The 121896-nt window shown below is 33.0% G+C and overlaps 2 protein-coding genes across 9 annotated transcripts; one reads left to right on the top strand and one right to left on the bottom strand.

Annotated features, from left to right (window-relative positions):
• Positions 1–5369: 5369 nt before the first annotated feature.
• Positions 5370–67297, top strand: LOC143236492 (regulator of microtubule dynamics protein 1-like). 8 transcript variants are annotated; one of them, XM_076474783.1, is made up of 10 exons: positions 5552–6078; positions 9484–9601; positions 25016–25284; positions 30469–30558; positions 30962–31017; positions 47515–47602; positions 48314–48344; positions 49104–49237; positions 50904–50966; positions 66249–67297. In XM_076474783.1, exons 1-10 carry the CDS (start codon positions 5890–5892, stop codon positions 66297–66299), a joined length of 1089 nt encoding a protein of 362 aa, XP_076330898.1. In that variant the 5' UTR covers positions 5552–5889; the 3' UTR covers positions 66300–67297. The 8 variants fall into 8 exon arrangements, with proteins under 8 accessions (XP_076330904.1, XP_076330901.1, XP_076330898.1 ...); XM_076474781.1 differs by having other exon boundaries at positions 48296–48344; XM_076474789.1 differs by lacking the exons at positions 5552–6078; positions 9484–9601 and adding an exon at positions 5370–5482 and having other exon boundaries at positions 48296–48344.
• Positions 67298–79382: 12085 nt separating this feature from the next.
• On the bottom strand, positions 79383–111665 carry LOC143236491 (uncharacterized). Its single transcript, XM_076474780.1, has 5 exons — positions 110856–111665; positions 102930–103071; positions 97094–97303; positions 89056–89205; positions 79383–87797 (listed from the first exon to the last, which is right to left on the bottom strand). Exons 1-5 carry the CDS (start codon positions 111484–111486, stop codon positions 86135–86137), a joined length of 2796 nt encoding a protein of 931 aa, XP_076330895.1. The 5' UTR covers positions 111487–111665; the 3' UTR covers positions 79383–86134.
• Positions 111666–121896: the final 10231 nt, after the last annotated feature.

The following is a 121896-nucleotide window of genomic DNA, read 5'->3' as shown; positions in this document are numbered from 1 at the left end:
CTTCTTGTAATCCATGCAGAATCTTCACAAGCACAACAGGTAGTGACCAAGAACAAATAGCTAGTTTTAAAACTTTTCGTTCCTTCATTGCTTCTACCTTTTTGAAAGCCTCAGCCTCTTTTGCAAAATTTATTTGTTTGTTTGCAATTAAGCACAAATTACACTATTGGTTTTCTGTGTTCTGCCCACCACTGGTATTGAAACTCAGATTCGAGCACTGTAAGTCTGCAGATAAATCGCTGTGTCATTTTTCTGACATACTGGGTTAGTATATCTAATATCAATCATGCAATGTATTGCACTCATTTAGCCTAAGTCATGAGGTCTTGATATTCCATGAGCATGTTATGTAATCGTTGGCAATAATCAGATGTAAGGCTTCCATATCTTTAATTCCGCAACTTTTGTATCTAAGTGGTGAGCTGTCCTTATGTAAGAGTGCAACAGCAGGTTTCCTATATCTGTCATCAAAAATTACTATTTCTGATGTTCTTTGATATGGAAGCACAACTTTAAATAAAAAGTCTTTCATCTAACAATAGCACATCCAGATTTGATTCAAGCCTGATAGTTCATTGAATTAATGACTCTAATAATGACATTTATACACATTAGATCCACAAAAGTTCTACAACCGATTAATTCATCAGTGTATACTAAAATGTTTAGTTCTGCTAAAGCCTAGTAACTAGATGTAACTTTATTTTTAACAAGTCCTGGTAGAGTACTTCACAATGGTACAATGGTTGTTCTCTGGCCCTCTCAAGAAGCCCAAGTTCTGGAATAGTAATTTCAATGTAGTGCACAGGAATTTCCTAGTCTAACCTCACATTTACATATCTGCATGAAGTCATTTCCCGATATGTACTATTCCTCGATATCGATCACTTACAAACATCTGATATACATCGACGCTTCTCATAGTAAGGGTGACTTAATTTTCTCTTGCTCCAACTTTGTGGCTATTTACTGTTCTCATCATTTCATTTTCTTTCTTTATATTTATATTACCAAATCTGGTCAACTTGTTTTAGTTATAAGACCAGTATCAATCAACATCGCAAAACATATCAGCAATAAACTAATGAATTGGTTTCTTTAAAATGTACTTATTTCATATGGGGCAGATGAGGTATTCTCATTTTAACTTTAGCGCCGTAAGTCTAGCTCATTTCTGTTTTCCAGTGTTTTTTCAATGTTTTGTCATCCTTCATTGCTTCTTTGATATGGCTAAGCTGAAAGACCCATCTCTGCGACACTGTCTCCTTAACAACAGTTGATTTGCAGTCTTTAGGAATATGTCCTTTTAAGGTACACTTCAAAGACTTATTATCATATGGTAAATTCCCTCCATTCTCTCACTAGTTTTCTAAATAATGCTTCTAAACTATTATCCGTGGGAACTGATGTTCCAACATTGCTCATTCTGATGATTGAAAATGTTTGAGATGATATCTAATTGTTTATCTGCAAACATAATGCACTCTAAATCCATCACCAGTTAAAGAGTTTTCTGTATGAATATATATATATATTGCTCCAGCTTAATTCTCACATCATCGCCTCTTATAGTGTCTATAAACTGGTCACATGTGCCGATGAATCCGTCATTTAACAAAGATTGTTTGGTGATCAGTGATGACGAGAAAACCCACTTGTAGAGAAAAATATATATGTAAAAACGGCTGGTTTGGTTGAGAAAATTTTTATGTAGAGGAACGAACAATGTTTCGACCTTCTTTGGTCATCATCAGGTTCTTTCAAAATATCCTGAAAGCTTAGCCAAAGTCTCTTCTTTATTCTGGAACTTTGCTCTAGATATTTTCTTCTTGTGAGACCAGTAACGTCATAAGGTGCTTGAAAGATTTGCGATTTGGGTAGAAATTTTTGGTGTTTCAAAAAAAGATATCAGTCATGGTTTCTAGTCTGAAATTTTGACACCAACTAGGGATTCATCTTACTGTCAAATAAAATCGGGACATAGGCCCTGTGTTTCAGTGTTTAGTGAGACCTCTGGGTGAGACACTCCAAATTTGTTGGATAAGGTGGCTGACAATGCTTGATAGTTGCTATGGCTCTCAGTTGTAGAGTACTTAATGTTATCAAACCTGGTTCTTGTAGATGTGTTGCAAAATGGATGTTTTGTTTTTTAACTCTATAACCTGTTCATTCTAGAAATTATTTCAAATTGAACCTAGTGTGACATCCATAGTACCTTCCTATCCTAGTTCATTGTATATTTTGACATTGGAGATGTATAGAACTAGATTTGAATATATATAATGGAAGGTCCGTCAGCAGTAGGTAGCATAGAAGTAGCGGTAACAGGTGTATCCCATATAAGTTCTCCTGTTCCATATTTAGTAACAGATGGTGTTTCCTGTTGAAACTTCTGAACTAATTCAATTTAGACCCGTAAATCAATGTCTTCATATTGGACTCATAACTTTATATAGTATTATGAATTTCGTTATTTACACTACTTCTGTAAATACTTTAGCTTATAATTGCTGCTAAGCTGCAAAATTGATTACCTCGACTTCGTCTCCATCACAAATATTTGCAGCACTCTGGCATAACATGTAATATTTGTCAATTACAAACTGCCCTCAAATTCAAAATAGATAATGACTGACTATTATGTATTTTAGAGTTAATACTAACAAGTGTCAGCTAAATACGTGCGATTACAAGTTATATGTTGTTTAAAAATATCTAAACAGGGCATTGTCGTGAGCTTGTTTTAAAATATAGCAACCAGTTAGAAGAAACAGACAAAAATTAGCATTTTAGGAGAAAGCAACAGTAAAGCTGATACTGTTATCAGTGAACATGGCATCTGCATTTGCCCAAGTTTCAATAGTTAGTCATATTAGATGATGAGACCAAACCCTTTCAGTTCCAACCGCCAGGTTCTGTACTAGCTGCTTATTAGGAAGGCGAGATGTGTACTTCCGACTCTGTTACATCAAATAGTCCAAGTATCAATATATCAACCAATAAGTTCACAGTGTATAATCATTGTTGATTATAAATATAACGTACGACTGTCTTTTGCAGAAAAGGTTAAACTGCTACCTGAAAGTAAGTGGGCTCCTCCTGTGTATTACTGTTTTCCGCAGCTTCTAATTGGAAAGACAAAACATAGTTTCAAAAGTGTATTAGTGATTCAGTATATCTGGCTGAGGTATAGCAAGTCAGAAGATAATATATGCTGCATTCACTGTGTTTTATTTTCAACCAATGAAGCCACAGCACCTCCATTTGTCACTTCACGTTAGGATTGGTCTAACAAAGCCAAATTAGCAATACTTCATATAAGAGATGGCTCCCCATGATTGTTTTGTAAAAACAGATAATTTCATACAGATCATGCAGGACTTGAAAGATAATATTCGTGGTACAGTTAGTCAGCAAGTGCTTGATATAATCAAATGGAACAGGGATATCATGAAAACTATAATCACAATTATTCTTCTACATATACATCAAAACTTAGCACTTGGAGGTTACAATGAGAAAAAATCCAACGTCATAAGTATCATGGAATACACAGCATAAACAGATTCATTATTAGTTGGTCATCTACAACATACTCCTGCCTGATCAAAATACCTTAGTTCTCAGATTCAAAAAGAAATCATCAACCTCACGACCAACAGTATTATCAGCTTAATAGTACAGAGACGTAATCCTGCTTGCTCCTTGTTTTACAATAATAGCTGATGAGACAACTCACTTCTGTGTGTCTGGATAACTGTCACTTTTGGTGAACTTCATTGTAAAAAAAATCCACACGGTAATACACAGTTTACTTGAGTTATGTAACATAATATAATATATATCATCCCACAATGTGGTTTGGATTATAAATATTCTTCGAAGATATCTATTGGTTATTGGTGTATAATTTATTCAATTTATATTGATTCCAACTTAAAATGGAAGCATGTTATTTCTTTAGGTTTTTGTTCTATGAGAAGCTTTCCTGGGGTTTGTCAACATGGCGAGTACAAGAAGATGGCGCTTGGCAAATTCCATACTTTCAAAACAATTTTATATTATTTTTGGCTACTGCAACTTAAAATCAGTTTTGTAAGCTGTAGTCCCCTGCTGGTACAGCGGTAAGTTTGTTTGTTTGTTTGTTTGTTTGGGAATTTCGCACAAAGCTACTCGAGGGCTATCTGTGCTAGCCGTCCCTAATTTAGCAGTGTAAGACTAGAGGGAAGGCAGCTAGTCATCACCACCCACCGCCAACTCTTGGGCTACTCTTTACCACCGAATAGTGGGATTGACCGTAACATTATACACCCCCACGGCTGGGAGGGCGAGCATGTTTAGCACGACGCGGGCGCGAACCCGCGACCCTCGGATTACGAGTCGCACGCCTTACGCGCTAGGCCATGCCGGGCCACAGCGGTAAGTCTAGGGATTTACTATGCTAAAATCAGGGATTCTATTCTTGAAAATACAATCGGCAACAGACTATCCAATTATCTAGAAGCCACTTCAAAATGATCGGAAATTTAAAGTGGGTTTCGAAAGTTTAGACAAATAACTGATCACCTACTTAGATTAACAGAAATCATTATTGGCAATTTAAACAAAAATCAATGCACTTTGTGGAATGATGGTCTCAGGATCCGTATAACTGAAATGGGCCTATCGGGTGCCGCTGGTTATCTGGCTTTGTGAACAATAGAAAATAAATATTAAGGAAACCTATTCTGAGTATTTTATTCAAGAGATGGAGATAAACATATATAAATATATCTTACTATTCTTAATCAGGCCAATTAATACAAGTGTAAACAGTCGACATTAGTTTGGGACTAAATTGGAAATATTTGTGTAAAATGTTCTCATATTAAGATTAAAACTAGTGAAGTGTGTGTGTGATATGTACTGAACCATTCATGAAATACAGGGATAAATTCAAAAACAAAACAAACAGGGCTATGTGCTTTCGAACTCTAGATACGTTTTATCCAACAAGTCAATGTATCTGATAATACCTACATGGACATTGATTGGAACGGTATCGAACTGTGCGGTTTACTCTGACAATTAAGTCGCACCTACAAAGACTTGTTTGTTTGTTTGTTTTGAATTTCGCACAAAGCTAATCGAGGGCTATCTGTGCTAGCCGTCCCTAATTTAGTAGTGTAAGACTAGAAGGAAGGCAGCTAGTCATCACCACCCACCGCCAACTCTTGGGCTACTCTTGTACCAACGAATAATGGGATTGACCGGAGCGTTATAACGCCCCCACGGCTGGGAGGGCGAGCATATTTGGCGCGACTCGGGCGCGAACCCGCGACCTTCAGATTACGAAGCGCACGCCTTAACGCGCTAGGCCATGCCGAGCCCCCTACAAAGGCAATAGTATCTGTATAATGTCACAAAGGATGAAACAAGACGTCAACGAACCTTGTCCTCCCAAGTCATAAGACCATATTCCCGATAATGAAGAAGAAAGATGGTAACGTCAATAACAACGGAAAATAACATTCTGCCCCTAGTGTAAACACAGTGAAAAAGTATTTATTACATTATTCAAGGAAAATGGTTTGTGGATGTAATATAACAGCAACAAATGATTAAGTTTCGTTTGACTGTATTGTATATATTAATAAATGATTACTTATTTATATTTAAGTCATATAAAGATTTGGGTCAATGATAAGTGACGTCATCCATAGATTTATGGATTGTTTTTACGTCAGAAACTAGAGGTTAATAAGTGAATGAACATTGATTTCTGCTTTTAAAAGTCGATTGGTGATGAAAGTGGTTAGGTTGAGAAGTGTCAGAAGTACTTTCGAAACAGTAAATGGAGAAGTTTAAGTGTTATATTTATTAAGTAGAATTGTGTTTGAAAGGGAAATCATGCCGAATATTCGAATGATAAATGTATTATGGTTGTTAGAATTGGTTAGTAGAAGACAAAGTTTTCTTAAACTTAAAAATATTGAAATGAATCGGCAACAATTACCAGTTTGCAAAGTTTCTGTTTTTGGTGGAACGTTTGGTATTAGGACTGTATTCCGCTTTAAACAAAGTGTTAACGGTTATAAGGTAAGGTCTTACGTAGTTCTTTATTATTATTAATACTAGCGATGTGTGATAAAATTATTAATAATGATATCTAAAGAACAACAAGCACATAATAATTAATATTTTAAACAATAACACTTGTATTGATAATAGTAATATTTGCCCTAACTAATTTTCTTGTAAATTAGGGGTGTGGACAAAACTAAGCCAATTTAAATATTTTTACATGGTTAGTAACGGTAATAATACTTGCACATTAATTAGAGTAGGAGGTATGTGCCCCTTCGGTACTGTGTTTGGTGCATATGATTTTAATAGTAATACTGTAGTTACTATATATAATAGTGAAGTCAAGATATGGTTAATTGTTTTTGCTATAGTCTAGCATCTTATGTGGTGTCTTGTAAAAGTTGTATTTCCTTCGATCACTTACACAGTGAATGGGCTTGGAAAAGAAGAGTGAAAATCTTGAACGTAACACGCACATAAACAAATGTGTTCCTTGTTGGTGTTTCAGGAAAGAATAATTACCATAGTGCTCTTTGAAGTCTTTCTTTCCAATGTTACATAACAGGAACACAAATCTTGCTTATTATACATTGTGATTATGAATCTTGCTATTTGATTGTTCAATCAGGATTCACTTGTAAAGTAAATGTAAAATATTAGCATTACAAAACCATCAGTAGATGTAAAAGTAAATACTTGACTGTTTTGGAATATTCTTCCATGTTGGTAAATTTATAGTGGCAAATTAGAAAGAAGAAAAGAAGTGTACAAACCAGTGCAATATCATGAATGAGATTATGCTGCAAATCAGAATCATTGTACAAAAACCTGTGTAATTTAACCATCTTCAATTTATAAACAGTTTATATATGTTATGTGCAGTATTAACTGGAATGGGAACTAGCAGTTGTGATTTTTAGGGAAAATATGAAGAGGGTAAAATCAGCAAAAGTAATTATTGAGGTGTACTCACAACCATGGTATGAGTTTGTAATGTAAATGCTAAATTACTTAACACACAAGAATTTATACAATAATAAAAACTGTACAGTAAATTATTATGTGAAATTGAACACTAAAAACTTTAAAAAGCTACATAACTATGGTAAACTTCTACATTGCCACCCAGTCAGGCTCTTTTCTTAAACAGTAACATTACATAACCATAATCAACAATGGAATACTTAAGACTTACACAATAACAATATTATAATCATAAATAACAGACTATATTAGAATAAAGTAAAAAAAAGAGCAGTGTTAAGAAGCTTTTGACTTAAACTAATTACACCATCATCAAAATGAGATTTTGGCAACCTTTCATGAGAATAATAGGATGAAGCTGATAAAAAGATTAATTTACTGTTTTAGCAGAATGAAAATGTTTGATGTTTGTTTCCTATTATTAATTATTAATTTCAAGAGTATGTAGATTTTTTTATTTAACCTAATGGTGATCTAAGAAAGGTGTTGTTACTTATTTTGTGTTTTAAAATAGGTGTTTAATACCTATATCAACTGTCTACTATTTATGTCAAGTGGATTCCTTATCATCAAGAAGTATGTAGATTTCTCCTTTTTTGTTCCAAGAAGGACCTTGAATTATTGGTTGATAAATGGGCTGTTGTTATAGTTCTGCATGTATTTTGCCAATTGTGTAGGACATTTCTGAAGTTCATATGATTGTGAATTCATTCTTCTAACTACTGGCAGTTAATTCTTCATATTCTTGCTTACAGTTCAAGCATCCATACTGATACATATTCATGGAGTATCTAGACATTTGATTTGATCTAAATATGAAAAAAGGTTTTAGTTGGCATGTGGATCTAAAAACAGTTTGATTTGTAAACAGGCTTTGTTTACTTTTATTGACTTTTTATTATGAATTATACACTTTCTAAATACACTAATACTGAGTCTACTTTTATTTCATGTACATGAAAGTCAGTTTTAGAGGGTGTTCTATAAGTCTATCTGTGAGATTATAATTTTTTTTCCAGGTTAGAATTCTTGAAGTATAACATCACCTTGGAAACTTGTATACCATCATATCAAAGACCCTTTTCCTTTTCCCCCTTAGTGTGGATTCTTGTACATGGTGAGGGGACCTCCCAGGGAAGGTTCTGTTCTTACAGTTTACATTCTCTGGGATCTAAACATCCACCCACATGTTTGCTGTGCATGGCAACCCATGAAGGGGAGGAGAGGATCCTGGTGGTTGAGGGGTCCAACCCTAACACACCACTTTGACCTTGAATTCCTGTAGACGGGCAGCCTTGGGATGGTCTCCCTTCAGTTAATTTGCTGGTCCCTTTGCAGTAGGGTCAACCAAGTACCAGTGTTGGAAGTTCTCAACAGGTGTTGTGGACATTGTGTCTGCTGGTGTTTGGGTATAGTGCTCGCGAAACCCTAACATTGCTGCAGTGTCCTTGCTTGACATTGTAGTGAGTCCCCTTGTAGGGCTCCATGGTGGGTGGGGTCAGTGGGCACTAAAATTTCCTTTTTTCTTATGGATCCTCCAAATACAACCTTAATAAAATAGTGAAAAAACTGTCCATAGGTAAATGACCATTTCTTGAAGTTTCTGAGCAGCAATCTTGAACATGTGTACCACCTGTTGTACCTCATTTTCATATCCTACATTCTCTTTCAGAGAAACCTTTAGGGTAAAAGCCTCCCTTTTTTTATTCAGAAGGGACTGGAAGGACTTGCTGGCTCTCTGAAGCCAATAAAGAAGCTTCGATATGGTGACATATTAGTGGAAACATCCACCTCTCAACACATTGAACTCCTCTTGAATTCAAAGGCAATTGGGGATATACCTATTGAGGTTACACCTCATGCTACTTTGAATTCATCATGAGGAGTTATTGTTGAGAGGGATTTGAAGAACATCCACGAGCCAGATATTTTTGCTAGTTTCTGCAGTGAAGCGTATTTCCACTCACAAAGATGGAGTTACATTGCCGACCAAAATGGGGTGTGAACTGACACCATGAGACATCTCAACTAAATGATAATGGACAATATATGCAAAATATAATAATAAAGAAATAAACTTTACAAATTTTTAAGTATTGCTGTTATTTTAATATATATTTTTAGCTTATTACTGAAAAATGTTGTATAGAATCACCAATTTATAACTGTGATACACTTGATAGTCAGTCCAGTATCATTATTATTATTGAAAATATGTCAGTAAACATCTGTTACATTTGCAAACATTTATTTGTTGGATTCAAAAAGAACTCATTACATTTCAACTAATGTATCTAACTGCTTAAATTTTTTGATATGAAATATTTCCTTAATAGTCCAAAATAAACTACTTCTATTTATTCATTCAAAAATATTCCAGCTACATTGTAATGTTTATTTCATTCTATTAATGAATGATGGGTAATTTTTCAGAAATGTCAAATACAAAATGGGTCAACACATAAGAAGTGGAAGTTGGTGCTAGTAAAATTTTTCCCAGGATTGTTTACTTTACGAGCACTAATATTTCTGAAAGACCAGCATGAATCAGGTAAACTCTTTTTACCTCAGATGTAACTTATTTTGATTATCCATTTGTTTACTGGTTGAGATTAACACAACTTGCAGCATTTCATGGAATCGCTAATACCTAAACCATTAATTTTACTGCCATTTTTCTACTTTGAAAAAGTTATTTTAATTTTAGTATTATTTACTTGTCATTAGAAACATTTTCTAACACAAAGCTCAAATTAATAGTGTTAATTTATAGTCCTTTTCATATGCTTTCAGTTAGGATCTTTATTTGTGGATTTGTATCGCATTCCAAGGAGCAAAATAGTTTGAGTTTCATTAGCAGAAACTCCTTATTAATATTGAATTTGATTAGCAGTTAGCAAATATTGCTTAATATCTTTTTAACATTTATCTGATAAGCATTAGCTAAATCTTGAAGCCACCTGCTGAGTTTCCACATAATAGCAACATCAGCCTATCTTTTACTTCCTTAAAACCAGGTACTGCCTTCTCCCCTTCACTAATCTGGGTTCACAAAAGTATTCAGTTGATGTGGACACCTGCATGTGGTGAGGGGACCTCTAAGAAAAGGTTCTGTCTTTTCAGTTTACCTCCTCTGGGATCTTGAACATCCACCTATTTGTTTGCCATGTGTGGTAACCCATTAATGGGAGCTGAGGATCCTGGTGGTTGAATAGTGCAACTTCAACACACCACTTTGTTCATGTATTCCTGTAGATAAGTAGCCTGTGGGTGGTTTCCCCAGGATTGGTTGGTGGGACCTGTCTGGTTAGGGTTAACCAATGACCAGTGTTGGGCATCCTCAATAGGTGTTGTGGACATTACCAGATGCTGGTGTTCAGGTATAGTGCTCATGAAACTCTGGCATTGCTGCAGTGTCCTTGTTTTGCATTGTAATGCTTCCTTTTTTAGGACTATATGGAAGGTGAGGTAAGTGGGTACTGGAACTTTCTTCTTTCATTATGGATCCCACAATTATAATTAAAAACAAAACAAAAGGTCATTGGAAAACAACCATGTCTTGAAGACTCTGAACAGTAGCTTTCATAATCTTCTGCACCTGTAACTCCTTTCTTCCTACTTTATTCTTTGTCAAACAAACCTTTAGGACATTTGTTTATTTCCAGAAGGGATTAGAAGGACTTGCTGGCCAACATTCCAGGAATATCTTGGTGCAAATATCTACCTTAAACAGTGAACTCCTTTTGAATTTGAAGAACATTTGGGGACATACCCATTGAGGTTACACCCTGTGCTACGTTGAATTCTTTACAAGTTATTGTTGAGAAGGATGTAAAGAACATCCCCAAGTCGTAGATTCTCACTGGTTCTCCCACTCAAGAAGTTTCTGCAGTAAGGTATATCTCTACTGATAAGAACGGAATTATACTGCCTACCAGTGTTCTAATTTTTATGTTTACATTACCACCTCCATCTGCTGTCACGGCAGGTTATTTGAACTGTAAGGTATGGCCATACATTTCTAATCCTCTCAGATGTTTCCAGTGTCATTGGTTTGGTCACTAAAAGGCATTGTTATGGTTTTTTCTTGTGTGCTTGCTGTAGTGGCAAAGACCATCACTCTATCTTGGACGTGTGCTGCTGCGACAGTTGGAATGCAGACAGGTCTTTTTTTGTTTCTTCAACAGTGTCATTCTCAAACCATGTGAATACTTTTCTGCCCTCTATGGGAAAAGTGAATTGACAAGTCAATGTCTACTCTTTTTTTTTCTCCCACCCCTTCGGTATGGATTCCTGTACATGGTGAGCAGACCTCCCAGGGAAAGTTCTGTTCTTTCAGTTTACCTCCTCTGGGATCTAAACATCCACCCATGTGTTTACTGTGCATGGCAACCCATGAAGGGGAGGAGAGGATCCTGGTGGTTGAGAGCTCCAACACTTAACACACCACTTTGGCCTTGAATTCCTGTAGACGGGTGGCCTTGGGGTAGCCCCCCTTGGGTCACGTGGCTGATCAACTTGGTCTATGGTCAACTAAGTACCAGTGTTGAAAGTTCTCAACAGGTGTTGTGGATGTTGTATCTGATGCTGTTGTTTGGGTATAGTGTTCATAAAATCCTGGTGTTGCTACAGTGTCCTTGTTTGACATTGTATTGTAGGACTCCATGGTGGGTGGGGTCGGTGGGCACTAAAATTTCCTTTTTTCTTATGGATCCTCCAAATACAACCTTAATAAAATAGTGAAACAACATTATGTAGGTAAATGACTACATCTTAAAGATTCTGAGCACCAATCCTCATCACCTGTATCACCTGTTGTACCTCATTTTCTTATATTGCATTCACTTTCGAACAAACCTTTAGGACAAATGTCTCCCTTTTTCATTCAGAAGGGACTAGAGGGACCTGCTGGCTCTCCAAAGTCAGTAAAAAAGCTTTGATATGGTGACATATTGGTGGAAACATCCACATCTCAACACAGTGAACTCCTCTTGCATTCAAAGGCAATTGGGGATATACCTATTAAGGTTACATCTCATTCTACTTTGAATTCATCAAGAGGAGTTATTGTTGAGAGGGATTTGAAGAACATCCCAAAGTCAGAGATTGATGTTAGTTTCTCCACCTAAGGAGTTTCTGCAGTGGGGTGAACATCCACTTGCAAAGATGGAATTATGGTGTGGACCAATGTCGTCATTCTCACATTTACGTCACGACGTCTGCCTGCCACCATCAAGGCAGATTATCTTAATTGCAGAGTATGGCCATACATTCCAACCCCTCTCCGACGTTTCCAGTGTCAGCAGTTTGGTTACTCGAAGATATTGTGTCATGGTTCCTTCACATGTGCTCGTTACAATGGCAAGGGCCATGATGCCTACGTGTGTGAAATGGACCCTTATTGCATCAATTGCAATGGCTCTCGCCCATCTTACTTTCGTTCCTGCTCTAAATGGTTGGAAGAAAGAGATGCAGCATTTAAAAATGATTCATAACAATGCTTATCCTGAGGCTTAAATTAGTCTACCACCTCATCTCAGACGTATGCTACTGCACTTTGCTCCACAACTACAGTGGGAGTGCAGACATATCTTTTTGTGCCTCCAAAGGAATCATTACAAATACAGGCATTTTCTCGGATACATTTTCTTCTCCTACTCCAAGATGCAAAACAATCATTCATTCACGTCCTTAGACTTACTCAATCATGCCAGGGCGGGATCCATGGAGGTCTATAGACCTCTGTCAAGTAAAGACAGTAAAGAAAAAAGATCATGGTCATAAACAGAAGGGTTTACCACCCAATTTGCCTTCATATAACTAAGAATGGCCATCTTGATACAATAGAATTGTAGAGGTTTACTTAGTGATGATGAGAAAAATATTTTCATAAAAAAATCTCATTTGGGTTTAGAAATTTTTTTTATGTAGAGCAGCAACAACGTTTCGACCTTCTTCGGTCATCGTCAGGTTCACAAAGAAAGAAAGAGGTAACTGACCGATACCTGACTACATGTTTGAAGGGGTTTGTGTAACTGAGTGTAGGAATGTAGAGGGTGTGCTTAGATATTTGAATATATTTATTAATACAGGTATAAAGATGTTCCTTTGTAATGATTTATTTTGGGCTTGAGTTGTTGTATAAGTAAGGCTTCTTTAATTTTGCATTTGTTTGTTTATTTATTTAGTATTTGAATGTTTTTTATGGTTATGTTGTGTTTATTTGACTTGCAGTGCTCAAACATGTGAAGATGACTTTTTCTGTTCTTTGAATCTGGTTTCCATTTTTTTATTTGTTCCTCCAATATAGAAGTCGTGGCTGTTATCATATTGTATTTTATAAATAATGTTGATGTGGTGTTTTTATATAGTATAGACCTGTTTTGTGCCTGGTTTTTGAATAAATTTGGTTTTAACTGGAATGTCATATATTGTTACTAGTTTTTGCCAAATGTTTGTTATTTTTCTGCTGATGTCGGGAATATGTGGTATGCAGCAGTATATGGTTTTGTGATTTTTTGATTCGTGAGATATATTTACTTTAGTTGGTTGATTTTGCTTTCTGTCTAGGTGTGTGCGTATTGTTTTTTCTATGGTTTGTGGAGGAAACTTATTGATGTTCATGTATTGTTTTATTTTGCTTAATTTGTCATCAGTTTTATCTGATGAGCATAGTTTTATGGCTGTGTTTATTTGGTTTTTTAGCATGTTGAGTTTTTGTTTTGTTTCATGTGCTGAGTCCCAAGGAATGTATAGTCCAGTACGAGTGATTTTTTGGTGGATGTCTGTTTTAAATTGTGTATTGGTTCTTGTAATTTTGAGGTTAAGAAATGATATTTGATTGTTTTCTTCTTGTTCACATGAGAAGTTGACGTTGGGATGTATAGTGTTAATGTGATTGAAAAAATTCTGTGTTCTGTAGATGTGAATTTTGCAACCGTGTCATCTACATATCTGTACTAGTATAGTGGTGGATGTAATGCTGTGTTAATGGCTTGTTTCAACTTGTGTCGTAAAAATATTGGCTAGAACTGGTGATACTGGGTTGCCTGTGTTTGGGCCATTTGTTTATATATAGTTGTGGTTGTTGAACATGAAGTTTGTCTTCGTAGTGGTGAATTCTATGAGGGTTGCTAATTGGTTGCTGGGAATGTCTATAGATGGGTTAGGGTCTCGGATATAGAGTTCTAAGGCTATCTTGCAGGCTTCAGTGGTTGGAACTTCTGTAAAGAGGGATATAACATTGAAACTGGCCATTAAGGTTTTATGATTAAGTTGATTAAGATTAGACTTGAAATTAGAAGTCTTTGAATGAACTGGCTGATGTTAGATATTTGAGGAGTGCCTATGCTATGTATTTACCAAGACTGTAATAAAACAATTCATATGTGTACATTATTGATAGTAATGGACAATCTGGTATATGAGGTTTGGGGATGCCGTATATTTGTGATGTGCATGAGTCAGTTTTGTGTGGGTAGGAATAAAGTGTTTTTGAAGTTGTTTGCTTTTTTTATTTTAATTAGTATTTTGTTTAGTTGCATTTTGTATGTCTTTGTTGTATTTGTGTGCATTGGTTTAAATTTGTTAGTGTTATTTGTTTTTATTTATTAATTGAAGTGCAAAAGCTAAAAAAAAAAAAAAAGGGCTAAGGATGCTTTTTCACAGGTATCCCACTTTTTTTGAACTGCAGTGCTTTCCAGTGAGCCTGTTCCTGTGCATAGTGGGTTAGCCATAAAGAATCTTGGATTAAGATCACAACTAGCATCTCTTCTACCACTTCTGAATCTTGTCCCTTATAATTTTAGAAGGTCAGTGGGAAGTATACTTCCATTCCATTTCTGTCCTGCTCTCCAATGGCCAGGAAGTTGCTGATGTCCAGTGCATTGCTGCTAGTCTTGGCAAAAGGTTTTCTTATACATCTAACACTTCTGTTTCTTTTCCCATCTTTTTTGCTATCAAATTTCTGGATAGTGATTGCCTCTTTCTTTTTGGGCCAATTGATCTTATGATTTTAAGTGCCCCTTTACACTGATAGAACTCAAGCTTGCTCTTCACCAGTCTAGCAGTACATTGGTCAGACATAGTTATGTTCACTATTTGATGCTGTGCCATCTCCTTCCTGCCTTTCTTGCTATTCTTCTGCTACTTTTTAACTTGCTACTTTTTAACTAGAGCTAGGAGAATAATTTCTTTCCTTATACTAGGTGCCAGGCTGTTCTTCCTTTTTACAAGCTGGGAAAGGATCCCAAGATTCTAACCATTATCCAATTGCTTTGACTAGCTATTTTCTGTGAAGTCTTTTAGGAAATGGTTAATGCTCATTTTGTTTGGTTCTTTGAATCAAATAACCTCTTCTCACCCACCCAGTGCGAGTTCCACTGACAGTGCTTTACCATGGACCACTTGATTTGACATAAAACATTGATCAGGGAAGCCTTCCTGAAGATGAAAAATATTTTTTCTGTGTTCTTTGACTTACAACACTACATGCTCTCATTCAATTCCAGTGTCCTCTGGTCTACCATACTGCCAGGACCTCAGCTTTTAGGGTTGTGGACCCCATTCACTATCTGGAGCTTCAGTTTTGCACAGGGGCTTTCCACATTTCTCAAGTCCAAAGTTCAAACATTGAGTCTCACAAACTCCCTCTTTACCTGTACCATTTGCAACTTTCTTTGCAGTATGCCATTAAACTTTGATCTGTATCATAGCACCCCACACAGAATTATATCTTCTATTCTCAGTGGGCTATGCTCTTTCAGAATAGGTGGTCTTCAATTCTTTCCTGTGACCTCATATCCATGCACAGCTGGCTAAATTGTATGTGTCATTGGATGATGTTGTTGTCTCCACTGATCAGTTCATTCTACCATGGCTTATTGCCATCCCCATGTGTGAACTTTCTTTGAGTCATGAGAAAGGTGGATGAACCTGATTGGAAATACCGTCTTCTCTTTGCTGAACATTTTTGGAGCCATTCTTCCATTCCTCTTTATACAGATGATTCAAAATCAGGTGACTCTGGAAACTGCCATGGTTTGTTGTGAGTTGGTTGCCTTTACAGTTTTTATGTTTATTGCCAAGTTGTATGCTATTTATCTTGCCTTGGACCATGTAGAAACTATGCAGTATACTAGTTGTACTATTTACTCTTAACTCTCTACTGGCCCTATAATCACTTAGCATTAGTTCTCACCTTATTTTGTTAACAATCTAAAACAATTGTCTCATTTTTGTTACCTGACCATATCAGTATTTGTGGGAATGAACTTGTTGACATCGTGGTTACCTTTCTCTATTCTGATGCCATCACAGCTATGCCTATCCTGTATATGGGCTACAGTTCTGCATTGAAGGTTCAGCTTCAGGGTAGTTAGCAGTCAACTTGGAATAAGCAATGACATAACAAGCTTTTTTAGAAAAAAACTGTTGTTCTTTGGCTGTCTTGTTTCTGTAAAGATTGGAAGGAGAAATTGTCCTCAATACGCTATAGATTGGCAACAGTTTTCTAACTCATTATTTTCTTTTATCAGGAACTGATCCACCAAAGTGTGGCCTTTGTGATACCCAAGTCACAATAGCTCACATTTTACAATTGTGCCAGCATTATAACTATGAGAAATGGCACCATTTTAGACATGTCATTTCTGTAGTTTTACTACTGACATTGGACAGTGTCATTGTAGGTGGTGACATTGTCTAACTTTGTGTTTTTAACTTTTTATTGGCCATAGATCTTTTTAATTATCTTTAGATATTTTATCAGAATTTTGTTCATTTTTTGTTTTAACTTTATTTTTTGTGCTTTTTATGTTAATTAAACTTAACTTTTTTTTTTTTTACTGGTTGTTTAGCGTAGATAGCCTAGTTGCTTTGCACCAATAAATGTCAAATAACCAATTGTACAAGTATCTTCTTCAAAAACAGCTCAGTTTCATCAGCATTAAAAACTTGTTTGAGTCTTGTACCCCTCTGCTTATGAGTGCTCTCATTTCTTTCAGGTATCTGGCAACAGCCATATGGTGAGCACTTGCAAATTCACCATCATCTTTAAATTTTGCAAGTTCTGATAATGAATAAACTTAGCAAATTAATCCTCACTGGCCATAAAGGGTTCCTTAGTCCACCATTTTCCTGGATCAAGCATTCATAAATTTTCAAAAACTTTTCCTCTGATACTGGTGCAGCTATGATTCATTTTCTTCTGGTTTTGATCAACAGTCCAAAGTCCCAGGATCTTCATCTTTACTAACACTAGATACCATACTTTTAGTCTTCAGTTTGCTGATGGTAGTGTTGAGTTTATCACTGTGTATCAGCGTTCTTCTTAATGGCATGTATAGTTGACTCTTTAAGGTTGTAGACATGACCAAGCACAGAGGGGCCTTCATCAACCTTCCCATGCTTTAGAATGTTTAACTTCAATTCTAGTGTTAACTCAGTCCTATTCTGTGTCATAGATAGATTTTTAGCTAGAGGTAGAAAATAAATTTGCAGGATATGTGGAAGTCAGTTGTAATTTGTGCAGGAAGAGAAGTTATGGTGTCCATAAAATGAGCACAAGAAGTGCAGATCCACACAGAACAATGGTCAGTATGAGACTGAGACAGGATGTGTTTGTTTGATTGATGGGAACCCAAGTGATGTGCCACTCACATCAGTGGTGAGCAGTTGAGACACTATGGCACTAAGAGGCAAGGTGTGATTGATTCTGAACATGTTTTCCCATGATCAATCTCACAACTCTGAATTATTTTATATATAATGAACTTTTGATAGAATTAGGGTTTTCACATAAGGGCAAATTTCCATATGCTGAATATGCATATAATGAGGACTTCCAGGACACTAGTATGTAGCACACATTAATGCATAGAACTTGTATTACAAAATGCAGCTAAGTAAGTTAATCAATTGCAAATGATTAGCAATTATTTCAGAAACACTTATCTCTCTGCACCACTTGGAGCTATTACCTCACATGCAACTTCTATGGATTTTGTGTACATGCCACTTAGCAGCATTATTTATCATTTTCCACTTCTAATTAGGCAATAATCTCTTCCTTTTGCCTGTTCTGTCCTGTTTTAACCCTTTCATGCCAGTTTTGTGCAATCTGTGTAAATCAAGTTGTGAATTTTACTTGTATGAAAATACATGCAGGAACTCTGAGATTTCTGAACTTATCCTCTTAAAAACTGGTGTAATTTTGTTAAAGAGCATGAGTGTCTTGTACACAAATAATGACAATTATGTAATTGTTTTTAATAAATGTATCTCTTTTTTTTTTTTGCAATTACTTTCATTAAAACAGTTAAATTTAATGCAAGGTGATTTTCATTTTAAATATTAAAAACACTTGTCTTCATCTAAGTTTTATATTTTATTTGCATACTCTCTAGAACCTCCATAAAAGGATATGAAAAGATTTTTTTAAGATAAATATTGAATTTTTAATTTTTTGTTGCTTATTAGCTCTTGCTATTATCAACATGCAATGAATTGATTCATTAAAATAAAAAATATTCTACAAAACTTCAAAAAATATATCTTCAAAGGTGTTATATTGCTTATTTGTAGTTTAAGGGTTTTTTCTTTTCACATATAATAAATTTTTAATGTTTACTTTCCATTCTTTTCATTTACTGCTTATTTATCTCAACACAAGTCAACAGTGTTCTTAAGGTATATTAGATTCTTTTGAGAGATATGCACAACCATTTGGCAAATTTCCATTTCATGCATTATACCATAAACCTTAACAGTGGAAGCAAAGTATGATGTATTTTTAAAAAATTCTTTAAACCTTTTAATTATGCAATTTAAAATTAAACTAATGCATAATTAACTAAAATATAATTGTTTAAATTGTATTTAGGTCTTAACTATTTCTAACGGTAATATATTTATATAAGAAACACCCATAATTGATATAGCCAATCAAACAGCCAACTGTAATTGTGAATTTCTTGTACTTCATTACAACAGCTTTGCAACAATTTTTAAATAACCATTGTTAGATTATACTGTAATATTGAATTTTTCAATGGTGTTGCATGTGTTTATGCAGCATTTACAAAGGCTATAAAGCTCAAATTAGTTTGTTGAAGGTGGGCATGGCAGCTGTCAGGGGTTCCAAACATTTATATTTTAACTATATTCATTCAGATAACTTTGAAATGAAAGAGATAAAATCTAAGGGTTTCATTGTGTACATGTACCTTTTGTAGTACTGCAGTTGTATTATTAAAGATACAGTGTTAAAGTTGAGAATTTTCATAGCTTGTTGGTGATATGATAATACACTTTGAAATGAAAGAGATAAAATCTAAGGGTTTCATTGTGTACATGTACCTCTGCAGTACTGCTGTTGTATTATTAAAGATACAGTGTCAAAGTTGAAAATTTTCATAGCTTGTTGGTCATATGATAATACATCTGAAGTTTTAATTTGTTTTTAAAGGTTTATTTTCAAGTAAGGGCTTTAAACTTGGATAAAAAAAAAAGAATCATAACACACTTAATAATATTAAAATTTATTTATATATGTTGCAATTAAAAATATTTAAAGGGGCTTCCATTGTGAAAAGGTTAAGCCCTTTTTCCCAGTTGCATCCTTCATGTGATTTCTTTCTCTTCTTCACCAACCTTTTGAACCCTTGGCCTGCTGTCCATTTTATCATTTGTCTCTCAAAAAATTGTTTTTCCTCTTGTGGTTATTGTTATTTGAACATTTGTGCCCTGGATGCCTCTCCATCTTAAAGAATAGTTGATATTATTCTAGGCAGCTCTTTTCTTCCAAAGATGTGGGCTGCATAGGAGAGCAGTAGGATGATTCCTCCCATCTCTCTCACCTCTATTTCCTCTCTGTGCAGTTGTTCCAGTCCTACTGTTTTGTTTGAACTACCTTTTTCTTATTTTTAATATGTCAGATCTTCTCTTCAACTTTAGTGGGTTGGATTTACCACCTCACCAGTCTTTCATGTTCTTTTTTCTAGGTGAGTCTGATCATCAGATTATTATTGTCATACCAAGAATTTTAGACTGCCAATGTTATGATCTTAACATTAATGTTTTATTTAAGAACATCTTTGTGCAACAATTTTCATTCTTTACCTAAGTATAAAATTTATGTAACTTTTTAAAATCTATTATTACATAAATAAAGCACATTTGTACAGTGTGCCATACCATAGTGTTAGTTTCCATGTTTTTAAATAAATTAAATTAAATATTCAACTAAATTATAAAAAATCTAAAACCTTGTTATTCTAAGATCTGAAAAAGGAAAATTAAAAGTATATTTAGTGTCAGTTTAAGTTTACCTCTACAAAGAAACTCTACTTTTGAACAGAAAACTGTGCTAAAACTAAATACTTATTTCAGTTGCACAAAATGGAGCTGGTGTATAATTTGAGAATATATATAAAATATTATTCAAATTGTGATGCAGTCTCGCAAAATAAAAAGTTTAGATACATAGTAGTTTTTATTGTTAGTTTGTAATAGTATCGGAAAGTACATTCCAAATAGCAACAAAAGGTTTGTTATTAAATAAGATGTTAAACCAGCTGAGAAGTATGTAGTAACTTATTTTGTTATTTGATTCTAAGTATGGCACATAACTGAGGAAAAGTGCTTTTATGGGCAAAACCATGGTAGCAATAAATTAAATGCATGTGAAATATAAAATTGTTTTTTTAATTTTGAATTTTAATAAGTACATTTAATTTCATATACTACTTGTATAACATAGTATATATGAGTTTTTTGTTTTCAAATATTTTAAATTTTGAATATGTGTAGGTGTTTTTACATCAAATAGGGTCAGGAGAAAATGTTAAGCTTATCTTTTAAATCACTTTCTTTCCTTTGCCATTTTCAATTTAGGTGATAATTGTTAACACATGGAAAACATTGTTCTTAGTGATCCTATTTGAAAATTCATATAGCAAAGTGTGTATCTTGACATAGATAGATAGATAGATAGGATAACATGAGGAAAGTCCTGAAGGGGTTGGATGTTGGACTCCCATCTTCTGTGTAAATAAATGCCAATATATGGGTGCATATGATTGTTCCCCATTTCTTGATCAATCAGCACGAAACTTGACACAGTGATACAAGATGGCATAAGAAAGATTGTGAAGGAAGTACAGAGTTGGACCAACCACTAATTTTAGAATGACCAAATCAATACACTCTGACAGGATGATGTTGGGGGGTTGAACCACCAATCTAATTTTGTATTATATTTTTTACTGCACTTTAATTTTTATTATATTAAGGAAAAAACAGAAGCACAATTATCTATTCTTTATGACAAACAAGTTTGTATTTCACTGGTCCAATAGATGGATACTCTAGCTAGTATGAAAAGAATGGAGCTTTTGGCCCCACATATTAAATGAGTGATTAGTAAAGTGGGAGCATAGTTGTACTAGGAAATGTGTGATTTAATTTTAAATAGAAACCTTCCCAAGTCTGATTCTAAATGTTATCTGGACCTGAATTTGGTTTTTAACTAGTAGATAAGAAGGAACACATTAATTTTATGTTGAATATTTTATTAAAGTCAGTTTATTTTGTTAATTGCCTTTTGGCCAGTCTCTTTGTTTCATTTAACATTGTCCCAGTTACTTATTTGGCAAACTTACTCTATAGTCCCAAAATATTTTCATTTTACCCCAGACAACCACATGTTGGAATATGTGTACTTAAATATGTGCAATGTAAAATTAATTAATGCAACCAAAAACATAATAATGCTTTAAAGATGTTTTTTATCAGTTACTTTTATATGTGCCAAATGAGTTGTGTAGCATTTAAGTCTTAAAAATTATTTATATAAATAATATTGCTTTACTAGAAATATTGAAACTAGTTTAATATATAAAGACAAAAATTGCTGGTTCAGAGTATTTCAAGGATAAACTATTAATTGGAAGCAAATTTTAATTTTCAGGTTGGTTGTTCACTGAATTGAGAAGAAGTTTCAAAAAATCTTTAAATATTCAAAATATTATCAGTTGTACTTCTTTTAATTCAGAATGTTGGATTTTCTATGGTAGGCTTAAGGTAGTGAAATTTGTTTGTCATAATGTATCTTTGTAATTATACATATAAAATGATTTAAGAGTTACAATAATTCATAATAGTGTATAAATGAAGATTTAATAATGAAAGATAAGTAATTTAAAAGAAAGTATATTTATACTTGACATCTTTATTTAATATTAGGTATATTATATATATTTTAAAACTTCATTCTTTATTTAGTTCCTTAGGTATTTTCAAGAAGTAGAAGAATGCATAATAATAAAGTAAAATAAAACTAGAATTAGAATAAATACAAATGTACACATCTGTTTATATATCAACGTTAGCCGGTTTTTTTTTGTTTTTTTTTGTTTTTTTTTGTATTTGTTCCACGATTTGTATTGTTTTATTTATCAATGATATGAGTATCTAAAGACATCAAAGGAATTAGTAACTTTATATTCAAATGTATAGGAGATTTCCAGTGTTCTTTTAGACTTGATAAGAGTTGTCAGTTTCTCTTGTGTAAGAACTGTTAGTTTTTACATTTAGTTAAACTGGTCATGATGTATTATTCTCAACAAATTTTCTTGACAGAAGCTGACTTAATTTTTTTCACTGGTAGGAAGGAAAATTTAAAATTGAAATCCATGTCATACTTTTAAACAGCTTTTATTATCATAGTTTGTACATGTGTAAGATTACATATGTGGCAGCTTGTAATAAAGGGGCTGATTATTAAAGGTCAAAATATTTGGCCTTTGGACCAGTGATTCAATTGTGCCTCAGAGTTACTAAGATAATGATAAGTGTTACTGCTATTGTACATGACATGGTTGATTTATTTTCAACCCAGATTTACTACTTACTTACTTTCTGCTGAGCCTGCATTGTCTTTGGATGTCTTTTTTTCAAGCTTTTCTCACATTTAAGGATCAAATCTTTGTTTTAAACTATATTCTGAGAGCATACATTCTTTGGATTTGCTAGTCTTGTTTCAAAGATTTTATCTCATTTGCTGGGTGGTCTCAACTTTTTCAATTTTCAAAATAAGGTTTTCAAGACTATCATGTGTACTTTTCTTTATATGTATGAAAGTTTATCCATTTTGGGGTCTGTCAACCTTTTGTCTCCTTCGGTGAATTCTGTTGAATAAGTGAAATATAATCCATAAACCAGTGACTTTTGTTCTTTCTCTGCTTCCATCTTGTGTCCTCTTGTTGTGATGGCTAAAGCTTTTTCATGTGATTCTGAGCATTAATTCTATTCTTGTATGCCTCTATCTAGGTAGGGTGCACTGCTGGATACCTTCACTGTATTCTGTGTTTGGTCTCTTGCATAGTTCTTTTCACATCAGTGTTTTTATGATGTGAGCAGTTTGATGGACCTGCTTCCATCTTTTATTAAAACTTTCTTGATGTTCTATTTTGCTCTATTTCAATTATTCCCCTGATGTTTTGTTTGTCAAACAACAGGGAATTACTCAGTTTCAGGATCTCTGCTTGTTGTTGCCCAGTTTCATTTTTGGACTTACAACAACAAAACCTGGTTGTTGGCATTTCGTGCTGTGGCAGCTTTTAATTTAATGGGTTTGTTGTTTCACCAAGACCAAATGTGCAGAGAAGGTGGTCTTTACATTAACTGGTGGTTCTGTAGACTTGTTACCTCTTTGGGTTCCTTCTTGGTGCATTTACTACTACACTCTGTGCCAAGCTTCCCTTTTTTGGTCACCACTTAGTCTCCATGGCCCTAGCAATATTTCTTCTGAGTCTGCATTGGTTTACTCCTTTTTTGTGTGCCAGCCAGTTCTCCTTTTCAACTTCTTCCCATATTTTTGTCTCTCTTTGGCCAGTTCAATTGTGGTTTCTGCATGTTCATCTTTTGGCAGTTATGGGTCATTTATCTGTTCTTTTTTTTTGTTTTTTTAATACAGAGCAGCCTGTTTTCTTCTGTGGTTTTTGTCAGCCACCCACCTTTAGTTTATCACTATAAGTAGATGATTTATCAAATACTGCTCCATTTGCCACATTCTTCCTCATCTCACTTCCTAAAAGTGTTAAAACTTACTTTATTGAACACACTTGGTTAATCTCAATCTCATTTTGTGTATGAGCAAGCTCTTTTTTATGAGCAGAGCCTCTGCATGAAAGAGAACTTAGTCATACACAAACTGAGGCCCAAGTGAGCTCAGCATATAAGTTACCATCATTCCTAAAAGACAGTTAAATGACGAAGTTATTTAACAATCAACGTTTTTTTCTGGAATAAAGAGTATTTAGTTTTATCTTACTGTAACTTCTTTTTGGTTAAAGCAGTCTTACCTGAAGTAACACCTAATTGTATTCATGTGCGTAAACAATAAATTAAGTTAAAGCTACATTGTCATTTAGACAAAAAAGATAAAAATGATCAAGAGGCATCTCTGTGGTTACTTGTGAAACCAATGACCACGAGGCCAAACCTACACACCTTAATGAGTTGTGTGCAAGCAGAAAATATAGAAACTGTAGAATACAGTTGTGCCACCAGTTGGAATGATTGGAATCATTAATTATTTTTAAATGACACCACCTGGTTAAGTTGAATAAACTTGAATTATTTGAAATTAATAGTAATGAAAAATCATAATGGCAATATTTTGATAAGTTAGACAGTTGGCATAATAGGAAATGGTAATAATCACAAGTTTTAATTTCAGTTGACTATTTTTCATAGTTAAAAACTTTCTTACATTTTTATTAATTAATTATTTCCAGTGATACTCTGCTTGTTAGTAATAAACTTGTATATTAAATGAGTTAATCGGTCAGCTGTAGTTTGTGATGAAACACTTAAAATTAGAGAATGGAAAATTTTAAGAAAAAAAATTCTTTTTGACTACGACCTTGAAAATTGAATTAAATGTTTTTTTGCCTTTTTCTAGCTAAGCATCCAGTATTGGTTGATGAAGATGAAATCATTAAAGAAGCAGACAAACTCTACATGTCCCACCAGTACAGAGAAATATATAAAGTACTGTATCCTTACAGTAGCTCAGACAGTGATGAAATTCTCTGGCGACTGGCAAGAGCTACCTTTGAAGTAGGACGAACAAGTGATTCTGAAAAAGATGTCATTGTTTGGTTGGAAGAAGCTTATGGCTACGTACAGAAAGCTCTTAGTCTGAATGAAAGAAATGGTTATGCACACAAGGCTAGTTTGAAACTTGTTTTTCTTTATATTTTACAAATTTAGTGGTTAGTAATAGTGAGTCAAATACTAAAGTTGAGAGGTTAGAAGGTATCAGAAAAAAGATAACGCTCAGTAAATTTCTTCTGATACCTTTTAATTGAACAGCATTTTATTCCTATTAGAAGTTGTAAGAACAGAAAATGCAGGCCACTTTCATGGCTGTTTATAAGGATATTTTATTCTATTAACTTGATAATTACTGGTGTGACTACATCCTGTAATGGAATAACTGAACACCAGAAAGAAGTGGGAATGGATATAGTCAGTAGAATTACCTTTTTTTTCGCATGCACGCTGTAATTGCTGTTCATCATGAGGAGACTTGTTTTCATAACTGCTTGATAACAGGTGTTAAGTGAGCAGGGGAGGGAAGAGTTGCAAATAGATTAACAAAATAAGCTTTTATTGTAGAGTAACATGACTATTATTTAGTATGTGTAAAGAATTGTCTAAAAAAACTGTAAAGCCCGAGTTGTTTATACAAAATTAATGTATTTTAATTCTGAAGAAACTAATTTAGTACTGTCTCTAAAGAAATGTTGAAAAAATGGACAAAAAATTACTTATTTCTGATATTAATTAAATATTATACTGCTAAAAATTCCACTATTTCTTGTAGTTTAAGACTTGTAACATAGAGAGGTGTTTATATTTGAATAAACTATATGCATCAATATTTACAGCATTTAAATTTTGACATTATTGCTAGTTGTGGAAGTTTTATGGAGGAGTCTTTGTCAAGCAACTGAAATATTCCAAGCAATATTCCAAGAAGATGACTAAGGTTTTTAAAGAATTAAAAAAAAAAACTTTAGTGAATGATCAAGTTTCCAGTAGAAGCTGTTATAAGAAGGCCAAAACTTTTATTTAAACAAAACTTGTACCAATTTGTTTCACATATTTAAAAATCAAGTAGTATGCCTAGCCAAACTGTTATTGTTCATATTACTTTTGGATAGGTGAAGTGATATATGTAAAATTTTACTATTTTATTTATATTCTGTTTAAAAATGCACAATACTTAAATACATTTAAACTATGAATTTGTAAATGACAGAATCTTGCAATCTTGAAAATCCTTTAAAAGTTTGGACATCTGAACAAGCTAATCCAAAACTTTAAATGAAATTTAAAGATAAATAAATAGTTTAAAAATATCACATCTCAATCAAAGAGACAGTTTTGTCTTGAGCTCATGCACATTATTATCTTGTGCTGTGCAGGTCCAAGAACATGATCATTACATTTTAATTGATCTGTTGATACTGGGTTTTAACAAAGTGAGTAGCTGCTTGTTATATTTTGTTAAGCTTTGCGAGTTTGACCTTGAGATAAAAAACAAATTATGCAAAATTGTTATCTTTTAATATAACTATATCTTGTACTTTGTGGAGCTTCTAGACAAAAAGATGGAATGTACTAAATGTTTTGACAAAACATTGGTATATCTGAAGTCAGACCAATGTTCTGTCAAAATGTGTAGCACGTTTTATGATCAATAAAACTTTCCTTATGCTTATAAACTGTTGTTTGTCTACATATTATTTATGTTAAAATCTAATATGTGATGTTTGTACCTAGGTCTAATATTTGAACTTGATCTTGATCCAATCTCCATGTTTGAAATTACATTATAACAGTAAAATTTGTTGAGTCAATACAACTATAGGCACATTATTTGATCTCCACAAATATATGTAGGCCTAATAGTGGTAAAGGCACAATTAACTAATGTTAGGCCTAGCACTAATTGTTTCTTTGTGTCATATAAGAAGTAGACTGAGATATGTATGTAATAGATTTACTAAACCTAGATATAAATGTAATGTTAAATCTAGTTTGTTTTAAGTAATTAAACAAAATATACTCATTACTAGATTTAGAGATTATGTATAACTTATTTTCAGTGAAATCAGCAAATTATCATATAGACTCATGTATTTATAGGCACATGCAAGGTTTTAGAAAGAAGCAGAAATTAGAAAGATCTGGTGATTGTTGAACCTGTATAAGACAGACAAAATTTGTTCACATTGTTATGATGATCTGGGTTGTACATCTGTAAACCCTTATTTTTGTATTTTCTGTTTATTCTTATGATTATAATCATTATATATAAAATGAAATAATGAACTCTGAGCATATTCATCACTTGATGTTAAAGTATAACTATACGTTTGATTTATGTAAAGTATTCTAATGAAAACGAACTGGAAAAATGCTTCACATGTATTTAGAGGTGTACCTATAGAAAACTCAATGAATAGTAAGATGAAATGTACTTCACTTTTATTGTCATAAGTTATTTTAGATCAGTTAAGTATAATCAGTTTATTTGAGCAGTATATTATCAAGTAGTAAAGCATTTTCATCAGTGTATGTGATCTGAGTTTGTGGTAAATAATGTAAATATATCTTTTGCACAGAGTATGTAATAAAGATGAAACAAATGTTTCTGCTGTTCATGCCTGTCAAACTATATGTTCTGTGCAAGATATTTTTTAATTCATTATTTGTTTTACTGAACACTTAGTTTTTTATCCAGTATGTGTTATCAAAGAAGTGCATTATACCTTAAGAACAAAATTAGTGATAACCCTTCAGTTGACACTGTCAACTTACTTTATAGTGACCTTATCTATTCTGTCTACCTGCTACTTTAGTAACAAATTATGGAATTTTGCTATCTTTATATATAGATAGTTAGTGAAAAGCAGAAATTTGTATTATTGTGAAAAAACTAACAGATTATAATTAAATTCTTAGCCACAGTTTTTTACACACTGATTATATACCTGTATTTGTTTGGTGAATTATGATTCCATCCTCTGTTTTTGTGGTCTTGCTCTATATATATATATATATATCACTTTATTGTTACTTGTTTTTATATTTCTTAATTTTGTATTGATGTTGGTGTGCTACGCTTTATAAGTACGCAGTTTTCATCATAGTGTTATACCATATATCCATTTAGACTATTAGTTTTATGTTATGGGATTCTGCTGTTTATAAATGTTTTTTTCTTATGCTATAGCAGATACTTGTAGACTGTATTGAAATTATAATATTAATCTGTTTTACATGAATTTCCTGTTACAATGTGTAAATGGTGTACACTAGCTCTGTTAATTTCTCTTTTTGCCTATGTTTAATTGGTATACTGATTCTTATTCCCTTTTCCAAAACACTTGTCCATCAGAATAAAGCTAAATAAAGAGAAGATATTTCCCCTCTGTCCATCTGAGTATTGGCATGAATCTTACCTTGCTTGCACTAGTCTTTACTTCACTACATTGCTCAAAGTAGGTTAAATAGTGCAATTCTCTCCACTTATATCACTGCACCCTTTATTCCTGACCTATATCACAGAGCATTACAAAAGTAATTTTATATGTTTGTGTGGGTTTCTCTTCAGTGTTGAATGTCTTTAGTTTATCTACACTTAGGCATTTAGACATTTCTTTTTTTTATTTGATATCTGCCTTATTGGATCTGAAATTTGTATATTTTCTTTATTTTACAACATAATGAAAATGAAATTTTGATTTAATAGTTTATTTAAAGTGATTTTAGTAATATTTGGTGTTGAAGGTACTCTTTCCTCATTTTCATTTGGATCCCACTTCTACTTTATATACACACAAAATGAATATTTCCTGGTAACAACAAGCATGTTGAGATAGTGCACAATGTGGACTTGTGGAATACCTTTTCTGGATGGTATACAATTATAATACAAAGACAAATACACTACTAGATTTTCATTCATAGATAGTTATGAGTAAAGATTAAGGTAGTTTTAACCATCCCTGATGATCCCCAGATTAAATAAATCGGGGTCAGTTTGGTTTTCAAAATAGGGAATGCACTATCTCTGGAGCATTGTTCCTTGGGATTCTCCAATCCCCCCCCCTTCCATCATTATGAAAGAGGTTTTTGACTTCTTTTGATTCCACATGTAAAGCTTTACTTCCTTCTCTATTAAATGGACTTCATTTGTTCCACATTCTCCTTATATTTCTGGGAGCAGGAAGTGTTTGTTACCTTGCATCTCAGTTTGGGGAGCTAGGATCTTCATTCATAATTCCAGACCAGGTATTCTGTTTCTTCATGTCGAGGTGAGAGTTTCTCCACTTTTGTGCTACTTGCCTTCTTATTGTTATTCTGGTGACTCAACATGCAACATTCTGTAACTTTTTGTTAGGGTTTTAATAATGCCACATCACTAAACATACTAAGTTAGCAGTGGTTCCCATGCCCTGTTCACTATGCTTTGGACCTAAATTTGAGTTCACATTATTATAATTCCAATCATGAGATGTTGAACCTTTTCTGCCTGGTTAGGGCATAAATAAATTCATGTTCTTCTAATAATTAGCTTTTACTGCCAAGGAATAAGATTTCACATTGTCTAGATGAAAAGCGTACCTGTTCCAGAAGTAGTGCAGACTCCATTAGTGTATTATTACTATACCTCATTTTTGCATACCTTTTCTATGCAGACACTATCTGTATGTGTATTTCTCTTACTCACCCCTCTGTCTTGTAAATGTGGGATTCTAGCTGAAATGTGAGAAGAGGTGTATGTTGGAAGTTAACATTTTCTTTTTGGAAAATGTATTTCTGATAACACTTACTTCTTCCCATACTCTCTCCCATTTCTCCTCACAAAATGACCACTTTTGTGTCTTCGAATTGGAATATCTAAAAAAAAGTGAATAGGAAGTAATAATGGAGAGCTTGCATATGGGTCTGGGATAGGGGTGCATTGATACAAATGGGGAGAATTTATAATGCTTTGAGCAATACAGTCAGGTATAGAGGCTGGAGCAACTGAGGTAAGATTCATACCAACACTTAGATGTGCAGGGAAGAGAAGTTTTTGTCAGGATAAAGCTAAAGTCAGAGAAGAGGGGTAAGTATTATCAGAAATACATTTTTGCTTCAGGAAAATGTTAACTTTTGAATGTGTTTCATAGGTGTACTAACTGTTATTCTCTTTTTGCTTGTGTTTCATTAGTGCGTTAACTACACTCTTTTCTTTCTGTCTTTCACTGGTGTACTAAGTCTGTTAACTTCTGTTTCACTTTTAATGTTTTTGGCATACATGTGCATATTAACTTTTTCTTTTTTCTTTTTCAGTGGTGTGCTATTCTAACAGACTATGTCATGAGATACAGAAGTACTAAGGATAGAATTTCGAAATCTGTTGACGTTCGCTATCATTTCGAGGTATGAAAACTAAGAGTATATTGAGTTACATTAATCCTACCAAGGAAGTAGTAATATTTTTGTTTTTACACTATTTTAAGAATTATTCATTTTAACTTAAATGGTTTATTGTAAAGTAGAAACTTGTGTGAATGATTTACTAGTTTGAGTAGTCAGTTGATGATTTTATAAAAATTTTTATTTTGTACATTGACTACTGTTTGTTGTGTTTTTTTTTTGTTAATACAAAATAAGCTTTTGGATTGTCTCTTGATTTTTAAAAATTTGTTTATTATTGAGTTATATAGAAGATGCTTTTAAGTAGTTTGACATTTTACTTGTATGTGTTCTTGAAGTGGATGTATTTGTATGAACTTCTTTCACTAGTTACTAAACCTGTCTTTTGTTGGTGTTTTTTCTGAAGAGAGCTTTGGAGCTTACTCCTACTGATGCTACAGTTCACTTCCTATTGGGACAGTGGTGAGTATTATATATTGAGATTAGAAGTGCTGTATTTAAGGGTAGGTAGTTTAATATTTATCAGTGATGAGTCTTATTTATTCAGATTAGAAATTCTGCATTCCAAAACACATTTACCATTTGCTGACGTCATAGCTATTTTTTGACATTGGTTTTGTCTGTATAAGCATTTGTATTGCATGCCATTGTACTTCACTTAAATGCCTGTTAAATTCCATTTAGAAATGCAATATCTAATTTGCAAATCTCTCCACCTATGTCAATAAGCCTTCTATCCTGGCACTGTATGTAAGCTCATCACTCGAATAATAAAATCACTTTTTCTCATCAAAGTGTTGGTCAGTTTTCCCTGTCAAAATGCTGTGCCTAGTTCTGTTATGGAGTGCAATTTTTGCATCACATTGTGGATTTCCATATAATTCTAATTTCCTTATAATTATAAAAACAAAAAGTGATATTTATGAGTGTGAATTCTGCTATTACAATTGTCAGTACAACTTATCCAACCTCCCATGTTCCTACTTTATCTAGCATCATTTTTACAGTCAGAGGTCATTTTCATTTGAGGCTGTCCATGCTTAGATCCATACCACTGAAAGATGGAGACATAAATTTGACCTAGGAGTGTTTTTTCTTGGGGCTTCTGAAGTTGCATTTTGTTTATTATAGTTATTCTGAGGTGAATTAGACTATGATTTTTTGACACCATTATTTATTAAGTCAGCTTCTCACAAATCCAATTTGGATCAAAATTCTTTTCTTCCATTAGTCATTTAGGTTTGAGATATTGAGGATTTCCTCTGTGTTGTTTGAATCTGCTTCTCCCTTGTTGGTGGAAAGGTTTGGGGGAGGGACTATTTAGTTTTCATCCTTTTACTCTATATTTTTGGTTCATGTTAGGAGATTTACTTCTATATAACATGACAAGATAGACAGACCTTGTACCCTCATTTGTCTGTTTGCATGTTTTGGCTTTCCACCTCCTGATGAATATTTATTTTGATTCCACTGGCTACAAATTTTTTTTGGATATGTGTGGTTCCAGGATGGTTCACATGATCACTTTGTACTAGTCACATCTCTGTATTTGTTTGATCCTCACTCTTACTCCATGATGTTTCTTCTCCTGAAAATTGTTGGTAGCCTATCAATGGTTCCCACATCAATTTACAGATGAATGGGGTCTTATGCTGACTCTTGTCTTGGTCATATTGACTGGTTCTGTTCCTTTTGTAGAGATACCTTGGTGGAGTGAGTTTGTCTATCTACTGTAAACTCTGCATGTTACATTGGTTTTTTGTCACTTGATATTTGTAGGTGACCCAGAGGCATTTGTATCCCAAATTGATGTCACCTGTTTACTCTTTCTTTGTGTTGACCTCAAGAAATTCTTTAGTTCTAACAGTTGCAGATTCAGACTCTACTTTCAGAGTGCTACATTCAGGGCAATTTGCAGCATTGATATCTGCCTAGGAGGGCAGAGGACACCTTTAATTTTTCACTGAAGGTCTGTGGGTACTTTAGTCTCTTGTCTTTCATTCAATTTTCCACCTCCATTATCTTCCCAACCTATAGTATTTTATCACCCACTTGAACAGTGGAGTGTGGAATTTCATTTAAGGGCTATCAGAGTTACTGGTTATGGGGGTGGTAAATCAATGCAAGGGTAAACCAATAGATGATTTTTGTTCTTTTGTATCTCAACCCATTATTTGATCCCCTTAGATACTTAGTAGTGTCCTTCTTCACACCCTCTTGACATTCTTCTCCAGGTCTGTGGATGTCAAAAGTTTGAGGTTGCTAAGGCATTTCTTCATATTTCAAAGTGAATTCATTTTGCATTTAACAATATTTTGTGTACAGGGATCAAGACGTACATTTCAGGGATCTAGCCTTTGGTCTACCATCAGCACCATATGTCTTCTGGGTTCTACCCACCTCCAGGCTATGGAACAGACAATCAGGCTCTTACTTCCAGAGGTTATTCTATCTCTTGGCATTTGTGGGCTTCTTTCGAATCTCTTTTTTTTTTTTTTTTATAGGTTCACATGTTATCCTTGCAGTACTTCCAAGGTGACTAATTGATATGGAAACTCAATCTGCTGCATCTTCCAATCTCTTTCATAAGGTGCAGTATCTTAGTTTTTGAGTGATGGTTTGTTTGGATTGACCTTATCATTAGAGTGTATCTAATATGTGTTTGTGTGTGTAAATGTCTATCAGCCCTGTCCTGAGTTTTTCTTCACAGTTACTTCCCTTCAGAAATTATATGTGCATGTTAAAGGTCAAATAATCCAGGGCATATGAAAGGAGGACATAATTTTCATTCTGCATCAAAAATTTAGATCTTGCTGTCTAATAGGTCAAGATCTCTTGCATGAGAATATTCTCGTGACACATTTCATCATTTTCACAGTAGGCTCTTCAGTGTACTGTCATGAAGACATATTCTTGGGGCTGTTGTTTTCAAAATTTGGTTTTTCTTTAAAAAATGGCCTGCCATTTTTCTGGGGTGATTTAATTCTTTAGCAAATTGTGAGTTTCAGTCCTCACTTTCTCCTAACCAAATAGATTTTCCATTATGGTGCTTTCTGTAAATTTGCTCTCAGTTTGGGCCTTCAATGACTGCTTTTGCCCCTCTACAAACTTTAGTCTTCAGTACCTCATCTTCAGGCTTTGGCAGCCTCATTCAGTCCTGATAAGATGGAATTTCCCCTTTCTGCCTTCTCATCAATCCATCTGTTACTATGAGTTCTTTCTGTGTTTCGATTCTGTTTGTGAGCTGTTGCTACCTTCAGATTGGCCAACCTGACCATGATTTCCTCTTCTACAGTGTCTTTTAAGTGAGACCATTTCTGCATCTTCCTCTTTGGCTGTTGTTATTGAGACATTCTTAATCCTATGTTCTGCACAAAGACTTTTTCAAGCTAATTGTGGTTTGATTTCTACAATTGTCTGGAGTGTGCCACACGAGGAGTTTGTACTCTCTTTACCAAACGTATCCACCATATCTTGTTCTGACTTGGTTTTCACTTGAGTTTAGCTTTGTCTCCTGTTGTTTAGGTTAGACAACTTTTTTTCAACAAGTCTTAGTTATTCTAAACATCTTAAGGTTTTGGACTCCTTAGTGCTATCTAGCATTCTTCCCAAATGGCCTTTTTCAATTATGTACCCAGAATATTAAGGTGGTATTACGTGACTTGTCGTGACAACTATTCAAGCCTTTAGTCTCGTGTACTATGTGTCATCTTTATCTTAAAGTTTTGTTGCTGATTGCATAGGTTGGAGTTGTTGGCATGTTTGAAAGACATTTTATCTCTTTCCTTAGGTCAGGCTATACCCACTCTGATAGGTCATTTCTTTCTAATTCTCTGGCAACAAGGGAAAGAGATACATCCCTTTTCACAATTCTTTTGCAATCTATTTCTCACCTGTGTCAGGCCCAGAGTTGTTGCGTGGCTTACTGTACTTTCTTTTGTGGTAGTTTTGACTCTATATATTTTGGGATCCTTCGGTTTCTCACGATTTCCCCAATCCCTTAAAGGTGAAGTTGCAATTATCCAAATTGCATATTCTGGACTCTACAAGTGAGGAATTTTCTGATTTATATATCATATTCAGCACATTTGTCTTTTGCTGCCCATTTCATGTATATACTAGGGGGATATTTTTTAGGCTGGTATTTGTACTTCCCTCAAGGTTTTTCTCTCACATTCTTTACATAATTTTGCAGTTTGCTTCTGACCATTTTAACAACATTCACTAGATTATAAGGAGGAGGGGTCTACTTTTGTCATCATCTTGTTATATAGTCTCTTTATATACCGGGGTCCCTTACATCTTACTTTCACTAGATCTCATTCTGGGGCAAGTGTTCAAGTATTATTCAGACAAGTGTGCTCCTATAAGTTTATTTCTGCACTAGTAACCAATTTGACTATTCTTACTACTGGTTGCATCAGCCTCTGTAGAAATAAAATGCTTGATAAGACCATCTAGGTGCTTACCAGATGGTATTACCATATTAACATGGACCTCAACTTGTGGATAAAGTGAAGAGATTGAAATAAATTGAACAGTTTTCTTTCAAAAATTCAAGGAGCTTCATTCACCTGTTGTACTGTTCTTCAGGATTCCCTAATATGCAGTGCCCCCTGGAGTTTACAAGTAGAGCTAGAGTGTCTTTATCACACCAGCTTTTCAGTTGCTAGGGTGGTGGACAGATTATGTTCCTCTCCTCTTGGAGAAGAGGACATAGTTGGGAGCCTTCCTACCTAGGTGCTTGGATGTTTTTCTAAGATGTTGGTAGGAGTGGCACCAGCCTCTGCAGGAGCTTACTTGTAATAATGGTTCAGATTTGAATCTATCTGGTTGGGGTGTGTGTAACACTTCTTTTTGATCAATGCCAGTTTAGTATATTTTTCATGGAATGTGGTCCACTATCAGAATACAATTCTGAACACAAAGTTATCCTTGTTCATCAGTGTTTCACACCCTTTCCATAATTCCTTGAGCAAGTGGAATGCTCATTGCCTACTTGGATGGGGAGTGGGGATTAATGTTAACAATTCAAGACCAAATTAGTTCTGTTACTTGGGTTGAGTTAGGCATACTAGATCCTGCCATTCCAAGCACGGGGTGTTACCTTTCAGTCTTTTTCAGGTTGAAGAGAATGTTCGTCTGTTTCAGTGTTTACTTTCTTGCCATGATTCTGGTGGTTTGAAATGCATCACTGTATGGGTACAGACTGTGATCTAATCACATGCATGTCTATATCTAACATTGCAGTCCAATACCCTAGCCTCCAATATGGGATATATGGACCAAGACCCCTTGACTTCTGTCCTAAGTAGTGGAACCTTGGTTACCTGGTAGGGGCTGGACTATAGTGATAATCACTCATGTACTGTTTCCACCCTTTATGCAGGAATTGTATTCTTGGTGAAGAGCATACCTGTTCTGGATGTAGTATGGTTCTCCCCCTTTTGTGTACCACCACCATTGTACACTCTTTATATCCAGATGCTTTTAGATTACACCAACATCAGCCCCTCTACCTTCTAAATGTGGGATTCTAGCTGTAGTTTCAGCAGATAGTAAGTATGTTTTAGAAGTTAACATTTTCTTAAATTGAAAATGTGTTTCCAATATAAATTACCTCTGCTGATATTTGCCCACCCTTTCTCCCCACTAAGAGGCAGTGTTAATAACTGGGATTATATTATTTTGGTGATGTGATTATTTACAATGCCAGTATAGAGGACATATTGATGTGGGTGGAGAAATTTGCAAAATTAGATATTGCTAAGGGTATTTAAGTGGAGTATGGAAGACTGGAGCATGTGAAATCAGTACTAAGAGAGATTAAACAAACTTCAGGAAAAGCTGTAGTGTTAGTGGAAAGTTAAGTATGTTTACTTTAAGGGTAAATAGTTTATATTACCTGTAGGACAGGATGGTACTATGTACCTACTCTAACTTCTTTGTTAAGATGAATTTTTCTGTCATAAGTCTTGTGTTGTTTAGAGTTTGCAGCTTAAATGCAGAAAGTTATTCAAGTAACATTTTAATTTTCTTTATTTTGAGAGGATACAAAATTTGTGTTTACTAACTGGCAGTTAACTAACTTTTTTGTATAGAAGACAATCTGACATTCAGAAATAGTTGTCTTATCTGTTGGTGAAGTGAATAATGGTCATGGAGAGCAATTCTCAAGAGCTTGACTGACAATAAAAACACATTGAAGATGTAAAATACATTCTTGTGCAAAGTAGTCATTGCTAGAGCTTTTGGTTTTGTATGTAGTCAGATTTACTCCTGTAAGAGAGAATGTTGTAAACAGATTATTAATTCTTAATAGGCATAGTGGGATATATCTGCTGGTTTAACAGCAAAATTGCATCAATGAATTTATAAAATTATAGAGAAATTATTGTAAGTTCATTTCCACGTTTTTTTGGTTTAATACTCTGTCATTATTTCTACTAAAGTTTTAGGCTTAAATAAGCACCCTCTGAACTTAAACAATAATCTTTGTGGAAAAAAGTTTAGCATTTTCAATGACCACAGTAAAGTGTGCCATGTATGATCATTGTTTTATTTTCAACAGTTGCATCTATAAATCGATGCTCCTGGACATGTGTACAAGATTAATTTCAAATATTTTAACTAATCCTTGTCACATATGCTTCATTCATCATAATCTGCTGTACCAACCAATGTCTCACATTCAGTAAACCATATATTGATTATCTAAACAGGTTACAAGAGTTTTTGTGCATTAAAATGGCATAGAGAGAGTGGGATGCATTTTAGAACTTGTAAAATAATCTAAAGAAATGATAGAGAAATATTTGATTTGTAGCAATGTTTCAAATGTTTTTGAAAGGAACTTTGTAACAGTTACAAGTCTTTATTTGTAGCATCTATAAAACGTGTTATATTGTTTAAATATTTATTTTAATCACTATATTGTATTAATTCAAAATAAATGCTTCCATGGAACAAAAACTGAGTGTTTGGTATAGAAATTTACATTCATGAATGGCTGAGTGTAAGATCTTGTAACTGAATTAAGCTTGGTGCTTTAAAGTGAAATAATATTTGTGATTTTTATATTCTTTTGTATTTAATCAACAAAACAAAATGAGATATTAATCAAAATATAATTTATTGTTCAGAAAAATGAGCTTGTGATAATTGTACTTGCTGCTGCTGCTACTACTACTACTTACTAGTATTACAATAGTAATGTTGCTATTACTGTTTTCTCCTTGACTGTTTTTGTTCTGTAGTCTAAAAATCTCACTTTTTTGTCTGCATAAGTTAACAATGTTTGATATTTTGCTGAAAAGCTGTAAAAGCAAAAAATTAATTTACAAAAGTAACAAATCAAGATAATTGAACAGGGGAATCAGTGTTGATCACAAATATAATAATGGGTAGAATACAAATATAAACTAAAACAAATTACATCATTACTAAAATGCTATTTGGAGATAAATAAACAAATGTAGATTAATAGTTGAAACAACACGTAAGAATTTACATGAAATGTAGGTTTATACATCATTCAGATAGATGTACACTGTAAACTTTATTAAATAGTTTCATCAAATGAAAAGATACAAAAATAAATAAAAACTGTAGCTTCACATTATTACCAAAAAGAAGTTGTTTGGATAGAATCAATGCTGAAGAGTTTGCATGTAAACTGTATTTTCGTACACTATTTATGTAGATGTACCATTATTACAGTTTCATCGAAATCACGAGTAAAGTCTAAAAATAAATGAATTATTTCGATGTTACCAAATAACTATATGAAGATTAATAACCAAGTGCAGATCTGAAGTTGAAACTAAACTGAAGTGCTTAATTACAAACTTTAAAATTGTGCACTTCAAACAAATACTGAAAACCTGTGTGTATAAACTGAACAAAATAGTACATCATAAATAAAAAATTATAATCAAAGTACTGAAAAAAAATTGAACTTGCATGCTCTTCTAAAATATATGCATAGGAAATATATCTTTGTAAAAACACTAGCTATATGAAGAGTGAAATAAGCAATCATATATGTAAAAACGGCTCGTTTGGGTTGAGAAAATATTTTGCATAGAGGAGCAAACAACATTTTGACCTTCTTCGGTCATTGTCAGGTTCACAAAGAAAGAAAGAGGTAACTGACCGGAAGCTTTAGTATTTGAGTGTTTTCTATGGTTATGTTGTGTTTATTTGACTTGCAGTGCTCAAACATGTGAAGATGACTTTTTCTGTTCTTTGAATCTGGTTTCCATTTTTTTATTTGTTTCTCCAATATAGAAATCGTGGCAGTTATTACATTGTATTTTATAAGTAATGTTGGTGTGTTGTTGGTCAGTGTTGTTTTTACATAGTATAGACCTCAGTTTTGTGCCTGGTTTTTAAATAAATTTGGTATTAACTGGAATGTCATATATTGTTACTAGTTTTTGCCAAATGTTCATTATTTTTCTGTAGGGCTGATCATAGAAGGACAAGTATCAGTAATCTAGATTGTTGTGGGTTGTAAGGGGAGTCTTTTTCATTTTTTTTCTCTGCAGGTAGGTAAGATTCCTCTTGTAGCAGTTAATTAACTAAGGTTGATTTACCTGGATCCATTTGAGTTGATCTAGTAACTTCCTCCTGACTCAAAAGAAAAAAATTCTACTTCAGAGGAAGAAGCAAAAAAAAATCACTTTTATTTTTGAGCAAATCCATTAAATATTTTATAGAAGTCACCTGGAAATACTTTGTATGTTATTAAAATACTACATTCATGTAATTTGTAAAGCGACATTATATGCACATACTTTTATGAATGTGCTTAAACATAAAAGTTCTAAGAACACATTACTCTTAATAAACTGAAATAACAAAGTTTACTGTTAACTTTAAGGATGTATAATATTTATTGATTGCAATGCTTCTGTAATAACAGCAGCATACATAATTTATACATACTATTTAAAACATAAATTGTGGTAAATAATGCTTGGATTTTACAATGTGTAGGAAAAACAAGTACATCAATACAAAATATAGAAGTTTTATAAATTAAAAATAATCTTACCTTTAATGACTTAGAAAACCTATCTATTAAAACTATATACAAAATGATGTTCTCTCTGTAGAATAAAGTATTTTTTAGTTACTGATATCCTGTAGACTTGATAAACACAAGATATTGATATTTTGTGTGAACATGTGGTAGAACAAGAACATATGAAATATTTCTTCAATTCATAAACAAAATTATAAGTAATCCTTAAATTACATTGTATTTGATTGATAGCTATTACTTCATGTACTTCTCTCATTGTTTGTATAGACCTGAAACATAAAATCACAAAATAAATTAAACTTATTTCAATGGAGTAAGACTAATGAATGCAAATTATGTTTTTCACATTTACATTTTACTTAAGATAATCTATGAAGCATGTGTTATTGGCTTTGTGAATAAAAGCATACTTTATGTAAGATTCCAAGGGTTCAGATGCAACTGTTTTCACTGTCAGTACTGTAGAAGAATAATTTTATTTTTTACTGCTATCCTGCAAACTTAAACCAAAGAAATTAACATTTGAAAAAAACATCCATCTTGTTCACCTTCACAAGAGGACCAGTAGCAAGCAGTTTCTACTACCACTGACTTGAAAATAAAGATTGGTTTATCAGAAGAAAGACTGGCAGTAATAGGTTCTGTGTCAGTTTTAACATTGTGAACAAAAAAAGAATTTCTGGATTTATAAGACAATGAAGATAGACTTTCTAGCCTTTAGTCTGAGTATAGCTGTTATATGTACTAGGACTTGCTTGTTACTGTTTTTGATGATGACTGGAGGCACTAATCATCAGTGATATTACCATTGTTGTGTATCAGGTGGTTGGTTCCATCCTGATCTGAGATCTAGGATTAGTGGCCTCTTGCTTCAACTAAGTCTGTCTCATCTGTTGATAATTCTAACCAGCTACTTTTACGAACTGCTTTTAGTTCTGGTTCTTCACTTCCTGATGATGGATAGATAACCAATCTTCATCCTTTGTTGAGTTATTTACATGGTTATGTGACTTTTTTTTTTTTTTTTTCCCAGCTGTTTTTGTTCCTGAATATTGAGATACCTTGCTACATAAGCTTCAATTTTATGACTGTTTTCTCTCTCTTTTTTTTCTCTATTTCTGTTTGTGCTGATACCTTTCTTTTCCTGACTCTGTTCTAAATCCCAGCTGCCAAGTCAAAAGAATCTTATTCTATGGTGTTTTGTTGAGATTATTATTTTTCCTTGAGTCCATTCTTTGAATTTGGGGATGTCCTCCTCTTTATTCCTTGTCGTTTTTGCCTGAAGTCTACTTATCTACACTAAATTTCTATATTTCACCTTCTTTTAGAGGCTCAGAATTACAATGTTAGCATCTTTACTAAGGAGAGAATTACACCAACCTCTTTTCCATCATGGTTATTATTTTCTAAAATCTCTACAATATCCCAGTTAACTTTTTTTTGTCTTCTGGAATTTACTTGATTTGGATTCCTTACTTTCTTGAGTCACCTCCCTCAGTTGTATCTCAGTGACCTTTGTGTGGTACTTTTGTTTTGTGATGAGACTATTGGGAACTTCTTATCCACTGGAAATTTGAGCTGAGACATTTCATTGGTAGTAATATCTACTGATTTGCAATTTGCTCAGTTCATAGAGTCCATGGAGGTTTCTCATATTTGGGAATGTCGTGGTGTTGCCTTCTTTTTCTGCTTCTTGCCTTAATACTTTCGGATGTTCTTCTCTGGGAGAGCTTGCTGTCTTTCCATACTTAACCTCTCCTCCCCTGGTTCTTGGCATTTTCTATACATTGAGGAGAATGCACCTTTTTTTTTTTTTTTAAGTTAATAATGCCATAGACAAAGTTCTCAGCTATAATGTGGGGTTTTACTCTGATCTTTTTTGTTGTTGTCCAGATATTATGATATTATTGAACCAATGTTTTGTCATTCCTCACTTTAAGATGGATTACTTTCTCACTTTCAGGTGGGTGTTCTCTCCTGGGTTATAGTTGACTATAGTTGGTGTTTTGGATGTATTTGTCCACATTCTAATTTGTTCTACCACCCATCACTTCCAGTCAGATTTTTCTGTTTCAGACCATTTTGTGTTAGCTACAGCTCCATATATTTGAATTTTGTTCTTGGATGCATCTTTTATGCATTCTCTTGAGTGGTATCTGGCTAGTAACCAAGTATATCCAAAGGTCCACTATTTTTCTTGTTTTTTTCCCCCTCCATCTTTCCATCTCTTGTTATTGTGGTGGCTCAATAAATCCCACACAATTATGAGCACCTCTTTTTTCCTCACATCACCCCTGAACTTATTTCTGTTCATAGATGCCTTTATGTTTGTGTGTAGTACATTTTTGGACATCTACATGCATTTTAGGGTCTGGTCACCAGAAGAGCAGTTTCTTTGTATAAATGCCCATAAATTGGTTGCTCAACAATCTTTTATCTTCTGTCTCATCATTTTATTGTTATCCATTCATTTAGAAAACTTCAATGCTATTTCATACAACAACTAACGAAGGAGTCTTTCCTCTTGCTTTCTGATTTTAGACTTTCTCTTTTAAGCCCAAGACCCACCACCACTGCTATCAGTCTATCATGTCCTGAGAGCTTTGACCATAATACCAAATTGGCCATTTCACATAAACTGCATTCTTCCCATGTATTGGCTTATAATTTGAAGTTTCATTGGTTTTGTTCCTACTTTGGGTGTATTTTCATTCATCTCTTTGTAGGTATCATAATTACTAGGTTTCCACTTTTCTGGTTATTAATCCAAGGCTCCTAATCTCTAACCACATAGTCTCTGAGTCAAGACTGATCCAGTAGCTTTCTATATGTTTGTCAACTCCTTTCTTTCTCTTCTCATGGCATTCTCTATTCTTTCTTTGATTTTTTATATATTTTTCAAGCGTTTCTGTTGGAAGATGAGTATCTATCTGAAACATCTTCTGCCATTTCTTAAGAGAAGATATTTAATTACAATTTTTCTACTTTTTTTTTTTTGTAAGCTCTTGGTATATAGTTGTTTGGGCATATAATCATTTGAATTGGCACATAATCAAAAGGGAACAAGATACAGTGCAAAATGCTACCACATACCTACTGTATTTTCATAATCCTCTTGCTACAAGTTGGTTAAAGTGCACACATCACAACTTTTTACAAAATAAGAGTAAAATATAATTAAACTACTTTCTTATTAATTTACCAGAATAAACTTGACATCTAAACATAATAAATCAGCAAATGTTAATACTATATAAGTTTTAATTCCTTAATTTCATAAGGAAATATGTAAATAAATTCTCGATCAGTACAAAAAATCAGGATATTTGGTCTTTTGTTTTCACTTTCTCTAATTTATTTACTATCTCTCTCTGAAGTGTGGAATTTAAAATAAATTACTCTTTATAATATAGATATTACTAAAGTAGGGACTAATTTCTATTCACTTCAGTCTTCTTGTTTTACAGAATTATAAACTAGAAAATTAGAAGTGTTTGTTACATTCTATTTTTCACAAACTGCCACTAACACCCTTTTGATGCTTTATATCATATTCATAACCAACAGAAAGGCAAAGTTTAATCTTTGAACTGTGTATTATGCTACATGATGTTTAGTACAGTGTCAACAGTTTCTACTTCAGTTCAAAAGCTTATTTCTTGGTATTCAAATGAAGTAACTAAAGGAAGTAGTTTAAGCTTTTCTTATCTTACTTTAAGTGACATTCTCATTATCAAGAATGTCTTATAACTATTATGATTAACTTTTTTTAAGTAAAAATATAGGTACCTATACTAGTCATTTTGAGATACAGTTATTGGACAATGTTTGCTTTAAATGTGATATTATTCTGTGTCTTTGGGTGCATTATTTAAGTAAATACAAGTTATTTATTATAATTTTACTATTATTGAAGAAAATACACTTATAATTTATTGATAGAAATCAAAAAAAGATGAGATTAAGCATAAATATTAAATTTTTTGGTTTTTATTAAAATTTTATTGTTATAAGATTAACTAAAATGTTAAAAATAAGAAACTTTTCAAGTTAGATAAGGTTAGATTGGGTAAGATGAAAAATAATAAATTCTCTGAGTTATGCTTTAAAGCAGCTTGGGCATTAGTCATGCAGTACAGTAACATGAGCTGTGAATTTGTGAAGTGATTTACGACTTAGATGGTGGGATTATTAGTAAGATGTTGTTCAAAAGGAAACAAACAATAAAATAAAGTAGAAACAGATGTATATTATTACAAGCTTTAAGAGAGAAAAAGAGTAATTTAAACTTTTCATATTTTTATGGTCAAATTGACCCATTACATGTAGAGTTATGGAAGTTACAATAACAGATGAAATACAAATGTTTGATATTTATGGAGGAAATTTTAGAGGTTACATGAATAAAATTTGGAAATTTTAGATGAACAAAAGTATTGTTTTCATCTTAATATGAAAACTAGTTTACATTCAGACACATTATCTTCATTAACAACTTGCCAGATTTTGTAAAGATACAGTGAGTATTAAGAGTGAAAAAAATTCAATGATTTTTGGTAAAATAGAAATTAAAAATCTTTAAGTTACACCAGACTTGTTTTCATAACATAAGGCCCAGCATAGCCAGGTGGTTAAGGCACTCATCTCGTAATCTGTGAGTCGCAGGATCAAATCCCCGTCACACCAAACATGCTGCAGTGGGGGCATTATAATGTGATGATATATCCCACTATTCATTGGTAAAAGAGTAGCCCTATAGTTGGCAGTGGGTGATGATGACTAGCTGCCTTCCCTCTAGTCTTACAAAACAAACAAACCATAGCATAAATTTGGTAAAAATATCAGGAGTAAAGTTTGAAATAAGATTCATAACTTCAAGGTCAGGTTGTCTAAATTAATTAATGAGAAAAAGAAAATCTCAGTACTGTGACTACTTTTACTAATAAAAAAAAAAATAAACTATCACAGAAAGAATTAAATCCAGAAGAGAAAGAAGTACTATTAGTTTGTTGGAGCTTCTCCTTACCAACATAATTCAGTAAAGAAGATATGATTCTTTTTATAGAAAACAACCAACAAGATGCAAATTAGATGAAAAATATTGCACAAGTAGTTACTATGCAAAACAACTTATTAGACAATTATGACTAGCACAAAACATCTGTGCAGTAGGACATGAAAGTCAACACTGGAACAAAATACAGAATTTTTCAAAAATAATTAAGAGAATGCAAGGACATCAAAATGTTTAAAAAAAAGTCCATAGAGGCGATCAAACTGTAGTTGTAGACTCTAAACATAAGGATAACATCTTTGAATTATTGACAGATGAAAATAGAAAAGGCTAAAAATGAAAGACTCATCACAAAACATACTGGATGTGGTTAAATCTGCTTTAAAAGAAATCCAAAATTTTTATAAGACCAAAGAGAAAAAAAGTTTGCATTCCGAGCAACTTCAATACAGCCAAAAGATGTACTTTATCGAAAATACCAAAGTCCAATGTACTATATATGGCTATTTTAAATACTTTAAAATCTGCTACACATTCTTCAGGTAAGTTATTAGTTAAGAAACTGTCTGATTTAAATATTAATAAGTGTAAACATACTATTAAAAACTGTTGCTATTGTGAATGAACTTGATACGAAAATCTACAGAAAGGACTTGTATCACTAGATGTTTCTCTGTTCACAAATATTCTAGTAGGTAAAGCATAAGATACTTCATTCAACAGATTATTTGATACTGAAGACTTACCATTAACATGCATCAAAGAATTAATTAAACTTCACAAAGTAAGTGTGGAAAATTGCATATTTGAAATTAATGATAAAGGGAATCTCACAGTTAGAACTTTAACTTGTTAATAAAATTTAACTTCTGATTTGACTGATATACTTATGGATGCTTTTGAAGATTCAAAGTTACAAAAAACTTTATAAAACCTGCACGAAATAGAAGATAGACAACACTTTATGGTGTGGTGAGACAACAGTAAAACCTTTAAATAGTTTTAACTGCCATTTAATTAAAAAACTATGCATATGTTACACATATGCTTGGCATACTATTAACATATGACATTAATATATCATATTTATTAATTATAATATTAATATAATATAAATACAAACAATGAAAAAATTTACTTAAAAGCGATAACTGGATAGAGAATATGGCTAATTTTTGACAGAGCTTTACATGAAATGAATGACAGACATCTACAAATAAATACATCAAAGTCATCACAAAATACATTCATTAGTCTACCACTTTCTCCCTGTGATTTTGGAAACAATTGCAAAAGCATTCTGATTAAACTGTTATAATGTTCATTTTTTAATACATCATTATGAATCATTTACAAACATTCAAGATCCAGTAAAGATGGGATTTACAAAATCATTGCAGTGAAATATACACAGAACAAACAAGAAGTAAATTAAAAATGAGAATGAAATAACTCCAGCTTGACAAACATGGTAACACAATGTCCTCTGCTGTAGTTGATATTTCTGAAACATTGATTGTAATTCTGACTGGAAATATGTAAAAGTCTCAAGTACATAAACGTAAGAGAGAGTATTTACATGTTATTGAAAGATCTGTTTATCTGAAGTAATTCCTTATTTATGTCTAACCTTCCTCTTTCTGTCTCCTGACTTAGTTTTTAACAGTTCACCAAGTCCCATTATTCCTTGGCTTTGTATCATCCTTCATCAATATCAGGCATTGCAATTACAAAAGCAATCATACAGCTTGAAGGCTAGACTCCTCCAAAGACAGAGCTGGCATTGCTCTTTCTGGGTTCCCAGTTACAAGAATGATTCTACCCCAGCACTTAAATCCCCTGCTGAGGAAGGTGGGAGTTAGTTTATCTTCTGGAGACTGCAGGGCCAACCCATACCCATAGGTTCTGCTAGCTTTTCCATGTCAGATGTGTCAGCTAGCAATGCATTTTCATCAATGAGCTTACACTCTCTGTAAGTCAGACTGGATCTTTTCATTCCTGTTCTGATGGCTTCATTGCTCTCACTCAGGAAGAAGTACTGTGCTGATATCAAGCAGGAACTTAATGATTTCACAGACAGAAGAGTTTGAGAGGCTCATTTCTGTAATCAGATGGCTTCTCAAGATAGGACAAAACAGGAAAACTAATAGCTAGTTGATGAATGATGGATTAGCTTTGACTAAAAGCTTGACCTTAAATACTAAAAGTATGGATTAAAATGTGACCCTATGGGTCACATTCTCCACCTATTGGTGCTTTTTACTTCATTTTTCAGTTCTGATTAGAGGAAATCAACCTTCAGTGGCACATCCAGCTTCTGTCCACAAATTACTAGTGTTTTCAACCAGATCTGGGGCTGCTGTGCTCTTACTGGGAGTGCGGTAGAGACCTCTGTATGCAAACTTTAACTTGACAGTCATCAATTCGTTCTGGCAAATCTGTTGTGTACACTTTTCTTTTGCTGAAATTGATTGTTTTTTTTTTCAAGATGCAAGCAACTCTTCCTAAATCAGTAGTTGCAGACTGAATGTTATCTTTTGTCAAAGAAGGGACTTCTATACTCAACATCTCCTATACAACTGTCTCTCTCATTCTTAAGTACTTGAACTTTAATTTCTAAGGAAGCAAGACAAATAAAATTTATACGTTTTTGTTTGAGTCTTGAAATAACATGTTGGTGAAGTTTTTATCCATGTTCTTTCTGTTAGGTATAATAAACATTTTTACATTTAGAGTTTACTTAATTGATACTTTCTTTGGTATAGTTTGTTTGTTGATTCATGGATTATGTAATTTATTTCTAATTTACATTAGCTATTTAGCTTTCAAAGTAAGTAAAAAAAACAACAAAATGTTATGAAGATATATTCTTAAAAAAGGCATCTTAAATGGACAGGTGTTACACTTTTGCTGACTTGACATGGTACCAAAGAAAACTAGCAGCTATTGTGTTTGCAACACCACCCACCTCTACATATGAAGAAGTAGGTAAAAGACTCTTTTACTCTTTTTGAAGTAATTTTTTAAGTCATCAAGTGAATTATACTGATGTCTGACTATTAAAAATAAAACAGAACAAATGTTTTCATTTAAGAATGAAAAGTCTGCAGAGAAAATATTTGTGGGAGAAAGCTATATTATTTGTATCTATATACCTAACAACCATTTTTTCTGTCTCCAAAGTTAATGAAATTATTATAAAAGTTGAGTTCTGAAATCATCACATCCTCAAAGTTTATAGCTCATAAATAGTAATTATATGCTTGAACAATTAATTCTGAAATACCAAAATTGCTGTCTGTAATTTCAAACACAAATAAAACAATGTACAAGTATTCCCCTTTGTAATATTTTTTAATGAGATGCAAAACTTGTAAAGAATAGTCAGCCATGCAAAAGTGCTCACGTTTTGGGTCTCATTCGAAAAAGTTACAGCTTTTGTAGATGATTCTGTTTGCAATCTTCATAACTAGAATTTATTCTCATTAGTAATTCTTATACAATTAAATTACTATGTAAATGTTCCTGTCAGGAATTCACATTTTGAATATATATATAATTTACTAGTCTTTACCATAAGTAATTTCAAAATTAATGTTTTTTATATGGTTATTAAATGATATAATTTCAATAAAATTATATTTAGCTTGAATATATTTGTTAAACATTTCTTATAGAAATTTTCATTTTGTCAGGCTTTAGAACATTTTGAAAATGCAGAAAGATGTAAGTTCTTTTTTGGATCTTTATTTTTTAATTTTCTTTTATCTTTGCATTTATGTGTAGTATTCAGTTTTGTAAAGAGTAAAACAAATGTTTTTGTTCACTTACTGAAAAAATATAGTTTATTACAATTTATAGTTTTTACAGTTAGTAAGATTTGTTTTTGGAACAGTTACGACATTTTGATCACTGTGTGATCTTTATCAAGTACACAAGCTTTTATAATAAGGAGGCCTGGCATGGTTAAGGCACTTGACTTGTAATCTGAGGGTCACAGGTTTGAATCCCTGTTGCATGAAACATGCTCACCCTTTTAGCCATGGGGGCATTATAAGTGATGGTCAATCCTACTATTCATTGGTAGAAGAGTAACCCAAGAGTTGGTGGTGGGTGATGATGACTAGTTGCCTTCCCTCTAGTCTTACACTGCTGAATTAGGGATGGCTAGCACAAATAGCTCTTATGTAGCTTCATGTGAAATTCAAAACAAACCAAACTAATTTACAACAAAGAACCTTTTAGTATTTATATCAACATTTTTTTGTATTTAAATTCTATAATTAATTGTAGTTATTTCTTGTAAATATCAGATTATTTGTTTGTGAATTCTGAGCGTAGATGTTTTGCAATTACATTCTTTTTTTATTTGAAACTTTAAGAAGTTTCAGTTTTTGTAGAAATAACTTTATTTCTAAGTTTTATATAGAAAGTATTTTAGAAAAATTGTTTTCTGGAAATATTGAAATAATGATGTATTTTCAGTGGATCCAGACTTCTACAGCATGAACTTGCTAATGCTTGGTAAAACATATTTAAAATTAAACAATAAAGAAAAAGCTGTTCAGTTCTTGAAAAGAGCCAAAGAATATCCACAGAGGACAATGGATGATGAAAAGGTGTGATAGTAGTGTTTGTTAGATATTTGTATAGTTTAAAAGCTTGAATTAGGGTACCATATTATTGTAACAGTAGGATAAAAATAATTCATTTTAGTATGTTAAAACTAGTAATGAAAATTAATCAAGTTATTCTATCATCATATAGTTAGTATTATTTTATGGAACTTGTGGCAAGAGGTGGAAAGGATTGTATTACTCAGTTGTCTCTGATTTTTCTTATTTGAAGTAGATAATTCTGAACTTTTTGTTGAAAAATAAGATATCAGTGCTTTAACTAGTGTATAATTCAATACCTTTGTCACTGAAGGTGGACAGAGGTTATATTTTCATCTGTGTGTTTATCAGCAAGATTTCTCAAACAGCTGAATGGGGGTTGGTATAGGTTTTGATTATGTGGACTGATTTTTTACATTATTTTTGCTCTGTAATTTACTAAACTAAGATCATATTCTGACGATACTTTGTGGACATAAGTATAATGTTATTTCTTATTGTCAAAGCAAAGATGGTTCATGGTTATTTAATAATGCTGGATACACAGACATATTTTATATAGAGAACTTAATATGATAACTACATGGTGGAGGTTTGTTTTGTACTGAGCTCTCCCTTATTTTATTTTATTGCCATGACTCTGAGTAAAAAAACATTGCAACATTCAATGAGCTAGTATTAACAACAGGCCTGATGCAGTCATCATATGATTCTGGATGCACTATATGTGATTATTGATGATGTAAATGGTAATGCATTATTATTTTTTGTATTACTTCTTAAGACAGTAGAAAGTGTGATTATTGACTGATGTGTTAAAAGCATAACACATCAAAGTTATCAAAGTATACAGTGCTTGTTTATGATTGCATACACTGTTTAAGCATTGCTGCTGAACTCTAGCTGTAATATTACAGGTTTATTTCATATTAGTACATGGTAATTTATTGTCAAAGTCATACAAAATTGCTTTAACAGTGGTTTCTTGTAATAACTTAAAAAATAGTCTGTATGTATCATTTAAAACTTTAATACATCTTCAGATCTAAATTAATATAGAATATAAAACACTATATAGAAATTTTACTTCGAAACTCCAACTGAAGTAGGTTCTCTTGATATTAATCTTAGTTGTATGTTTTCCATAGGTCAGCTTTAAATTGTTTTTGATGCTTAGAGCAGATGCTTCAGTTACATCATGAAAAATGCATTTCAAATGAAATCTGCAGTAAAACAAAAAACATTTCTGTGTTCTGTAAGGACATAACATTGATTCTAAAGTTATACTGGCATCTTCATGCTCAGCAGCATTAGTTGTTGCAATAACTGCCACTGCTTTAATTCTCATGGGCATATTTTAGAACACAAATTCGATATTTTTTATTAGCTAATTGTGAATGTAGTAAATGTAGTTTTATCAAGTTTTTGTTTTCATTAGATGTTTTTTCCACCGCTAGGTTGGCTATGAGGTATTTATGCAAATTAATCTTTCATTTAATTTATTTAAAGAAGAAATTAATGAACTGTTTTCATGAAGTTGCTAAAGTAATAAGTTTAAAAAAGTTCAACTACATTGTAATACTTCTGACTTATTCATTATAAATAAAATGTTAATATTAAAATAATTCTCAAGGCTTGTAATTGATTCTCCCCTGTTGGCATTTTATAGTTTGGGAAATGTTTCATGCAGTGTAAAAGTCAAAAGAACAAAAAAAGAAGAATGCTGTATCAAGTAATTTAAATAAGTATATATAACAAACTTTAGATTTATTAGACAAATTAATGAATAATATTATTGTTTTAGCAAAATGTTTATTAAACGTTCAAAAGAACTATTGGTTCAGGTTACAAAATGATTTGACTCTACATAACTAAAGAATAAAATTATTCAACAAATTTTGCATTTTATATAAATTTAACAGTAATTTTTGCTTGGCATCAAATATTATTGTAAGTAATTATATACGTCTTCAATTGACAATGACAACAAAGGCAAGCTTAAAAATGCTACTGTTTGATCAGTGACATTTTTAAACCCCTGTAGTGATCAGATAGAACAAGTGAATTACATAAAGATTTTGTCCTGATTGAAAAATTTCCCTCACATTTTTACCTAAATTAGCTGAGCATCAGACAAAAATATAATTATTACAAAAATAAAACTTATTTATATAACAACCAGGATTGTTGATACAGGAAATGTGGGGGAAATAGTAGTTGCTTCTATGCTTTTTTTATTATTATTAATTCATGCAAAGAACTGGGCATTATTAACATGTACACATGGCTATTAGTAATTTATGAAACTCTTGTTTGTTTGTTTTTTAGCTAAGATATAGAAAATTTCATGTTTCTGAACTCCTTGGCTACTTCATCATGGCACAACATGTCAGTCATCACAAAAACATAATAGTAAAACTACTTATCCTATTTTACAATGAATTATTACACTGTAAATCAATTTCTTACTTTATAGCAAGCTATTATCAGATAATTTTGTGATTTACAGCTACACATAACTCACAAAAATAAATGAATAAAACTTGGTAGTTTATTGCCAAAAAAGAAAACATTTGGACGGTTATATTTCAAACCTAACTGAAGTTTAATAATAAAGATGGCTGATAAAACATCAAGTATTTTATTTACAAGGTTCGAATGTTTCAAGGTAACTTACTCCATTTCCAGTAAAATCTGAAACTCGTGTTACAAAGATGTCTATTACTAAAATTATAATATAGTAACATAATCATTAGTTTACTTAGTTTTTAAGAAATACAATAAATATGAATGGATAAAACAATATATATTACAGAACATCTGAGTTAAGTGTAAAAATTGATAAAACAGTTTTAGATCTAAGGAGCTTTATGAATCTTTAAGAGATGGACAGTCTTTAGCTATGAGTATCCTTTCTTTAATGTCTGAAGATATTGTGGTGATGATAGGGAAATTGTTAGATGAAATATTTTTACCATTTTCATTTTCATTATTAAACTTTGGTTTCCCCATCACCAACCTAACTGAAGTTCATCTCTTTAAGTAGAGCACAAATAGATATAATCCTCTGGACAGCATTAGCAATCCTGTAATAGGTTGTAAATATAAATACACTGAGTAAAGCCAATCTTTTTAAACCTCAGTACTTTAAGCTAGAGACAGTAACTGATCATCAAATTAAAACACCTTTCATGTAAAAACATCAGTCTAAAAATTTTTTACTATGTATTCTTCTAAAATTTAGTTAAAAAAGAAGAAAAAAGCAAATTGGTATTTTCAGTTAATTTATACTTTAAGGGGAATAAAGATTACTTGAACTCACTGTTAAAAACATGATTTCTTTGGGTTCTGGAAGATAAAAAAATACTATAAATGTGTAAATTCAATTTCCTGGCTTAGAAAGCCTAAAAAATTATAATATTGTCAATATTTTAAACACCCCTAATGAGTGAATGCAGCAGGTTAAATTGTTTAAAAAATAAATTACTAATGTGTGCTAGTGAACTAATTGTTTAGCTCAGTTAGTAGATTGCTCACCTGGTATGCAATGAGTCCTGGATTCTATAACGAACAGAGGAAAATTACAACAAGAAAACTGCTGCTCAGTATGGGGTACATTCCCATTACCCTGAGACAAGGCTTGAGGAATGAGCCTTGTTTGTGATAGGAGAAGAATGTGATAGTTTGAGTGTTTTACTAACAAGTACTAGTGGGTTAACCTGTTACCTTAGTTGGTAGACACTTGTTGTGCAGTTAGTCTTGGGTTCACCAGTGAACTGAGGAAATGATCACATTAAAATGTTTTATCAAAATACTTTTTCTTCAAAATTTTAAAAGGATAGTCAATAATTTCTGTTCTTTTCCATTGTTTTATATTTTGCTTCTTACTATCCATCATTAACTTACCATCGTAGTCAGTTCAATTTCTATTTGCAGTTGTTTTTACTTTTAAAAACATCTTTCTTTAAAATAGATTTAGTTGTTGACTGAATTTACTAAGAATTTCTACTGCCCCCTTTCTTTGAGCAAATATTTTAAGCTCAAAGAAAAGTCCTTCAGCAGGTCTGTTTTGGGATCATTCCATGTTAAATCATCCAGATTTTGGAAAATTTTCCAGGTTATCCTCTCAGAATGCCGTGAAAAAATTCCCATGTGCTCATCTATCCATATAATGAAAAATTGCCAAAGATTAGATCAATATCCCTAATAGTTTTTGATTTACAGCCTTGTAAAATTTAATTTTTTTTATTTTTGGCAAATTCATTTTCGAACAACTTTGGCTGGTTAAAGCTGCAAGAGTAATGGTGTTAGAAGGCTGAAATTTGCTACACTGACTGAATTAATCTCACAGAATTCAAAAATGGTCTCAAACCAAGTTTATCTCTCTTTGAATTTACAAGCCTCATAGTGAGGCTGTAAAATCACCTGAAAACCCAAAATTGTAAAAAACATTGTGTTTCCCTCAAATTTTTGAAATATCCCACAGCACCTCTGTGAGCTCGCTGCAGCACACAGTTTGGGAAACACTGTCCTAAGCAGTTCTTTAAACAGCCACTAAAATTTGAGGCCTTTGGAATACCCTTTAATCACCATCTCCATACCATTTGTATCTAACCTCACAAAACATTAAAAAAACAATAAATATTTTCTTTTAAAATGTGGCTGAAGTTTTTAAAATATCCTAACAGGATTTAGATAATCTAGTAGACCCCAAAAATTAAAATATGCACTTTGCAGTACCCATGCAGTTGCAGTGAAAATTACATAAAAGAAACAGGATAAACTCTAACTCACATACAAGAAGGTGCCTGTACCCAGAAAAATCCACCATAACTGAACACTCTTAGAACACAAAACACTCTTTTGACTGGGACAAGTACACAAGTTCATATACTGCACAACAAAGTAAGCTTAAAATAGTAAAGACGTTCTGAGCTTAATGATCAAAACAATGCCCAGAAATTAGGATTATCAAGGATAGCATTCTACAGAAACTCAAAACTAGGATTCAATAAACTTTCAATGACCAAACAATATCTTTATATTTGAAAGGCTCCATGTGAGGGAAGCAATGCTGTTTTATTAACTTCCCTCTTTTTACAAAAGGGTTATTCCATGTCAAATCATCCAGGGGGCTGCAGGTGACCCCTACAGAATGCCTTGAAAAAAATTCACATGTGCTCATCTTCCTATATAATGAAAAATTGCCAGAGATCAGATAAATATCTCTAATAGTTTCTGATTTACAGCTCTGTAAAATTAAATTAATGTTTTTATTTTTGGCGAATTTATTTTCGGGCAACTCTGGCTGCTTAAAGCTGCAAGAGTAATGGTGGTAGAAGGCTGAAATTTGCTACATTGACTGAATTAATCTCACAGAATTCAGAAATGGTTTCAAACCAAGTTTATCTTTCTTAGGATTTACATAGTGAGGTTGTAAAATCACCTGAAAACCCAAAATCATAAAAAAAATTGGTTTATTTAATAAGCCATAGCTCTAAGACTTAATATGATACATAGCTGATTTTTTTTTTCAAATATTCTATAGCATATCAGTTGATAAATCAGCAACTGTAGTAATTAAAAGTTTGTTAGATCTCCTGTAAAAAAATTTAGCTGCATGCAACTTTTTATGATTTAGCTAAAAATAGCCTTACTTCAGGCCACAGTTGGACCATGTCACCAGTTAATTCAGCCTTTTCAGATTTTACCATATATTTTTACATCTCTGAATATAATCTACAAAAAAAATCAAGATGGTATTCAACCAGCTTTTTGAGTTATAATTTTTTAAAGTATCCTCTGACCATATGTTTTTTACTTGAAAATAAAAACTTCACTTCAGGTCTGTTACTGTGTGTAAATATATCCATACAATTTTGAAAAAAATTATGAATCCCATTGAAATATTCTAATCAGCCTTTACCATATATTCATACATCTCTGAACATGATCTCAAGATATCATTGTTGTTAGCATGTGTGTTCTGTCAGATTGTCTGAAACATGACACAGTAGCTGTTCATGCTTTCATTACCACAGTACTAAGCCATGTTAAACAGAAATATCCAAACACAGAAAACATCATTTATTTCAGTGATGGTGCAGCTTCACAGTACAAGAATATTAAATATCTTGTAAATCTTTGCTACCATTTTGAAGATAATCAGTTTTCTGCTGTATGGGATTTTTTTGCCACCAGTCATGGTAAACGTCCATGCGATGGAGTTGGGGGTACGGTGAAGAGGCTGGTGGCTTGTGCAAGCCTTCAATTGCCTATAAATAATCAAATTTTAAGTGTCTCTGATATGTACCATTGGGCAAAGGACCACATTCAGGGCATTCAGTTCTTTCTTGTCAATCAGGAATCAGTCCTGAAGAATTGTGTAATGTTTGATCTACTTGAGTGCCATGAAAAATGCAAAACTGTGACAGGTATTAGGTCACATCATAGCTTTATTCCCCACTCTACCAACAAATTGTATATGAGAAGGCTATCAGATGATGATGTGTACACAGTCGTAACTGTTGGTAGTAGCAGTGAAAGTGATGCTGCAGCAGCTCAAATAGGGTCTAATGATAATTATCAGCCAGGGAAATATGTGGCATACATGTACGATCATGAATGGTATGTAGGAAACATAAAAGATAGATCAGATGAACATTCTGATGTGTTAGTGTCATTTTTGAAGAAATCAAGAAACGAACTGTTCTCATGACCTGCAAGGTCACGTAAAGATGAAAGCTGGATTCCTGTCTAACATATTCTTTGTCTGATAAGTGCACCTACCGTGCAAGGTAGTGCTTGCCACTATGTTCTAAGTCAAAGTGATCTCAACATAATCAACTCAAATTTCAGACATTTATTCAAGTTGTCTGAACAAAGCAATGTTTAATTGATGTTGTTACGGCTAATTTATCGACAAAGCAGTTTTTGAAACATTTCATTGTCACGATTATTTCCATTTGGTGTGACTATAATCTGTCTCAGTTATCCCCTGTTGTAGCACTGTGCTTTTTGTGTCTGATATACCTTTGTATGTATTATATTATGAATCTTAAACTCAGCCATATCTGCATAACTTGTAATGCATATACAATATATTTGCATTGCCTTGTGATCTAACTAATTATGCCAATAAACTTGTTCAGAAATGAATTAATTCTTTCTTGTTTCTTACAACTTCATTATTTAACGTTGTGAAAGGCTGGTTAGAATATTTCAGTGGGATTCATAACATTCTGACAGGTATATTTCAAAATTGTATGGATATATTTGCACACAGTAACACACCTGAACTGAGTTTTTGTTTAAATAAAAAACGTATGGTCAGAGGATACTTTAAAAAATTATAACTCAAAACGTTGGTTGAACACCATCTTGATTTTCATATTCAGAGATGTAAGAATATATGGTAAAATCTGAAAAGGCTGAATAACTGGTGACATGGTCCAACTGTGGCCTGAAGCAGGATTATATTTAGCTAAATCATAAGTTGCATGCAGCTAAATTTTTTTACAGGAGATCTAACAAACTTTTAATTACAACAGTTGCTGATTTATCAACTGATATGTTGTAGGATATTTGAAAAAAAAATTCAGCTATGTATCATATTAAGTCTTAGAGCTATGGCTTATTAAATAAACCAATGTTTTTTACGATTTTGGGTTTTCAGGTGATTTTACAACCTCACTATGTAAATCCTAAGAAAGATAAACTTGGTTTGAAACCATTTCTGAATTCTGTGAGATTAATTCAGTCAGTGTAGCAAATTTCAGCCTTCTACCACCATTACTCTTGCAGCTTTAAGCAGCCAGGGTTCCCCGAAAATGAATTTGCCAAAAATAAAAACTTTAATTTAATTTTACAGAGCTGTAAATCAGAAACTATTAGAGATATTTATCTGATCTCTGGCAATTTTTCATTATATAGGAAGATGAGCACATGTGAATTTTTTTCAAGGCATTCTGTAGGGGTCACCTGCAGCCCCCTGGATGATTTAACATGGAATGACCCTTTTGTAAAAAGAGGGAAGTTAATAAAACAGCATTGCTTCCCTCACATGGAGCCTTTCAAATATAAAGATATTGTTTGGTCATTGAAAGTTTATTGAATCCTAGTTTTGAGTTTCTGTAGAATGCTATCCTTTATAATCCTAATTTCTGGGCATTGTTTTGATCATTAAGCTCAGAACGTCTTTACTATTTTAAGCTTACTTTGTTGTGCAGTATATGAACTTGTGTACTTGTCCCAGTCAAAAGAGTGTTTTGTGTTCTAAGAGTGTTCAGTTATGGTGGATTTTTCTGGGTACAGGCACCTTCTTGTATGTGAGTTATAGTTTATCCTGTTTCTTTTATGTAATTTTCACTGCAACTGTATGGGTACTGCAGAGTGAATATTTTAATTTTTGGGGTCTACTAGATTATCTAACTCCTGTTAGGATATTTTGAAAACTTTAGCCACATTTTAAAAGAAAATATTTATCGTTTTTTTTAATGTTTTGTGAGGTTAGATACAAATGGTATGGAGAAGGTGATTAAAGGGTATTCCAAAGGCCTCAAATTTTAGTGGCTGTTTAAAGAACTGCTTAGGACAGTGTTTCCCAAACTGTGTGCTGCAGCGATCTCACAGAGGTGCTGTGGGATATTTCAAAATTTTGAGGGAAACACAACAATATTGACATTTGTCAGACACTGTGCAAATTACTAGCTCAGTTCATAGTTTTAATGATAGATTGCGCTACATTCCTTTCAGTGGTATTCTCAAATGTTTGATATATGTTTTTGTATAGTTGTACTTTTGGATATGCTAGTAACTTCTTGAACTTTCTAATTTCTTAGATTTTCTATATAAATATCTGTGACTATCTGGATCTGTCAGTTATCAAAATAACTGAAGGGTGTTGTGATCAAGTGTCTGAGAGATCTGGCAAAGTTCAATGAATTATTTTGTTGATTTTTAGTTCTTGTGCATAAAAATGGAAATCTTTTTTAACATAAATAAGAAGTGTGGGATTGAAGAAAAGGAGGGCACACCACAGACTAGTGATAAAGTTGTGAAGAATTGGAAATATGATGATAGTTATCTAGATTTTGGTTTTGCTTCATTAGATGTCAATCATGAAGAGTGTCCACAGTGTGTACTATGTCTTAAAGTTTTGGCTTCAGAGTGCATGCTTCCAAGTAAACTAAAATGCCACTTAGAGACCAATCATTTTAACATGGCTAGTAAATTCTGTGATTAATTTATCAGAAAGTTAAAAGAATTGGAGCAACAAAAAGGTGTACATTTTGAAACAAACATCAAAACCAAGCAGTGCTTTGCTAGTATCCTACAAGATGACATATGGAGTTGTGAAATATAAAAAGCCTCACACCCTCACAGAAGAACTGATTTTACCAGCTACAGTGGATAGGGTGAACATTACAGTTGGTGAATCTGCAGGAAGACTGCTTTCAAAGGTGACTTTATCCAACAATACTATCAGTCATAGAATCCAACACATGGCCAAAGACATCAATGATCAGCTAATTGAAATAATGAATGGGAAAGAATTTGGGTTACAGCTAGATGAGGCGACAGATAGAACAAGGATGCTCATTTGATTTGCTACACACGGTTCATGGATGGTAACAAAATTGTGGAAGACCTGTTTTGTAAAAGTATTACTGCAGGTACAAAGGCTCAAGACTTGTTTGAAATCTTTGACACTTTTATGTGTGAAAACAATTTACACTGGACTAAGTGCATTGGCATCTGTACCAATGGTGGTCTCTCTATGTCTGGGTGTTATGGAGGATTGCAGGCACTAATACAAAGCAAAGTTCTCAATACACTGTGGATTCACTACATAATCCACAGGGAAGCCCTTACATCAAAGTGCCTGAGCCCTCCTCTGAACCCAGTCCAGGAAATTGTGTTGAAAGTGGTGAACTTTATAAAACCCGTGTGATGGTTTGGGATCTGAGCACACATCATTGTTGTATTACTGTAACTTGCAATGGCTTTCCCATAGGAATGTACTGTCCCATGTGTTTGAATTACAACAGGAACTCTTACCTCGAAAGAAAAGAACACAAATGTGCTAAAAACTTGGTTATTGATTTTTTGTTAAAATTAACATACCTGTCATCTCTTTGAAAAACTGAATGTGTTGAATCTCTCTCTGTGGGGAAGCAACATGCACATACTGAAACTCCCAGAGAAGGTTTCAGCCTTCAGAAAAAATTTGTTATTATGGAGAAGAAAAATGAATGAAGATGGTGGCAAAGCCTGTTTCCCCCTGTTGCAACAGTTTGTTGCATCCAATGAAGTTGATTTGACCCCCAAACAAAAATCTGTTTTTGAGGAGCACCTATCACAGCTTAGTGACTGGTTTGAAAATTAATCTTCAGAAGATGTGAAGAAATTTGCATGGATCCAAGACCTATGCAAGGCTAAGGCCCTATCTGGATTTACCTCTGCAGAAGAAGAAAATCTTATTGAGCTGTCTTGTGACAAGACTTTAAAAACAGAATTTGACAGCATGGAACTAACTGAGTTTTGGATGTCATTAAATGATGAATATTCATTGCTTAGTGCTAAAGCTCAGGAAATCTTAATCTATTTGCAATGTCATATCTCTGTGAAGCTGGGATTTTGGTGGTTGCTGCAATAAAAAAACAAGTACTGTGCAAAAATCGATGTGAAACAGGAAATAAGGATGGTTGTGTCCAAGGTTTAAGAAGCTGTGCAGTGCCCAACAGGCTCACACATCCCCTGGTAATTGTGGTTATTTAAGAATGAAATGAAAATATTTCATTTCAGCCATATTTATGCATCTTGACAATAGTTCTGCAAGTAATGTTAAATTATAGTTCAGATGCATGATGTACCATCATTACTTTGTATCAGCTGCATGCTCAAAATCATTTTAACACAATGCACTCAATCCTCCATATCAGGGGTGGGCATCTCCATGGCCACTAGACACATGTGGCCAGTGGATAGCACAGTTGTGGCCAGCTTGAGTTTGGAATCAACTTTTTCCATCATTTATTTTGTATCACAGATTTGGTAATCAACAAATGCACTGCCACAGCCTTCACCCATTTTGTAATGCCAGTCTGGTTTAGATGTTTGTTATTGAGTGTGCATTGTTTTGCATGCACTTTCAAATGTATTTTTATTGTACAACTTTCAAGTGTTTAAATGTACTTTGTTTTTAATCCCATAATATGGATAAGTGGATAATTTGAAAACGAAAGAATCCAGATGATGGTGAACACTCATAAAATAAATTCAGTTTAATTTATTCTGGCATTACTACCAAAAAGAGAATGATGCAAGACTGGAAAAACATGAAACAAGAATTTAATGAAAGTTGGGAGTTGAAATTTACAGTGATTGAAGCAAATAATAAGCCAGTGTGTCTTTTGTGTAACAAAGTTTTTAGGAATAATAAAGTATACAACCTTAAGCAACACTTTTACAATTTTTACAACAAATATGATGTAAAATTTTCAGTTGATAGCAAAAATCATGTGAATGTAATTAGCTGTATGAAAGCACAACTTCATGAACTAAATGGAGGCATAAAAATATTTTTATCGTTGATAGAACTAGTTACATTAGCTAGCTATAAAGTAGTTTGGATTCTAGCTCAAAAAAAGAAATCATTTTCTGATGCTGAACTAGTAAAAGAAATACTGACTGTGGCCATTGAAACACTGTTGGAGAATTATGATTCAAAAATAAAAGATATTCTTAAAAGGTAAATAAATTAAGTCAAAGAAAAATTGTCCGCAGGATGTTAGAATTAGCGAAAGACATAGAAAATCGATTGCTTGAACAACACTGCACAGTTAATATTTTGAGTTCGATATGTAACTTCAGATCTTCAAGCGAGAGAAGAAATGCTTGGACTTTGGGGATTATGAGATCAAACGTGGAAAAACATCTTTGAAAAATTTCTTGAAATGTCAAAAAAATTCAATTTGGATTTTAGAAAAACTGGTTTCTGTGGCAACAGGCAGTGCTCCCACCACAACTGGAGTGTAATTAGGATTTGTTTCTGTTTTGAAGCAGCACTTAATTGAAAATAATGTGAAGTTCATGCTGCCATCTTTCCATTGCAGCTTACATCAGGAAAATTTATGTGCTCAGATGTCTAAAAGTGATAAATTGAAAAATTTGATGGACATTGTTGTACAAAATGTGAATTATATGAAAAATGGAAGCTCTCTCATCCATTTACAGTTTGTTGAGTCTAGAAGAAAAGCAGTGACTGTACATTTGATGATCTTACTGATTTTGCAAATGTAAGATAGTTAAGTAGAGGAAAAGTTTACTTTCTTATTTCCTCAAATAAAATAGAATCTTGTTAAAAAAGGTAAAATTGAAAATTTCCCTGAAATTAAAACTTTGTCATGGCAGTGTGATTTGCACTTTCTGTGCAACATTATGGCTCACTTGAATAATTTGATTACAAAGCTTCAGGGAAGAGGTAAAATAATAAGCGAGCAATCGCAGTCTATTCATTAATTTCAGTTAAAGCTAAACATCCTTGTGGAATAATTACAAAAGAATAATTTGACACATTTTGCAAAGTTTAATAGTTTTCTAGAATATAGTAAGGACTATGATTTCTCTGATGCTAAAGATGATCTCTATGTAAACTGGATCAAAAATCTACCTCAAAAATTTGAATCACGTTTCTCTGAATTTAAAAATTGTAAATTGATATTTGAATTTATGCATGATCTATTTCAATTTGATTTAGGAAATTTAAGTAAGGAAATTACATCTTTTTTTGTTTTTGGATAAGTATGTATTTGAAGACAAGATGCTTACTTTGTAAAGTGTAGAACACATAAAAGGTAAACAGAAATGTTCCATCAGAGAGATGTGGCTCACTATTCTGATAAATCAGTCTTCCAAGTTTAAAGATAGCAATTTCAAAATTATTTTCTATGTTTGGATCCACAGGGTGTGTGAGTCACATTTTCTACTGTAGATTTTCTCAAATCTAGATACAGATCTCGGCTTACAAACATAAATGTAGAGGCAGAGCTAAGATGCTCATTGAGCATCTATATAGATATTAAGCCAAATTTCACAAAACTTGTTGATGAAAACCTCCATCAATTTTCACATTGAAGGCTAGTTGAAATGCAATTATTTTGATTAAACTAATGTCTTTCAATTTTTTTTAATAGTGTGGCTAACGTTGTTTTCATTAGTCAGAGCTGTGGCCACTATGAAAAATAAGTTACCCACCCCTACTCTATATATTATCTTTTCATGTGCCTTTACATTTCAGTGTATTTACTTTTGAGTTTTGTTGCTTGCTGTCTTTCATAAAATAATCTGGAGTAGTTTAAAATAATGCTTGCCTACTATAACACCTCAATTTAAAATTTAGGAAGCAAATTAAGTAGGAGTGAGTGAATGGTTATGCTGCTTGTAAATCAGGTAGTAAGACTGGCCCACACCTGGGATCAAATAAGAAGTTTGCAATTTTCCTGGTTTTGCTTCACATAACTGACTGTTTGTAACCAACTTGTTCAAGATTTACTCACCATTATTGGCTCTCACTAAATCAGAGATGAATTTCGAATGGAATGAGAAAAGGCATTACAGTCTCTTAAATATGCCTTAATAGGAACCTTGGTGTTAATCTTTGTACAACAAGATTGTGAATTCATGTTAGAGACTGGCAATGAAATTACAGCAGTGTTTTTGTACTTAGAGGACAAACTAGGATGTGTAATCATATACATTAACCATATCCTTACAGTTCTTTAATGCAGATACTATACAGTGAAAAAAGAACTACTTGCAATTGTGGTCTTTATAAAATGCTTTTGATGCCACTTGTATACCACAAAGTTCATTTTTCAAGTGGATCATGCATCAGTGAACTTTTAAAAACTCAAACGATAATAACATGCTGGGTAGCAGAGTTGGAGGAATATGATATAATCATACATTAAAGCCCACACCTGTCCCATTGAACAGTGATACATTTTCCATTCATTGAATGCTCTGATCCTGGATGCTATGTGGAAGTTAATACAATTTCCACTAGAGGAAAGATGCCACAGTTAATACTTTGGGAGCTCCAGAAGAAACAACTGAATGACCCAGTTTAACATGGGGGATCCCTGCTATGCAGCTAGGTAAAGCATGACCAGCTAAGTTTGAAGAATGTAACTTGTGGCACTTGTATAAGTATAGTCAGGTGTTCTGTAATGTTGTTATGAGAGCAATGATTCTTAGCCTGTGTTAAAGCTAGTGGTCCCCAGGATTTCAGAAGCATGTGATTATCCAGAATTTACATGATACTAAGGCTGGAGAAAAGCAAGGTGTTAAACACAATTTTGCTAACATTCAACAGATTCTTTGACCACTGTATGGGGTGTGCTACTCAGAGACAATACCAGCCTAAACAGGATAAACTCCAGTAAAGAACTGTTAGTTCTGATGTGCAGAATAGAGCATTGGCTGTCACTGGTCTTCTCCCAGAAATGGAGTGAAGTCACCTGTACAAATTCTTAACATCAACCACTTCAGAAAGTAGGCTGAGGCTTATTCATTGGTTAATACCTTTGCATCCACTCTGGCTGATGCACTGGGTAGACCAGTCTTAAACACTTGAAGAGATCCACAGCCAATTCCTCTCTGATTTAGTTGTGTAAAGTGGTGGACATACATAATTTAGCTCATCCCCCTTGCAGTGGAATGGGTGATATAGACTGTCAAGCATATGTTTACTTGATTGAACTTATTAGGACAAACATACAACTTAACAGAGGTAAACAGGTTCACTGAATATACTTGTATGGATGAAAAATTTTGTTCCCCATAGATATGATGATGTCCCTATAAAATAGATATTCCACAATGCCCCCCAAAAAATGTGATATGTATAAGGTCTGTATCAGTTGATGCGTTCAAGCTTGCCTGTCAACAGCAAGGAAGTGCTACCACACAATAGACATGATGCTGTGTTAAAACAGTGAAGTGAATGTACCAAAGAGGAGACTTGATCTGTCTTTGGTATATGCCAGAAGCATGCAAGCCTCTTAATCTTATGCTCCAGTAGATTGTTCCATTGACATACAAGGTACATAAAAAAGGGGTGAAGAAGGTATAATATACATTAAACAGTTGCACTCATATGCTACTGATGATCATTTAGTGAACTGGCTTAACCAAGAGGCAGGAAGGGAGGTAATCAAGTCATATGAAAATGAAAACACTGTTCTTTCTACTACTCCTCAAAAACTAAGGATGGAGCTGAGAGTACTTACCTGGCTGTTCAGATAAAGAACAACCACATCCAAAGGAAATTGTGTGATTTCCATTTTGTCACCATGAAGCCTGGATGACTTGTGCCTACATATGTAATGTCTGGTGCATCACTAGTTTATACCATTTGAGATTATAGTTATGAATTAGAAAACTCAGCTGAAATGGTGTTGCAACTCTTAGTGTTCAAGCTATTAAGTGATATAGTAAAGTACTATGTATGCAGTACATTGTATGGTAACCACTCAGTTATTTTGAAGTAAGTTGCTTCTTAACTCCAGAATGTTAACTTATATTTTAACATGAATTATGAATTACATTTTGACACCAGGTTTATCGACATATGTTGATAATAAAGGTATTTAGTTAAATTTTGAATGTTCTGTAAAAGTTATGACATGCACATTGTGATCGTAAGTATAACACACATTAACAACTAATAGTTTGTTCAGAATTTGTTCAAATATCTTTTTCTGTGTTTCTTATATGATGTTCTTCTTTATGATCTCTTCACTTTTATGACTAATTTTGTGCTCTATATCTACCATATAGTCTAGTCTAGTTTAGATTTTGAAATAAATAGTTTTGTAAGGTCTTAAGCATAAGATTAACAAATGCTTTTTTTAAAGTAGTTTTGTAACATTTTCACACGACAAAAAAGTACAATGTATTTGTTCTTTATAAAATTATGTAAGTTTTAAGACTTGGCATCATTGTGATGTGCTTCCATCCCTAGCAATATAAAGTTTGGTCTTCATCTAATATACAGATATACCAACAGTTTTGTTTCATGATTGCATCAACAGTCTAAACCTTTTTTGTTACTAGTCTAGTTCTCAAGCTGATGAATAGACTCAAAAGTGTACAAGCTTGCTATGAAACTTTTCATTGTGAAATTTCAATGATATGGAATGAGATGCAGTGGAATACCTTGTTACAATATCAGTAAGGTTATTAAAGGTTTCTCATTGTGAAATTTTTTTAATATGAATCATTCACCTAAAATGTCAGTGGTAAAGAAGTAGACAATAATAATGAGGTATTAAAAAAAACCAAAAGACTAAAATAACTCTTCAAGAAAAACATTTATAGGCATTAATATACTCCTTCCATGCATATAGTGTTGTGCTATGGAGGTTCATAATTGGACTACAAGAGAGGTTGCTACACAAATGTAAGTTTGAAGTGCAAAGTTAGAATTTTGCAAAAAGCAGGTCAATCGACCTTTAAAGGAACAAAAATATTTAAAAAATACAATAAAAACTCCTTATTTAATGTATCAGCTTCTCTCAAGTAATGTAAATAATGGCACATTAATCAGTTGAAGAACAGTTTGTTATGGGTTTAATGTGTAGGGAGTGTCGTCAGAATGTCTGGGCCACTGCAAGGTTGTATGTTGAGTAGTTTCACACGAATATTATCCTTGACTTCAGATGATACAAAATGTGTGTCAAAAGTTGTATGCAATAGGTTCACAATACATAGATACTCTGTGAGCAGAGAAAAAAACAAAACGACCAATATTGACATTTGCCATATTTAAGTAGGACTTTGAACACAGCTATTTCATAATCATTTAAGGATTATCACAGGCCACAGAACCTCATTTTATACCACTAAGCATTGTTTTCTTATATCTTTGTTTGTGAATTATTTACATGTCAATAGATTTCTGAATAATCTGGTGTATACACATATTTTACTTTTTTTTTTTTAATAATAGGCTGTTAAAGAAGCATCAAGCTTGTTGCAAAACCTTGGAGCAACTATCTGAGATAACCATTTGTGAAATTCAACACCAAAACTTCTTTTTTGATCTACATGATTAGGATAATCATCATCAAATTTAAGGAGAAACTAATGGGATCAGATAATACAGATTTATATGTTTTTGATGTGCTTTCTTATCAGGAGGAATTTAGTGAGAATGTTTCTCCTGGTTAGAAAAAAAATAATGCAAGTTAAAATATTTTTGTCATGTATACTCTGCCATTTCTGAGAATTTTAGCATGAAAAATCTTTAATATCTTAATAAACTTGGCTCTCTCTCTGATTTTTGTTTCAAATATTGATAAAATTATTAATTATATACTTACAAAATTTACCAACTTATATAATAGAAAAATTTAACATTTTATTTATTTTGAAAAGCAAAATTATATCTATATTACAGTGATGTGTACAATATTAAACACTCTAGTAATTTAATATATTTAATTTCTTATTTTATTCTCATTTTTTTGGTAATGAGCTACATGCTGCTCTAAATCTATGATATAATAGCAGCTAAACTCATATGCAGAATTCTAAGAACCACTGTATACCATTTACAAATACAGGATTTTGTGATGGTGGAATATATCTTATGGAGTTTGAAATTTCTTGTACAGATTATTAAATAATTAGAACACTTCTAGTTCATAGAAGTTTTTGCTGTATATACAGGATGGCCTGTTAGTCCCTACCCATCCATATGTTATTATGTTATATTCAATTACGCATGTATTATAAATTTTTCTTTTTTTTTGTCACAGAAATATGGCCGATGTAAGCCCATTTACACTTGAAGAGCGTATTGTGCATAATATTATGCAACGAGAATGAGGGACAGCACACAGATACACTGGATGCATAAGATATATTGATGGGTAGGAACTTGTGGGCCACCCTGTATGTGTATATATATATATATATATAGAGAGAGAGAGAAAATAGTGCATACATTATTTTTTTCACTTACAAATGGATATATAATAAATAATTTAATAACAACTTGCATAGTTGAAATTTATTCTTGCACCACTCCAATTCTCCTACATAAGTCAATTTTTTGATGGTTTAGAAGTTTATAATACAAGTTTAAAAAAAAAAGGGATACACACTTTTAGCTATACCATCTTCCCAACACAGAATTATACATATATTCTAGTAGACGTAGTTCCCTAATGTTGTACTTTATAAAAATGCAAAATTATTTTTTTGTTTTTTGCAAGTACATAAAACTCTTACAAATGATTTTTCAAGCAGCTTGCATGAAAAATGCCTGTCATTTTATTATGTTAGTACTTCCCTTCATATAAATATACAAGCATGATCATATGTGTAAGTTGTCACACTACTGACATCTCATTCAAAACGACTAGCTACATTTAAAATTATTAATTCCATTTAGTAACAAAGAATTAAGAATTTATCAAATTGCTGAATATAGAGTTAGAAGTGTGACATTAAGTGACAATTTTACTTTTGTGTGTTATAACTCATTATAATTATACCTGTTCATGGAACAGCAAAATGTACAATATACACAGTAAAAAACAAAAACCACAAAGAAAGTATCTCCAAAGAAGAGTTTATATTAAATTTTAATTCTAGTAACCATGGATTTAGATTACACAAGTTCAGATTACTAGAAAAAAGTATTTATTTGTTCAGCTGGAAGAGTCATTTGTTATCATGAGATTTAATTGCCAGTTAGGCTTCATGATAAATAAAAACATGAATATAATAAGAAGAAGCATTTATTGAACATTTTGTAATCTTCAAAATTTCATCATTAGTGATCTATAGGTACTAAACAAACAAATAATATTTGTACTTATAACAGAAGTGTGATATATATAAAAAGTGAACAATCTGCATACACAAACTATAACATGAGAAAATATGGCACAAAAGAAGTAAATAAATTGAAATAGATTTAAATCAAGTTAATAATGTATATTATTTAGGGATGGAAAAAGTTTTAATAATAGAAACATCATACATAAAACTATTCTTTCATTCTTCAATAATACTTGTACCTCTAGATTACTGATGAAATTTTGAAGATTCCAAAACACTTAATGCTTCCTATGACTATGTTAGTGCTTTGTGTGATTGTTATTTTGAAAAATGAGTCAGTTACTATAACTAGACTTGTTTTCAAAACAACAGTGTAATATTTCAAACATATTGAAGGTTACAACATTCAAAGAATGATTAAAATTAAAACCAGGATTCACTTAATATGACATTTATAGTTCTATATTACTACCTGTTATAATATTCCATCAGTCTGAAGATTACCGAAATGGCTAATTTTTCTTAAAGGATAAATTTCCTCTTTACTAGGAACAAAAAGTAAGTCATTCAAATTTATCTACAGGAATTACTTACTGACAAAAATAACATCTGACTAATGCTGAGAAAAGCCAGTCAAGAGGGCACTTTTTTTTTTTTTTTTTTTACATAAAGGCATTTTTTTACTTGAAACTTAAATTCAAAACTTAAGATTAAAAAATCATGGATTTATAATATCATTTAAACAAAAAAGTCAATAATAAATTCAACATCTCAAAAGAAAAAAAAAACATTAAATTATTGGGCAAAAGAACATTTTGTGTTTGTTCATAAATATGAAGACACTAAATTCTGTAATTTCTAACATTTTCCAGTATGACATTATAAAAATATGTTAGTTTACAACTATACTCTCAAGTGAACATAAAACATGAATTTCTTATGCTAAAAATGTCTGCATAATAACTCCATTACTTGGGAAAATGGTGGGTTTATGTTTGTGCATTCATGAACCTTATGAAAGTAAAATTCCTGCTACTTTTAGGTTGCTCTGTTCAACTTTATATTTTTAATTTTAATATCTTGCTCTTAAACTTTTCACTGTCATACTTTTTGATAACTATTACATTTTCAGGTTTTTTGTAGATACACAATAAAAACCAAGAAAGTAGATTTTAATATTTCATTACTTACCTGAAACTGGTAAACTGTGGTAATATATAAAACCTAAACACCAAATAGTTAATATCATAATGTGTCAAATTATATGTCAATGATAGTGAAAAAGTTAAAATAGTTTACCCTGTTTTATCTTTATTCATGCGTTGCTTTTCCATTTCTATAATTACTTTTTCACTCTAGCTGACCATCCTGTGCAATATCCTTTCCTCTAGAATAATATTAGTATATGAATTTTGATCTGTTTCTTGCAAATCCCCCCCTTTTTATTCCAAGTGATAATTTACATATGTTTGCAATAGGTTAAAACCTGTCCAGACATTACTTAAAGGTACTTTCCAAAAACATTATTTAAAATAAAATATTCACTGAAAGTTACACAAAGGCACTCTTTATTAGTCATCCCCTAAGTTTGAACTGATAGATTAAAAGAACTAGTCAACATTAACAACCATCCATAGATCTTCAGATTCACAGTTTCCCATGATCATCACTCTGCCTACTAGAAGAATAAAAATTAATTCACTTTTTATATCATTATTTATCTTTCTTATTTTCAGAACAAAATGTAAAGGAACTTTTCCATAACACTGATGTACAGCAAGGGTTCAAGCAAAGCTGAAACTGAAAGCAAGATACAGCCTTTTCTTGGCATAGTGATCAAATGATGTAGGAATGGTCACCAATCCTGCTAAACCTGCACACCAAACAACAAACATACTGATAAGGACAAAATATCACTATATTTTTCAAACACTACAGTTTTTCTAGAAGAAACACAAATGCCTGAGAAGTAGTAACCTTTAACGGAGACATTGAGTAATATTAACTTCCGACCAAAGCAATCTATCTACTTAAAACTAAAACCATACTCAGTAACAACCACATCTACTAAAAATACTTTCAGACTTTTCCCATAATGGTTAGAATGCATGGATTCTTCACTTAAGTATCCTTACCATTAATAATATTTTCAGCAATAAACCCAAAAATAGTTCGTGCTTTGACCAGCCAAGAGTTTTAGATTTGTACTAAATTTTAGTAATCCAACAATGCAGAATAATAATAACAATGAAATAATAAAAAAAACTAATGAATAGAAGTAAATATATTACATATTCTAACCAACATTGTGTGATCTTGCTATCATAAAAATTTCACTTGTTTATGCTAATGTCCAAATAAGAACTATTGCACCATTGTACAAGTTATATTTCACTCAACAAGCTTAGTAGATTCAGGTTATTCCAGAAGGTTACTGGTAATGTCATGATAACGAGAAATAGCAGAGGCATTAACATTTAAAAACCATGAACTCTTTAAACTTTTTCTGTACATGTCACAAAGTTCAACTGAGTTGCATTCAAAATTTAACTTTACTATCAATGTATGTTAATAATATTAGCATTTTCATATATATTATAGTTCAAAGTTTTATATAAAGTTTTTATTCCTTTGTTTGAAAGAAACCCTTAAAAATACTTCAATAGTGTTGTCATGTGACAAACAAGCAATCACAAATTTTAACATTTCACCTCTATTACTTGAATAATAGAACATCTACAGTGTACAAGTATTTCTAGACACACAACTTTGTATACAATTTACCCATGTACTATTTACAATTCCTTGTAGTAAATTCAGAGAACACAAGAAAAAAGTATTTCCACCACCTGACACTTGCCACACCCACATTATATACTTAAAAGAGTTGATATTTACAAGTCATCTGTACTTATTTGACATAAATGTTTATACCATGTGATATTTCCAACTCATACACAGACAGTAATTTTTAAAATTTAGAGTAGTTGATCCCTAGATGGATAGCACAAAGCAAAGCAACTACATGATATACGTGCTTTAACATGTAAGGATAAAGCTCAACAAGGTAGCTGATAAGCTCGTACAGATCTACTGCCAAACGTTAACCTACTCTTTACCAGTAAAGTGAAAGCAGCAATCCTGCAACATTTTCATTGATATTCAGAAGGAACGAAGCTACTGGAAAACAAAATTCTGTATGGTGTAGCTAGTAAGAGCATCAGGAATTAGCAGAAAAGTAAACAGTAAAAAAGACACTAGTAACATCGGTAAAGGAACTACCTGTGAGGCAGCTGGTCTCCACAAGGTGTAAGCACCTCTTTGTGCAACTTCTGAGATAATTACCTTGTATGCAATTCTAAAATATATATTTAATGAATGTTTCTGGAAAAATCAGAAACTGTATAACAATAGCAGTTTTTCATAAAGGAGCCCACTCCATGTCTAGTTATGTTTAGACCCTCTAACAAAAAATAAGAAAGTTAAAGGATATACATTTTTTGTTGTTATTGATTTTTAAATGTTTATTGTGAAACTTAAATTCCAATTTATGTAATCTTCTGAAATTCAACAGCTTTATTCTTTAAGAACCAACCATTATAGAATATTGCTAAATGTAATTTTTTGGAAATACACATACAGGAGTCACAGATAATGAATAATGGCAATTAGATTGTTAATTGCTCCCCCAATGGCTTAGTGGTATGTTTGCGGACTTACAATGCTAAAATCCGGGTTTCGATACCTGTGGTGGGCAGAGTACAGATAACCCATTGTGTAGCTTTGTGTTTAATTCAAAACAACAAGATTGTTACTTAATGATACAAAACAGAAAACAAAAGATAAGTTGCACACTGCACTGATATTTTGTGTGTGAGCTCTTTGCTTTACTTAGAACCTTTATTTTAATGTTGCCATACAGTATATCAATATATGATTGTAAAATATTGTTCAAGTGTACAACAATTCAGGCAACTTGTTTATTTGCATTTTGATGTTCTCAGTTTATACATGTGCTCATATACAGGGGCATAGATCCTAGGGGATGGGGGTATACATCCCCCCTTCATTTCTGGTGGGGGTATGGTGCATACAATCATCCCCCCTACAGTTTGGTCTGTTGAATTGTTTTATTGCATCACAGGCCTACAAATTGTGTGTTTGTTCTTGTGATTCTCATGTTCTTACCAATCGAATTACATAATTAGGCCTAGATGTAAGCTTTTTCAGTAGCCAAAATGTACATCTTAAATATAGGCGTGCTTTTAAGCTTTTCGATCTAAGCGATAGTTCGTAAGTATCAGTCAGTAGGCCTAAGTATACATGCAAGTATCACGGCAACAAGATTACTCTGTGACTGCATGTTTACTGCTTTCAGGTTCACGTAATCAGAGATTACCAATTTGCAAATTGAACAGTCCACATAAGTGGTTGCAAACCCCCCCCCCCCAAATCGGGTGTAAAAAATCTACGTTCCTGCTCATATAGCCTGATTAATATGTATAATGATTTTTATGAAGGGCAAGTCAGGGTTAGGAACATTCCATCAGCCTACTTATTATCAAGATGCAATTTTACTACATTTACTGTATGCTTATGGTCACTATCTTGCTGAATGATGAATTCCTACCCAAAGGGTTGTACTTCTGAAGAAATGGCATGGTGGTTCAAAATCTATCTACTTGTTAACATTCAGAGAGCATCAAATTTGTGTAGACCATCAACAATGTTGCATGAAATGCAGTTCCATGCATCATTATAAAGGTTGTGCATTGTTTATAATATCATTCTTCCATCTATCATCAAACAAACTCTCATTGATTACTGTAAAACAAACACAACTTGGATCCATCTGTAAAGAATGTATATCGCCTTTTGGTTTTGTGACCTCTTCTTAACAGAGGATTTTGAGCAGCTACCTATCCACTGAGACCAATTCATGCTAATGCATATCTTAAGGTTCTGGAAGTATTATTTATACATGTACTTACAGCAAATGACAGAAAATAGTTGTACTTTGTTGATGCCTATTTCAAAATGAACATACCCTGAGATACACTTCAGTTATAAAGAGGTTTGTTTTTTTACCTCGACCACTTCTACCATCAATAGTGCTAGTTGAATGTGGCCTCTTGCCAGAAATTTTTACATGGGAGTATTTTTGATCAGACAAAACTTAAATTTATACACAAGTTTTTTTGTCATGGGCATTTTGACTGGTTGGATGACAATCAATCAGCATAATTTATCAACACCTGACTATACTGTAGTGTGTTTTATATCTACACAATAAAGATGGCATTTGCTTAATAATTGCTCTTTTATATCTTTATTTGAAGTTTTAATTATTATCTACAGAAGTTTAGTAACAATATTTAATACACAACTCTCTATGTATTATCAGTATTTCATGTGCTTTGTGACTAAAGAGGGTTGATGCAGTTCATACGTCATAAAGAGACTGTCTGCTATATTGCATTCAAAATGATTTGGTTTGTTTTGAATTTTGTGAAAAGCTACATGAGGACTATCTGCGCTAGCTATCTCTAATTTAGCAGTGTAAGATTAGAGGGAAGGCAGCTAGTCATCACCACTAGTCATTTCCAATATTAAGTATCAAATATTTATGGGGCTGTTAATTAAACCTCTTTCTGAAAGCTAGTTAACTAAATTTTTTTTTTTTTAGAATAACTTCTTTCATATCTCATTTCAAACCACATTTCATGACAGATACAACAGCAAGATGATAAGTTATACTGTGTGATTGAAAAGGCCACTGACAGGCAAATTAGAAATTAAGATGATTAGGAAAATAACTGTTAGTAATATATGTCAGATGAATAACAATACCATTGATGGTCATGTTCTTTGAAACTTATTAATATACATCCAACATACAAAATGTCAGTGAAAAAGGTATAAATAAAACATCTTAAATGCAAATGATGTTAAGAAATCTTAACACTATTACAAAATGCTAAACAATCAATATCTACCCAAATGTGAAAAATACCAACATGGGGGTTTCAGTATTCAGTATAGATATTGGTTGTTGGTCTTGGTTTGCCCAATTTTTGATTTATCAAACTTTTATTACAGCTATGTGGAATATACTGTAGTTGTATATGAAGTCTGAAATATGTTGGATATATCAAAGATGCATATAAAATGTTTGATTTGTTAAGGCAGCATAAAAATTGTATAATATAGCTATGTATCAAGTCTGAAATATAAAGGACATACAATAGCTGTTTATATAATTTTGATTTGTTAAAATTGTATTTCAGCTTGGAATATTCTAGAGATATACTAGAAATATAAGAGTTCTATCAAAGTTGTGTATGTAATGTTTAATTTGTTGTGATTATACTTCAGCTTGTATCATAGCTGTTTATAATTTTTTATTTCTTAGAACTGTATAGCATGTATAAAGAATAAACTAGAGCTACGTATAAAGTTGACAAATAAAGCATCTGTAATGCTTTGCATATTTTACAGCTATGTATAATATATGAACTGTTAAACATATAAAGGATATACTGAAGCTGTGTATAATGTTTGATTTGTTTAGATTATTTGTACAAAGTGGAATGTAATATAGGTGAATATGAAGTGCTACATATAAAAGTTATATTATAGATACTTTATTTCTTAAGATTGTATAAGATACATAGTGTGTGTATATCACAGCCATGTGGGCTATTTGAATTGTTAAGTATATGTCATAGCTGGATACAAAGAGTGACAAAGTTTATATTACAGCTGTGTACATTGTTTGATTTTTTAAGCTTGTACTTTAACTATGTGGAGTGTACAATAGCTGTGTATGGAGTATGACATATAAATGATATATTAAATTTGTGGTTGATTTTGTTAAAATTGTATTGTACAATGTGTAATGTAATATAGGTAAGTATTAGGTTGTATTATAAATGAGTACCCTGTTAAGATTGTATAAGGTGTCCCAAACAATTGGATCCATGGGGAGAATAAATATTATATTCTTAAAGTTAAACAAGCACCTTTTAATGTCAGTTATACATATTTCAGAAAATAAAGTTCTAGTTTTCTTAGACTGAAAATGTATTTCTGAAAGGTAGTTACCTCCCTTCACTAGATTAGCTATTCTCATCCAGTGCTGCCCTTTATATGCAAATTCTCTTCTTTATGTATGCTCCAAGCCAAGCTTCCTTAACACTACTGTGACCCACAACATAGATGGAGTACAATTGAGTGAAATATACAGACAACCATAAACATGTATAAGGACTTATATGTTGCTTGGCTATATTCTAAATTTAACCCCCAGCTGTGGAATACTGACATCCATGCAGGGCTAGGATGAAGGCTCACAATCAAAGGGTGAACTGCAATTTGGTGTATCATTCCTTTGTGACTGTATAATGCACATTAGAGGATATCATGTCATCAAAACCTGCAGAACACCACTTCTCTACTCTGCACTAACTGGGTATAGTCATATTTGTGTGGAACCCATTGAGGTAGGTTCCCTCCATAATCAACCATCCCAGAGGCTTGGAACGAGAAAGTGGTAAGGACTGTCATACTCCACTTGAAGAAAAATGGGGTAAGAATGCATTGGAGAGTATAGAGGAACATCACCATCTGAGAAAGTGCAATGGGTGGCCACGAAACCTTATTTTAAAAAGCAGAGCATACTGATTTATTCAATACAATTCTATCACCTTCTGCTTTACCCATGCAGTTCATGGGTGGTATGGTCCAGGACAGGCAAGTTTATGAAGAAAGTATGTCATAAGGCTGTTCATCTACAAGTGATCTTAAGGAACACCCAATCTCAACATTGAGCACTGCAAATCCATAGAAGTTAAAGTGACTATATAATGCATATTTCTAAATGAAAAATACCTGGTCAGGCACCATTCACCACAGAGCAGGATCCATAAAAATAAGATATGAAGCAAGATCTCCTGAAAGTTAAAGAATGAATATAACCTTCAGGATAAGACACACCAAATCCTGAAGCACAGCAATAGTTAGAAGATGAAAACTTGAAGAAAAAGAAGAAATTGCAATATATTTTTTTAAATTTTGTACAAAGCTACTCAAGGGCTATCTGCACTTGCCATCCCTAATTCAGCAGTGTAAGACCAGAGGGAAGGCAGCTAGTCATCACCATCCACTGCCAACTCTTGGGCTGCTCTTTTATCAATGAATAGTGGGACTGACAGTCACAATATCACTCCCCTACAGCTTAAAGGGCGAGCATGCTTGGTGTGACTAGGATTCAAACCCCCAACCCTTGGATTACGAGTTGAATGCCTTAACCCACCTGGCTATGCTGGGCCAACTGCAATATGGTCTACCTAATGGGAGATGAATATATTAGATGTAGTCCACATGCCAAGTAGACCCTCATGAGCAAAAGTGAGAGAGCTGAAAAGGCATAGCAAACTGACAATTCCATGAACCAAGTCTTAGAGAAGAAGGTTGGGACCAACTGAGATGAGATTTGAGAAGGACACCTAAATGGACAAGATATTGGGCTGGATGCAAGAAAGACTTCTCCAAATAGATTAACCAGCCCACATGACCATTCAAGCAAATAAGACATCTCTTGCTAAGATGTTTCTTTAGCCAGGGTGTAAAGAAACAAAAATTAGAGAAATTCTATTTAAAATTTCTGGTAACTATTTTTAGTTAAGAATATGGTCATTTAACAACTTGGCATTACTTTATGTTTAGCACATGATAGTCACAGTGGAGATTATAATGGGTGGAGGTTGGGAGCTATACTAGTTTCTTTGAACAGCTGGATGGGACGCTTCATGCTGGTATAATTCATTTGCTGTGCTGTCAATTAGTGCCTTTTTACCATATTGGAGACTGGAATGCTAACACCAAAAGATAAGTTTTCATCTTACTCCCAAATGGTAGTACCTTAGTTCTTTTTCAATTAATTCTTTATCTGGGAGACCAGTCACCTTCCCACAACTGTCTGCAGGCAGTGAGGGGTGATATAGATGTGGGATGTTGTGGGCTTGAGCACTCACATATCACTCTTCTAATTTCTATTCCTATATTTATTGCTACTTTTTTATATCTCATGTGAGACTGGCAAATGGAGGTTAAGACTGTTAGACAGTGTATCCCCATCACAGTATGAGTCCTTTTTCAACAGTCACCTCCAAAACAAGGATAGATTTTATAATCCTACATTATAGCTTATACCCTGCGATCATTTCAGGTAATGCTGCAGTTTTTGTTTAATTAGTGTTTGAGTTATAACAAACTAATATAATTAGTCAGAGGTTTGGATTTGCTGTTTTAACACAGTGTTTCTTTGTGATTTTACTGTTTAACTTCAAAATTTTTTATACGCATATGGAATACACTACACATAGGTGAGCAGTTTTATGTTTAAAATGTTGTATCAAAAGTGTATGTAATGCTCAGTTTGTTACGGTTATGTTATAGCTATTCGATGTAGCTGAGATTGAAGTGTGACATATCATAAGTATGTTCAGTACAAGTTTTGTTAAGAATATATTATACACGTGGAATTTACTGTATCTTGGTATGAAGTGTGACAAAGGGCTGTGTCATAGATGTGTATATTTACTTTTTTGATAAGATTGTACTGTATTTATGCTGAATGTATTGTAGCTGGCCTCAAGTTTCAAAAGTGTTTCATCAAAGCTCTGTTATCTTTGTTAAAACTGTACTGTGGCTACGTTGGATATACTGCAGCTGGATACAAAGTGTGACATGTAATGGTTGTATGATACCTGTGTGCAGGATTAAATTTGTTAAGATTGTACTGTAGTTATGTTAAATATACTGTTAGTGGATATGAAATCGAATGTACAAATGTAGCGTCATAGCTCTGTATAATGTTTAATTTATTCAGGATGAATTCTAGCCAGATAGAATATATTGTAGCTAGGCATGAAGTGTGACATACAAAGACTGTATGATACCTGTGGACAATATTGATTTGTTAAGACTGTATTGAAGCTGTGTGAAATGTATCATAGTATGATGTGAATTCTAACATAAAGAACTGGTATCATATCTGGGTTTGATTTTTTAAGACTGTATTAGAGCTATGTGTGGAACATTTCATTTATTAAGCTTGTATTGTAGCTACATGAAACCCACTATAATTGTGTATGAAGTCTGCCACATAACAGATAAATAATTACAGATTATTTTGATTTATTGTCCTTCTATTATGCTATGTGAAAAATGTGCTGTATATGGATGTAAAGTCTGACAAAATAAGGTTTATAATAGCTGCTTATAATGTCTGATTAGTTCCCATTAAATTCTAGTTATTAGTAATGTACTAGAGCTGGTTATAAATTTTGCCACATAAAAATTTTATATTATAGATATACATAACGTTTATGTTGTTGAACACTGTTGTAGCTATGTAGAATGTACTGCACCTGAGTATGTAGTCTTATGTGTGAAGTTGAACCAAAGCTAGATAGGTGATTTTTGATTTGTTAAGATTGCATTATAGCTACATGGGATATTCTTTAGCTGTACATCAAGTCTAACAAAAGAGGCTGTATCATAGCTGTGTGAAATATTTGACTTGTTACAACTATTGTGGCTATTTCGAACATACTGTACCTCAGTATCAACTCTGAAATAAGAAGGTTGTATCAAAGCTACATTCACAATACTTCGATTTGTAAATTTTGTATTGTAGCTGTGTGGAAAGTCCAAGCAATTTGTATGAAATACATATTGATAATAAAGGTTGTGCAATTGCTGTGTATAAAATCTGCCATCTAAAAGTTGTATGATAGATGTGTAATGTTCAATGTCAAGCTTGTAATTAAGCTGTGTGAAATGTGTCATGTAAGGGCTGTATCACAGTCATGCATAGTATTTGTTATGTTACAATACAGCTAGAATGCTTAATTTGTTATAATTATAATGTAGCTATGTGGAATGCACTACAGCTGGGTATGCACAAGTCTGACATAAATGTTGAGTCATACATGTGTATACTGCAGGAGTTGTTAACACTGTATTGGGGCTATGTGGAATGTACTACAGCTGGGTATGCACAAGCCTGACATATAAATGTTGGGTCATACATGTGTGTACTGCAGGATTTGTTAAGACTGTAATCTAGTTATGTGGAATGTACTAGAGCTTTGTATAAAATGTGTTAGAAAAAATACTACAGCTGTGAATTTTATTTGTTGAGATTCTATTAGAACTATTTAGAATATACTATAGTTGGGTATGTTGTACCACAGTTGTGTGAAATGTTTGATTTATTATTAGTGTATTTTTGCATATTGTTTGAACTGTTAGGCTTGTAATGTTGTGGAATATACTACAGCTTGGTATGAATCTAACATAAAAGATTGTATCGTAGCTATGTATAATGTTCTCCCTATTAAACTTGTATCTGTGTGAAATACATTGTAGCCTTGTATGAAATCTGCTATATGGAGGTTGTATTATAGTTGTACGTAATGTTTAATCTGTTAAACTTTCATTGTAGCTATGCAGAATGTACTGTAGATAGGTATGAAGCCTGGCATATAATGTTGGGTTATACCTGTGTATAAGGTTTTACTCGTTAAGTATGTCTTAGATATGTGAAATAGTAGTAGCTGGTTATTAAATCTGACATATAAAAGTTGTATGACAGCTGTATGCAATGTAGGATTTCTTAAGATTGTCTTCTTGTTATATGCCTTGTTCTTTGTTTTGATATAAAGTTTCTGTCACAACTGGTTGTAATGTTTGACTTGTTAATATTCAATTATAGCAATGTGGAACATACAACAGTTGGGTATAAAGTCTGATATACAGGGTTTGTATCATAGCTATAAGCACATAGTGATTTTTAAAGGTTTTGAAGTGATGTGGAATGATTTATTTGCTGAATTGTAATGTAGAATTTTGAAATGTACTATAGGTGGTTATAAAAGCTGACAAAGTTTTCTCACACCTGTGTATTCTGCATAATTTATTAAGATTGTATTCATGGTATGTCAAATGGACGAAAACTTGCTCTGAAGTATAATGATACAAATAGTACCATGTGCATGCACAAAGTTTGATTTCTTAAGACTGTATTTCACCTGTGTGTAATGTACTAGAGTTCAGTATGAAACCTGATGGATAAAGCTTATATCAGAACTGTGTGCAATTTTAGATTTAATATTTCATTACATCTAAGGGGAGTGTTTTGTATCTGGGAATGAAGTCCAAGAGGTGAAGACCATCATAGTTATGGGTATTTATTAAGATTGTATTGTTGTAGTTACACAGAATGTACTATATCTGAGGGGAAAGTCTCAGATATAAAAGTTGCATTAATCTTTAATTTCACCATGCATAATATTAAATTTTTAAGCTTGTAATGTGAGTGGTACATAATGTTTGATTTGTAATGCTTGTATTATAACAAGATGAAAGGGACTACAGCTAAGTACAAATTTGAGATACAAAGTTTGTATCAGAATTGTTTACATTTATTTGTGAAGAATATATACCTATATAAAGTGTTAAATTTGTTTTATCAGAGTGGCTAAATATTGTTTTGTAACTTTTGTTGATGACATTAGTTTTAACAAATGTACTGAAAAAGTGACTATAATTTAAATCTACATTTTGTTTTTAATACTGCTGTCAAACATTTTTGTTTTAAAATTTTAAACAATATGGATTGCAATTAACAATTTATCTGTATACAATGTTGTGTTTTTAACAAAGAGCTAAACAAAAGTAAGTTCATCGGTGTGCTGTTTTTATTTATTTTTTAATACTGGAGTTGAATAATATGAAACTTATGTACAAGAATGGAATATGATTGTTCCAAAACACAATAAATAAATAAAATAACTCGCAGAATAAAATTAGTTAGGAGGTACCTTAGAGTTCATTCATTAAAAACAAATTAATTTTTAAATGCAAAATATACGTGTTTATACTACTGCAAGAAATGAGATTCAGCTTGAAGAATAGAAGTTCCACCCACAATTTCAGTAAAATATATTGATATCTGTATACACTGTAGTTATATTTTAAGAAGTAACACCACATATACATATTTACAGGACACAATGCAAAACATTGTTACTCTTTGTGAAACATACTAATGACAAATTCCAAACAAAATGCAAGTAAATATTCTATGAGCTAATAAACATGGATTCCTCCTGCAAATACACATTTAGCTTTGTTTTGTGCAAGAAAGCAAGAACAATGCAGTAAGTTACACAGTTAAATCTTTGTGTGTTGTTTCTAGTGTTAAAAATGTTAAAATAAACATCATAATTAATTAACATGCTAAAAGTTATTACAACCTCAATATTTTCAAATGTTAAATAATATCTGCAATATCAAGAAGTTACAACTTGACAATATTATCTGGTGATATAACATGATACCAGTGTTAAAATGTCACACCTTGCCAGTATTATCAAACAACATACCGTATTTTCCGCCTAATAAGCCCGAATTTCTGGCCCTAAATTTTGGACCTGATTTTTGGGGGTCGGCTTATTGGCCGATCACTCCTTTCGGAAATTTCTTCTTCTTAGGAAATGTTTTTCTTTTGAAAATTACCATAGGCGGTAATTTTGTCCCATCAGCAAAGCACGTTAAGACTACAGTGAAACGTTGTTTCTGGAATTTCATTGGTTACCTAATTACAGTGAGTGGAGTCAATAACGAATGACATGTTGATTCCATCTCTGTCTCAATAAGACACGTTCTGCTTTACTACAGAACGCCAATGATCACACACAACATGCATGCTGACGCTGAAACGAGACTAAGAATTCATTTTGAAGAAACTTGTCACTTCTTAAAAATGGCTTCGGCTTAATGGGCGGTAATAAGCAAAAACCCTCATTTTCAGAGCTGAAAATTGGCCTCGGCTTATTCGGAGATTCGGCTTATTAACCAGAAAATACCATATATCAAAATAAATACAATTTTCCTTATCTAAAAAATGTATGTGAGACAGATACCTACCTCTCTGAACCACTAATAGCTATCATCTTGCATGCAACTGCCATGGAATGTCTTGCACATGGCACAAGCCTTGAACGAACTCTCATCCCTACACATTTAACAGTATAGTATCAGTTTACATTGTAATCATCATAATTTTCCAGCCCTCCACCAACAAAGGGTGAGACAAACCCTATGTGTGGCAATCCTGTGAGCACTGGCACATGATCATAGGATCTTTCTTTAAGAACCAAAGAAAATAAACCAGAAGCAGGAAGGTGGTGCAGAGAGGTAAAATCTATCTAAAATCTAATTTCAGGTAAGGAAAAAAACTTAGACTATTTATCTCTGCACTACCAAGAGCTAGAATCCTACACTGACAAATTATGGAAGAGCCAGTGCTAATCAGTAATCAGTGCTGATTTGTAAGGATGAAGTAGCAAATGAACAAGAAAGCCAATGAGATGCAAGTTTCCTGAAGCCAGTATACATTTACTGGAGCAACACATGGTGGGAGACTACATCCTTGTAATGCAGGGAATACTCTTTGCCCAAATTGTTGTTATTTGTTCATTCATTTACATCAAAGACAGATATAAAGTAAAAGACATTGGATAAATCCAGTGCTAGTGACAACAAGTTGCAAAGGTGAGCAGGATGCGAGAATGTCTAGCATGGCTGTTTCATCTTGGTAAATTTCTGATATGAGACAGAGACTATAGTAATGGATGGAGGAGCTCTTATCTGCTTCCCAAAGTTAATCTAAGTTTCATCTAGATGGATGTAGCCACCAGAAATTGATATTATAATGGGATATCCTGTACTACACTTCCCAATACCCTAGCTCTGCATCTCAAATGAGGGATGTGCCACTCAGTCTCTACCAACAGGAAGGCACCATTTGCAGAGGACACTCTCCATACTGACATCCCCAGCAGCTTGAGACTGAAGAAGTAAGGGTTCTCTTGTGCTCACTAGAAGAATGGAAGAGAATACATGCTGGGGAGAACATCAATGGTATAAACACTTCCCATTTGTTCTCGTTCAAAGTAGGTTTTGAGTAAATATTCCTTGTGAACCAATATCAGCCACTCAGTGGGTTACAATGTTATGAAGCATTGGGATCATAAGGTGTAGTTCTTCATGTAACATTTGATTTGGTGAGTCTTGCCTCCTCCATATCAAATCCTCTGGAAAAACTGGAGAATGGGAACTATAAGGAGTTAAAATCCAAAGGCAGAGTAAACAGCCCAAGGATTTAAGCAATGGAAGACAATTGTCTTAAGTGTAATCCACATGCAAGCCTGTAAGATCTCTTACAAATACTAGCAATTGAATGAGGCATGAGAGGTTGTGACAAGCTAAACTTGTATGAGGAATGCAAAAATGTGTATCTCAAGCTCTCCCTAAGAATATGAGAAATGGGTGAGTTGGCAAACCTAACCTGTAAAATTTTAAGGGGACAAATTTTGAGAGAAAAAGATCTACTATAGTAAAAATGGATGAAGTTTCCAAGAAAATATGCAATCTCCAAAAGACAGCCTGTACAGGACAGAAAAGACAACAGATATAGAACAACTACACAATGATAAAACATAGGGGAGAGAAATGATTGAAAATATCCAAAAGCCCTCACAGGCAGTCCAAGTCCTTACAAAAAAAAAAAAAAAGGAGTGGACTGGAAAGAAAATCAACTGGTCCCTATGATAGAGTATGGGAGCCATCTAAAATATAAATTTTTGAACAACAATAATCTCAAACAAAACAAAGAAAAATACACCTTGGGAGAAAAATGAAGAAATGTTTTCATTAATCTGTGAATACAAAGAAAACTGCCCAAATACAAAAGCAATACAAGAATGTTTTAAGTGCAATTCACCTGACCTGTTAGCCTGCAAGATCTCTTCCATATAACTCTCTCTGGCAGGTAGATAAAAATCTGAAAGTCAGTAATTACAGTAAACTAAGAGTAGAGGTTTTACTTTAATATCATTTGTCTTCTGTAACTACCATATTCATTTGAGCTGTTACTATAATAATGGAGACTGAAATATCAATTTCACTAAGTAAGGTTTTCATCCCACTCCTAATTGTAGGATCTTTTCTTTCTTATCCATTTTTCATGACTTTTCCAAGTGCAGTCAAATTCCCACAGCTGTCTGTATTTAGAAAAACATGATATTGATGTGAGATGTCGTGGGCTTGAACACCCATCATTTGCTCTCCTGTCTTGTTTTACTCGTTTATTATTCTTTTCTTTATATGTAAGGTTTTATAAACAGTGACTGACAGATGGTTTACTCCCAATGCTATGTGGAAGTTACTTCTGCAGTCACTTCCAAAAATAAGGACACATACCCCATTTTGATTAAGGATCTGTATTATACACACACATATATACATATTTTACTTGGCATACCTTGGTAAATGTAATCTAAAGCAGAAATGTGATGGCTAAAGAAGATTAAGTTGTAATCTAGTGGATGGAGCTAAAGTTCAACACAGATAAAATCTATGTAGTACTAAATAAAGAAAGATATCTTATTAAGGTAAATATAAAAACTGAACACGAAAAAAGAATGAGCCTATAATTATGTGCTAACACTCATGGGGTTACTGCACATGTAAGCTGTATCACACTACAACTGGTGGAGGGCTAAAACATTATAACAGTTAAATCATAGGATAAAAGCAATAATGTACATATTTAAGAGTGGGAATTTATTTAAGGCTTTTGGCATGCACAAGAAATTCTGCAGTAGTGGCATGCAAGGTAATAGCTCTTAATGGTGCAGAGGTAAGTAGTGTTTCTGAAGTTCCAATTTTATTGAGTACCACATATTAATAATATTAAAGTGTCACACTAACGCCATTAAGATAGAGATGTGTTAATACTATTAAGGTCAGAGTCAGTTACAGTTTTACATATCAATATGGTACTGAAGCACAGACGAATAGCTTATTTATGTTGTATTGTGTTTGAGTAAAATGTTTATTTGTGAACACTGACAGATACAATATCTTGAGATTCTGGAGGTGCTTACTCACTAAGGTCTTTATGTTTTAGTATCTAACACTTAATTTTTTAAACACTGTTAAAATCACTGGATTTCATATTTTATAAAAGTCCATTATATGTTTCAGATCTCCCACAGTGTAAATAGCTACATGCTATAAATTTTGTTAAGGTGTCACAACTTGCCAACATTTTTACTTATAATACTGATAAGTACATCAAAAGTCCTTCATGATAGGACCAGCAGACAGAAATACATTACAGTAAAAGTTCTGTAAAAAAATGACCAAATCAAATAACGATTCTGGTTTAACCACTTATAAGTTCTACAAAAGTTTCACAAACAACATAAAAATATTTTAACAATAAATATAATAATATTATCACAGGAAAACTATAAACAAAAAAGTTCTTGAAAAATACTTCATGAACATAAGTTTTTAATGACACATCTCTTAAGTACGAGCACCACAAAGGGAAGGAAATATTTTTTTATACATTTTCTGGCAGTATAATGCAATTTTATTTGTGTCCACATTTAAATAAACATCAAGCTCTCATTTAAAGAGTAACAACTTCCATTATTTTAACAAGCCCAATTTTGCATATAATCCTTAACCTACATCTGAGCTAAAGTATTTAATGGGGATTGAGATTCAATATCTGATAATATTCATTACATAAATTGAATCCACCTGTGCTTTCTGGAAGGAAATTGGTGTCACAAGTTAACCAAAAATATTCAGTATATACTACCATCATGCTGGAAATTTACTTTACAGAAGTCTGTCCAGCTATATACTTGTACAGGATTTATGCAAGTAAGAAATATTAGGAAATGGGTCAAATGAAGATCCAAGTTAAAATAAAAAAGTTTGTTAATAGCAAATGTAAATATATATAAAAATTCACTTAAGGTCCAGTTAATTACAGGTTCCATGAACACAAAAATATAAGTTGACAGACTGTAACATCTTAACTGAAAACAATACATTCTGCAGTTTATAATTACTCAATGAGTGATATATATTTAGTTTATTAAAAAACTTGTTTTAGCAAATAGTGCAACATTTGGAAGCCATTTTCATGTCTGTAATGCTTTGCTTGTTTCTGTTTCGATGTCTAGACCTGTCCATTTTTCTCCAACCATTCTGGTTAATATCCAGTGTGGACACTTGCTTACTAGCTGAGTGGACAAGCCTTGTCAGATTTAATCCTTTAGACTTTGGACTGCATTCGCTGTCGACTTTTCTGTCCTCCTGGTGGTAGTCAGATATGTTCATCTGCTGGTGCTTGGTCAATCTACCAATATCTAAACTGCTACCATCTACATGCTGAAGTTGTGCTTGTGTCCTGATATTGGTTTTGATATCATACTCCATCTGTTGTAGCTTAGCTGACCCCCTGATGTTAGAATTTCTACTGCCCCTTTCTTCCATCTGAAGGTGTGAGAGTTTGCTAATCTCACTCCAACTTGAAGGGAAAGAATTCTGGTCATTAATTAGACCACTGTTAATTTCACTGCTTTCTTCTTGGCCAGGATTGCTTTGTCCATTTGAATTTCTGTGACCTGAGAACTCTGTTAAAGTTATGTTATCAGAGTTTAATACTTCCTGATTACAAGAATAGTCTGTGTATAGATCCCCGCAGGAAACGGATTCCATCAGACGAGGCTGAGAATCCGATAGAAAGTCAAGGCTGTCATTACTGTCAACAGAGAAAACTGTTTTATCTAAGGAATGAGGCCTGAAGACAATTCTTTCATCTTCAGGTGTGTATGTGTAGTTGTGATGATCATCTTCTACTACATTTGTGATTTCTAGCACATCCAGCTTGGAGACTAGACCAGCTGAAGGAATTCGGTAATTTCTAACTTGATATTTGTCATTTATTACATCATTTTCAAAAGCTTTTCCATCATTTAATTTAGTGTTTTCTTTGTCAGTTATGTATGTTTTTTCCTGATAATCTTGCTTCTGATTAGTCTGTTCACTGAAGCTGGAAGTTTTATTAGAGTTTCCAAAGTGTTGTTTGTGATGCTGTCCCATCAAATGTAACATGGCATGGGACAAAAGAGACCGTGAAGTCTGTTTTACACAGTGTAGCTGCTTTCTAGTTTGTCTTGACTTACAAGATTTGGAACTTGGCTTAGCACTCACTAAAACTTCTTCATTTTTGTTCTTCAGTAGAAGTTGTGGTGAGCTTTTAACAGCATGAAGCCGATGACCACCAGAGGGTAATATTTTGAGTTTTTTGGTAGAATAATATATAGGATAGTCCTCTTTCCTGGTGGAAGAACAAGAACTTACAAGCAAAGAATCTCCAACTTCTTTTTCTAGAGGTAATGGTAACTCTGTTCTTTTCACAGGAAACATTTGAAGGGTTTTTTGTTCTGGAACCACTAAAGATAAGCAAGTTTCTTCCTCTTCAATATTTTCATTATGGAAATTGTTCTGTAACGGAGGTGATTTCACTGGAGAACTACTTCCACCACTAGTCATGCTCACAGTGTCCTCTTCTTCCCGTACTATACTACACTTCCTGGCAAGTGGCAGTTGAGACACAGAACTCAAGCTAACACTGAAGTGTGAAGGAGTCAGATATAGACCATAACTATGAGTATTTAGGGATTTCAAGGGAGAAAGTGGAGACACTAAATTATCTTGTGGAATATCAAGTTTTTCTTGAGTAGGTGATGGGTTTGAAGTTGCCACCCTAATGAAATAAAGAAAACCAAAATTTCCTTAAAAGGAATGAACAGTTGCACAAGTTGTCTGAATCTGAAATTACTGGGTTAAATAATAGTAAACTTAGAAAAAAAACAACAGATATATACCATGGATAAGTAGTACAAATAAAATCCTATAAAATATAAAATGTCATTAGTAAACAAAAAATGAAGATATAATTTGGTTTACAGACCGTACTTGTACTTAAAGTTTAAGGTACAAAGTCTTCTCTAGATAGTCTAAAAGTGAACACAAGTAACCTAGATTTCTAATAATTCCTATACACTTATCTTGAAATTATTAGTTTATATTTACACTAGTGGAAATATTTATGGAAACATGCAAGTGGTAAACATAAAAAAATAACAAACTAGAAGTTCTTGTAACTAGATGGTGAATTTATCAATCATGAAATTTCATCACAGAAAATACAAAGATAAAAGTGAGTAAGCTGTATAAATGCACTAGTTAGTTAGTTATGTGATTTCTAAACTTCATACAGTACATTATAGTCATGAGTTATTCCTCACAATTTAGCCAAACTGTTTGGTTACCTTTTGGCCTACTTAGGTTTTACACAAGTACACACAGCTTCAAGAATACTCACGTAAAGATTTTGTGTATGAAAATTCATGGCTATGGGTGTTCCATCAGCCTTTCTATTGTCAAGATGTTATTTTACTGCAGTTTCTGTATGTTTGGGATAACTGTCTTCCTGGAAGATGAATTATTGCCTGACGAGTTGTTTTCTTGAGGGGACAGCATAGTGGATCACAATTTCTCTGTACTTTTCAGCAGGCAGAGTGCCTTGTAGGTTACTTGAACCAATTGTTAAGATGCAGCACTAAACTTATACTAATTAATAAAATGCTTCACTGTAGATATACATTATTATGATGCTATACTCCTTTCAGCTATTATACAAAGAATTGTTGCCTTTTGCTAACTAATTTGAATTTGGGTTCATCTGAAAATGTGGCATGGCACTTTATGGTTTGTTGGATGACAAAAAATTACAGTATATAAACTATCAGCACAGCAGTTACTCCAGAATTGTTCATTTTCACATAGTATTTATTTACCTTTTATACCTTTTTTCTCACATTTCCCATAATTATTTCCAATACTGTATGATTACCTAGAACTTAAATTGCTTGCCCTGAAAACTGCTTCTAGCAATTGTTTAGTCCGTATATGTTTATTTAGAAATGATTAAATTATACGTGATTACCATAAACACTTACTCTGGAGTTATCGCTAATGGAGAAAAGTCACCTCTAAAATTTTTCATGTTTAACTGATGAGCTTTCTCTTGTCGCTGAGCTCGCAGTTTCCTTTCAGCAAGAAGAAAGTAGGTAGCAGTAATGTGGTTGTATTCATTCTTGTCCAACGCTCTATTACAGTTAAAAGTAACAATGCCAAAATTACTACAGAATGATCTAAGTTTCCCTAACACTAGACTGGAGTGAATATCATTAATTAAAACAAATTGACAGTCCTAATAAATTAAATTAAAATTATGATTATTAATACTCTATGAACTGTGGGATTTGTCAGAAAGAAAACATTTGCTCCAAAGTCATTCAGTTGTGAAAAGCTGAAATAAAATCTGAAATAATTCTAACATACTATGGATGTTAAAAAATGTCTTATGACTAGCAAATAAAACTTGTTAAAATTAATACTTTTCAACAGTAAAAATATATTTCTGATAAATAACACTATGTAACACAAATTTTGTTCCTGGATAGTATGTGTTGTTTCTTAATTGCTTATGTTGTAAAAGTACAGAAAATGGCCATTATTCCCTTTAAACTTTGTTTTTGTGACCTGGATAATGAAAGTTAGAAATTAATCTTTTTCTATGTAAAGAGGGGCAAATTTGCACATTTTCATTTACATAAGGTCTGAATAAAACAACACATGAATCAAGATTTACATGTACCTACACTAAAGTTATACAAAAATGTTTAGAAGTGAGTAGTTTTTCCAAGATTTGCAACTGTAATGTAAATCATTTTCATGTACCAGTCCCCAAATATAGTCTCACATCATGTTTTCATTATATGCTCCTTGGTAGTGGCATTCAAAGTCCATTATATCTTGGTGGAAGTGCTCGCCTTGCTCCTCTGAGTAGGCTCCAATGTTTTCCTTGAATTTATCAAGATAAGCATCAAGGATATAAGACTTTCAGGGACATCCTCCAGCCCATTTTGCCATAGTTCTTCACCACAGCCTCAATTAGTTCCACAATTTTTGGCATTGTGATTGCCCAAGAAGCCCCGAACCACTGCGACAAAGCTGCCCCAAGCTTTTTTTTTTTTCCTTCCTACTGAGTTTCATGGGGGATTCTGTGCAATCCAGGATCTTTAATTGTGATCCAATGAATACACCAGCTTTGACCTTTGCCTCAGACAGCTTAAGGAAGAAGTCTCAAAGGTACTTGAAGGCTGCAGACTCCTTATTAAGAGCTGTGACAAATTGTTTCATAATACCAAATTTTATGTGCAATGGTGGGAACAACACCTTCTGAAGATCCACTAGTGGCTCACACTTGACACTGTGCCTCCCGATAGAGATCTCAGTCTGTTGTGGTCAGTGCTTCCTGTTGTAGTGCGCTGCAGTGTCCGTGCTGTCCCAAAGGCAAAAATAACAAGGAAATTTGGTAAAGTCTCCATGGAGACCCATCAGGAATGCCACCATTTTGAAGTCTCTAATAACCTCCTAGCCATACTCATCATACTTAAAGACTTCTAGCAAGGTCTTGATGCTGTTGTATTCCTCTTCGAGGTGCACTGAATGAGCCAGGGGAAGAGATGAATAGGAGAATGTTTGCAGCTTCTTGATGCCATCTGTGATAAAATCAGATAGATCTATGTGTTCACTTAGGCAGCTAGAACTAAACTGAAGTGGTGAGTGGTGAGCCTCTGTATATATATTATTATGGAAGGTTACAGTAAATTCTGAAAGGTTCTTGAAAATTCTCGTAAGTTCAAGAAAGTTCTCTATCAGCTACTCAGCACTGAATCTACCTGGAATATTCTGGAAAATGGTTAAATTTGAAAATTTCATTACCTAGGACACAAAAGCAAAGTTTGAAGAGAAAAATGGGTCTTTTCCATTTACTTTAAGCATAAGCAATTGGGAATTAACATTTTCTGCCCATGGATAAGAAAAATAGACATTTTGTTACATTGTGTAATTATCACCACTCACATTATAACTTTCCTCAATTTGTACTGCCTTCTGTTCCCCACTAGACTTAAGGCCCACACCCAACATCACATTTACATGTGGTATCACTGTGTTGCAATATGCAACAAACTCCCACCAACAGGAGTGCAACAGGCCCTCCAACTGAAGCTGATACCCTTTATACTACAGACCACAATTATCACTTTTAGATTACTCAGAAAAATATGCATCACAAGTGGTAAGGGTGTGTGTGGGAAGTGTGAAAAGAGGTAAAGAAATACATTTTCAGGTGAGGAAAATGTTAACTTTTGATGCTTTACCTCTTCTCAAGTAATAGAAAGAATCCCACACTGCAACTGTTGAGAGATAAAACCAAAAGTAATTCAGATTAGCACTATTTAGAAGGTGCCAGAAGAGAACTCATGAATAGGGTCACATCCGTGGGATACTGCATCTCATTTGCACCAGACACACACTTCACCCATTATAAGATAATATGTTGCAAAATCAGGTGAAAAAGGTGCTAGTCCAATCAGTAACAGAACACACCAGATGGTGTATGAGGGTTAAAGCATATCAGACCATAAGTGGTGAGTCAACTTCAGTGCAAAAAAAGGCAGCATTAAGTATGTATCATTCAGTCTGCAGTCTTCACCTTAAGCCCAGGCAGCAGACGAGGAATCCAACTTCCATTTTGACAAACTAGGTGGATTTTGCATGCAGACCCAGTGCACAACAAATACCAGGCCACACAGTGTCATGATATGGAACTGTTTAATGTAGATATTATGATGTAGTTTATTTTGTAAATAATTATTTTATTATTATTTAGTTTTTGTTATAATAGGAGTTAAAACAGACAATTGTTGGAAGTTGTGTTTATAATTCATTGATGTTGAGAATACAGAAATATCTAAAAGATGGGCAGATGATCCTATGGTAAATATCCAAATAGTGTAAAACATGCAGAAAGAGCAGGCAGACAAAGACAATAGAAGAAGAGATTGGAATCACAGCCAAAGAAAAAAATCGGAAATGAAGTTAACTGCTATAGAAGTGATATGTCTAATGTTTAATATGTTAGAGTAAGACTTACAGTAACAAAGGGAAAAAATATATATTCTGTCAAAGTGTAGTTTTAAAGTAATTAAATCAGCCTGGGTGTACTTTGACAAAAGGAAAAGAGGATATTTTGATGAAAGAAGACCAAACAATTACTGGAAAATCCAGTATACAACTGTAGTAACGCACACCACAATTGTAAGCAAATTATAACCAAATACCAGTGCAACAAGCAAAGAAAAGGTAATTTAGTTTATCAACTGAAATTCTGAAGTAATTGCATGAGCCTAAGTGGACTTTTGACAAGAATAAGAGAACCATATAGTGGTTATGGTATATCTATGATATCTAAAGTGTAAATAATTTGTTGTAGATATGTTAAATTAGTTTTGATTTTTTTTAAAACAAGTGGAGTGCATTCTGTTCATTTATTATTGTATTTATTGCCAATAAGTCACACCTACTGTAGGAGAGTCCTACGACCAACAACACAGCATATACTTTGCTATGAAGAAATTAAGTAAATGCCTTTAACTGACAATTGGTGAACAGAGCGTTAGCTTCTGACACCCATGAACCTGAAAATGGTAGGAAGAGGAAATGCAAGCATGGTGGGTGAACGTCAGTCCAAAACCAGATGGTGACAGGAATTCTTTTTCTGGTTTATGGTAAGAGGAGGGCTCCTTACCAACCACATGTGTGAGTACCTATTTTGGCTATTCTTACACCAATCCAACACCATACTAACAATGAACTGTCATTTAGGCAACAGAAGAACAATGGAAAGCCAGCCAGAGAGGTGAACTGCATCTGGTGGATTCATCCATTTCAAAACTAGAGGACAGTGTGAATTTGTCTTCTATTCCCTGCAGAAAAATAGTACTCACCATCTACACTGACAAAACACCATCTTCCTACTTTTAATTACGTGGAAGTAGTCACACTCAGGAGAAAACCTCTATGGCCCACTATTTCCAGTAGCTAGGAACTGGTAAGTGGCAAAGACTCTTATACACCAACTGAAGAAACAGGGAACAATATAGTGGGAAGTCCAGAGGAACACAACACCACAAGACAGTGCAATGAATGACCATGAAAACCCTATTTTGAAGACCAAACCAGTCTCAGTTTATTCAACTAGAACAGGAGGGATGGGCAGTGATCCAGATATGGTTTTTCTCATGATAGTCCATGATCTAATATAAGCCTTATTTACAAAAAAAGTTGCTGTGAGATAGCCTATAGTGGTCTTGTGGAACACTTCATCTCTTCAGTGAGCACTATCAGACCTTTAAGGTCATTTAAAGTTAACTACCCATAATCAAGAGTGATAAGTCTTGTTTAAAAAGCCAATGAAAAAATTCATAAAAGTGGGGAACAGAAGAAAATACAATGCAAAGATCAACAATAGATTGTTTGCTTTTTTGTGGATAGACTAGGAGGAAGAAAGAACAAACTAAACAAGACAAAAGGAAGGCTATATAAAAAAAAAAAAGAGTCTCAAACATCTTGCAATGGACTACACAAAATCTACAAGTGAAGTTACCAATTACCTGTTACCCTTACCAATGATTGTAATGTATAAATTAAAAAACTTAAATGGCATTAAAAAGATTAATGGTCTTTAAAAAACTAAAAACATTACCAAGGTGGACAGTGTCATCATCACTAATAACACTATCTAACTTTATGGACAAACCTTGGGACAGAACATGTTTAAAATGGTGCTGTTGTTGAGAGTCATAACGATGACAAGAAAGTAAAATGTGGCTTATTGTGATCTGAGTGTTACACAAACTACACACTGGTGCATCAGTTACAGATAAAATAAAATGATGAGTTAAGAAACTGTGACCAATGCATAGTCTAGATAGAACAACTTCCTCTTTCCAATCCTTACAATAGCAAGACATTTTAAGTCCAATAGAGGGTTTTATTTGGAAAAGCTTGTTTTCACGTTGCTCAAAGTTGACTGCCAACTGGCATGGAGCAGAGCCTTGAATACACGACCATAGTCCATGTACAGAACAGGCACAGCAGTGATAGTGCTAGAGCAGATAGATTTCACTGCAGTGTTGGAAAGCTTGTTCCCGTGAATACCAACGTGGCCTGGTATCCAGAAAAACTGGATAGAAGAAGATGTTAAAGAGAAATGGGCCAGTCAGTCTTGAATATCAGCAAGAACAGTGTGTGAACTAATGTGAAGCAATTCCAGGGCCAGTAGAGAACTAATTCAGTCAGTATAAATTGTGTAATTTGAGTACTGCTTAGCTTCTATGTGATCCAGGGCAAAAGAAATGGCATACAGTTCAGCAGTGAACACAGAAACTATACTGGGGATTCTGTGTGCAACAAACAACCTAACCATAACAAATCACTGCAGAGCCCACAGAATCACCTGATTTTGAACCATTCATATAAATAGGAATGGAAGGATGGTTCAAAGAATGTTCAGCAAATAACAGACAGTACTTCCAATGGGGAGTATCTGCTTTTCTCAGATGACTAAATGAAAGGTCACATTTGGAGACTGTAATAAGCCATGGTAGAATGAGCTGGCTAATGGAAGATCATCTGTTCTGAAAAAGCATGGCCTACCGAGGAAGGAAATCACAACCCCAGGTGGGATGCTGTGGTAAGGATCAAAGTTTAAAAGCATACAGTAAAGATAGTTGCAAATGGCAGAGGTGTAGAGGACATTCATGAGACTCTCATGTTTTAGCTCTGGACTGGAGAAGTACAGAAAGCCCCGGTGCAGAGCTGAAGCCCCTGATGATGAACAGGGTCCAGCATCTTCAATGTCAAGGTTCTGGCAGAGACATAGACCAGTGAAACATTGTCTAGTTTTGATCAAGTAAGAGCACGATATATCTTTAGTATAAAACATTGATGTTCTCCCCAAGTGGTGGAAGAAAGGACACGGAGGATGTTCAGTGCTCTTGTACATTTGACTTGTAGCTACCTAATGTGTGGTATAAAGGTCAGCTTACAGTCAAAGATAAGTCCCAAGAACTTTGTCTCAAGGACCACAGGTAGCACAACTTCACCGATATGGAGTTCAGGATCAGGGTGAATACCCCTTGGTGGCAAAGGTGCATGCAAACAGTTTTATAGAGAGAGATGTTAAAGCCCTTTGCTGTGGTCCACTTCAGTAAATGATTGAGGGTAGTCTGTAGTTACCGCTTAATATACCTTATGTTTGACAACTGACATGTGATGTGAAAGTTGTTGACATAGAAACTGTTTGCAACAGTAATAGGGAGTTGTTCAGTGTAGGCATTAATCTTTACACTGAAAAGTGTGACACTCAAAACACAACCCTATGAGACTCCAAGTTACTTTAGAAAAGAATGGGAAAGTATCAAACCCACATGAACTTGGAATCATCTGTCCATTAAAAAATGTTTGATAAAAATGGCCATGCAACCCATATATATGGAGTTCTCACAAAATGCCATACCTCCATGTTATATCATAAGCCTTCTCAATGTCAAAGAATATTGATACAAGATGTTGCCCTTTGAGAAAGACCTCTCTGACTGACATTTCAAGTTGAATCAGGTGGTCCATGGTGGAGTGCTGTCATTGGACCCCACACTTGGTGGGCGAGAGAAGGTTGTTTGATTTGAGGAAACAAACAAGAAGAGCATTAACCATCCTTTCTCATGTCTTACAAAGACAGCTCGTCAAAGCAATTAAACAGTAGTTTGAAGAAGCCTTGGGATCCTTCCCAGGCTTAGAGAAAGGTAAGACAATAGCCTGGGGCCAGGCATCAGGAAAAACATTCTCCTGCCAGATCCAGTTAAAAACAATCAGTAGAATAGCAAGAGAAGCAGGAGATAGATGGTGCAGCATTTCTTAGTGTACATCATTAGGTCCAACCTATGTACTGCCAGACTGATGAAGGGCCAGTTTGAGTTCCACCAGTGTAAAGGGATGATTATATTCATAAAGAAAATCAGTTCTAAAGGAAAGAGGTGATCACTCTGCCCGAGTCTTGATGGCTAAGAAGGTGGAGGAAGAAGCAGAAGTGCTAGATACCCAGTAAAAGCTTTCATCTAGAGTATTGGCAATGCTCCAGGTATCAGCTACTTCCTGGCCATCACAGAGCAAGATCGAGAGGACGACAAAATTATATTGCCCACTGACCTTTCAAATCTTGTAGCATACAACTTTATAACTGGTGGTAGAAGATATGCTGGTTGTGAACTCAATCCAAAATTCCTTCTGGCTTTGATGTCTTACAGTCACTTTCCATATTACATGTCAATAAATGCAAAATAAAGCTTATTGTAAATTCTGTTCAAAAATTCCTGTTGAAAAAAATTCACAAAGGCCAATGAGAAATTAGGCTTCTCTTAGAAAGCAGTGAAGATTCCCCAGTTTCCAAGTGATTTTTAACTTAAAAGTTTTAATTTCAAATTTACAACGATAGATGCATCACTTTCCTTAATTATTCTATCACATTTGACACCTTCATAATTCCTGTAAACTTTTATTTTCATAATAGCCTTTATCAGAATTATTGCAATGAGCTTTACCAATATTAGGATGGCATTTAATACCAGAACTTTCTCATAATAAATATTTTTAGTTTTCACCTCTTATTTTTGATGGTAAAATCAGTTTATTTATTGTCACCAATAACAAAATAAGCCATAACATGTATAATCAGGACAAACATCCACAGAGCTTAAGCTCGTCTACATAAGTGATAAGCTAAAGACTTAATAAGTAATAAATATTAAAAGTGAATTTACTGAAGTTTTGAAAACACAGTAATAAAAACAAGTTAAACAAACTAAACATTATGTTTTACCTCTACTTCTACTTACCAAAAACAATGAGGAAAACATGAATTTCACAGTAGTTACATTTTCACTTATTATACTATCCACCAACTTATGTCACCATTTTTCACTATAAATACACATATTTTGGTTTATAAAGTAAATTTTCACTGCTATTGTACATTAGTATTATAAAGTGACTTTTTTAAGTAGATAAAATACAATTTCCACTTACTCTAGTATTTCTTCTTTAATTGCAATGTTACCATTCACCATCTTCTGAATTATATAAGCATGGTCTTCTTCAGATAAATGTTCCCTAGATACAAGAGGTAAATAGTCTGCTGGTTGAATAGGGTTACCAGAATTTAACCAGAGATCGCTGGCAATGTCCTCTAATGTTGCACGTTTTTCAGGGTCTCTAATAAGCATACTTGATATCAACCTGTCCCAAAAATGATTAAAAAGTTCAATTATTTGAATAATTAAACATAACAAAACTTGACATAAAATTAAGGTTACTTGCATTTTAACCTTCAATAAATAAATTTAAAATATAAATTAGTGTGCATATTTTTGGAACACCTCAACAGTTGTCATTTTATGAGTTCTACACACAAAATAGTAAGTGATTTGCTACAGAAATTAATTTGTAATTATTACAAATTAATCTTAGACTTGAGTACACAAATAATGGCTTAAAGTTTCTTTGATGCTAATATTTAGTTGTACCTACTTTTGCTATCAATAACACTTTGGCATCTTTGTGGAAGTCTGAATTTGGTATCAAAGTTTGATGGATTTACACCCAAGATGCTAATCCAGAAATTGATAAAAATTTTTAACATATTTATAGATTAGTTGGAAAGTTAAATAAATTATAGTAGTTTTATAGTATTCTATTTTACCATTTGAATTATGGTTTCTGTTTGAAATACATATTTGAAGGCAAAAGAAAAAATTTTGGGAAACCAATAACAGTGAGAAAAAAGCAGGGTTAATGACACATGGCCTTCAAGTACAAACAGCATCAAAGCCTGAATTAATGCTAAATGTATTTTTTCAATGTATATTCTTTATTTACTGGTTCATATTTTCAAACAAAAGTACCTAAAATGTAAACATTAATAGCTTACTACGTTAAAATGCAAAAAAACTTCCTCATCAATCCCTGAGCTAAGCAATGAGTAGTTAAATATGCATGGTGTAATCTATTTTTTACCCCACTGTACTATCCACTGATTTACTACTTGTCACTACAGTTGGGCATGGTTTAGGGAGTAATGAAACTAAAATAAAATTGTGAACTGTTAAGATGCCAAAAGCTCTTAAGATAAATAACACAGACCTGCAATGATTTTATTGTCTTAAATTTTATGTTCCATGGCAATTTTTGTACCTTATATCAGAAAATGATATCCATTTTTCTCCTCATGTATAAATTCCTTATAAAACATATGTACTTTTACACAATGAATCATTTCCATTGAAATCAGATCACATTTTGTTATTCTTAAAATGATGGAATCTAGTCTTGAGTCAAGAAGGCCAAACCAGGGCCCCAGACACTGCCTCATCTGCCCTGCAATTACTCCACCTCTGCTTCAGATTGAGTAAAGGTTCATAATCCTTCTGAAATATCTGTTACATTTATTTATTTACTTTCTATAAACTTTATGGTGTGTTTGACATTAACTTGCCTTCTATAATTCTTCTGATATATAAGGAGAAATATTTATTTATGTTACATAAATCTTGTGAGATGTGTAATGTATTATTAAATTTCATAAACTTTGTGACAAGAGTTCTGTGGGTTAGCTGCAGTATTATTCATCTTTCATACTCCCTCCAACAGCACAGATAGCCCGTTGTGTAGCTTTGTGCTTAATTCTATAAAAAACAAACTCCCTCCGACACGTAATTGTGTTTATTTACCTTCTATGCAGCTCTCAATATGTGTGCTGATACTTACTTTCATACTCTTTTGGGCATTAATGTCAGTGGCATTTATTTATTTTTTATGAATATTCTGAAGGTTGTCTTATAGCAGTTATTTACCATTCATATGTATTCTAATATCTGTGATAAGGTATCACTTACTTTCATAAACCTTCTGGCTGTATGCTGTTTACATTATATGAAACTTTTAACATACTTGGTATTTGCCTTCCACTGCATTTGCACCAAATCCAAGTTCTGGTCAAACACCAAAATTCAAAATATTTATTATGAACATCAAGCTATTCAGTGTATTCATATTCTGATAATTTCATATTCCCAAATGTTTTATATTTATAAAAGACTGAAAATTAATCCATAAATAAATACTCTGAAGAAAGCCTTAACTGTATGATTACAATTTACTCACATTTTAAGTAAGTATGCAACTCTCGTAAAAGGTCTTTATAAAAATAAAAACAGTTGATGAAATAGTTTTAAATTTGTCTTGCATGATCCTTAGACTATTTGACCTTGTATGCCAACAATCTTTATTCTATTCTTAAGTATCATATATAATACCTAATAAAGTTCAGACTTATAAACACAAGTGGATCATGTGACAGAAAAACCTGCAGTTTTAATTGCTTCAAATCTTTCCTATCAAAATAAAGGAATGAAACTTAAATTATATTATTTAAGTTAAAGTACTTGATTATAATAATTTCCTTAAAATACATTCATACTAAATTTTGAATGTAGCTCAGTAAACATAAACAGAATGGGTTTAAAAATGGATATACTGACAAAGGGTTAAAATAAGATAAATAAAAGCATGTAAAGAAGAAAAAAAAAGACAAATGTTTTCAGTAAGAGTGCATTTGTTGACCTCTAATAAAAAACCTAATCTGATGGTCAAGAATGTGAGAAGTAAATAAACAGTAGAGAACAATGACCCCAGTGAAAAGTCATTAACATTTAAGTGCTTCCTAGAAACCTGGGCAATGACTCAAAATTCAGAAGGTAAGAAATATACAGATAATAAGAACTAAATAATCCAACATTACATCTTTGGCATAACAGAAATTAGTTCAAGATAAATACATCTGAAAAAAAAATCAAACAAACATAAATTTATTTGAAATTATCAGTAACTGAAGAATCTTGTACTTTGGACAATGAAGGTGAATAGACCTAAGAAATTTTTTTTTACTCAATTTATTTTCCTCCCTTACATATAAAAATGATGGATGTTCTGCTACTGGGCACCCTCATGTACCCACCAGGGGCTTCAGCAAACAAAATGGAATTAATGGTTTGACCATGTTGTTTGGTGACAGCTAATAATCAAGCTACAAGATATCCCTGCATACTGTGACAATGTATGTACATAAGGGCTTCCAAGACATTAGTTGCTCTCATGCTCTCAATAACCATGTGACTCAGATGTGATCCTTAAATGTCTGTACTGCAGTGCAGAGAATGCATCAACTACCCATACTTCACTATTATTCTAAGCATCTTACTATGCAAGTATCAGACCTGAGATAAGGTCTGAAGGTGGCTTGATAAGCCATCTTCAAACTTATTTTCTATAAAGTAGGTTCTTCATCATAAAAGTGACATAAGGTCTGCTTTCACAACATAATTCAGGTTTTCTTGTTGACAGTCATGCTATTAACTTCCTTCACTTTGACTTTTGAAGTCAACTGCTCTTCCACTTTTTTCTGTCAATATCAGAAATTTTACACAAAGTGCTTAAAAACAACATAGGCATAATTGAATGTTGTCTACATAACAGATTAACACAGTACACATGCAGAGATGAGAGCTCTTAAAACTGCTTGAGAAGCACACAAAAACTTGAGTCACTAACTGTTCTTTGCAGAGGTGAGTAGCATGATCTAAAGAAAAACACTATGTTTTTAATAATGAGTTATTTAGCTTTTCAATATAAGCAAAATATTAATGCAATACTTCATAGGACTGATAAATTTAGTTTTGTAGTACATGACTAGATTATCTTGATCTAAGAAAAATAATAACTTTTGAGACATGTATAACAAGTTATGAGACTGAAAACAATTCAGGAATCTGTGACATTAATATGACTGTAATATATTATCACTTTGATATTCTTTCATTTTTACAATTAGTGTGTTAGAAACCATTCTTTTTAAAACAGTTTGACTTTTCATGTTATCATTTATAACAAAATGTTCTTAAGTACTGAAAACAAAAGAATTCTGTTATAAATCTAGCCCCCCAATTTGAACTGGATCATGTCTATCTCTGACCACTTTAGACTGCATCTAAATCATCTAACACATAAAAATAATATACAACACGAGAAAAATTTCTTTTCTATATTATTCTAAACAAATGAGTGAAAACTGTACATAATTAAGGCACATGACAAAAACTTTTACAAGAGTTGACTTGTATGATGATCCTTTTCAAACTGTCTACCATTATACTTTAAGGAGTATGTGCATTTCAAAGGTGTTCAAAATATCTTTCAGCACAAAAGACATTTTGTTATTAATCAGCTGTCCATTTATGAACCCATTAAAATGATCATCATACTTCAGTTTAGCATAAACATCAAAGTTGACCAGAAAATGTTGATCTGAGTCTACTAGAACTAGGATTTGGCACCATCATCCCCACCTGCGTTCTCCAAACTTTTTCTCATATTTGAGCAATTTTACCAAGTCAACAAATGTATCCCTGCAAATAAACATATAACAAATGGAACCAGACTTTTAGACTTAGAAGTGTTTTTCTGAAACAGAATGAAGGTTATCTTCATCCACAGCTGGGTGCATGTCAAATGTGTAATAACATTTATAAATCTTTAATTAAACGTACAATTATTAGTCTTAATTATGAGTAACAGACAAACCACAATATGTGTCTACAATCACTCTGCTTTAGGTAATTACTTGAATATCTTTGCTGTTGTTTCAAAAAGGGGGAACACTGACAAGAGGCATTAAGTAGACTTGTACTCACTACAATCATGAATGAAGTGGAAATTATCTATCTATACCAACTGTACATGCAAAAACAGCATACATGAAAGAAATGGTTGTGTGAAAAGAAGGAAACATTTGTAACTCATAATATTTTGACAAACAAGTTTCTGAAAACACTTGCCTCCTCCATATATTTATCAAAATCATTAAATGAAACTGTTACCTCAGCATAGGAAACGGTTTTAATTTTTATCATTATCTAGCATTAGTCAATTTGAATAAATTCTACTTTAATTCACATTAAAAAGCCAACAGTACTGAATAAAATACTTATACCTTCAAAACAGAAATTATAAACAGAAATCTTATTGTGAAGTTACTAAATTAGCAACAAACTTTGTGTTATTATAGAATGCTTTACACTCATATCTGTTTGTTTGTTTTTTCGTGCAAAGCTACTCGAGGGCTATCTGTGCTAGTCATTCCTAATTTAGCAGTGTAAAGCTAGAGGGAAGGCAACTAGTCATCACCACCCACTGCCAACTCTCTTGGGTTACTCTTTTAACAATAAATAGTGGGATTCACCATCACATTATAATGCCACCACAGCTGAAAGGATGAGCATGTTTGGTGTGACCAGGATATGAACCTGTGACCCTCAAATTACGAGTTGAATGCATTAACCCAACTGGCTATGCTCATATCTATAGGAAAACAAACAGGTGAGAATTAACAAATTTCCTTTGACAGCACAAAAGTTGTCAAAGAAACAAATATTTTATAAGTTTCATAAAGTATACATCAAAATTAGAGGTTTACACAAGGTTTTGGTCTTGAAAAAGTTTCAAATAATTCAGACAGCTGATTTAGAAAAATACCAAATCAGCATTGAACACTTGTTGCACCCCTAACTACCATAATTTTTCTGAGGTGTATAGTAATGTTTATTCACTTTCCAGAAGTCTAACAGGTGCTGTGACAGTTACTAATCTTTTGTAAATCTTCTGACATCCATGATGCAGTAGTTGTTTGCAGTCCATAATCCTCCTGACATGAGTGCAGTATTACTTACTTTCTAAAACCCTTATATCATGGAAGCTACAGTATTTAATAGTAAATATTAAATTTGTTTTATGTATCATACAATTCACTTACCTTTTACAATCATCTGATACATGTGCTGGAATTGTGTATTTACAGTCCATAATCATGGTCAAAGTCTCACTGTCATTTGCTTCCAAAAAAGGGGCATGTCCACAAACTAACATGTACAGGATCACTCCCAGACTCCAAACATCTAGCATTTAGGTAAACAACAAGAACACATTAATCGCTTTGGCAAAAGAGAGGAGATATTTGCTCTTGTCTCAGAACAAAACAACAACAAAAGAAGAAAAAAACACCATGTTAATTAAGCTATATTAATGTAGCTATATAAACTTACATATTCTAAAGATGGCTGGTATTATTATTAAAACTTCAATTAAAATAAAGTACAGAACAGCACTTTGACCTTCTTAGTTCATCTTCAGGTTAAAGGAGAGAGTCAACAACTGACCATTGCTAGGCACAGATGAGAGTGTGAACAGGTACGATGCTGTAGGGAATGTTGCAATCATATGGTAGGTTATTAATTAATATATGTATAAAGGTGCTCCTTTACACACTGATCTAATTTTGGTTTAAGTAGGGCTTTTTTGATTTTGTGTTTCTTTGTATTTGTTTCCCAACTTAGCTTAGTATGTTGGTGTTTTCTGTGATTATGTTGTGCTTACTTCATTTACAGTGTTCAAAGACGTGTAAAGGTGCTTATGTGTTCTTTGAATCTGGTTTCCAGTTTTCGGCTTGATTTTCCAATATAGAAACCATGCCAGTTGTTGCATTGTATTTTATAACTAATGTTGGTGTTATGATTGTCAATGTATGCTTCTTTGAATTTATTATGGGTTTTTTTCATTAACTGTGTTGTTGGTCTAGGTGTGTAAAATTTTTCAACATTTTGTGAAGGAAATCTGTTGATGGAACAAGACTTTTATACTTAGAACTGTTTCTCTAAAACAGTATCAAGGTTACAGGTGGTGAAAAGAGCTGGTTGAATTTCCCATAAAACAAGGCAGGCTCAGAAGAAACAGAATGACAAGGGACCTAATTAAAGACAAATGAAGTAGGAAAGAACCAGTCACTTGATGTTGTTATATTTGGTTGATTTCATCATTAATTTTATTAGGTGAGCATATTTTTGTGGCTGTGTTTATTGGGTTTCTTAATATGTTGAGTTTCTGTTTTGTTTTGTATGATGTGTCCCAGACAATGTATAGTCCTAACCCTACATATGTCAAAACATGTTTGATGTTATCATCATTAGATTATAGCCCTCCACCAAAAGGAGTGATACATCCTCCATGCACAGTAATGCATACAAACAAAAGCATCTGAAAGACTAATGCTGGAGAGATAAAACAAAATGCTCTAGATGAAGGATATTACATAGAGGTGCATATCTAACTGAAATACATTTTCAGGTAAGAAAAATGTTAACTTTAGAAATGTTACCTATCTACACCACAAAGAGTTGTAATCCCACACTCAAAATGATGAAGGGGCCAGCTCAGAAAAAGAAAATACAAAGTTTAGCTTCTTTCTGTAAACAACATTAAAAAGGGAGATCACAAGGAGTGTGGCACCCACAAATTAATGGGACAGCATTCCATAGGACACCACATTCATCTTAAGCAGGGTCTTATTGAAGATGATAAAAAGACAAGAATAAATGCCCTAAATGGGATAAAAACTTAACTCTACAGTTTCCATAGCCAGCAGAGACGTTTTAGCTACCTTAAGATGTTGAAGACATGTGGCATCAGAAGGTTGAAAAATGGCTAGATGCAGACACAAGAGGGCATAGAGATGGAAAGGCACAAGGTCACAAGAAATCACTTAAATGAACCAAAGATCACTGGGCAAAGTAGTTTACACATGTACATCTACAGAGAAATATGTTCAGAGTGAAGAAACACTGAAAAGAGCTGATTTAATATCCCATAAAATAAGGCAGGCTCAGTAGAAACAGAATGACAAGGGACCTAATTAAAGACAAATGAGATAGAAGAGAACCAATCACTTGATGTACATTGGCAGTAGCATATTTGGTTGCTATTTAAATGGTGTAATGAAAATTCTGAAGTGATGTCAAGAACTTGGGAAGTACCAAAACCACTGATTTGAAAATTACTGATCAAAAGTGACTCCTCAGTCAAATACTTTTTTTAAAGTACACACACAGTCATAAAGTTGTTAAAGAAATGATGGTACTCATCTAAAAAGGTCTCTAGGATAAATGAAATGACCAAGACAAGAAAAAATAATTGAAGCTAACATATCACACTGTCATTCAAATCACATAGAGGGGGAAAAAAGCACAGAAAACATGTGAACACTAACAAAACCAAGGAAAGAAAGACACTTTATTGAAATTGGTACTTGTAAGTATATTGTTTCTAACACCCACTTCACTAGAAATATTTTAAAAAGTCCTGTTTTTATCTTAAATAGAACATTGAACTAATTGAACTTGGTCTATTAGAGTTACTTTATAAAATAGCTAAGTCATATATTGATGATATAGTGGTGCCTTTTACATATTTAAGTAGCATAAAAATATTTGAAAGGGGTACTATAAAGACTAAATCAAACCTTGTTGAAAGAGCTAAACTAAAACATTATCATAATAATTAAATTCTACATTGAAGTTATACTAAAATAAATGGGATGAGTATTTACACTTCGGAGCTTTTGTTAGCACAGTAGAAAGATCTGTCTAGCTTTTGATTGAAAAAAGATTTAATGTTATCCTTAGATGTGTATGATTTAGAGCCTCAGAATCAAATGAATTATGTTAACCAAATATAGTGCAAGTACTCTATAAAACTGATTAATACACTACTATTATTTAGCTCATGTTAAACATAAGAAAAATAATCCTATTATGATAAATATTGTATGAATTTGCAATATAAGGTGAATAACTTGGTTATGATACACACTCATCCTTGATCAGAAGGTGAAAGAGGTTTCACAAAAGAAATGGCACCACTATTTCATGGTCCTTGATGAATGACAATAAAAATGTATAGTTTTTTATTATTTACCAAATGGGTTATATTTAGCAGTACTTCTTATAATAGAATTGTTACCATATTTTATGAAATATGAAGATGTGATAGTGACTCTTCAGCATCTTTTACAGAGATGGATTAAATGTTTGATAAAAATTCTATTTATGGAGCTAAATCTTGAAAAATTGTTATTTCCATAGAAACAATTATTGTTAAAAGTGATAAATCTTAATCCTATCATTACAGGCATACTTTACTGTTGATACCATGATGTTTTACTGACATTCAAAATTTTATTAATCTAACAATTAGTACAGCATACAGTCATACTTAATAACCCATACTTTAATAGTACACAAGTTTTAAGTTCTTAGTTTTATAAAGCAATGTTTAAAAAAATCCTGAATTCCTCCAAGTGTGACACACACATTTTTCTAGGTATCTTCTCTATTTTATCCACCACCCCTCCAACAAGTATGAAATTCAATGTACATTACTCACTACAAAATCACAATTGCTTAAATAAACCATTATTTTGATACTCTTCCATTCTGTTTGGTTACAGTCATCAAATACAAAATAAGACCTCTCTTGCCAGTCTCACCTGTTATATCCTCTCTTTCAGGATTTGACATTAGTTCTCACTTAAGTTTAATTCTATATTATCTATAACCCATATAAAGCAAAGGTGTTCATCTATCAAATTATATCTGATATATTATATAATATTGTTTTCAAAATGAAAATTATCAATTTCAGTGTTAGCACAAACTGGAAGGATGATGCCTAGATTAGATAACTTTGTAATGGTTCTTGCCACACAATTAGAAATTCAGAAAAACTATGGTAGTTAGAAGAAATTGTCTGCTTTTGCATCTTGTTATTTTATGTTCTTTGGTTAGTTATTTAATTAAACAAAATATATTTACTGCATTTATACATTAGTATAAAAAAGCTGGGTCAATTGTCAATGACAAAAGGCAACAACAAAAAAGTAAGTACTTTATTTCTCGTTTTTCATGTTTATTATTAATTATTATAGAAGTAACTAAAATGTAAAATGATGGATCCTTTGATGATAGTCAAGATTATGTTATGTAAATTAAACAGTAAAAATAGCATAATAATATTGATTCACAAGGCACACATGAGATGAGCTTTGAGTAGCTCATGGCTAATGTAATTCAATAGTGTGACTTTAGCTGCATGTTCCCCAAGTGATTTATGACTTACAATGGTGCAAATATAATTACACATAGTTAAAAGGGCAATAAAACAATAAAATGTAATTACAAATAGATGTATACTGTTACAAGCTTAAAAGTTAATTGGGATAAATAAATGTAGTTTTACACTACATATGAAGCCATTCTAGAAAGAAAAAAGGGTAATTTAGTTTTTTTTGGTGGTTATGAGATTGGTGAAATTGACCAACATCATATAGAATTATGGTATAGAAAATAACAGGTCAAATATACAGTTTTATTGCAAACAAACATTTGAAATTTGTGTAAGATTAAGAGATTACACAAATGAAATTTGAGATTTTTTAGTTAAAGAGAAGTATTTTTAATCTTAACATGAAAATCATTTTGCACGTGGACTATTCCAACCAAATACTTCACAAAAATGATTTTTTTGAATGTGAAAGACATATTATTTACTGAAAGAGTGCTAAAATTGAGAAAATGTACACTATATTAAAAGTTAGTAGTAACAAAACTATAAAGTTTTATTAAAATACAAAGAGGTTATGAGCTTGTTCAAACTGACCATGCCTGTGATGAGAGAATCAATTTTACACCCTCTTCATCATTCCCTGCTAACATTCATTGATGTTTAGTTGTTGAGAATACCTACAATGTAATTTGTCAGACAGCCTAGCCTATTCAAACTGTGTAATAAATGAGATTTGGTATACCCCTGATAATAAGAGCTGTGTAGCTCTCATAACACTGGGCCCTCATATTACAAGACTTTGAGTTTGTGTTCCCTCCTTATCAATAAAAGTGTTAATACCCATACCAGCTGTTCTGAGTAACAAGTAAATAACTATTTTCTTGTCTCTGAATTTAAAAAAAATGCAGTTGTTCTGCATGAATTACACACTTCAATGTATAAGTTTAAAATAACATAATTCTAAATCATCGTGCTCAAGGTCTGAAAACAAGGATTTTTCAGCCTTTTCATATTTTCACTGCTTCATAAAATTATTTTGAGGCACAAATTTTATAATTAACCTATACATTAATTCTAACTACATTTCAACAATATTAACTGAGAAATATTTTAAAATTGATATTTTGCCATTTTCTGACATTTATGTAATACAATTCACAAAGAGGTTCGTATTCTCATATCCATACAGCTGCAAAAAAAAAGGCCCACTAGTTCATTTTTTTAGAGAAGTTCTGTCATCAAAAGGACTATTCCTGCTGAGAACCAATCACCACATGAGAATATATTATCCACTTCTTAAGCTACTAACTTTTCCTTCAGCTGTTGTTGAGGCCTTGGTTTGAAACCTCATTATGATAACACAAAAATGGCTTAATCATTTACTAATGAAACACAGATTTGAAACCAAATATCAAACTTAAATATGACTAGATAAAGTAAAAATTCAACCGTCACATCGTAGAAGAGAAAACATGAATGTTTTATAGTCTCTATAAACATTCCATTCAGTTCCTTTTAATCCAAGAATTGTGCAAGTATTTGTGCATTAAATTACATCTTTTAACACCTACAGAAATTTTATTCAACAAGGAGATGCCACGTAATTTGAGGTAAGGTAAACATATAAAGTGTAACGAAAGGTTAATGAGTAATTAAGTGTACTACAAGCTTGACACAGTAACACATACACAATCTTTGGAGAAGGTTTTAACATGTACAATCAATTTACCTAAACACAGAAACATATATATATTAGTTTGTTATAACTTAAAAAACAAGCCAAAACAAAAATAAATTAAACAAAAGCACTGCACGAATTGAAAAGATCACAGAGTACAAATGATGATGTGAGGATTATAAGATGCACCCTAGGTTTTGAGGTAACTGCAAGCAGGACCCACATTGCAATGGGGATACATCTATCAGTCTTAACTTTCATTTGCCAATAAAAGAGTAGCAATAGATATATAAAAATAGAAACTAGGAGAGCGAGATTTGGGTGCTCAAACCCACAACATCCACATCTACACCACCCTTGACTGTTTACAGACAGTTGTTGGAAGGTGACTGCTCTTTGAAGTAAAGAAGAAAAAATTAATTGAAATAAAAATAAGAACATGAAAATAAGACACTATAATTTGGGGATAAGCAAGATGAAAACCCACCTCATTATGTTAGCATTCCAGCCCCCAATATGGTTGATAGGTACTAACTAAAAGTACAGCAAATGAACTATACCATATTGAAAAGTCCCATACAATTATCTAAACAAACTTCTATTGCTTCTAACCACCACCAATTTATTATGTATACTGTGACTATTATGCTCTAAGCAAACCTTTATTTGCAGCAAGGTGTACATCTGCATAAAGTAGTCCCAAGTTGTTAAATGACAGTGTTCTTAACAAAAATAGTAAAAATTTTAAGTAAAATTTCTCTAATTTTTTAATTTTTTATATTTATTGAATACATTCATATATTTGTTACAGAATAGTTTAATAATTTTATTTAAAGTTTCTTTATTACATCTATTAACTATTAATTTTTGTATCAGTATTTCAACACTACTGATTAAGTATTGATTTATTAAAAATTTTACAACATATGAATTATGAAGTTATAATGTTAATAACAGAAGGGTATGGTTATAAGCATTATAACTGATCTATGCCTTGCTGTATATGAAGGCTTGTTTAGAGCAAAACAGTCATAGTAGACTTAATAAATTGATGGTGGTTGGGAGCTTTTACTAGTTTGTTTAGATAACTGGATGGAGGTTTCACACTAGTATAATTCATCTTCTGTGCTATCAATAAGTACCTTTCTACCATAATGGGGGCTGGAATGCTTGCTTCAAGATGTAAGTTTTCAATTTACTTACCCCCAAATGGCAGTACCTTATTTTCTTATTCTTATTTCAATTAATTTTTTCTTTACAGTTACCTTCCCACAACTGTCTGCAGGCAGTAAAGGGTGATACAGATATGGAATGTTGTGGGCTTGAGCACCCACATCTTGCTCTCTTAATTTCTATTTCTACTCTCTTATTTCTTAGGTGAGACTGACAAATGGAGATTAAGACTGATAGATGGCATATCCCCACCTCAATGTGGGTTCTACTTCTGCAGTCACCTCCAAAACCAGGGTAATTTTATAATACCGCATTACAGTTTGTACCCTGTGTTCTTTTTGATTATTGCAGTGCTTTTTATTTATTTTTGTCTTGTTTATTAAGTTATAAGAAACTAATATAATTAGTCCAAGGTTTGGAGTTGCTGTTTTTAACACAGTCATTCCTTGTGTTTTTACTTAACTTTATCAAAATGTATTAATTATCACTAATATATATAGTATAAAACAAAAAAATCACATTATTGTAGATTCTTTAATGCATAATAAATACATCTTGTTGATGTTTGGTTCTTTGATTAACATTAATGTATTTTCATTTCTAAATAGATATACTATGGTCTTACGTTGTTGCATTTCTTCTAAATGTTAGTTGTTTTTTCTATATTATGTTTATCAAACAAAATTTTTATCAAATCAGATACACTGATTTAGTAAAGTTCATTATTTTGTATGGTAGGTTACTGCAAAATATTCTTATGACTTAAATCTTTATTGAATATTATTTTTATGCTTATCCTATTCAAGAAATATACATAAACACTTTGGCTAACTAGTTACTTATTCATCTCTAATTACAATTGTAATATGTTTAAAATATGTCTTTACCATAAATCTTTCTTTTTTTCCTCGTTGTATGTAATAAATATGTACTTACCTACTTTTGGTGCATCATAAGAATCCCCCAACAGTATTTCTGGTGCAGAGTATGCTAATGACCCACATGAAGTTTCCAGTTTTTGACCAGGGCAAAACTTATTGCTAAATCCAAAGTCTGTCAATTTAACCATTCCTAATTTTTCAAAAAATACGACGTTTTCTGGTTTCAAGTCACGGTGTACCACATGAAGTTTGTGGCAGTAAGATATTGCATGAAGGATCTGTTGGAAATAAGTTTTAGCTGTCTCCTCATCAATTCCTTTATCATGTTTCATAATGTAATCGTACATATCTCCACCGTTTCCGAATTCTAATATGAGGTAAAGTTTTGTTTGTGTGTCAATAACATCATATAGTCTAACTACATTAGGATGTTGAACAAGTTTCATCAAACGAACTTCTTGAAAAAGGTGAGCACGTGACATATCATCTAGTTTAGTTTTATCAATCACTTTTACAGCGACTTGCTCACCAGTAAACACATGCTTAGCAAGTTTCACAACTGCGAAGTGTCCACGGCCTAAAGTATCCCCGAGGTCATACAGCCCTGCAATCATATTCCCCGTATACTTGTTTGGTTTACTTCTTCGTCCTTCCTTAGGTTCAATTGCTCCTTTCTCGCTCATCATTTTACTTCAGTATACAAAAAAAAACCAACAAAAACAAATAATTCAAATAAGCTATCACATATCTATTTAAAATTAATATACATTGTTATCACATAGATTTTTTAATGTGTATTTGTTATTAAACACGTAAACTCAGATTTAATTTAACCTGCGTGTACGCATACAGTTTGCGTAATAAACGCCAAATCCCACAAAAGATAGCGCTGTTTACGATATCGCTAAATCTAAAAAATAATCAGAAATGAGAATCAGTAAAATGCACACATTGTAGCGACCTAAATAGAACATCTCTACAACCAGAAGTAAATAAAATAAATTTATTAAATATGACAACAGAAATAAAATCTTCCAAATAAAAATATACAAATTTATCACTTACAAAAATGAAAAAATAGTAAACTCGTAGTTGGCCGAAACCAGATACAAACATTAATAAACAATACAGTTCAAACCTCAATGTGATTAATTTCAATAAATATTAAAGAAATTAAGTAAACGAAAAAGTGTGAAATAATGAATTCTACATTTATTTTGCTATGGTTTGATTTACCACTCCTCTACGTAAAAAATTTCTCAACCCAAACAAGCCGTTTTTACATATATATGATTCATCGTTTATTTCAACAATGAATTTGTGGCTACATTACATTACTAACTTAATTTCTATCTAAAATATCTTGATTTTGAGTATGCATGTATTATGAAACCGACACTAGTTTCCAGCTTCAGTTTGGCTTATTGGAAGTTTATTAACAGTTGAAAAAACCTAGCTGAATTGTAATAACCAACTCATCGTATCGGTCATAATATTCTTTGAGTAGGTTAAGCTTGAAACATAGGTAAGTCATTAGCAGGATCTCTTGATGGATAGAACAGCAAAAGTATTTTGTCATGTGGACGGAAGACCTCCAAATTCACTGTAGTCGATATTCCTATTTTGTTGCAACTGTCTAGGATGATTTTCATCTTCTCCAATGTCCAAAAAAATTTTCACCAAGTAACTATATTTATCTCTTTATATTAAAACATGAAATCGTCCTATAGTTGCATCTGAAATAGGATATCTTAATTAATACACTAATGGAATTAATCATTTAGTAGCTCCAAAATGTCTATCCCTCCTTGAACCAAATTTTACAGTGAAATTATTTCTTGCAAAGATAATGGGTGTATCTATATAAATATAATAGTACTGTCTTTTGTGTCCATGTAACTTCTTCTCAGGGTGAATTTGAATCTTTAGCAAAGTTGGTATAGAGGTTTATAAGGTCCATGTGCGAGTACATACAAATTTTCAATTGTGCAGTTTGCGTTTTGTGCTTTTATGGCGTTTTTTTTCATTAGCTCACCTCTTATAGATGAATTTTCGCTAAATATGGTAGGGTGGTTCGTTTTGTTTTGTTTTTGAATTTCGCACAAAGCTACTCGAGGGCCATCTGTGCTAGCCGTCCCTAATATAGTAGTGTAAGACTGGAGGGAAGGCAGCTAGTCATCACCACCCACCGCCAACTCTTGGGCTACTCTTTTACTAACGAATAGTGGGATTGACCGTCACATTATTTATTGGAATTTTGCGTTTTCACAATTTGATATCAGGGTAGCAAATTTTCATGTCCTAAGAACTTTTCATTCATGAATCTATATTACTTCCGTTCAGAGGACAGGTACTCCAGCTAGTCGTTAATTAACGATGTCACCTACTCTAAAGCTATCTGGGCTTCTCTTATGGTTGTATGCTTGTCGTTGTCGCGTCTGAGCCGTTTCAACTTTGAATATTGCTTTCTGCATAACAACTTGAAATCTCATTGCCTATTTATCCATACTTTGAGATGTTGTTGGATGTTTCTCTTCCCAGATGGAGTTTGGTTAGCGTATAACCTAAACCCTTTGTTATAAAATAAATACTGAGAATTTCAAAAAAACGGAGTTTTAATTAACACGCAAAGTGTTACAGAGAGAAGTACAGCAAACCAAAAAATTTATAAAAACGTGAAGCTAACTAGCAAACCACATTACCAAATACGAGTCAGACAAATTTCAAACAAATTACATGAGCTAGCTGGATATATATTCCTAGCCTTGACTAAGAAGAATGGAAATTACAATTATGATTACCATTGTCGAACAGACATAATTCCTTAAGAGAAAGTAGCAATTGTTTATTTTATAAATCATTTTGGAGAAAGCAGCTTAATTAAAACAATGAACAGAACTTTGAAAAAATCAGTGAATGAAATGGTATCTGTAAAAAGACAGAAGTTACACGATTTGTCTTTGTACACTCTGAGTTAATAATTTCGGGTGTTCGTGCCAAGGTCAGCAAATAATTACTGAGAGACACTTCCATATGAGCCAATTAACAAGTGATTATAGTTATGGTTTGCTAGAAGATTCCACTTTTACCTATAAAGAATTAACTTGTGAAAGTAGATCTGCTGGACATCTTGAGAAATCGGAAGACTCAGAAACAAGTGTATAAAATATCGTGTTTCCAACTCTGGATACATCTTGCTCCATCTGACCCACATCGACTAATGGACCTATCAATATGGCTGTGCTACAAACCTTGGAATGAATTCTTCACACAAACACACTGTAAGTAATGCTATCTCTGATTTAACCTAACAGTTTTTCGCTTTAACAATACAGGCCAACGAATCTAAATTTACAAAGTTGTTTTGGTTTTAATAACGGATTTTTCATAATTCAGCTACGCGGATTTTGAAAATAATATTCATCATTTTATAGCTTATGTATGTTTGCGGACTTATACCACTAGAAAACGGGTTTCGATACACGTAATGGGCAGAGCACAGATGGTCCTTTGTGTAGCTTTATGCTTGATAACAAACAGCATTATTTTATATCACGTAATGATTTTTACAAGTCGGGAAATAAATCTTCATACTTAGATAAAATTTACAGCAAAGTTACCACAAATATAACGTAATATATTTGGATCATTTATTCAACCTCTTCTTGCCATAGCTATGAATAAATAATCATGAAAAAAAAATGTCAAAGTGCACATACAAACAAATAATACCCTGAAGAAACATTCCATGCGGCCAGTTAACCACTGACGTACTCATGGTGTGTTACTCGAGAGTTCTAGAACGGTCGATAAGACTCTCATGTTACGATTGGTATAGAGAAATCTATAGCCAGTAGTTGTCAACATTTTCAGCATGACAAAATATGATTCGATTGTAATGAGAATAATTCACTTATGTAAAAGTACATATCACGTTTTGTGAAGAATCTGTACGTGATGAGAAAAATTGATATCATTTTCGTTTTTAGCGCACCGAAATTACAACAGAACATGTAAAAATTTCAAGACAATAAGACCATCGTAGGCCTGTGTAATGTCTGAAGAAAGAAAAGTGAAAAACACTAATTGTATTGAAGATTTAATAAGACTAGCAAAAGATATCACTAAATTGCTGAGATAAATAGTAAAAGATTTGACAGTTGTACAATAAAACTCTCACTGAAGGAATTATTCATATTACTTTAACAGGTAATTTGTTCAATGCTGTATCAATGTTAATGAACATAGTCGAAGGTTTGGGTAACAGGCATTATACTGGTTTTATTAGGGTAGAGTTAATGAAGACGTACAAACCTTTATAGACGTAATAAATGAAGCTGCTTTAAATTTGGGGTGAAGCGACACCAAAATAGCTCGTATACTCAGATTAATTGTACGCATTGCTAGACATAACCACTCCTGTCATATTTCAAATGTTAAAACCATTGACAAAGATAATAATATAAGTTGTGAAAATATTAAACCTAGTACCCAGAAAAACAATAATAATTATTTACTGACGTTTTCACTTTACATAACGACACAAAACACTAAATGTACCTTCATGATTTTCTCAAGATCGGATGGTCCTGACAGACCTGTTATTCTAAGTCAAGTGATTATGCAAAATGTCCATCATTTTCTCTATCTTCTGACTGTATTTTTATTTGAAAAGCATTGTATTGTTTCTTTTGAAGACCAACAGGCCAGTGCCATAATAATAAAGAAATATCCATCATGTTTGATCCAAAAAACGAACATTTCCATAAACAAAACTTATAGAACACTCATTTAGATAACTGGCTATAAGATACTCATTGATTGTCTTTTCAATCCAAATATCTTCCAGATATACAACACATGTGAAATGCGAGACCAAAAATAATAAATGTATATTAGTCTTACTTATGTTATTACACTGCTGGCCAAAATCTTAAGGCCAATGAACGTAAAGAAAAAATATGCATTTTGCGTTGTTAGTGTGTTTTTTTTGTTTTTCTTATAGCAAAGCCACATCGAGCTATCTGGTCAGCCCACCGAGAGGAATCGAACCCCTGATTTTAGCGGTGTAAATCCGGAGACATACCGCTGTACTAGCGGAGGGCTGCGTTGTTAGACTGAATCGTTTATTTGAGTAGAGCTTCGAAAGATGACAATAAAAATAGGGAAAATAAAAATAAAAATTAAAAACGTTTTTAGCATTTAATAGGAAAAATGTGAACACTATGAAATTAGCCTAAATACTAGCTGGTCAAAAGTTTAAAACCATACTGAAACGAAGCGTTAATCGGTAAACACATCACGAAATGTAATCATTTGTGTTCAAGCATTAGTGTTGTCAACATCTCCCACTGACATCTCCTGTGTTACATTGGGTAAAAACATGGTAAAGGCTAAAAAGTTGACAGTGTTTGAACGTGGCAGAATTGTCGAGCTGCAAAAGCTAGTATTTAGGCTAATTTCATTGTGTTCACATTTTCCATATTAAATGCTAAAAAAGTTTTGTTTTTTCCCCCTTCTCTTATTGTCATCTTTCGAAGCTCTACTCAAATAAGTGGTTCAGTCTAAAAACGCAAAATGCATATTTTTTCTTTATGCTCATTGGCCTTAAGATTTTGCCTAGCAGTGTATATATGATTATCATAAATATGCATATACACTATGACTTTCTATCTAAATTAATACACAGCAGTATTGAAGAATGACTTAATATTATGTTACCAATGTTAACAGGTGTTTTTCGGTATTGATTCATGTGGGCATCACTTCACAATCTTACGAATGTTAAACACTTGATCTAACCTTACAAGTCGTTTTACGCATTTTTATCCAGGAAGCATTTCTTTAAAACTTAAATGTGTTTTTTGTGTGTGTTTTCTTATAACAAAGCCACATCGGGCTATCTGCTGTGTCCATCGAAGGGAATCAAACTCCTGATTTTAATGTTGTAAATCCATAGACTTACCGCTTTCCCAGAGGGGACAAATGTGTTTTGTAATATTCTTAAAATAATCGAATAAAAACAAAACATATCTTTGTGAGTTTCAATGATGGTGAATGAAAATAATGAAACGAGTTCATTTGAACTAACTGTGGAAGATAATTGTCTGAGGAGGGCAGTAATTACTTTATCACTGATAACTATAAACCAATAACAATTCTAGAAATTTCAATCATTAATGCTTAACAAACTCTGACAGATGATATATATGTCAGTTGACTTTTGCCTTTAGACCATGGCAGAACATTAGAAATTGATGTTCTGACAGAATTAGTATGGATGTGATCGTGACTTAGATGAACATCTTTTCGTCCAGTATACGCAGTTAAATGTAGGTTTTTGTGATTATGTATTGTTGTATTGAACAAGCATTCTTGAAATTTCGTATATAAGTTTTACAAAATGTACTTATGTGAATATGTTTGAAGATTTATGAGAATAGTAATGCAATTTATAGATTTGGTTATCTGGTATTCACATTATATAATTTTTGCAACTTCACCTGCCAACCAATTTTCATTCAAAGCTAGTACTTTATTTGACAGCACATGGTAGTGGTGAACTTTCTTATGCCCAGGTTTTACAAAGAGGAAAAGTTAATTTTCTTTGACGCCTTAAAGGAAGAACTGGATGATAGAGTTTATAGGGGGTAATTCTGTACTTTTTATAATTTATAGATACTATTTAGAGTTTTGTAACATTAATTAGCAACAGCCAAGTAAGTAAACAACAGAAGAGTAAATATATATGCACTATTTATATTTATTGATTACGCTTTGTTGTTGTTGTTTTTAAATGGAGCTTTTTAATATTTTAAAGTAAAGCTACGAACATAATATTTTATAAATTTGGTTAAATTATTAATTTTGAGACTTTCTTACTATAAAGTTAATCATCATACCAGTGCGCCCTTGTAATTCACTTCAAAATGTTAGTTTGCTGACGTAATCGTGGCCCGGCATGACCAGGTGGGTGAAGGCGTTCGACTCGTAATCCGGGGGTCGCGGGTTCAAATCCCGGTCGCACCAAACATGCTCGCTCTTTCAGCCGTAGGGGCGTTATAATGTGACGATCAATCCCACTATTCGTTGGTAAAAGAGTAGCCCAAGAGTTGGCGGTGGGTGGTGATGACTAGCTGCCTTACCTCTAGTCTTACACTGCAAAATTAGGGACGGCTAGCGCAGATAGCCCTGCGCGAAATTCAAAAACAAACAAATGGAAAAAAAAAGGAATAAAAATGACAAATGTAATCTTAAAAATATATGTATTCTATATATCCATTATTCAAATAACCCCCATGCCCTGGAAAGGCTAAAATACGCAAAAAATGCCTAAAATTTAATGTTTTGAATTTTATTAAATTATTCACAAAATATAAATACTTTTTAGACCAAACAAACATTTAATAATACAACTAAGAAAAAATATTGTCTAATTAAAATACAAAATTTAAAAAAAAATTATTTTTCTTTTAAAACTTTATCACAATATAAGTATTAATTAGAAAACAGAAAAAAAAACATCTATCTATTCATCACTCAACCATAACAAGAAGTAAAAGAGAAAAAAAAGAGATACAGAATCACATTAGTGGTTGCATCACCTCCCTTGATCCACTGTTCAATTGTTTACTGGCCTACATGTGCTCGCGCCCTAATGGCAATGGAGTGAGTGAAAAAAAATCAAAGGTCAAATCTTAATGTTGATATTGTCACGGTGATTTTTCTGTCTCTCTATCTAATCCATATTTCTTCCCTATTCCGTCCATATTTTCCTTTTTTATTTTCTTTCTTTTCTTTTCCTTTAATCTCCTTCCAAGAGGTCTCCCGCTGGTACAGTGGAAAGTCGACGAATTTACAACGCTAAAATCAAGGGTTCGATTCCTCTTGGTGGACTCAGGAGACAGCCCATGTGGTGTTGCTATAAGAAAACATACATACACCTACCGAGAGCGTATAGTTTCCTCCGAAGTGGGGTAGAGGGGTCATATGACCTCCTGACTCCCGCATGGTTACACACATGATGAACTTTGGTAAAAATCTATAAATGAGTATTTGTATAGATGTTTGTTCAACGTTTTATTAATACTTATACATTTAAGCAGATAGTATTAATAACACCATTTATGAAAATATTTATTGATTAACGATAGAAATGTTAAACAATAATCTTAGCACTCATAATAGTAAAAATATTTACGCCTTCTCTTGTGTGTATCACGACGGTAATACCACTTCCGATGTTTTTTATTAGGGTAAGCATAATATTTATTGTTAGGTACAAAGTTATCCAATCGGCTGTTATTATACGGTTTGTGAACGGCAGAGGTAAAATTCATAATTGTAGCGTCATTAACACTCAATTTTATAGCTAATCGGAGTATATGGAGTCTTGAAATTCTGTAATTAAACTTAAATTTTTAACTAGTACTTATATTAGGGAAAATCATTTAGACTTAACTGCTAATTATCAGTGCTAATTAGATTTACTTAATTTCCATTTTCCTTCTTACTCTAATTTACAAGAATATGAGGAATTTCCATTGTATGTGTGTGTGCTTTCTTGTAACAAGGCCACATCGGGCTATCTGCTGAGCCCATCGAGGGAAATCAAACCTCCTGATTTTAGCATTGGAAATCCGTAGATTTACCACTGTATTGGCGGAGGGCGGAATTTTCATTGCAGAACAACGTTAGGTTTTAAAATTGTTCACTAATAATGAACATTTGCGATGTTTGATTAAAGTGGTAATGAACCATTTAATTAAACGGTCATTTAGCTAGTGTACTAATAATTTTAAAGTTTGAAAGATAATTGTTGCTTAGCTCATGCTACTTTTAATACAGATATATATCTCATGATGCTTGTAGCTACAAACATATTTAACAAATTACAGTCTTCTTCTCCTAGTATTATAATTTCGAAATGACAGAGTCCTAAGATATCATTATAATGATAAAGTTAATTATATTATAACCCCCCGCTAGTACAGCGGTATGTCTCCGGATTTACACCGCTAAAATCAGGGGTTCGATTCCTTTCGGTGGGCTGAGCAGATAGTCCGAGGTGGTTTCACTATAAGAAAACACACACAATTATATTATATTATAACAATTTTGAAAATCCAAACCATCAAGTCACGTGGCAATCAAGCCCAATATAAAATCAAAACAGCAGGCATCAGAATTACATTTTCTCATTCTTTAGTAGGATGAAGGTAGTGTGATGCACAGAAAATTATTTGCATTTTAAAAGGGCGTAAAAGTTGTTTCTGGCTCAAAAAATTCATAAATTCACCAATAAAGATGTGTTTAGATGAAAATTTAGATTTTTCAAGACAGAAATATCCATTGTACTTGATGACATTTGAAAATAAAGATGTATGGATCACTATAGATCACCAGAACCATCCGCAAAGAGACCTGCAACAAATCATACTTCAGCTATGATAAAGATAGTATAGTATTGTTATTTGATAGTATGTATATATTTGTGGGAATTTCTGATGAAATAACCTGGGAAGTTACAGTTTTGAAACTTTTTCATCTCAGTGGTTTTGGAGGAAATGTCGTGGCTCTTAGAGCATAAGCATTTCAATCTCGTTAACTGTCCTTTAGGAATGGCAACCTTTTTTCGTATGAATGGAAAAAAAATTGTTATCTGAGTAAACATTACTATTAGTATCTTTGGTGTAGGGTAGTTTTAAAAGAGTCACACACCCGAAATGTGGATACTGATGTTGAGAAATGAGGTACTTTCATTAGAGATTTGATAAGTGTATTCAAGGGCAAGGTGTAATAGCTGAATAAAATCGATTAACTACTCTATTTGAGCTTTGATACATGTAACAATTCCTAAAATGTCATCAATGTATCGGACGAAAACATTGGAGAAAAGCCCATCAAAAGTAATATAAAGGCATACCTTGAGATACAACATCATTCAGGAAAAGATTATCTAGAATAGTTAAAAGAATGCATTCAGTGTAACACGTCATAAGTTACGTGTTAGAGACAGATGAATTAGTGATCTTTACTTAAATCCCTCAAACTTGTAAGAGAAGGGTTCACTGACCTCAAAGTTACTATTCCATAATAGTAACTCCAACATGAATGTACTAGCTATCCACTATTAAAATTAAAAAGCACAAAACGACATTTTATCTTCCAACTCAACACCAAGTTCCCTCAGGGAATTAGCAAACGTTTTAGTTTAGAATAAAAAAATACTTCCTCTTACCTCTTTTTTAGGTGTAGTTTCCATAAATATTTTCTTTGACTGTGTTTCACTTTCTGTTTAATCCTTTTTTTTTTAATTTTCTTTTCAATTTTTCCTCAGTGGTGGCGCCAAGGGGACTTGGGGTGGCTTGAGCCCCAAATGAGTCAAGCCCCCTCAGCTCCCAATATTGTTACCTACATATATTCCTAAAATATGGAAAACACAATCGTCGTTGTTGCTTAACAATTAACATCAAAGAGACATAGATCTGTAGAACTCAACGTCTTCATTAAGACAGAAGTATGTGTCATGCGTCCCATAGCAACGTACTGAATGCAGTGAAACTCATGCGCTGTTTTGCCGCTCCCTGTGTAATGCCATTCTATTTTGAGCTTTGACGAAGATTAGACAACCACGTTGATTTCAAGTTACAACAGATCATCAGGGATTTTACTTGATAAACCAAAGGTTTCAAAGGTATTTACCCATTAATTTCATTTATCTTTTATCGAAAAGTAAAACATAGCAATCATGTATAAGTGTATTGTGTATAGGTCAAAACTATCAAGCATTTAGCCGGTGTTGTGTCCTCTGTGAGATCGTTTTGCATTGCGTATCAGCCATCCAAAATTTGCTGCCAATCACCAGAACAGGCACATTGTTTTGAACTAATATTGACTATAAACACATGATGAAAGACAGTTAGCCTGATAGTGACCTTACTTTTCCTCAGAGTGTATTAACTTCACATGGGATAATTTGTTTCTGCTATGTAAACTATGTCTTTATGTTATATTTCTTTTGATTTGTAGCTTTACTCTTAATGGTATATTAAATGTTCAATCTAAGCTAATCTTGATTTTCTTTATTATTATGT

This window comes from Tachypleus tridentatus, chromosome 13 (assembly GCF_004210375.1).
Source record: "Tachypleus tridentatus isolate NWPU-2018 chromosome 13, ASM421037v1, whole genome shotgun sequence".
Taxonomy (NCBI): Eukaryota; Metazoa; Arthropoda; class Merostomata; order Xiphosura; family Limulidae; genus Tachypleus; species Tachypleus tridentatus.
This window is presented reverse-complemented; position numbering and strand designations above follow the sequence as displayed.

Excerpts from the sequence above, each read along its gene's own strand:
- LOC143236492 (XM_076474781.1), top strand. The coding sequence starts at position 5,890 with ATGCCGAATATTCGAATGATAAATGTATTATGGTTGTTAGAATTGGTT. Across the intron at positions 9,602-25,015 it reads GAAAGACCAGCATGAATCAG|CTAAGCATCCAGTATTGGTT; the intron begins GTAAACTCTTTT and ends GCCTTTTTCTAG. Across the intron at positions 48,345-49,103 it reads TTTTGAAAATGCAGAAAGAT|TGGATCCAGACTTCTACAGC; the intron begins GTAAGTTCTTTT and ends ATGTATTTTCAG.
- LOC143236491 (XM_076474780.1), bottom strand. The coding sequence starts at position 111,486 with ATGATGAGCGAGAAAGGAGCAATTGAACCTAAGGAAGGACGAAGAAGT. Across the intron at positions 103,072-110,855 it reads TTATGATGCACCAAAAGTAG|ATGTTTGGAGTCTGGGAGTG; the intron begins GTAAGTACATAT and ends CCTAAATGCTAG. Across the intron at positions 87,798-89,055 it reads CCATTAGCGATAACTCCAGA|GGTGGCAACTTCAAACCCAT; the intron begins GTAAGTGTTTAT and ends TTATTTCATTAG.